General features: G+C 44.7%; 1 protein-coding gene across 6 annotated transcripts; it reads left to right on the top strand.

Moving 5' to 3' along the window:
* The first annotated feature begins 31,341 nt into the window (after positions 1 to 31,341).
* Positions 31,342 to 119,358, top strand: KHK (ketohexokinase). Of its 6 annotated transcripts, XM_085613256.1 has the most exons (10): positions 31,543 to 31,680; positions 70,349 to 70,533; positions 76,205 to 76,321; positions 92,642 to 92,776; positions 93,382 to 93,516; positions 101,849 to 101,921; positions 110,162 to 110,308; positions 117,000 to 117,088; positions 117,984 to 118,141; positions 118,738 to 119,358. In XM_085613256.1, the coding sequence occupies exons 2-10, from the start codon at positions 70,421 to 70,423 to the stop codon at positions 118,821 to 118,823; spliced, it is 1,053 nt and encodes a 350-aa protein (XP_085469382.1). In that variant the 5' UTR covers positions 31,543 to 31,680; positions 70,349 to 70,420; the 3' UTR covers positions 118,824 to 119,358. The 6 variants fall into 6 exon arrangements, with proteins under 6 accessions (XP_085469380.1, XP_085469379.1, XP_085469382.1 ...); XM_085613254.1 differs by lacking the exons at positions 31,543 to 31,680; positions 93,382 to 93,516 and adding an exon at positions 31,342 to 31,541; XM_085613253.1 differs by lacking the exon at positions 93,382 to 93,516 and having other exon boundaries at positions 31,536 to 31,680.
* The last annotated feature ends 24,821 nt before the right edge of the window (positions 119,359 to 144,179 follow it).

The following is a 144,179-nucleotide window of genomic DNA, read 5'->3' on the forward strand; positions in this document are numbered from 1 at the left end:
GGATGGCCCGGTTCAGCCCTGCCCTTTAATCGGCATAGCGGGCATAGCAGGAAAAAATAAAATGATAACATGTTTTATTATCATTTTATTTTTCCTTTATTCACTGCTCAGAAAGTAGTGTGGCGGCGCTCCTCTGCCTTAACGGAGGAACCGCCACTGAGGAATAGGTTCTACAATGAGAACGAATCCTGCTTCTATTATGGTAGGTGAGAACATTCCTCCTGAAGATTCTTTCACCTACGAAATAATGTTGCATTTAGGTCTCCATTTGTGCATGTGGTTAAAAGAATGGAATGGGAGAACTTCCGCCAAGAACATGCAATTTAATTTAGACGGTATCCGTATGATGATCATCAGAGATCGAGACTTGTAGAGCATCTCGCTCTACAGGGTAGAGCAGGAGATCCTGGTGTATTGCTGCTGGCACAGGTATACATATATTGCCAGAAACTCCAACAGCACCTGAGTAGCAGGGCTGAGTGGGATTGATTTTACTAGTGTTGTCATTATGCCTACTGTGTCTGTAGTATCTACTGCACCTGCTGTTGATACGTGTAACACAATTGACGGTTGTTGCTGCTACTGCAGTGCAACCAGAAAAACCAGCACAAAACTAGATTGATATTTACAAACTAAAAACTGAATATGCAGACATTTTGCAGGGTGCTATTACTTTAGATAGATTAACTGGTTATAATGAAGATGTAATGAAATAACTGACTTGTAGAAAAGTGTGTGTGTGTGTGTGAGTGATGTATATGAGAAGCTTCAATTATTGGCAGAAGAATGTGGTATTGATTTACCCAAGAAATAGGGTTGGTGAAAAAACTATAGAATGTATATAACTGAAAATGAGATTGAAGACATTAGTTTATTGTCCCTACAGTTGCACATTAAAGAATTAGCAAATTATACCATGGAATGGATGAATAAAAAATTAGCTAGCATTCGCGCCAAGAATTTTCAATTCTATTAAGGACACGGAAGCGAGGATTATGCTTCTTTTTCTATTTATTGCTACTCACAGCAGCCAATGAAACTTGTATTATGTAAACAACAAAACTACATTTCCCATGATGCATACATTACATTACATCCTGCAATGCCCCATAAGAGCCACCATCACCGGAACTTGTCCTCTTTCTTTGCTTTAAACATGAAAGTCCAACAATATAACCGAAGTCCAACAAAAGCTTCCAATGTGGTAAAACCAGAGCAGCTGGGAGGAACGTCATCTTCAACCAGGATTACACTTAATCCATCTTCTTCTCAGCCCCTGAAAGAAGGAGAGATAGAACAACCCGTAACTTCTGCGTAACCAGAATATATATGTAAATGGGTGGGTAATAATTACAATACTCTAATGTAACCGGGTGGGATAATCCTCGCCTCCGTGTCCTTAATAGAATTGAAAATTCTTGGTGCGAATGCTAGCTAATTTTTTATTCTATTACAGTACCTGAGGCTTCGTATTATGCTAATTTAACGCTGATTAAAGACCACAGAGGATATATCACCAACCAGTTTATAATAAAACTGTTTAACAGTCGACTCTGAAGACTATTCTGCAGAACGCATGATATCTTGAATAGTAGAACCCAACATGAACGTCTTAGAGGCCATGGCGTCTCGGACAGAATGTGCACCAAATACTTGTGTATTAATACCTGCTTCCTGCATAACATATTTCAACCATCTGGCTATAGTAGCCGCAGTGACAGGTTTGTAGGGTTTCTGCAAAGCAATTAATAATTGCACCACACCGTCAGACCGTATAGACCTGGTACATTCCTCATAGGCCTTAAGACATTAAACCACACACAGCTTAGTATTATCAGGATAAGCGTGATATTCTACATTACGTGACATAGTTTTAGTCCTGGACGTGATATTGAAAGAAACTCCTTCAGGAGTAAATACTCTACCTGTAATGTCCAGAGCCTTAACATCCGAGGAACGTCTACAGGCCGCCAGGCATAACAGCATGGCCAATTTGGAAGAAAGTTGTTTCCTTGTCAACAAATCGTTGTTGGGCCATTGATTAAATAAGGAAAGAACTAACGAAACATCCCACAGGGAAGAATACTTTGGTTTGGATGGATTAGCTACTCTGATACCTTTCAAGAGTTTACATATTAAAGGATGCATCACTACTGGTTTGCCCTCAACCAGAGCATGGCCCGCCGAAATGGCTGAACGAAAATTATTGACCGAGCGATATGCTAAGCCCGCAGAAGCCTTTTCGGACAGAAAATTTACAACAGAGGGTAAGTCTGCCCCCACGAGATCCACGTGTCGTTCCAAGCACCAACAAACCCAACACTTCCAAGCTGAAGAATACTGTTTCTTGGTAGAGGGGGCCCAAGCTTGGTTGATAAAGTCTGAAGCATGTTCCGAAAATCGTGGCATTTGCCAACGTTGCCGGAAAGTCTCCAGGCCATCAGGGACAACTGTCCCGATATTACCATCGGGTGCATCTCTCCATGAGGGCCCTGGAGCATCGTTGAGGACCATGGGATCCTCCTGGGAAAGTCGCAGCTCGCCTCCAACAGTAGCGGGAACCACGGCTGCGACTTCCACAAAGGAGTTACTAAAATCACCTCCGCCTTCTGTTGCATCACCTGTGTGAACACGCGGGGAATGAGAATGAAGGGTGGAAACGCATAATTCAAATTCGGAGTCCAATCCTGTGAAAAAGCATCCGTCGCCAGAGCTAATGGATCCGGCCTCCAGCTGCAAAACGTTGTCATTTGACGATTCAGTCTGGAGGCAAACAGGTCGATCTCGCAAAGACCCCAGATCTCCTGCAACCACTGGACTATCTGTGGGTGGAGATGCCAGTCGCTGTAGTCCTTGATGGCGTGAGTTCCAATCCGCCACTACATTCGACTGACCCGGAATGTACTCGTCTGTGACCGAAATATGATGACTCAGGCAATAATGCCAAAAGTCCTTCGCTATTTCCACCAACATTGAGGACCTCGTGCTCCCCAGTTTGTTAATGTATTGAACCGCCGAGATGTTGTCCATCCGTAGAAGGATGCAACACGAGACCTGTTTGGGTGATAGTGTCCTGATCGCAAACGATCCTGCAAGAAGTTCTAGGCAATTGATGTGGAGGTTTAACTCGTCGAGGGACCAACGTCCCCCTGTGGAAATATTTCCGCAGCACGCTCCCCAGCCCCAACGACTGGCGTTGGATTCTATGACAACCTCCGAAAATGGCCCTGCCGTTCCACGCCTCTACGTGGGCAAGCCACCACTGAATCTCCTCCCGAACCTCTTGGGAAAGAGGAACTAAGTCCGTGTAAGAAAGACCCTTCTGCAAGTGTTGAATCTTGAGCCTCTGAAGGGCTCTGTAATGCAGGGGTCCCGGAAAAATTGCTTGAATGGACGACAGTAGAAGGCCCACTATCCAGGCAATCACCCTGAGTGATACCATCTGATTGGATAACAGGGAGCAAAGCTCCTTCTTGATGTCTCAAAGTTTGGATCGCGGAAGACTGAGCTGAGCCGTCTGAGAATTTATGACGAACCCCAGAAAATCTATCGTCTGGGTAGGGCACAGAACAGACTTGGGTTCGTTGATCACAAACCCCAGATTTTGTAAGATACAAATGGTCATGCGCAACTGCTGAGCTGCTATAGTTGGAGATTGCGCCATTATGAGAATGTCGTCTAGATAGACAATCATGCGAACCCCCTGTTCCCTGAGATAAGCTATCACTGGCTTCAGAACCTTGGTGAAGCAGCACGGTGCTGAGGAAAGTCCAAAAGGAAGGACCAAATATTCGTACCACCGGTTCCGCCATTGCAATTGAAGGAATCGACGATGCGAGCGAAAAATGGGGACAGACAGATAAGCGTCCTTCAGGTCCAGGCGGACCAACCTATCCCCTTGTTTCAGGAGATCCGCCACAAGATGGATGCCCTCCATCTTGAAGTGCTTGTAAGTCATGTAATGGTTGAAGTCCTTTAAATTGAGTACCAACCTGTAACCTCCGCCTTTCTTCTGCACCAGAAAAATATTGCTGCAGAAACTGCGAGGGCCCTCGTCGCAAGGCGCTATCGCGCGTTTCTGCAGCAATCCTTCGATTTTGGAATCTATAAAATCGCACTCTAGTCGGGAAAAAGAAAGCTGTCTGGGCTGATGGACCTGATAGGGAGTCTGGAAAAAATCTAGATGGAAACCCTGAACTGTTTGCAAAACCCAGGCATCCTGCGATAATTGAACCCAATTGTGATAGAAATATTGAGTACGTCCCCACAAGGGTAGTAGGAATAGATCCGGGGCACTCACCTGTAGATTCGGTGTTCTGGAATCCTCCCCGATAGGATCCTCTATTAAAGCGTCGCTTGTTGAAGCGCTGCCTGGTGGGGTAGAAGGTACCTCCACGGGTAGAGTCCCATTCTCCCCTGCCGCGACCGAAGTCTCCTCGCTGAGGACCTTGTGAAAACTGACGGCCAAACGAGCGTCCCCTGACTGTGCCTTATCCAAGGTTGTGAATGTGCCCACATACCTGGCCACATCCTTGACGAAACGGTCCCCAAAAAGGTTTCCGTCCGCCAAGGGTCCAGGTTCTGCCGCTGCCAACTCAGTTAAGTTGGAGTCCATGCGCATGAGTATAGATTTGCGCCATTCCGTGGAAATGGCGCAGTTGGCATTACCCAAAAGACGTTTGGCTCGCTGGGTCAAGCCTGCCAACACATGGGAATCTATGGTGGTCCCCGATTCTTGTGCATCCAAGGCCATCTCCAAAATCTTGGCCAGAGGGCCGACGACATCTAAAAGCTTATCCTGGCACCCTCGCCAGGCGCGATCGATACCTTTCTTTGGGTCCTATGCAAACTTTTTTTAGAAAAGTCAGAAGGCTAGAGTCTATTTCAGGGGTTTCCGCCACTTTGTCCGAGATGTCTGGTCGGGGGCATTCAGAGCGAAGTCTGTTGTGCACCTCCTTATCGAAACTTTTGCGGAGATTTTCATGCAAGTACGCTGCCACCTCGGGGGCGGGCAGCCAATCCGATGACCTGGGATGGACAATGTCAGCGGGGTTGAACGTAAAAGGAGTAGGGGTTGTCTGTGGAGCTTCCACATTCTTGGTCTTCCTCGTTCTCTTCTTAGGAGGGGAATCATCTGGGGTATCAGAGTCGGTCGTACTGTATCTGTATCTTGAACCTTATCTTTCTCAGCATCAGGGCGAGGAAGTGAAGAGTAAGAGGCGGAGTGGGGCCAAGGCTTAGGCTGTGAGCCTTCTGTGGGAACACCTGTCGGGGCAGTGAAGCCATAGCGCTTCGCAAACTTCTCAAGTTGTTTGGTTATAGGTTTCAACGCAGTAGCTAGCGCCTGCTGCACAGTTCCCGGAACTGCTTTCTCCAGGGCCTTGTTGACCGACTCCTGGACCTAGGCATCCAGGGCCTCAACAATGTTCTTTTCAATGGAAGGGGTACCCACTTCCTCCTTATATAAGGTATCATCCTCCTCATAATGGACCCAATTTTCCATTGCTGATCCAAATTTGTAAATATATCTGCTCATAAGGTCAATAGTAAGGAGGAGTAGAGGGGGTAGCCAACCCAAAGCACAAATCAGAAAAGGTATCTAGCTCCTCAGCAAAGCTATATCACAATTCTTGCAGCCCTCAGGGCGTAGTGGAGCCAAAGTGCTAAAGTTGTCCAAGGAGGTGTGCTCCCTCCAGGCCCAGATCGTTTTTACAGCCAGCCAGGCGTAGGGCAATGCTCAATGTTGAAATCCCAGGTTGGAATGACCAAAAACTAAAGAAAAAGGAGCAGTATCGACGTGCGTAGCCTAATCCTACCAAAATATAGCCCAATTGGGCTATGCATGTGGAAACATGACGAAAAGTGAAAGTAAAGGGCTCCAAGCGCACCGGCTGACGAGGGGAGCCTTCGCGCTATATTTGTAATGTGTTTACACACCGCCATAGGCGGAGCGGTACCAAAACTCTTGGTGGCATAATCTGGGCAAAGCGCTCGTAGCGCTGACAAGAACAAAGCGGGCAGCCCGCCCGGAAAGCTCACTGTCACCAGCGCGATACATGCGCACCCAACGGAACTCGCACCAGCCCTAGCGAGCCGCCGGTCATGCAAATCAAGCAGCGCTCCAAGCGGGAGCGTCCCAGTGCCTCGGAGGGCTTAATTCCACACGCACATAAAAGTGGAGAACAATGCACAGCAAAGCGGAGGAATGTACACTTCATAAACATATTAAGAACGCAGCGCTTGCTGTAGCCAAGTAATACATCACCACATATCAATCTTAAAGTAATATAACGATCTCAAGCACCTAACTTTCTGCGTGAGCAGCAAAGAAAGAGGACAAGTTCCGGTGATGGTGGCTCTTATGGGGCATTGCAGGATGTGATGTAAGGTATGCATCATGGGAAATGTAGTTTTTTTGTTTACAAAATACAAGTTTCATTGGCTGCTGAGAGTAGCAAAAAATAGAAAGAGAAGCATAATACGAAGCCTCCCGTCCTGTAATAGAATCTAAAGAAACAGAGATAGATTGGGAAGGGAGCTTCAAAACTATGGGCAAAAAAAGACAGATGCAGAAAATGAAACAAATGTGAATGAGCCTGAAAAATAAAGGGCTGTGGCTGAGTTTCCTTTGTGAGAAATCCATGGAGGTGATTATGGGCATATTCCTTAGAGATCTGATCTTCTTGCATTCACGACAAACTTTCCAAAGCTAAGGGAAGAATTGGAAAAGTGGTATACGGAAGTGCACGAATTAGTGACAATCTTGAAAGTGTTTAGGGCTGATTTGAATATGTTACTTGAAATTGTAATTCCAAAAGATTTCTGGGCAGAATGTAAAGCAGCCATAGCTTGGCCAACAAAGGAGCCACTGAGAGTGCTTCCTCATAATATGCCAATTGCTTTGGTTATGGATAAGTACAAACAAGTGATTGTGTATTTGAAGCAAAAAGTTCCAGACAAAAAAGTGAATAAAAAATTATGAAAGATACTTAAGAGCGAAAGGAGTCGGTGCATGCATATTATGAGAGGCTTATGTATATTTATAGAATGATTAGTGGAGCTGAAGACCCCACAAAAGATAGCAGTGGTTTTGTGTCTGCTTTTGTTTTGGATTTGCACCTGGAGCTTAGTTCTCACTGCAGAAAATGAAAGAGAAACTGATGATTGTTCAGACAAAGCATTTTCCGAGAGGGGCTAGAAATCAGCAAGTGAGTTTGGGTTGTGATTCTGATTTTCAGGGTGAGAATGTACATGGAAGTAGTGTTCAGCGTGCACAAGTTTTTCCCTAAGGTTCCATTTTGTGAATGGCTCAAATGGAACAACTGCAAACATTAACACGCTGAGCAAGACTACCCCCTTCATTATTATGAGCATCTTGGTCACTGGAAATGGGAGTATAGATCAAATCCATATTTACTTAAAAATTATTTTGTTCCCCAAATACAGAAGAGTCCAAATCAGTTAGCCCAATGTGGACCACAACATCCTCAGTCAAAGATCTCAGCCCGCTGGCTCCTGTGCAACTATGGAGAATCAAGGGTGAATCGATACAACTCTGCCTGTAGCTCCAGTCATGCAGTAGAATGTCTGGAACAAAAAGCATGTTATTCAGCAGAATCCTCTGTTGATTGATGATGACTTTTCACAAGTTAAAGCAAATGTGACTATTCACGGTGACAGTGCCCGAGGGGAGAGGAGGATTGCAAGCTTGGTGCTGTCCTAGAGGTATACTAGAGTGCCCCATGTATAGATAGCGAGGTGCATGGCTACCCAGTATTATTTCTGATTGATAGAGGTGCTACCCACTCCACGGTTTGTCCAATGGAAATTCCAAACTTACTCTTCTTAGGGAAACAGATCCAAGTTGCTGATACAAATAATAGGTAAATTACAAATCCAGTCTCAGCCGATGTCCCTGTAAAAATTGGGCTATTCAAAAACAATCATAAATTTATAATATGTGATATAAGTCCTGCAAATCTATTAACCAGGAATTTCTATTGTAAAATGAATTGCATGCTTTACTGTACATGCCGGGTGGTGTCACAATTCAAACCCCAGAAGAAGCCTTGCCCTTTAAAATGAAATAAGAAGAGTCTAGAGTCCATTAGTCCCCAGTATTCTCAAAAGATGATTTGTTCCTGAATTAAGACACTTCGTGAAAACGTAGGCATGGAGTTTTACAGGTAAAGAGATAGGACTAATCAAGAGTGCAATGCCAGTGAAGATTACAGTGAAACAAAATGTGGTTTACCCTCGATCGCATCAGTACAGGCTCACCAGGGAAGCAGAGGAGTAAATGAAACCTGTGAGAAAAAGAAAATTGAACAGAGATTTCTAAGAGAGGTGTTGGATAGTCCATGTAACTATCCTGTGATGAGCATTAAAAAAATGAGCGGAAACTGGAGGGCGGTCCAGGATCTGAGAAAGATTTAAAAAAATTGTAGTTCCATCTTGTTCTGTGGTACCACATCCTGCTGTGATTTTATTTCAGATTCCCATGGATGCAGAATAGTACACAGTCATTACTTGTACCAAGCATTCTTTTCCATTGCTCTTTATGAAAATGGTCAAAATCTCGTTGCTTTCAGATTCCACAATAAAGTCCTCATTTGATATTGCATCCTGGAAGGTTATACAGTGAGCCTCTCAATCTTTAGTCAGATTCTAAAGAAAGACTGCAATTGCTTATATCTTAGTGTTGGTGCAAATATATTGATGACATCATGGTGGCAGCAGTTTGTCTTGCAATTATAATGGGTTTTTGTGTTAGTCCCTCATTCTGTTGAGATTTTAATGACTGGCACATGAACTTAGCATTTGACAAACTGTTGTCTTATACGTCTAAAATGAGCAAATAGTTTTGGCAACTGACAACATTTCAGTCAGAAGATGTAAACTCTGAATCATGCAACTCTTTTGCCAATCACAAATAACGAGTTTGTATGTACAACAATTAATGTTGAATGTAAGTATATAAACAAGTATAATGAGAGAAATGTGAGAATAAGTAGAAATTGTAATGAAACAAGAGAAAATGAATTAGAAGAAGATGCCCAGTGGAGTTGTATGCACTCAAGAATGCATCCTAGACTGAGAGTGGACAGGAAAAGAAAGAAGTATGGTTTGTGAAGAGTCTGAGCATTCTGAGTCAGTTGAGTTTGTGGGTAAGAGTGAGTTCAATGTGAGATATATAGTTGATGATGAATTTCTGAGTAGTGAAGAACCAATCATGGGAGGAATTTATTATGTTCATTGCTTATTATAATGTCCTATATAATGTGGTGGGAAGCTGTTATCTTGCTCTAGTCTTTCCTCCAGTGTATCGTGTGCATGGGATAAGTAAAAATAATTATATGGATCTTAAAAGATCAAGGTGTAGTTTTGTGCAAGTGTTGATGGGTGTGTTTGGTGTTTTGATTCCTCCAATTGATGTGGCTTTGAATGATGTGAAAATTAGAAGGTTATCTACTTCTGTTGATCGTTTGGCTTCTAATACTGCTGGTGCACTAACTCTCATCAATAAGGAACGTGTGGTTACATGTGTGATGATTATGCAAAACCACCTTGCTTTAGATATTATTCTAGTGATGGAGGGGAGAGTCTGTCATGTGTTTAGTGTTCACAATGTTGCACCTTCCTTCCTGATCATAGTGAGCTTATCAACATAATATCATTAATATTTTGGGCGAGGCAAAGGCTCGACAAGAGCCTGATTATGGGAATAGGTTAGTGTGTGGTTTAGTGGGATTAGAAAGGGTTTTTCAGAAGTTGGAAAGTGGATATGGTAATATTGGAGGTGGTGTTCCAAAGAAGGTTCTAACCCCACTAGCTATTGTTCTTTGTCCTTAATCAGCCCATACTTTTGCTCAGATGTCCTGAGGTAATCTGTTTCAAAAGGGGTATAAATTATGAATGTGTGAAGAGGGCATCATCAATGTCTAGAAAAAAAAGTGTGGTGATGATATGCTAAAGAACACAAATGATAGTGTTTATGAGAAGATCAGGGTTCTGACCCAAAAAGCGAGAGACAATTTCAACTGTTTTGTAAATAAAGGTTGTAGGAATTTTGGTAATTCAATAAAATCTATCTAAGGGGGGGACTGATAAAGTTGATTTTGATTTCATTAACAAAATATGTGTTAAACATTAGGTACACTTTTGCTAAAAATGAAACCACTGCATGTTGCAAAATGCTGTATTATTTGTTTAGTTAACTAGGCTCGAATGTGGCCTCAATTCAATCTTGGGGACTATCACAGCCATGATATTTGTTTCATTTCTCATTCTGACACCACACATAATCAAAATGTGCACTGTTGAAAAGCTCTGTATTGAAATGCTGTTCTCAATAAACCACGGCAAAGCCTTTTGCTGCTTTCAAGGCTCTTCTTGCTCACGATACTGTCAGTCTATTCATTTTGTGAGACTTGCATTGACTTTGTAATTAGAGTTGTATTGTTACCTCCAATGACATTAGGATAGAATGGGTCACATTAATATTCAATTAGGGGCTAGGGTTGGATTGTTGCCATTTGGTGACGTTGTATAATTGTGAACTGTGATTTGTCAATTTATTGCTGGATTTGTTCCCCCTATGCGGACAGATTCCAATACTTCTACTGTAGGTTTGCTCATAAATATGATGTTTTCTGGAGGTGAGGCAGTCTTCTGAATCCCCGATTTTAGAGACTGAACCCATTCTGGTTTGTCTAATGATTATTACTTGGAATTTGTTTCCACTTGCCTTCATGCCATCTCTATTGCTTAATTAACTATGCCTAAAGCTAATTCCTTGCATTGACGTAATGTGTGTTTTGACTAACTATTTGCATTCTGTATTGCACCTTGAATTATTAACAAACATTTATGTTTTATATTTTTCCACCAACTCCAGAGGACTTATTTACTTGAAAATGCCATTTATTTGATTTGTGGTTGTGCGCTATTTTGGGACACATTTCCCCATACATTCTTGAGGTTTAACACCTTCCCTGTTCCTGTGTAGGTGTTTTATCTCTGTCTTATCAGATAACATTAAATGCCAGTTTCTCAGTTTACTTAGTAGTGTCACAATCTGTAATGACCTGTTCAGTCGAGATCAATTATGTTTAATGAAAACAGAACTTTGATCCTTGGGTAGCTGATCCCTGCAATTATCATAAATGGAACTCCCTCAAACACCTAAATCTAGACAATCAAACTGCAACTCAGACTACATAAATGCTTTAAATCCTACTCAATGACGCAGAAATGTTCTATTGTCTTGGTTAAAGTCCTTGTCAGCTCAACCTGTATCCAATGTTTAGTCCAGCAGAGAAAAGTCAGAGAACATGCAAAAAACTGTAAGGTTAAATGTCCCTGGTGCAGCAGCTGTGTCACCTTATTGCTCATTACAACATTTCTGTTTGGCCCAGTATGTTTCCTATTCTAGGGACGTAGGGGCCAATCTGAAGATGGATGGACGTAATACAGTCCGTCAGGGTGGCAGAGAACATTACTTCACCCACTCTGATGGGCGGTCATCTTTGTACATTGAAAAGAACCACAGTCACTGCGATGTCCTTCAAAGTACAAAGTTTGGTGAGCGGCCACCATTGGCTTTGATGGCCATCCACCAATCTTTTAATATATATATATTTTTTTTAAACTCTCAAAGTGGGAGCATATTTTAGAAAAGCAAGGAACTAAACAACCTCACTTCTGAACTTTTCTCCTAAGGTGTTGGGGCCATTATTGTTTTTCTGTCAAACAGGCAAAAACACAAAGACAGAAAAAAGGGCATCACATTGCATATCTTAAATAGGGCGACGTCGTGAGGCCATTCCTTTGACAGCCCCTGCTCAGTCCGGCTGTCAGAGGAAGTTTTCAGTTGACATAAACAATGGGCCCGTCAACATAAAGCTTGCAGTCCACCCATCTATAAATGAGGCAGCCGGATTCGAGAGTTTGTCAGACAGGATGCTCTGTAGCATTTGCACCGGAGTACCTTGTCCTCAAAAGTCTAAATCAACCCCTTAGTCAGCTGTGCTAAGTGGTTCCTCACCAGCTGATTAATCATCTCTGCTTGAGATGGGGTCAGGTGAACTACCTTTTAACATGAATGGCTACTGTTCCTGAGTCTAGGATAATGATTGGCTGCAATGATAGGTGGCAGTGGATATATATCTCAGGTTGAGGAGTATAGTCTAATGGCTAGCCGTAGTGAATGTGGCTGCCCTCGGTGCACGCAGTGGGCCCAGTAAAAGGGCGTCCCCCTTAGTGCCGCATTAGGCACATCCCCGTGGACCAGGTACCGGGACCCTCTTCCCATTGGGAGTCCCGCCAATGTCCAGCGCCCCTGCAGTGTCATTTCCGGTGCGCAGTGGGCTGGGGACAGGGATTTATACCTGCCTCCACCCATTGTCCATCCTCTTTGTCCCCCGCTGGACACACTGTCACCCTCCCAACCGCTCACCCTGTGTGCTGGCAAGCAAAGGAATTGAACGTATTAATGTATGAATTTGTGTTGCAGGCAGAGTTACAGGGCGCTGCGAAAGCTGATTGGTACAAAGGGGTACCATTTCAGGAGCACAGAGTGATGCCTTATACCAAACCCCAGGAGTTTTTACAGCAGGACCCTGGATGAAAACATCAGGCCTGCTAGTCCTTCAGGCAGTTGTAAGCCTGAGCAACCGGGGGCTGGCCTTGCAATGTCTGCCCCTAAAAGGAATGGGCAAAGTTTTGGACTGGTGGTCCATGGTATTTAAGGGGGATAATCCCCACATAAATGTGTGCACTGATTGAGTTGGCCACGGTGCAGTTTGGCTCATCAGGCGGGCAGGGCAGATTAGGTTAGTCACCGCTGCCTGCCCTTGGATCGCCCATACGTTAACCCACCACATTGGCATACTTCTTGTACGAGATAAACCTGCAGCAAAACCTATTTTTCAACAAACTTTTTGTGGACTGATTATTTTGTGCAGCACGCCCAATTACTGCTGGGGGGGGGGGGTGTTGCCGATATCAGTGCAGTCTTCTCTGGCTGGGTCTCACTTCCTCCTGAGCATGATGGGGAGGCATGGGGGTAGTGAGAGGGAGGGAAAAGGACAGAGAGATGAACAGGGAGAGTGAGTCCTCAGCTCTGGCTACAGCACTGAAGCAGATTAGTGTCATGGCGTAAAAATACCATGGAATGGCTCTGTGAGCGCTGTAGGGTGCTCATTACTGTATGAATGAACAGTAGTCCAAGGAAGATGCACCTGGATTTGATTGGATCCCTGCTGCAGGTGTTCGAAGTGACTCTAAGGCCTGGTACCAAGGGCCACTCTTTCGGAATGAAAGCTGGCCCTGTAAGTTCACATTTTTACTGCAAGGGATTCCTGGGCAGTAGCCAACAAACAGAACTCAACCATGGACAGGAATCCTGGATGTCCTTCAATACAGTGCAATTTGCCCGTTGTTGCTGGGAAAGAAGCAAAAGGAGGTAGACTGCATGCCTTGTTTGCGAAGACCCTGCTTTTTCATCCCAAGAAAGGAAGCCCCTGCTGCTTCGAATGCTGCAGTGAGGACTGACGCCTGGAAAAGGTGTCTGGCCATCTGCCTCAGGTTGGAATATCGCTGTGAGTTCCTAGGCTCACCAAATGGCTCTCGCAGTACTCACCACTTCACAGAGAGCGAAAAACATCTTAATCGTGTCTAACCCATCAGGTGCACAAGGAGCAGCTCAAAAAGCCTCTGGGGTAAAACGCTATGGATGTGCAGGATGTCCGCATTGGTCTTCTTATCATTGCATCTGTCCCCCTCGATGTGTGGCATGCAAGACTGGGTGTATAGCCTCCTATCCTGTCCTATGGTACAGCAAGGCTGACTCCCTGCCCATGAAGTTTCTATCATTCATGCAGGGGTGCACAACACCCTTATGTTGTTGCTGCATACATTCCATCATATTAGAAGAGGAATGTGAGAGATTATGAAAAAATAATCGGGAGAATGTATTTTCCCCAGTTACTTCTATTGAAGCAAAGGCACTTTTAGGTGTGAGACAACCAAAATAAAGCAATTTTTGGCTTAAAAAATAGGGAGTCTCTAGCCTGACTCCGGTTAATTGGCATGTATTTTGCTGACAACATATTCCCAAAGACTGTGGCCTCATGTGCCCACCAATGCTGAAGATTTCTCTGGGCAAGATACTGTTAGGGTTGCCACCTGGCCGGTTTCCTACCAGCACTGCTGGTATTTTAATGTCGCGGCTAGTCCAAAAATAAGCAAATCACCTAAAGCTGGTATTTTTAGCGCTTATCTGTACATACTTCAAACAGCATATATAAACAGAAAGCATGTTTAAATGTGTTCTTGAGCTGGATTAATGATCCCTGACTAATAATTGCTTCTGCTGCAATAGAAGTCAACGGGCGAAATACATGCTCCTGATTATGTTTTTTTAAATCTCCCACTTTCTTCTTTTAAAATGTAAGCTTGTACTTAGCTACAGTCCATTGGAAGGGAACCAGCAACTGTTGGCCTTCTGTAGCTGGCTCGGACAACAGGGGGCTAAATGCAGGCCGCAGCAGCACCACTCCAGTGCCTATTTGGTGACTCACGATCAATTTAGGACACTGCGTGTGGGTCACATGCTTTTGGGGGATTTGTTGCATATTTATATAGTGCAAACTCGATCCGAAGGTATTGGAGCACTAGTTACGTTAAACACGGACACATTGGGGTGTTCAGGAAAATGTGGCTGTACAACTAAGGGTCTCAAACAGTCCCCTGCAGGATTGGGATAGAATAGTAATGCACGGTGTAGTGTGTGGGTGTACTGGGCAGGAAGCATCAGAACTCACAGTTTGGTATTAAGAATTATAGGCTTTATTTCCATTTAACATTCTCTAATGCCGGGAGAGCGCCGGGGAACGTCCGACTCGTTCGTGGGTTCGGCGCTTACTAACGGCCTACAAAATGGCCACCGTGCGTCTACCTCATCACGCTAGTGAAGACTAGAGCGCAACTCTACATATCTCCCTTTTTTACCAATAACAAAATCAACAAGAATACATTTACTTGCGTGCATGCTCCCTTCCGTCTCCCATCTCAAAGTCTCTGAACTTCGATGGTCTCACCATAGTCCTTCCGGTCCGAGTGCATCTCACAGGGGTGCAAGTGGCGTGATCGGTACCCTCTTGGGAGATTCTGGCATCTCCCCCTTCGGTACTTGGGGGAACTCCTTTGTTGGGAGATCCGCTGTAGTTTTCCAAGAGTTCTGAGGTACCCAGTTCACTACCATCATGTGCATTTGCATCTCCTCCCCTTTCTCCTGGGTTGCCTGTAGTAGCGTCCACCGGGTTGGTTTCAGTCCCTTGTGTCCAGGAAGGTATCACCTGTCCTCTTTCCCTTCCGTTCCATTGCATGATCTTACTGCACTTGGACATTCGGTTCTGTGACAAAACCTTCCCGTCACTGAGTAGGGCTGACCGGTTATAAACTTCTTCCACCTGCAACGGCGCACTGAATTAATGGTGCGCTCCTTCCAGGCTACATTATCTTTCGTGAAGGGGTCTCTACCCCTTAGGATCTGGAAGGGGCTGTACCCCGTGCTGGTAGGTGTGATCCTATACGCCCATAACATGCGCTTCAGTTCCTTTTCCCAGTCTTTACCACTCGCAATCGCCGACTGTACGGACCCCATAATGACTCGGTTAAATCTTTCGGCTAGACCATTCCCTGCTGGTTGGTATATAGACGTGTGTTTAATCCTAATGCTATTCCTTCCCATGTAGGTGTTCCATTTTTCAGATACAAATTGAGGCCCATTGTCACTTAGGAGAGAGCATGGAATACCTTCTCTCAGGAAGACAGCTGTTAGGAACTTTAATATTTTGTCCGTATCCATGTCTTCTTGTACGTCCACCTCCGGCCACTTGGAGTACCTATCAACAAGTACCAACACATATTTTTGGATTCCCTGGTTGGCCAATATCGGGCCTAGGATGTCTATGGATAGGTCCTCCCATGGGTTCTCTGGGTTGTTAAATTTCCCTAGGGGTGGTCGCATCAGGCTCAGAGACTTGTCCGCTTTTTGGCATTGGCCACACTACCGCACATGCCTCTCTATCTGGTTGTCCATCGCCGGCCACCAGTACATCTGCTTCGCTCTCATTTTAGTCTTTACAATGCCCAGGTGGCCCTCGTGGATGAGAGTTAGAAGGTGGGGGATCAACTTGTTGGGAGGAACTACTTTCTCTCCTATCCTCAGGAAAATCCCTTGATCGCAAACAGGCAACTCTTCTATCACTTCAAAGAATTTCCTGAGCGTTGCCTCCATGTGCCTCTTGTCCGGCCATCCTCTTATAATGCATTGCTTGACTGCTTCCATGTCTGTGTCTGTCTCGTACTGTGGTAAATAATTCTCCTTTACCTGGACATAATTTGATACAGAAACATAATTAAATAGCTCAGTAAAAATGAGAGGCAGAATCCGTGGTATTAGAGGTTCGGAATGGGCTTTATTCCAATAATCGATTATAATCGGTTGCTCCAAGTTCCATCACCACGGAGGTTCAGGAAGTGAAGTACATACTTTATTGACAAGAAGTAACCTTTATAGTACATACATTACAATGAAGCGAATGCAATAGGCGTAACAATTGATAAGGAAAATGACGATTTGTCTGCGTAACCAAAAATGGGTGTAATAAGGCGTAAAAATGAACATAATTGGTTATGATGTCACCTATAGGCGGATCTATAAGATAATACTTGGCATAGATGCGCGCGCAGCAGTATGACGTGTGATTGACGTGCAACTAGGGGGTGAAGGGGACTTGACATTTAGCTCTACATGTGGAGACAAAAAGTCTGGGGGGTCAAGTCAACCTAATCCCAAATCATATCTAACATCCTATGTTTAAAGAACTATGTTATCCACAAAAGAAGGACTCTCGGACAGAATCTATTCTATACTGACTGTGCGTGCGTGTACAAGCGTCTAAATGTCTACACTGAAAGCGAGGGGGTAGGAATATTCCATGGTAACAGGGCTATGAATTACTTGCATGAGGACAGAGAAGTCGAGCCTTTTGCTCGGTAGCTGGAAGAATGTTTACTTAAACTACTAGACAGGAATGCATCGGCTGAGGGGGAAGCAGATAACTCGAAGGCGAAATACAGTTCTTGGCAGAGAATAGGCTGATGTCAGGCTTCGTGAGCCGCGCAGAGAATGAGACAAAGTTCATGGTCACAGATGCAGGCTCGAACTGGAGTTTTCAGAGGCGGAAAGCAAGAGGAGTTTGATGACAGAATCAGGGCCTACTTGCTTGGACTGTAAAATGGCATAAGTGAACCATATAAAGGCGGTGGCCTTTCGTACTTAGGAATGGAATATCCGGCCCATTCATGGCGGATCAACAGAGGACATGTTAACGGTGGACGCACATGTATTTGCGTCTTCATAACTGGAACTGGAGGGAACATACATGTACTTGTGACATGCACATAGAACCGTTGGGGTCCAAGATAGGGGACATAACTGATCGGAAAAATCCATATTTCCACATTCCCTCCTTGTCCCCTACTTGCCCGTCAAGAGATATCAATCTTCATCAATCCATTGATCTGTTAATATAACATCATTTGTTCTTCTTTCTTCTTCCGGGACGAACGAAATCTTGGTGGTGGAATACACGATGTGGTACACAGACCACAAATCGCTGGTCCACATTGCAGACATAGACAGCAACTGAATAGTATGAGAAGGCCAATACCTAGGAAGGATAAAACTCTCCATCCCCAGGCCGATATCACACTCCAAAACCAACTGGACCAAGTCCAAGTGCCTGGGTTCTGGTGTATCTGGTTTACAATCTTATGAAGGCGAGTGATGGCTTTATATACAGATGGCGAATTTTCTGGTATGAATACGCAGCAGCTTGATCCGATGACCCTACAAGCTCCGCCCCTATCAGCCAGGATGACGTCAAGGACAAGACGATTTTGAAGCACAACAATCCGCATAGCAGACTGCTCTTCCGTTAAATTGCCTAAGGCGGAAATAGTCTCATTCACTACTGCTTCAAGGGTTCTAGTTAATCTACGTATCAGTTTACTATTAGTAACAGTACCTATATAAGGAAAGATGCCTTTATTGAAATCTGTGTATTTTTCCCATGCTGTTTCAGTGTAGTCGACAATTGGGAGATCTCTCCGCTCTCTGTTGTGTACTAAATGAATATTTCTGTAATAATCAGGAGGAGCTAGGAAAACAGGTGGCAAAAGGAATGCAATGTAGCAGGTACCATCCCAGTCTAGAGGTAGACGCATATATGCGGTCTGACCACATATAAAGTAGGAGTGGCGATAAGCTCTAAATGAAGATTTGCCTCGATCACTGAATTCTACTGTAGTAGTGCATTTACTATGGCCCATATGTATGGAACCAACCTTTCTTACACATAATTCACCCTTCGCTGGGAATACTGACATGGTGGGCAAGACTAGTTCAACTTCGGATACGACATTCAGAATCATGAGATTAGGTGTAAAATTACCTAATCCATATACTTCATTTTCTAGATCAGTTCCTGTTCTCTTGGGGCGACCCTCCTTGTCAGGGTAGCAGACCTTGAGTAAAACTAGGTTCAGATTTCCCCATACCCAATGATCTTGGTAAACTGCTGTGTCTGAGTCTATAGAATTGATTAAACTAAACCATGCTCCACAGGATCCATTATGTGTAAACGGATGTGGAAAGAAAGGCAGGACTCCTTCATAATTCTGATAGGGAGGGAGTCGGCCACACACCCAACAGTTAGTGGCATTACTAGTCTGATGGGAATGATGTAACATACTAATGAAAGTGTTATTGCGCAGCGCAAGTCTATAAGACAATTCATGCGGAGGTAAGTCACTAAAAGAATGTTCAGCAGTAACATTATAAACATGTCTAGAAATAGGGTAATATATGTGCAACAATATGCTTGCAGTAATTATTAAAAGACTCAAGAAAAACAAGATTATTAATGTCACTATGCAATGGCTACGCAGTGATTTACAATACGCCTGTCGTTTCATCATTTTTCGCGATTGTCCATGATTCAGGTCTAGAGGATACATGTCAGAGACAGATTCAACCGCTTCACCTAGGAGAGGACTTAAACAATCAAATCGTCTGACGTTCTAGGCCTCAATTTAACTTTGTAGAGGTCAGTTTCAGTCTTTTCAACCAAAGGAAGTTTTGAATCAGTCTGTGAGGGAGTGCAGGGCACAATGTCTATATCCGAGGATTGTCCATGAAATTTCTTGATATGACTTGAATGAATCCAGCCCTTGCGGCCCTCGATCTTCACGGCTGTTCTTGTGGTCAGCAGAACCAACTTGGGTGTCTTCCACCTGGGCTCCAGCGGAGTCTTTCGGTCGAAATTTTTTACAAACACGAAATCACCCGGAACTACGTCATGGGGTTTCACCTCAGTGCTGTCGAGAAATGCTGCAGCAACCTGTGAACGACAAGATTGTAGTGCAGACATCAAGGAAGCCAAGTAATCTGTCAGCATATTACAGTCAATATCAGTTATTTTGCGTGGTATGGGCGTCCCCCACATATTTGGTGGTCTGCCGAAGATCACCTCATACGGGGATAGCCCTGTTTGAGAATGTGCTACCATTCTCATGTAAAAGAGTGCAACTGGTAATGCTACTATCCAGTCGACACCCTTCTCTCTGCATATTTTGGACAGTCTGATTTTCAGTATCTGATTATGTCTTTCTACGAGACCTGCTGCCTCGGGGTGTCGAACACAGTGGAATTTCCACTGATATCCTAGCAGAAGTGAAACATGTTTCATTAATTCGGATGAGAACGGCTGGCCGTTATCTGAGTAGACAACACGTGGTAAACCGTATCGTGGGAAGAATTCTCGAACCAACTGTTTGGCAGTAGTCGGGGCAGTGTAATCTGAAACTGGGTATGCCTCCGTCCAACGGGACAGAGCGCAGACAACTACGAGAACATATTTGAATCCTCGACATCGTTCCATCTGGATATAATCCATCTGGAGGACTTCAAAAGGGTGGTCAGGAGGATGAAATCCACCCTGTTCTACGGGAACGCTTTTTCCTGGGTTGAACTGGCAACAGATCATACAGGTACGGACCTTTTGTTTGGCTGCTGCTCGTAAATGTCTATTGAACCAGATGTGTTGAATGCTGTCTAGCATAGCTTTTTCTCCTAGATGCGCTGGACTATGTATAGTGTTAATTATAACTTGGACCATTGAATCAGGGAGGAACCATACAGACTTTTCCTTCATCATCCATCCTTGGTCCGTTTGGATCCCTCCTAATTCAGTCCATTTCTTTATTTCGTCTGGTGTAGCATGTGTCTGTATGTCAATTACGTCAAGGGTAGGATCTTTAACTGTCATACAATGTGTCGGTATCGGGACTATTGTCTTTGTCATGTCGGGGGTTTGAGTTTGAGCAGTCTGTTTAGCTGTTCTGTCGGCTAGATCATTGCCTTGGGAAATGATATCAGTAATCTTCGTATGAGCCTTACATTTCATAATTGATATTGCAGTGGGTAGATGTATTGCATCTAATAAGGCATGAATGAGGGGTCCGTGCTGAATGTGGGCACCGTGGGAAGTTAAATAACCTCTCTCTCGCCACAGCACGCCGAAGTCATGTACAACTCCGAATGCATAACGTGAATCAGTGTATATGTTGACTTTTTTATTTGTGGCTTGAATACAGGCTTGTGTCAGAGCGATGAGCTCTGCGGCTTGAGCTGACAAAGTATTTATACGATTAGTTTCAATGACTTCAGTATCTGTGGTGACTGCGTAAGCAGCCACTAACTCTCCTGTACTTGTTCTCATACATGAACCATCTACATACAACGTCAGGTCTGGATCTGACAATGGGACATCTGTCAAGTCTTGTCTGGGTTTTGTCGTTATAGTAATAACTTCAATACAGTCATGAGCTAGTGGGTCTGTTCCGGTTACTGGCAAAAGTGTGGCAGGATTCAATGTGTTACAGCGTCTGATTTCTATATGTGGCTGAAACAATGTAAGTTCATACCCTGTAAGTCGCGCTATAGTCAAGTGTTGTGTTTGCGTTCTATTTACAAGGACCTCTACTGTGTGTGGTACTTGAACTGTCAATGGATGTCCTAACACTATGGCATCGCTTTGTCTGATTGCTAAAGCTGTCGCTGCTACTGATTTCAGGCATGCAGGCAAAGCCTGAGCTACTGGATCTAATGTACTAGAAAAATAAGCACATGGTTTGTGTGCTCCTGCTTGTTCCTGTGTGAGTACTGACAAGGCAGTACCTTCGCGTTCTGTAACAAAAAGTGTAAACTGTTTTCTGTAACATGGTGTTGCTAAAACAGGTGCTTGACATAAAGCTTTCTTTAGGCTTTCAAAAGCTTGTGTATGTTCTTGAGTCCAAGGGAGAACAGTCGATGTGGCTGCCTCCTGTGTTGTCAACTGAATGAGTGGTTTTGCTAGAAATGCATACTGAGGGATCCACTGCCTACAATATGAAGTGAGGCCTATGAAAGCCCGTACCTCCTTTTGTGTCTTGGGTATTGGCATGTTAGCTATTAACTGAATGCGGTCGGGTGTAAGCTGCCTTCCCTCCTTGGACAGCGAGTGTCCAAGATAAACAACTCGCTGGACACAGAATTGCAGCTTAGAAGGGGACACCTTGTGCCCTCTTTCGGCTAGAAATTGTAAAACTGTCAGTGATGCTTTTTCACATTCCGGTTCGCTTCTCGCGGTGATCAGCAGATCATCGACGTATTGAAGCAGAGCAGTGTTAACTGGCATATGGATACTATCGAGTTCTCGTTTCAGTGCTTGGCTATAGATGCTGGGGCTTTCTGTAAATCCTTGAGGTGCGCGTGAGAATTTAAAACTACGTCCATTTAAACTAAATCCGAACAAATATTGGCTTTCCGGATCTATTGGGACGCTGAAAAAGGCATTCTTGAGATCGATTACAGTAAAGAATGTTGCTTCGGAATCAATAGCTGTCAGTAATGACGAGATATCTGGGACCACAGGGAATTGTGGCACAATGCATTTGTTTAACTCGCGCAGATCAATAACCAATCGATATACTGGCGGGGCCTTAGGATCTGTTCGTTTAAGAATCGGAATTATCGGTGAATTACATACATTGGAGTCTGTTTCTACAACTACTCCTTGGGCAATAAGTTCGTCAATGATTTGTAGTAAAGCCACTACAGCATCTGGTGGTAACTTGTATTGTCGCATTCGTGGTAGCACCACTCCTGCCTTTAATGTGACTCTATATGGTGTAATATTCATGCAACCAACATCAGTAGGGCCTTGCGCCCATAGACCTGTAGGTAAAGTCTGCAGTCGGGGATCCATGTCTCTAGACACATAGTGACCTTTAAAATCTCGTAAAAACAACCTTACTCCTTCCGGAGAACAACATATTATGGCTCCTAGAGCTTTCAATGTTTTTATTCCCAGCAAGTTTTCTGGACATGATTTAGTAAGCAATAAATCTGTAGTTCGGGTCAGAGGTCCTATCGTAAGTGGCAGAGGTTGTGACACTTCATTAACAATAGTTTTTCCTGAAAAACCAAGGGAAATATTCTGTGAGCCTGAGAGGGGTGCCCCTGGAACTTCACTACGTTTTATAGTTGTTCGACTTGCCCCTGTATCGAGTAAAAATTTCCTATCTTGGCCTAATAATTCACTATGTACATAAGGTCCTTCTTGATCTACAGGAATCTCGATAAGGGGTAAATCAACTTCCCTCTCTAGGCTTGTTCATGCGTAACGCTGATACTCAGGATATTCATACTGTGCGGTCTGATACATTTGTCGTGTTGTTGTCTGTGTGGCAGCAACAGGCAACGGTGGTGCAGCTGGCACAAACTGTATTGGCTGTTGTGCGGCTGGCATGGCCTGGGCATGCTGCAGAGCTCCTTGTTCATTCTGCTCTTGTCTAAATGGCCGTGGTCTTTCTTGTGTTTTACCTATGGCGATATTATGTTTTAAAACTGGACAATCGTGTACATAATGACCTGGCTTTTTACAATAATTGCATGTCCCTTTTACAGGTCCCGCTGAATCGGAATGTGTCATACCCTTTTTATGTCCTTCAGCTGGAACTGTCTGGGAAACTAACATTTTCATTTTCGTGTCTTTCATGCGTCTGTGTTCATGTTCTTGTTCCTCTCTAATTCTATTATGATGGTACTGTAACATTTGTAACATTTGTGATGGAGTGTTACCTTGCCAGGTACTCTCGAATTTTAATACTCTATTCTTTACTGGTGGCAGGGCATTTTCTACTAATTTTGTTACAAACAGATGTGGGTATGATTCGCTACTTGCTTTTATGCCACTATTTATACCAAAACATTTTTCAAATCGGGCATAGTAATCACTAGTGTCTTCATCTTGCTTCTGTTTACAGGCTGAAATTGTACCCCAATCTTCCTTTTTCGTAGTTAATAAACGTGGCAGTACCTGTACTAATAAACCTGGCAGTGCTTTAGTTTTATCCCCAAGTCCTGCTCCTGCAGTTCGGGCCTTTTCTTCTGCTTCTAACACTGACCATTCTATCTTTTGGTCTCCTACCTCCCACTCTTTTTCCTTGAGTTTCTCATAAATACCAGCAGGCATCAATACCTTTAATATTGTCATAATGTCGGGATAGGTATACTCTCCCATGAGTAACATGTCTTTAATTTCTCGGTGAAAACCCGCTGGATCTTTGTCATGACTGGGTACCACTTTCTTCATTTGTAACAATTCTATTTTCGATATGGGCGTATATACAAATACGCGCTTGAACTCGTTGTCCTCGCCTTTTATTGGGTGCACTTCTCGTAAGGGATTCTGTCTATCCATGTGATACGTGGTTCTTTCCTTGACGGGCAATGAGACATGCTCTGCGCATACAAAAAGAATATACTGCTTTCTTGATTCTAGAATTTCTTTAATTAATTTAGTACCTGCACCTCTCCATTTATTCATAAGCAATTCAGTCAGTATGTCAGGTAAGGGACCAGGGTCCGAATGCTGACTTCGATATAGTATAATGAGTTGTTGAATCATATAAATCCCAGCTAACCTCTGTTCATCTGGGGCAAGATTCAAAAATGTGCGTACTACTGTATCATCACTATATTTTCCGGGACTGTCCACCCAATGGACAGCTGCCCTGGCTAAATCTTGTTCATCCATAGAATCGAGAAAATGATAACCCCTTCGTTCTCGGAGTAGTCTGTCGGCGGTTTGGAACGAATGCTCGTTAGACCTTATATTAATTATAGGTATTTGGAAATTCCTGTTATTATCTGGACATATCGGACGTATCGAGTCAGTAAGACGTCTATTATTATTACAAGATCTTCCTCTACCTACATAGGCTATGGTGTCTGACTGTCCTGTGGGCAGTCCTGACCCTTCTTCCTCGCTTTGTTCGAACTCGTCTACCTCTAATCTCTCTTCGTGTAGGCGTTCTATTTCTTTACGGATCTTTCGGCACATGGCTATTATACAATTTTGTTTATCATGTCTCCCTTCAGATATATTCTGGCTCCATCTCGTAAGAACTCGCATTGCTTCCGGGTCTACCCCCGGTCGGTCTTGATTTCTGATCACACAGTTTATGAGGAAACGTAACAGTTCCCCCTGTATCTCTACTTTCTGGTATTCCATAGCTCTGTTAATACATTCTGGATCTCGCCCTGTTTGGACAAAATGATATATTTTATCAAGATGCTCAGTCATTCCTGGTAACTTTCCTAAATACACTGTGGCTCGTCTGATACGCAATGAGGCCAGGGTCATTTCGTCCTCTTTACCGGGCACAGGATCATATCGGCAATCTATAAGAAGCTCCTTCAGCGTACGGGCACTTATGAGTTTGGGTGTACGTGAATGTGCTGACTCTTGAAAAGTAAGTTTATTTATTCTGGGTGGCGTAGAAAAGATATTGGTAGCACCTCCCGTGGCCCCATCTGGGGTGTCGGGTGTGAAAGGATTCGTCGAACGTGACACAGCAACTATAGGTGTGGACACAGCTATAGAAGTAGCTGTAGGAGCGGATGCAGAAACAGATGTGCTTGCCAGAACTTGTGACTCGATTGGTTGCTGTAGGGATACGGGTGCTGGATCTTGGCGTTGGACCTCCCCGGTATGCGGTCTATGCGGGGCGGAATTTGCATATTCGGGAGCTGCGTCATCTAAATATGAGGAAAGAAAAACATCTTCTGCGGTTCTAGGATGCCCCTTAGGATGTACCTTTATTGGGAACAATGGGGGTGGCAAGTCTTTCGGTATTTCTGGAGTAGCCTTAGGTAATCCTTCGGCCAGAAGGGGATACATACCATTCATAAGGGCGTTTCTTTGTCTGTCTACTTGTTCTGATTTCACTCGGATACCTTCCTCAATTAATAGATTTTCTCGAACTTTATTTGAACTTTCTTTATTCCTTTCTTCCTGTCTCCGTGCTTTTTCTGTGCGTCTATGAGATTCTTTACGCCATAACTCAACGGCGTCTTTCTGTGACTGTCTGACTTTCCTTTTCCATAACTCTTCCTCTACTTTCATGATGCACTCTGCATCCCAGGTTCCCGCTGCGGGCCACCTCTGACTTTCTGGTAATCCCTTGGTGTAGTCTACCCATAAATCAAGAAATAATATAGCATCTAAGCCATGTTTGTGATACATGAAGTGCCCTGGAGTGTCCCTAGGAGGAATAGGGACGGCTTCTTCGAGAACCCCTTTTCTAGTAGTGATCTGTCTTAATTTCGAAAAGAGCGGCATATTGACAACTGATCCGATACTTAATCTTGAACACACTTAATACAGAAAGCACAATAATGAACAACCATTCATACCACAATATGCAGGACGTTTAACACATTAAACATTAAACATTTAAACATTTTTAACCTTTAAAATAACCAACAATGATGATCGTCTGCATAACTAATCACCAAGCTTAATTCTTGACAATAACTAGATACTTCGGAATACTTGATATACTGCTAAACAGTACAGATACACTGCTAAAACAGTGCAGACCGGATTTGTGTACCCAAACCCGTCTTGACCGGCACAACCTATGTGCACGTCAGAAATGCCTCCCCAGTAATGGTACTCACCGGGTAGCTTCGGAAACGGAAGGCCTCGGTAACTTGAACTTGAACCGGACTGGACTCGACTCGACTCGTCGGACACTGGGCTTGACTTCGAACTGGTGGGTCTCTGTATACCTCGGATCTTGCTCTCTCAGCTAGGCTCTGGTCGGGATACTTCGCACTTCTCACCGCCTCGTCTGGGTGTTGATCGCAGTCTCAGTCGCCCCCGCTTGACCGGAGGGAGATACAGGAAATCCTGCTGGTACGCGTTATTGTCCGTCCAGCTGTGGCAGGAGACCGGGCCTGCAACGCACCGCCGGCGCGTGAGATGAGAAAGTGTCCCTGTTCGGGCGCCATTCATGTGGTAAATAATTCTCCTTTACCTGGACATAATTTGATACAGAAACATAATTAAATAGCTCAGTAAAAATGAGAGGCAGAATCCGTGGTATTAGAGGTTCGGAATGGGCTTTATTCCAATAATCGATTATAATCGGTTGCTCCAAGTTCCATCACCACGGAGGTTCAGGAAGTGAAGTACATACTTTATTGACAAGAAGTAACCTTTATAGTACATACATTACAATGAAGCGAATGCAATAGGCGTAACAATTGATAAGGAAAATGACGATTTGTCTGCGTAACCAAAAATGGGTGTAATAAGGCGTAAAAATGAACATAATTGGTTATGATGTCACCTATAGGCGGATCTATAAGATAATACTTGGCATAGATGCGCGCGCAGCAGTATGACGTGTGATTGACGTGCAACTAGGGGGTGAAGGGGACTTGACATTTAGCTCTACATGTGGAGACAAAAAGTCTGGGGGGTCAAGTCAACCTAATCCCAAATCATATCTAACATCCTATGTTTAAAGAACTATGTTATCCACAAAAGAAGGACTCTCGGACAGAATCTATTCTATACTGACTGTGCGTGCGTGTACAAGCGTCTAAATGTCTACACTGAAAGCGAGGGGGTAGGAATATTCCATGGTAACAGGGCTATGAATTACTTGCATGAGGACAGAGAAGTCGAGCCTTTTGCTCGGTAGCTGGAAGAATGTTTACTTAAACTACTAGACAGGAATGCATCGGCTGAGGGGGAAGCAGATAACTCGAAGGCGAAATACAGTTCTTGGCAGAGAATAGGCTGATGTCAGGCTTCGTGAGCCGCGCAGAGAATGAGACAAAGTTCATGGTCACAGATGCAGGCTCGAACTGGAGTTTTCAGAGGCGGAAAGCAAGAGGAGTTTGATGACAGAATCAGGGCCTACTTGCTTGGACTGTAAAATGGCATAAGTGAACCATATAAAGGCGGTGGCCTTTCGTACTTAGGAATGGAATATCCGGCCCATTCATGGCGGATCAACAGAGGACATGTTAACGGTGGACGCACATGTATTTGCGTCTTCATAACTGGAACTGGAGGGAACATACATGTACTTGTGACATGCACATAGAACCGTTGGGGTCCAAGATAGGGGACATAACTGATCGGAAAAATCCATATTTCCACAGTACGCTTCCCTCCACTCTTGCTCACTTATCACTCGTTCGTGATCTTCCATGAATGCCACTTTAATGTCCTCGTCTTCAGACGCCTTGGGCGCTTCCTCCATGGCTGACGCTCGACTAAGGTAGTCGGCTACTTTGTTCCTTTGTCCTGGGATGTGCTCCACATCGTATCTGTAGTCCAACAATTTCAACGTCATCTTCACGATGCGGGGCGTCGCTGTGGCATGTCCTGATGATGTGAGGACTTTGATCAGGGGCTTGTGGTCCGTTCTCAGCTTGAATCTCGTGCCCCATAAGAACTGACGGAACTTATCCATGGCCCAGACTACTGCCAGCATTTCTTTTTCTATAACGCTTTACTTTTGCTCAGTGGGAGACAGCGATCTGGATGCGAAGCTGACGGTGGACAGTTGTCCTCCTTCCAATTCCTGCATAAGGACTGCTCCCAGGCCCTGCTCACTGGCATCTGTCTTCAATACTGATCCGGCTCGTGGGTCGTATCCACTCAGTGGGACGGCTGCGCTGATGTCCATTTTTATCCTCTGGAACTCCTCTTGTGTTTCCTTACCCACTCGAATCTGGTCTTGTCCCGTAGAAGTTGTCGCACGTGGTGTGTCTTCGTGGCGAAGTGCTGTACGAATTTGCTATAAAACTCGGCCATGCCTAGGAACAACCTTACTTCCTCCTTGGACTTTGGCGATGGAGCATCGCATATCGCCTTGACGTTGGACTGTTTGGGGGTGATGCCTTGGTCACTGATCACATGCCCCAAATACGTGACTGACGTCATCCCAAACCGGCACTTCTCCCAGTCTGCCGTGAGTCTGTTGCGTTACAGCACTTGTAGAACTTTGAACAACTTGGCGTCATGGTCAGCTTTGTCCATGCCCATTATCAGGATGTCGTCTTGAAAGTATTGCACTCCTTCTACATCGCGGAATAGTCTGTGTATCAACTTCTGAAATACGGCTGCCGCCGAGGCCAGTCCGAATGGCATTCTGCGGAACTGGTAGCAACCAAAGGGAGTTATGAAGGATGTTAGCTTCCTGCAGGTCCGGTGTAGTGCGATCTGGTGGTAGGCGGACGTGAGATCAATTGTCGAGAACCACTTCACTCCTTTGGTTTATGCTAACATCTCGTCTATCCTTGGCAAGTTTCATTGCGACCACCAATGGAGCCAACCACTCCGCGCTCGTTATCGGTTCTATGATGCCGTTTTCTTCCATCCTGTGAAGTTCTTGTTGCACTTGTTCTCTGATGGCCAGCGGGATGTTCCTTACCATGTGGCACACTGGTTTGGCATCCATTTTGAGATCGATCCTGTGCGTGAATTTTGTTAGTTTTACCACTTTGCCCCTGAACACGTTGGGAAACTCTGTCTTCAGCTTCCCTGTCTCTGGTCGTCTTTCGTCGCCGGTCATTAAGACTTGTGGGATACCACTTGGATTCAACTGTATACCTAAATCTCCTTGGTCTACCCAACCTAGGACCGATGGGCCTTTTTCTGCCACATATAACTTGCAACTGGCGTGTCGTTCCTTGAATTCAAACTTCAGGCGGCGGTATCCCACCATCTGGATGGGTTCTCCTGTAAAGGTGACCGGGCGGATATCTGGAGGCTCCAGATGGTCACCTATGCGGTTCTTGAATTGTTCCTCCCACACGTTGCGTTGTATTATGGTGTAGGGGGATCCTGAATCAGCTACCATCTGTATTGGTACTCCTCCTATCACCAGGTCACATTGTGGTTTCTTTGAGCGGTTGCAACTTATTCCGAGTACGTGTTCGTCTATGCATAGTACGCTGTCGTCATCTTCCCCATTTTCCGTTTCTTCCTCCTCCTCTTGTGCGATATATTTGACGGCTGTTTTCTTCTGCTTACGGCGACATACTTTTTCATAATGCCCTATTATTCCACAAAACATGCATTTGGCTTTGAAGGCCGGACATCGCTTGTCGTACGCTGGGTGTGCCAGACTGCCGCACCTGTAGCACATGTTCTTGCCCTCTAAGGCCGGTTTCCTCGCCGGAGCCGGTCTGGGCGTCCACCTTTGCCTCTCTCCGGCGGTTCTGCTTCCGTGACTTTGTTCACCATGGGCCTCGGGGCAGCCTCCTTTTTCGCTGCTTCTGCGCATCTCTTCGATAGCTCCGCCTTTTTCACCATGGCTATCACTTCCTTTAATGTCGCGTCTCAGTTGACCCACAACTTGTCCTGTATCGTCGACTTGGTGGCATGCATGACTATTTGGTCTTTGATGAACTCATCATGCAACGTGCCAAATTTACATGTGTTGGCTAATTTCCTCAATGCCGCTACGTATTCGTCTATGGACTCCCCTTCTGTCTGCTTCCTTTGTTGGAAGTTATATCTATCTATGGACGTGCATACCGCTGGTCTGTAGTGCTTGTTTAAGTCGTCTATCGCGTGCTGGAACACGTCGTCATCTGCCGCCTGCCTCGGCGTGGGGACTATATTCTGAAATACTCTGATTCCTTCCGGTCCCAGATTGTGCAGCAAAATCCTTTTCTTCCTTTTGCTGGGGAATGCTTCTCCTGCCTCGTCTTCCAGGGCTTCTACATAATTCATGAAGTATTCTCTCCAGTCCTCCCATTTCATCGACGGTTCTCCAGGTTTGGGTAGGAAGGGGATCGGTGTTGAGAGTGAGGATGGTTGGGTGCACATTTCCGCTCTTCCCCTCGGTGACTCGTCTTCTCCTCTTGGGCTGCCAGGCGCACTCTGTCTTTGCCGGCGTGGGGGGCTCTGGTGTGCCGCCGCCTCTAATTTGCTCTGCCTGCTCCGCCAGGGCCTCCCTCTTCCGTCTAGTGCCTAGAGGGCCGCTTTACTCGTGTGCCCCCGTGCCCGTGTCCTGGACAGCCTGTCGCTCGTTTCAGTGGCCTGAAAGGATCACGGCCCTCCCCGCACGGACTGCCAAGTAGTGTGCTGTCTTGGTTGGTTGTGGCTTGGTGTCGCGCGCCCCTGTGCCTCGTGGCTATGGCTCTTGCTGGTGGCTATGGCGTTCGCCCTGTGCGATCACGAGGTGTATGCACCTTATAAGTGGTGCTCGAGGCCCAAGCGTCCCCTCTGCCACACTCTCCCTCCTGAATACCTCGTTTGTGGGTTCGGCTCTTACTAACGGCCTACAAAATGGCCGCCGCGCGTCTACGTCATCACGCTAGTGAAGACTAGAGCGCAACTCTACACACGGCAACACATTAATAATTTTGCAATATTTTGTGAAAAATTAAAGCTATTATGTTAAAATAAACAATAAGTAATTTGATTTCTGTCCCTCTCATTCAGCTTTCTTGCTGCTAAATCAGAACCATATGTGTGTAAACCTGAACAAGGCAGTTTAACACCCAATTGCTTTAATTAATTTTAGTTTTTTGACAGGCTGAACCCCATCATGAATTTCACAGCTTGTACACATTAAAACATATTTCTCGTATTTAACTCGAACCTATGGAAGGATACGTTTTTGGGCAGAAACCCTCTGTATCAGTGTAAGCCAATAAATGTGCTGTACAGTGGTTTGTTCGCACACTGGCCTCCAGCAGCATGGCACCCACACACAGCTACACACTCAGAAGACGAGATTCAGAATATGAGCAGGCTAGAGGTTTTAAGGCCGTAGAGACAAACAAGGGACAATCACATCGGCAGCTACTCTAGAATGCTTTAATTGTTGCCGCCATATTTAATTGGTACTTAAGGGCGGCTTCATTCACCAACGCTTGGGATCCTGTCTTTCTTTATATATAAATCCTGGTCTCAAAAGCGATTAGGCAGCTTCCGGGTCTTAGGTTGTGTTCACAGACTGTCCTTGCGCACGGAGCAAGCGTGCCCCGTCGCTATGGTGACTCCGCAAAGACTAGACCGCGCCCTTGAATTGGACACTCATATTAGGTGTGAGTAGAACACTTCCGGGTTTTGGAAAATGTCAATGGCTGGTTCATTGTAGTTTGTGTAACTGTACAGGGCCCAGACACAGAAGCCTTCAAGGACCGAGAGGAACAGTAAACAACTCTCTACCTAGAAGCGTTAGGTATGTTGTATGATTTTATTCTACAGACGAGGTCAGAGGAGAGTACTGAAACAAACAGGTGACAGCGAGCAGACTGGAAACAACCGATATTGTAAATTGTATTGCAATTGTATTCATATAGCTCTTACTGACCCTAAATATTCTATATGTACCATTTGTTCCATGTTACCAGCTATCTGACCCTCTAGTCCTAAACGTTGATTTATCAATCTAATGCATTATGGGAGTTGTAGTCTGCTTCATACCAATCAACCCACTTTGGTATACATAAACATGCGTGCCGTAGCTCGCTGTGCCACAGGTACTCAAGCTGCACCTCACTAATGCAGGGTTTTCAGTTAGAAAATGTGACAGTTGCATTTCGGTCGTCAGCTTAGGCATATATGTGGCATTTTCACGTCTTTTATGCTGAACCTGAGTGGCATTTTGTCTTCTAGTTACGTAGCCTGAATGTCTTAGATGCAAATAGCGAATACATACTAACAGTCCTGATTCATGTAGTTGACTCCTAATTTTTAGACAAAACTGATATATTTTACCTTTCTCTCGCATAAATCCTTCACTCCAATGCAAGTCAATCAGGAAATTAAACTCTTACAATTATTTTCCTAAATCTCCCTCTTATCTGTTCGCATATGTTCACATGTGCGAGACCCAGGGGTGCAACTAGACCCAAACCTCTTGGGTGGGGAGGGGGCAGGGGCTAGTACCAGTTCCAGCCACAATAGTGGGGCTACTACTTCACGCAATGCATGAACATTAATTCCAGACCTATTGGCTTTGCCAATAAATTCCACTCAGACACTGAGCAATGCTGGAGCTTTGAGAGATCCGCCAGACATGCAAGCGTAGGATGTCAGCAAGAGGTTTGGTCCATAGAGAATCTTGTGCCTGAGTACTTATCTAACACATAGAAAAGATAGCACTGAATCCTTATTGAAAGGTGTCATGTTATACTAAAAGCAACATAGGACACATAAACAAAACTTTCCATTGACAAAAAGACGTGTCTGGCGGATCTCCTAATGAAACACAAGGCAGTGCACCCACAGACATTGAGAAGTAGACTTTTAAGAACTGTATCAAAGTTGCAGATTGTGTACTGAGCTAAAGAAAATGATATAGGGCTACTATTGGAATGTCATAAATGAGTGGGTTCACAAATAGCACAAAAGGAAGAGGAATTTACAGAGTGAAATAAGCAGGTAACTTAAAGTAAAACCAGTATGTGTTATATTTATATAGCACAGACTTAGCAGGGGAGTATCGGAGCGTTTTCTTGGGGAGTGAAAATGCATACATCAAGTGAGAGTTTACATCATTGAATTATCCAGTTCAACACAATTACACCATTATAACAGATAAAGTGAATGGGCCAGAACTGTACAATCTCCAGTGAAGTTGCACTGTGGATTCAAAACCAGGCCCCTAGGCAGACTTGGTCACTACACCCCATCTTCTTCCTTATTTGACGCAAAAACTAAAATCATAAAGTTGCGAGTTGAAAAGGCTCCGAAAGTTTACCTTCACCAATCCTCGTGAGCACTGCTTTTTTAAAAAATATTTTCTCATTGGCATTATGCTTTGTTACCTATGCTGTCTAGTGAGTAGACTGAATGCAAATCATTGTGGTATGTAGTTATTATACAGGGGTTGCACCGTGAGCTCTCGTTTAAAGTTCGGGTTTGTCTATGTTCGGATGCACTATGACTTAAAGTGTAAAATTATATATGACATTAATATTTACGTATTTAGCAGCAATGTAATGGTTTATTAATAGTGATGCATCTGCATTGTAGCATGGTCCAGATGATGAGTACCTTTTTTGCAATGGTATTTTCTATCCTTTTAAATAATATACAAAGTGTTGATGAATCTTTTTCTTTAGTTTTTTAGCCCTTTACATCATTTCTTGAAATGGCTATGCGCTACTGTGTCACGAAAGCACCAAGATTGCAAATTACAGCTATAAAGCCAGTTACTGTTTAGAGCTGCAGGTTAAATATCTTTAAAAAATGCAAACACATGCCTAGGCCAAACTTGCACTCAGTCACATTTTCTTTTACTCTGAATGAAAGGGGGTATCTAAATATGACCTAATTTAAATGTAAATAATGTTTTCAGCAATGTTTATGAAGGAGCCGAAGCTGTGGAAAAACTAGAATACATCTTATTGTGGTGAGTGTCAACAACACAAGATCTTGCTGCAGAATTAGATTAAGAGATTTGAAGATAACCACACGGAGACACAGAAACCTGGGCATAGACCCATGGATGCGCTTGCCCTCCTGACACGGGAATGCTGTAGCTCCAGCTGGTGGACAACACCTGCACCACCAGCTAGTGAGGAGCTCATGTTCCTCCACCTGAACAGATGCCTGATGATCTCTTGCAGGAAGATGGAAGTAATAGCTAGCAGTCTAGGGGAGTGTTTACACCTTTGACATTTTGTCTGCTGATGGAACTATGATTGAGCTTCAGGCTGCTGATGCAAATCTCTGCTCCTGTACCCTTGAAGTTGACCTGCTCTTACATGCTGTATGCTTCACATGTCCATCCCCTCACTTTGGGGGTTGTGTGCTGCAACCAAACCTGTAGAGGTGGTAGGAGTAGGATTAACAGCGGGATCACTAGTGAATGACAGCATTGTGCATGATGGCCTGAAGAAGCAGGGCACTGGCAGGAGTTATATCCATTGACAACAGAACTCAAAGTGATAGCAGCAGGAACTGCCCGTATAAGATAGCAGCAGCACTCACTTGCAGTCACAAGAGCACGAGTTGCAGGGCATGACAGCCTTGAGACCTGCAGTCACCGAAAGCAAGATTCAGTGACCGCAGCAAGCCTCAAGGATATGGCAAAAGTAGGAGTTGTGGTACCCGCAGTACTCAATGTGACAGCTTCAGAAGTTTCAAGCTATGTCAGAAGCATCTCTAACAGCATCTTAACTAAGCGAGTGTGACTACACACATACTGTTAGAATGCCACTGAAACGAGAGTGGCAGCAGCACGCTCACGTTCACCAATGTACCAATGAGCAGAAAAGCAAAAGCCAAAGAACTTATTCATATTAATAAAGTGGGCTCCATGTTGGGGCCACAGGCATTTAGGCAGGGGCCAGTGGGGGAGAGGAGTGGTGCCCAACGGCAGTTCTTGCCATTGTGTGCGAAAATCCAATCTTTTGGCAGGAGCCGGAGAGCAGGTGCCGAAGCCTGCAAAACGCTACCCCTATAGCGTCAGGTGAAACCTAGAAATGGCTCTAATTATTATCCCACAGAGGGCAGGGCACAAGTCAGCGGTACACACGGATAGATCGAGTCCATCCACTATTTTCACAGGGTGGCCACCGTCCACCCTGCCAAGAAGCTGGGCACCACTATAATATGCTGAACTAGCCCTGGTGTCATTTGCAGACACCTGGACTCATTCAGCAGGGCCTGCATGTTGTTTGTGGTGAGGGAACTTTGTTGTTTTACATTCCAGCTGGGCCCAGAACAAGGTCGAATTTAAGGGGCCATCAGCCCTCCTTTTGTTTGAGTATCTGGGCTGGGACTATCTAGAGCCTCACCTAGATGCAAATGCAATGGAGGGGAAACAAAGGCACACTGCTTGTTACCACTTCACAGGTAGAGGTGTGGTTTTGAATTTGTTCAGTCCCTCTATATAAGACCTATGCATGCACTGTACGAATGTCAAGTGTGTTGGTCTGTCCCAGTATTTACACAAATAGCAATTTAAATATCACTATATTTTTTTATAGTTCTATTCATCCCAATGCAGTGTGTCAGAGTGCTTTACATCACAGGTACACAATACATTGACCATAAATCATGCAAGTGTGTAAATCAATGTACAAGATGTGTTACATAAGACAGTGAGGGTTGCAAGGTGTAGGAGCCGCATGCCATTCATAGCTCACTGTCCTATATTAGAAGGATTACACAATATATGAACTGCAACTAACAAAAAGATCTTCGTATTAAAACTAGAACCTGACCTACCTATCTACGTAAAATAAAAATCTGCCATCTGCATGTTACATGATGTGCATTACAGGAGACACATTAACCCTCTGTGCTACTCTGGTTCAAAACTGAGACAAGAAAAAACATAGATCCTCCAACAAATGCAATAACCTCTAGATTTATTTTACCATTATTCTTGTTCCCTGAGATGTACTGGGCACATACAGTAGAGTTGGGCGATCCCACAAAAGAACGGGGAAAGCCGAGCCAAGGGTCTGGCTCGGCTCTTAGAACCTGTGCATGAGCTGAGCCCTGAACATGTTTACCATTTAAATCACACCACAGACATCACTTAAAATAGCATACCGTCTCTTCAAATTTAAAAAAAGTGTATTTCTTTAACATGAGGTAGCTTTGAAATTGATACGGCACATTATGGCGCTGCACAAGAAGCACTTACTAAAAGTAATGTAAACCCTGTATGTGGCCCTGATTATTACAGAGCAACATTATAGTCTAATAAATTAAAAACAATAGGCTTTTGTACAACTGGCAAACTTAAGTTGCATATTTGAAAGGGCTTTCATACTCGATAATGAAGGAAAAGGAGTTTTGGTGAAATAAAAAAAATGACCTACAATCACACAATTTAAACGGCGAAGCCACGATTTTTCCAGGTTTTCTTGTTTGACTGTGTACAAATCAGCCACTAGGTGGTTATATGTTTGCTTTGATTATGTTCATGCTTTTTCTTTACCTCTTTGCGCATTTTTCTGTCGTTTTATATAGCGTAAACTCGACCCTGTGAAATTTAAGCGCTTTTACGTGAGTAAAATTACATTACACAAGGTTCCATTCATTATTTATAGGCAGGGGGAGATTAAGTGATTTGCCTAGACTCCTGGGATGTAGAGCGATGCCGAGACTCGAACCTGGTTCTCAGGTCCAAAGTCAGCGGCTCTTGCCGCAACACCACATCCTGGTTGGAGTGAGGGTGGCGAGCAAAAGTCACATGGAAGTTTGATTAGTTATGGGCTCGGGTTTACCACAGGACTTTGAGCAGAGTCAGAGGGAAGCTTCAGGCTCGAGCCGGGCTCGAGCTTTCAGTGGCTTGCCCACCTCTTACACAAATCTCTTTGCACAAGGTGTCTAAATCACATAGGACTTATGCCCTGAGGGAGGGGTAGTGAAGCAGCGGTCTGCAGGAGGCTGAGGTTTGGGTTCTACAGCGACTATATTTTGTCTTTTGTCTTTAACAGAACCTGGGGGTGATTCGGGAGATGCTACTGGCACCAGGGGAACAGGATATGGATGAGGTCCATCTTCCAAAGGATGCCAGGAGGGTCCAATTTTGGGTTGTCCTGGTATTGTTTAGGGTCTAACCTACTGGTTGGCCGATGGGGGCTCCCCTGGTATGAGGGAGTGGCTGAATTCGTCTTGCTAAGTACTATGTAGGGGACCTAGTGGAAATCTGGGGAGACCAAATCACATTTCCATGGGGACGGTGCTTGATGTGCATTGTATTGACCTGGATGTTCAATGTCAATGATATAAATATTTTGAGGTGTGTCAGTATCAAGAAATTATACTTCAGTGTCTTTTGGAGAAAAAAAACCAGCCCGAGGATGTTTAGTTCTGAAAACCAAGTTTGGTAGTCTCGGGCTACTTCATTGTTTTGACGCCGGGTTGGGGAATGGGACTGATTTACCATATACACACAGATGTCATCACCACTCAACCTCGGTGGGTCCCTCACCTGATTAAAGTGTGAACTCTTGTCTCTGGCATCAAGCATGAGCTTTCAATCCCTCTTAAGGCTGATATTCAAAAGAGGCGGGGCATCTGGACTGTGTCTCAGCAGAAGGTGCATTAATGGACAGGACTGCAGTAGCCAGTTTGAAGTTGGCATAGGGGAGTAGAAGACTGGGTGGGCACCCGCTGATTGGGCCAAGTTGAGGGACCAAAAGGTTCAGAGGTTGCGCCGCTGAGATGCATTTCAAATGAGCCTTTGAAACGTGTCTGTGTCTTCAAATTGGAACTGGGTACCCTTGTTCTCCATGCTTTCCATCCACCAACTGCTACTCGCAGGGATGGGAAGAAGGCCCAAAAGTAAACCACACACGGGCAGAGCGGTCTGGGGTACACCATGGTTCTGCGGCAGATAGATTTGGTGGGTGCATTGCCAGGTGCTATTCATGCACAGTGCCATGCTGATCCACTCTGCCAGTCTACTAAATGCTCACCCAGGGCAACGGGCACACACAGCGTTCTAGGAGGTGGACTTTGAGAGGTCCGCACCCAGCAGCCCTCGACAAGGTGCAGTGAAATATTGCATCCCACATATGTCCCTACTGTGGTGCACGTGTCCCGCCCTACCCAAACTGAGCTACACAGCAAACAGGTAGAGGAGCACAGTGATGGGCTGCTGCCCTCTGCTGCCTGTTTACAGAATGTTGGAGTAACTGTTGCATGACAGATGGAAAAGACAATTTTACTCAGAGGCTGCCTGCGGGGCAATCTTTTAGAAATCCCTGCCCAAACTATTAAATGCTGGTGCCACCCACCACCAACCACCAAACAAACTAACTGTGCAGGCTCCTGTTTTTGCCAATATCACTATGCACATTCTTAGTTTTTAGCCAGTATTTGGAATTTTTAGATGCAAATCTACAAGTGTTCCCTTGTAGAATGCACGATGCTGTTGGTTAAAAAAAAAAGTCTGGAGTGCCTAAAGAACACTGAATCATTGCAACGCCATTTAAAAATTTCTCTCCTTTTTTGCATTTATATAGCGCTGGCTACTGCTTGTCATGGGTAATAAGCACTACATAAATGTTAATACATACAATATAATTAGGGCCAATAGAATTATGCGATTGTGCAGCTCCAGGGTTTTTCACTAAATTATGGATCTCCTGTATTTGCCACATAATTCATAATCTTCTGCATAACCTGCAGATGTTACCACCCTCCACCCCCTAATAAATGTTCTAGGTCTAATGGTTCAAAAGTTACTAAAGACACAGCAACATATGTTGCCTTGCAGTGGAACCCTCTTTGTAAAGGTTGACTGGTCACATTTTGTTGCTTTATGGCTTTGCGTTAGTGTTAAACCGGTAATAATGAGGTGAAACCAATACCCAGACAGTGTTAACAAGTATAAGAAAGATAAAATAGTGAAGTAATATGATCAGAAAATTTTCATGTTCTTCCCACATAATTTGGCCCTCTCCTGCCGCATAATTCCAGTGACCCTGAATATAATTTGTCATTTGTGCCTTCTTTACTTGGAAGGTGACCAATCGTTGTGTCTCTTTTAAAAGAATTAGGAATGCTAAAGTACAGGACCCTGCACAGCCGGAGGCCCCACCATAGGGTCAGTGAAGTAGCATATTATAAGTCACTGATGACCTCGTCCCCTCCCTTGAAGACACTTTCCAGCAGCACGAGAAGTTGAACAAGTCTCTCTCTAGAGCAGTGGTATTCAAACTTTTTAATGCTGCCCCCCCCTTCATGTGAAAAAAAATCATCAGCCCTCCCTTCAAAAATGTTCACAATTATTCTTTTAAACTGGCAATGTTTAAAAATGTCCAGACTTATTTAAAGATTGCAGTTATTGCCGTTTTAAAAATGCAATCAAATACATAATTGCCAAACATACTGTTCTGTTCAGGCAGGCGTTACAAACTTTTAAAAGTACCCACAGTGTGATTATTAGAAATGGGAGTGGCAGGTTTGAAGAATATCTGAAGTCCCTTCCCTTTTGACATCTTCTCCCAACCAAGATATAAATGACAAAAGATGTTAGTGATGGCCCATTACAGAGCAGCTTATGCTGAAAACAAAGCACTGTTATCAGCATGATGCTTCTTTTGGCCAGAGCCACAATAGAAAAGAAAGAGTCCAGCCCAAACTTCCATGCCTTGTTTCCTCCAAAGGATGTTGGCCTTATTGGGCCTTATCTGTATGTTGTAGTGGATTCATAGATAGTTCACTTCTTCCCCTGGTCACCAGGTGAGTGTTTTAAGGTTGGTTGCCAGCTGTTGTATGCAGCAGTAGGCTGGTGGACTCCCCACGTGGTCTCAAGGTACCCCTTAGCTTGGCTTTAACCACTATGCAATAGGTCTTTTCTACAGGGGATCTTCTTGCCTAAAAGCACCCCAGGCCTGGACGGTCAGAACGTTTTTGTCTTTTTGGTTTTGGCAGCTCCTCTAATCTGCTCTCTTTTTGCTTCCATTGTTGTCTCTGGAATCTGCTTCTGTTCAGCGTATCGGAGTCCAGGTATTCAGTACTTGAGGTAGCAGTATCCTCAGCAGGGGTTTTGAGGCTTTGTCTGAGGCTTCGTGGGATTGTTTTTATTTTTTTTAACATTTTCAAGGGTTGGTGGGATTCTTGCTGTTTTCTCCTGATTGGTCTCATGCCTGGTGCCTCGACCCTGTTATTCGTGCTCGCTGAACCCTTTATGTCCCTCGTCCTCATCCCAGTCTTTACAACATGAGGGTGGATCCACCCTCCAGACAGAAAAAAACATACAGGAATATTCTAGTAAGCCCTCCCACCATCCTGGGTACCATATAAGGCATGGGCTTACCCAGAATCCTCTTCGTTGTTTTTTGCTGTCCTCTGGTGCGAGGACACACAGGATGTACAGGTTGGAGGGCGCAGGACTTCACTCCTGGGCTTGGGAGTCCCTTTTCCTCTACTCCCTGGGATCCCTCTCAGGGACTGGCTGCAGGGTTGGCGGTGTGCGTCTTCTGGCAGACCCCCAAGTTGTTTTGTGGCCGGTCCTCTGTTCGGGTCATGGTGTGGGGCGGGCCTTCTCCAAATCCTTTTTCCAGCTAGACTTGGGAGAGCCTAGAGTTTGCTTTATGTCAGCAGAGGGGCAGGTTCTGGGTTCTGCCCCTTTCTCCTCTTGCTCCTGAGTTGGTCTTCGGTGGGCAGGAGGATGTCGGAGCTCGCCAGAGCAAGTGTAGGCTTTGTTCCTGCTTCTTCGGAGCCACTGGAGGTTAGCAGCAAGTTACTTGACTTGCTCAGAATTGAGGCCTCTGAGCATGCAAGTCTTTTCTCTATCTGCTGGTTGATACTGCTGATATATATACATATGTAAACAGCGCGCCTGGAGGCAGGTAAGGGTTGTTTGGTGTCATAAGTTTGCTGGTTTCGCTTTAGTATTTTTCTCTGCATTTGGAGTGATTTATGGATGCATTCCGCAAAGAGGCATCACACCTCTCTGTCCCGAATTCCTTCTTTGTTGGCAGATAAGTCCTTCTCTACAACCCCTAAGAGGCGTAAGCAGGGGATAGTGGAAGAGAAAGAGGACGATAGGATTCAGCGCATCGTCCTGGAAACCTTAAAGGACTTTGAAGAGGATTGCAGGAAGGACTCTACTAAGGGGGATGTTCGCCATCCTACAGATAATCTCCTTTCGGCATCTGGCGGTTCCTCAGACAGCGACTCTTTTCTCTTCCAGTTACTGACCCTAAAGGGAAATATATCCCTAAGGAAGTATTACATGACATTCTTCATCAGATTCAGGAGAATATGAGATCTCCTCCATAGAACGACCTTCCTCACTTCAGGATAATTTACTTCTGCTGTTTCGTAAACCTCCTAATGTGGATCTCCTTATTCACTAGTATATTTTCAGTGTCACCAGGAATGAGTGGAGGGATCTCGAAGATTTATTTGCCCAGATTTATGACAAAGCTTTACCCTTTATAGGACAGGGAGACTGTTCTTCCGGATGCTGTCCAAGTAGACTCATTTGTGGCCAGTTTGGTGGGTTGTTCTCCGATGTCGGAGAAGAGTATTCTCAAAGACCCGGTGGGAAAGAAGGTGGACTTTTTCTGGACCTTACGATGCACTTAAAGCTGGTGTTTATGCGGCTCGCGCCACTCAGTCTTTGATTACGGACTTTAAGCTACTCTTTCAGGCCGTTGAAGAGGAAAAGAATTGTCTTCCTCTGCTGCAATCTTTTGGAATTAAACATTGAATGTCTCTCTAACATAGCCTTTGATGTGATGAGATTCTCTGCTCTACCTTGTGAAGCATCCATTTCAGCCGGGCAAAATCTGTATTTAAAGGACTGGGATACAGATGCGGTCCAGAGAGCGACCACCCTTAAGATGCCCTTTGAGGGACAGATATTGTTTGGAGCAGGCTTAGAGGAGAAGCTCTGTCACCTCTTTAAGTTGAGGAAACACTCTTTATCCTTTAAGAATGAAATACCTTAATCTTCCTGATCATCCACATCTTCTAGATGGAAATCTTTCCGGCAACCATCGAGGAGGAAGATGTCAGATCTTTCTAGATCCCAGGGTAAATATTCTTTGTTTCATTATTTCAGGAAACAAAAATTGGGTTCAGATTTTTTAAGACGCAGAATTCCTGACTATGCAGGGGCGCAGGTGCTCTTACAGGTCGGCAGATGGATATGGGAATTTTTCCGTGCATGGAGTTCCATAACCACAAACGGATGGATCTTCAGCATTGTCAAGAGGGGTGATTTGGATAGAATTCTAGACTTCTCTGGCTCTATGAAGGACAATCCTCCCCCTGTTCCCTGGGATTCCATCAAACAGAAGGCCTTGATGGAAGGAATTGCCTCTCTCTTCAAAAAGAGAGCAATTTCCCCAGTGCCTCAGAGGGAAAGAGGCCAGAGGGCTACTCCAATGTCTTTCTGGTCAAGAAATCGTCTGGGGAGATATCGTCAAGTAATAGACCTGAAGACCCTGAATTACTTCATCCCTGATGTCAAGTTCATGATGGAAACCTTCCAAGGACTGTCCCTTTAATTCCCCTGCGCAGTTACATGTTTACCCTTGATCTAATGAATGCTTTCCTGCATATCCCTTTTGCTCACATGACTGGAGAGTTCCTAAGATTTGCTGTCATCATTGGCAGTTTATGGTCTTCCCCTTCAGCATAAAATCAGTCCCGGAGTTTTCACCAAGATGACAGTTCCGGTTGTGGCTCATCTTCATTTACAGGGTATTCCAGTTTACCCATACCTCACTACTGGCTTCTCCATGCTCTATCCTCTCGAGAGACCTTGGATATTCTGGATCGCACAAACGAAGTGTTGAATCAGCTGGGCCTTCTCCTCAGTCTTCTCACCTTCCCAAATGTCGGCTGACTCCTTCCCGAGAGATCAGAACGGATCTGGCAAGAATCTATCTTCAGACAGGATCACTCTTATGCAAATTATGATCAGGTCCCTTCTTTCATCCTTAGAGGTGACGGCTCAACTGTGTCTGGAGGCCAAGGGGCATATGTCGGGATGTGTGTTCACGGTCCCCTGGGCATGCCTACATCTATGCCCCTTCCTTTGGCATCTACACAGGTTATGCTCTCAGAAGACTCATTACCTGGATCACTTGGTTTCTCTCTCTAGTCAGGTCAAGCAGGAGTTGGAATGGAGGTTGGACACTCCCAACCTAATCAAGGACATGCGCATGCGGAAGGATCAACCGGTGGTCTTCACCACAGACACCATCAAGATCAGTATGGGTGGGTCAAAGTGTCTCTCCCAATAGTGTCAGCAGAAGTGGTCATGATTGGAGCAGAGGAAGTCGTCAAATTGGAAGGAACTTATGGTGATGTGCAGAGCTCGCTTACACTTTTCGGGATGTGCTGATGAGATCAGACAACATGGTCTCCATCGCCTTCCAAAATCATCAGGGGAGCACCAGATACAAGGCCTTGAATGAGGTAGTGTCATCAATTGGGTTCTGGGCAGAGCCCAATCTTCTGAGTTTGACAGCATCTCACATCAGGGGTGTAGACAATTCTTGGGGGGCTGATCAGCTGAGCACAACATTCCCCTCGTCAATGAACCTACCTTTGTCCAGCAAAATCTTTCTCCAGATCTGCAGGAAGTTCGGACGGACGTTTCACGACCATTTTGCATCCACTAAGGCTATTCCTGTGTGAGGGATAGAACTGAAACTTTCTTTAAATGATCACGCAATGTAAATAACTTTTTTGTTGTTGTATTTCCTATGATGAAAGGTGAATCAGAAGAGCCCTGTGAGAATCCATATACATATTGCATTGTTTTAATACACCTACTACAGTACACAGCACAGTGTAACCTCAGGCACTGTCTGAAAAGTGGACTGTAGGATGGGAAGTTGAGTCAAGTCCAGAAAGGAGCACAAAAGCATTTCATGGGGGTGAGAGGGGTTGAAGGCCACCTTCTGCTTTTGGCTGCTTTGCTTGTTACAGAATGAAAGTATGAATCCACAGCTTGTGTTGGTTGATGCAGGGTCTTGTAAAGCTGTGTTTGGGGTCAGGGTAGTGGGTTGGCTTGCTGACTTTGGAGTCTAACCGGCAGAGGTTGGGTTGGAGTAGCTAGAGCAGCACAAAGGAGTGGATAGGTGTAACTGAGCATTTGTATTTATAATAATTCTATGTCAATAATGTCAGTCATTTAGGTTAAAGGGTAACTTCACAGAAGAAAATGTTTTTATGTAACTGTTTATTTATCATATCTGAATTTTTAGTGGAAATTAATTTTATCAAATCTTTTGCCTCAGACGCACATTTTGGTTTGAAGTGTTCCTTCCACTTGTTAATCAAAATCCTGAGGTGCAGTTTCTTGGGCTTGCCATCTGTTTTGGGAAAGAACAGACAAAAATGACTTTTGCACCTTATGTTGTTGCCATCTTGGTTTGAGAGGCAAATCCCTCATAATACTGTGTGCCAGGAAGAATGTCTACAGGCACAGCCCTTAAACTCTGCCGTACACACACCTGACACTTGCGTCATCCTTCTAACCCCATCAGCTAAAGGTATGTGAGAAGAATTGGACAATGGAGGTCAATTTGTGTTTGGTTCCACTCTGCTGTGTACACACACACCAGATACTTGCTTCATCCATCTGTAATCACAGGATGCCTGCTACATCCTCCTGGCTTTGCTAGCTAGAGATATGTGAGAAGAGGTGAAGATTGCGCCAACTTATGTCTGTATTTCACTCTGCCACACACATAGCATAGACTTGCTTCATCCTTATGTGAGAAGAGTGGCACAAGGGGGGGGTTTAGGCAACAGAGCCAACTAAGCCATACACGCACCAGATACTTGCTTCATCCTTTCGACTTCACTAGCTAAAGATGTGTGAGAAGAAAGGGACAAGGGGGAGATGGAGCCAACGTCAGTCCATTCCACTCTGATACACACACCCAACACTTGCTTCATCCTTCTCTCAGCACCACATACTTGCTTCATCCTTCTGACTTCACCAGTGAAAGATGTAGTATGTTATGTGTAATTTATAGCGCGCTGTCTGGCCTCGGTGAGGGGGGGGGGGTGGCTTACTTTAATTGCCTGGTCTAAAGCTTTTTTGCTAAAATCAAGAAGGGAGGCGGAGACTTTAATGTGGAGTGGGAGGTCGTTCCATGATTTCGGAGCGCTGAACAGGAATGCATGGCCTCCTGATCTGCTTTTGCGTATTTGTGGGACATGTTCCAGTGAGAGTCTGGTTGAGCGGAGGTGCCTGGTAGGATGGTGGAACTGCATGCGGCTGTTCAGGTAGGCTGGGCCTGTGTTGTATATGTGGGTGAAGAGCTTGAATGATGCACTGTTATGTATGCTTGGAGATTTAGGACCAGTGTGGCTGATACATTCTGAATGGTCTGAAGTCTTTTTGGGAGTTGGTTGGTTATTCCCACATAGCTTCCGTCCTCATAGTCCAGTCTGCTGGTGATAAGGGCTTGGGTAATGGGTTTCCTGATGTTGTTGGGAAGCCACTTGAATAACTTTTCTTAGCACCCTCAAGGTATGGAAGCAGGACTTAGCAAATGCATTGACTCATGAAGACATGTCCAACTTGTTGTCGATAATGATTCCAAGATTCCATGCTTTTGTGTTGGGGGTGGTAGTGCGTCTGCGATCTGTAGGCTCCAAGGCAGAGTCCCATGCTGAGGCATCATTTCTGAAGATTACCACTTAGGACTTGTCCATGGTCAGTTTGAGGCAGTTGGACTTCATCTAGTTGGCCACTTTGGTCATGCACATGTTGAGGCTTATCCTGGTGCAGGGTGTTAAGTCTGAGAGGGACCATACCAGTTGCATGTCATCTGCATAGGTGAATATGTCAATTTGTGCATGGATAAAATCTGCAAGCGGAGTCATGTAGATGAGGGTCAGGCAGACTGAGGAACCCTACAGGACAACGCAAATGAGTTGCAATGCTTCTGAGAAGTATTGTGGCATGTTGTCTGTTTGGGGTCTCCCTGCAAAAAGGCACATACCTATTGGAGGGCGAGTCCTTGGATGCCAGGAGTCGTTTGATCAGGATGGGAGACTTTCTTGAAGGCTGCAGAGTGGCCAAGTAGGATGAGGGCTGAGGTTTCCCTTCTGTTGAGGATCATCCTGGTGTCATCTGTAGCTGCGAAGAGGGCGGTCTCTGTACCTACATAGTTAGACCTGGAAAGGCCGTATCCTCTAGCATTAAAGACGGAACAACTCCCCGGCAACTTAGTGCTATTTATCTTAATGCCCGCACTATTCCTAAACATTCCACTGAGCTATGGAACCTTTTAGATCAAGAGGCCCCAGATATCTGTTTTATTACAGAAACCTGGCTTCACAAACATGCTCTGCCGGACATACATGTAGCTTTTCCCCCCCAATATAAAATAATCAGAGCGGATAGGACTCAGACAAAAGGAGGGGGCCTGTTAATAGCGATTGCTAATGATCTTGACTTAACTCTCCTAGAAGCTCATGTTGAAAATCATCTAGAAATCTGTATTTTTAAGATTAAGGGTTGCCATAATGGATCCTGGAGGGGAGCTTTAATGTACCGTCCCCCTGGTCCCAACGGCGACTTTTCAGACAAACTACTGGAACTTTTAGCTCCTCACGTCCTGGCATCAGATAACTTTCTCTTGATTGGAAATTTTAACTGTCATGTTCATATACTGTTTAATTCCGATGCGGAGAAGCTGATTTCTAATATGAATATCTTAGGTCTTACCCAACTGGTGCTTGAACCCACACGCACTGCTGGCCATACTCTTGACCTTCTTTTTACTAATCGGTCCGAGACAACTATCTCCTGCTCCACTACTATGGACAGATCACTATCTTTTTAAATTTTGAATTCCAAACATGTTAATAAAAAAGCCCCTGAAAATTGATTCTTCCTTACGAAGACCATGGCGCAAAGTTACCCTGCCACTCTTTTTAGAGCACTTCTCCTCTGACTTAATTAGTCAGTCAGTCAGTCAGTCAGTCAGTCAGTCAGTAATACTTTATTCGATAAAAATTTTCATCATAAAAGTAAGTATACAATAACATGACCTAAATAAACACATGTTAAAAAAACAGTATAATCGCTAAAATTTATACCACATAAACGCATAAAATTTCACATTAAAAAAAACATGTTAAAATTCGTCAATGGCTCTACATTTGCAGCATAATAACTCATCGGTAACCTGGTCCTAAGGCCAATCCCTCATTATGACACCCCGGTCTACATAGTAAGTTGGAGCCTAAGTCTCCTCATGCGGATCACCCAAGCACTTCCAATAAATTTAGCGACACCACACACCAATGAAGAGGAGGATGTATCGGTACAGAGTACTCGCAAGGCCATTGCGTGACAGCGAAGGCCCAGGCCCCTACATAATGGTTTTAGCCATATCCTCCTGGGTACTTTGTAAGCTGGGCATGCAAACATAAGGTGTGCCATGGACTCGATGGGGGCTGCACAACACGGGCACGCCTTTGTTGAACTACCTTGCGAGTTCCACCCAGAAGTAAAAGCATTTACAGGAAGGGTTCCAAATCTAATTTTTAAATATAGTGATCTATCAAGGGGTTTCTCGATGTAGTCAAGGAATAGTTCAAATAGCCTTGACCCCTTATGATCTAAGAACCGCTCAGTGAGAGAGCCCCCAGCGCCACTACGAGAAGTCTCCAGCTGGACCCACTCCCAATAAAGCTTCTTAATAACTAGTTTAGGTGGGGGAGATTGACTCTTCCATAGATCGCTTAGACCCATAGATCCCACCAGCTGCCGCAGGTTACTCAACCACTTAATCCTGTTACCTTTATCCAACAAGATAAGTTCGTCCAGTGCAGCAGCATAGTTCTTAAGCTCCTCAGTTCTTCTCAGCCGGGCCCAAAAAAGTAAAGGGCGCAAGCGCACAATATCCTTAACGGGACGCCTGCCCATGTCTAAACGTAAAGGTATCAATGGGGTGGAAACTGGTAAGGCAACCAAATCTCTCAAAAATTTGTTTTCAGAGGTTATTAAATCCGGAATATTTTCGAACCCCCAGAGCTCAGAGCCATACAGAGCACTAGGCAATATTTGGCCTTCGTAAATGGCTAGGGCCGGGGCCACAGGTTTACTCACTGACACTCTATGCTCACGCATTACCGCCCCTGCAACTCTTTTAAAGTTTAATGACATTTTAGCTAGATGGTCATTCCAGCACATCCGACTGTTCACCCTAACTCCCAGGTAGTCAAAGGACTCCACCATCTCCAAGGACTCACCATTGAGCGAAAAATTATTCCAAATTTTTCTAGAAGGGGATATGGCCATAAGTTTGGTTTTCGAGGTATTAATTGTAAGGCCCCTATCATTGCAAAAATCACTAAATCGGTGCAATAGCTTTTGGAGACCTGCCGGGGTTTTTGATATCAGAATGGTGTCGTCCGCGAAGAGGAGCGTTGGTATTTTTTCCCCAGCCAGAGATGGTGCATCCGCCGGCTCGTCCCCAAGGTGGTCCACCACACCATTCACAAATAGGGAAAATAGAGTCGGCGCCATGACACAACCCTGGCGGACTCCCCTCCTCACGGGCACCCTCTCGGTCAATTGGCCTTGTGTACCCCATCTGATTCTTGCGTAATTACCTTCATGGAGCTTAACTATAAGGTCCAGAAGGTAGCCTGGCAAGCCCATCTCCTCCAAAACTTCCCATAGCCTAGCACGGGGGACCAGGTCGAACGCCATCCTGAGATCTATAAAGGCCAGGTAAAGACTACCATGATTAATTGACACGGTTTTCCAGTAGATCGCAAAAAAACGGAAGACCTGGTCCATTGTACCTACTTTTTTCCGGAACCCGGCCTGGAAATGAGAAAGAACCTGCTTCTCATCCATCCATGCACCGACTCGCAGAATGATGACCCTGCCGACCACTTTCTGAATCATATCTATCAGACTGATTGGTCTGTAGTTGGCAGGGTCATCCCTGTCCCCCCTTCTTATAGACCGTAATCACTTCGGCCCCCTTCCACGAATCTGGGACAGGATGTCCCTTGGATATTAAATTCATTATTAATGCAATGACTGTAGCCCAAACTACTGGTTCTTTCATAAGAAGATCCCCCGGAATACCATCTTGCCCTGCTGCCTTCTTAGGGGTTAGGTGTCTTATGGCCTCTACAACCTCGGAAGGCTCATATGAGTTCTCAAACGAGAATACTGGATCTCGGAGAGGAGATTTGGGTGCATCATGGTCACCGTAAATTGTTAAAAAATGGGAAAACCATTGTTGGCTGGTAATATGGTTAGCCATCAGAGGCCTATTAAAATTTCTGGCTTTGTTGATCAGATCCCAAAACAGTGAACCATTTTTCATTCTTGATGCATTTTTAAGGTCCTGCCAATACTGTTCCTCCCATTCTTTTTTAGCCCGAGCTTGTTCGTTCACATACTCCCTCCTAACTATTCTCACCAGTGATTGGTTCTTATTACGAAGGGCAACAGTTAGCTCACGTCTTTTTGCCCGACATTTTGTAGAATACCAGGGATTGCTGGGTTTAGGAGCATTTCTTTTTGAGCTCCGGGTTAAAAATAATTTGCCAACTTCTTCAATAGCATTAGTATAAATCTGTGGGAAGAGCGAGTCGTGGACCACCCCCGTCACCATAGTTATAGCCTCCAGCTCAATAATCAGCCCACCAATGTGCGTCTTAATCTTTGCCAATTTATCTGGGTGAGAGCCTACCTTATCCCATTTCAATCTTCGATTGCCGTCATATGGGGTCACCTCCTTTGTTATCTTCAATTGGGCTGGGTTTTGGCCACTCCACCTCAACGACATACATAAGGGATTGTGGTCACTATCCTGCGAAGGGATCACCTCCATGTCGACCAGGTCACGCCACATAGTGACGTCCAATAAAATATAGTCAATTCTGGACGGGCTATTGAGTCTATTAAACGTCATTGCCCCGTCCCGATCGGAAGGGGATCTACCGTTTACTGCTCTTAAATTGTAGTCCACCGTAAGGGCGTTAATCTGTAGCGCTTTTGCAGACCAATTTTTAATCGGGGCTAGTGCCAATGCAGGTATAGACCAGCTAGCATCGTCCTCCTCTAAACCCAGGGGGTCATCCTCACTTAAGGGTTCAAATGTACAATTAAAATCCCCCCCCACAAGTATTTTAGAATTTGATGGGCAGTTAGCTAGTGCCTGGTCCAAAATTGTAAAAGTACAAGACATTTTTCCTCCCTGGGTCCCTCTAGCGTAGATATTAAATAACTCCATCTTGCTTCCCCGCACCTGTCCTGGTAATGAAAGATGTTGAATATCCCTACACCCTGAATCATGTGCTGAAATGTTCAAGTTTAGATCTACTTTTATCCAAATGTGTAAGCCCCCAGAGGGTCTGCCCTTACCACTACTGTAGGCAGGTACACAAAAGGTAGCATATCCCGTTTTATAAATTGGTAATAAACTCCAGGTTTCTTGGAACATACATATATCAAATTTTTCGATAAAGTTGTTCCAGTCCGGGATAGTCAGTTTTCTTTCTAACCCTGCTATGTTCCAGGATAACAGTCGAATAACGTCTCTCCCACTAGTGGGCGGAGCTGGAATAACTCCAATTTCCATATCCACTATCCCTAAAGTGGGTGTTTCAAATTGCTCTACCTGGTTTACTAGCTGGTTGTTATTACTAATACTGGCTCCCGCAGACGGAGTGTGGGTAGAGGGAAAGGAGCAAAAGGCAACCCTGGTTTCCGGATCCAGAAGAAACCCGTCACTATTTTGGGGGTCAACAACCTCATTTGTTGACACAATAACGTTTCCCTCTGTACTACCTGCACTTTGGCTTTCCCTCTTACCCTGCCCGAACTGTAACCTTCAATCACAATCATCCATGCCAGAAAAAACATCAAATCTATTCCCTAACTCTAGAGGTGTAAAAGGCCTCGGGTGCTCCAATCTCCGGTTGTTATACCTGGGGCCTCTGAAGGGTATCATGTTCCAACCTTGATGGTCGAATTGCAAATTCGTAGCATGTAATGCTGTGGGAGCGATTGGACGAACTATGCGGTTTTTCCTTGCATGGGTTGTGGGGAACACCAGGGACCTAGGATAGAAATAGGTCAGGGCTCGAGGGGAAATTTGGCTATTGCCATTACCCAAAGACCAATTCAATATGAAAGCTACCGCTTCTGGATCTCTGAAATCAATCAGAACTATATCTCCGTCAACATCCTTAATTCTACTACCAAGCCAAGGGAGACGTCTAACATGCAGTATCTCACCAGTTACATTCTTATTTATAGGTCTATTTATTCTTAACCAATGTATAATTTTGTTTTTTAGCTGAGAAAAATCTTCTCTCTTGTTATCAGCCAATACAGGGACCCCCGTCAACACCACCACCAAAGGCACAGCTTCTGGGGGTAAATCAACCTGTGGACCATGGATCCCAGGGCCCCCCTCCCAACTGGAGTTACCCTGCGCCTGGCATGTATTCCCCACTGGGGCAATACTGACCTCCTCCACCGGGACAGTGACAGGCTTAATTAGTCCTGATATGGGTGTAAATCAGACCCTACATATCTTAGAGGAGGCAGTTTTAACTGTACTGGACATTATTGCCCCTCCGGTACAGGTAAAGACCAAGATAAGAACTGCTCCATGGTACACTGACCAACTAAGAGTTATAAAGACTACTTGTCGTGCAGCAGAACGCAAATGGCATAAGAGTAAATGCTTGGATGACCGTGCTACCTATAAAGAGGCTCATCACAGCTATATGACGGAAATCAAAGTGGCAAAAAAATTGTTCTTAACCAACGGGATAAATAAGGCTGGCAATTCCACTAAGGAATTATACCAAATTCTGAAGGAATTTACAACCCCTAGAAACCAGTCGTCAGCACCCGTTTTGCAACATTGGGTGGACTCCCTTTCCAACTTCTTTGAAGAAAAGTTTTTAACCATTCACCGATCTTTGACTCTTCATGATAACAGTTCGGATCCAGCCGATGAGCCTGGTGCCCTCGCTGTTCCCTCTCATTTTCTCGATGAATTCACTAATTTTGACTCTAAATTAGTCTTTAGGGCCTTGCAAAAGATAAAATCCGGTTCTCCCAGTGATTTGATCTCCCCGAAGCTATTTTTAATTATCGCCTCTGCACTGGTAGACAACATTACAGATCTTTTTAATAAATCACTTTCAGAAGCTGTTTTCCTTCGAGCTGGAAGATTGCCCGTGTGAAGCCCATTCTGAAAAAGCCTACGGCTGATCCTAAACTCCTCTCTAACTACCGTCCAATTTCTCTGCTCCCCTATTTTGGGAAAGTATTTGAATCCCTTGTTAATCAGCAGCTTGTTGTTCATCTGGAGAGTCACAATCTACTGGACCCCGCACAGTCTGGTTTCAGGGCTGCACATAGTAATGAGACGGCATTGGTCGAGGTCACAGATAACATCAGACGGGCTTTGGACAGGCATCAATCAGTTAGTCTCGTCCTCCTCGACCTGTCGGCTGCATTTGACACCATCTCTCACAGTATTCTAGAACATCGGCTGTGAGAGATTGGTGTCAGTGGTAAGGCCCTGAAATGGTTCAGAAGCTATCTTTCGGACCGTAAGACCATTGTCCAGACGGGACTCAGTATCTCCTCCGCAAGACCTGTTACGATGGGAGTACCACAGGGTTCCATCTTGAGTCCTACCCTTTTTAATCTGTACATGACTCCACTGGCCCCAGTGATTAGGGCTTATGGATTTGATGTCATATCGTATGCTGATGACACTCAGATCATAGTCACACTGGGTCCTGATCCGAATGAAACCATGGTACGTTTTAAAAACTGCATGTCCCACGTCAATAGGTGGATGAAAAGTAACCATCTTCAATTGAACGGTACTAAATCTGAGATTAGGCTTTTTGGGAAAGCGCCTGAATACTGGTCGCCTGACTGGTGGCCTTCCGATCTTGGCACCTGTCCCATCCCCAAAGAGGTGGTTCGCAATCTGGGTTTTCATATGGACAATCAATTGTCCATGAAAGCCCAGGTAAACCACATCGCTAGTTCATGCTTTGGAATAATGCGCACTTTGCGGAAAGTCTTTAAATGGATCCCCTTGGAAGCAAGAAAACCTCCTGATCCAGGGTCTTATTACCAATCGAATGGATAATGGTAATGCACTCTTGCAGTCCATTAATGAAACGTCATTAAATAAATTGCAGATTCTACAAAATATTGTGGCTAAGCTGATCCTGAACCTGCTGCATCGAACATCCGCCGCTCCTTGCCTCAGAGCTCTACATTGGCTTCCAGTGAGAAAGCGTATTCTTTTTAAGGTCCTTTGCCTTACGCATAAATATCTTTACGGGAAAAGCCCACAATACTGGTCTAAAAAACTTTGCTGGTACAAGCCTCAGAGGGAACTCAGGTCTAGTACCATGTCTCTGCTTACCCCCTTCAGAATAAATACTACTAGACAAGATGGTAGATCTTTCTCGTACTTAGCCCCTGCCTCCTGGAATAAAATGCCTCTATATCTACGATCGATCCCCGTTCACAGCTGTTTTCGGAATAAGCTAAAAACATGGCTGTTTGATCAGTAACTCTTTTCTTTCATTCTTGACCAGAGCCGCTGCTAGCGCCATGAGACTCTTCGGAGTGATATGTTTTGCGCTATAAAAATGCCTCTGACCAGGGGCGTAACACAGGCCCCCGCAGCCCCCGCGGTGCGGGGGGGCCCCGAACTGCAGGGGGCCCCGTCTGGTTGTGTGTGATCCGTCGCGCTAGTAGAGTTGCGCTGCATGAGCCTGCACCCCAGTGGCCGGGCCGGCACACCTGCGCTGCTCTTATTTATCTTGTATTCATGTTTGCATGAAGTAAATACTGCAGTTTGCACCTCTTTCCTGGAATGCACTCTGCACCGTCAAAGTTACGGAGTTTGAATGGGCACGTACGCGCCGCAAGACGTTACGTTACGTGATTTCCTGCTGTCACCGGCTGTAGTGAAGCTTGTGGGAGGCCGGCAAATCATGGAAGCGCTGGGCTACTTGGCGGTAAATTGAAATAAATTGAGCCCTCGACCTCTGTACCCAACCCCACGGCCCCCCGGCGGCCGATGGAGCCCACACTGTACAGCTCAGCTGTTCCTCCTGCTGAGTCTGATGCCTGGCGGGGAGGCTGGCGCACGTTTGACGGACCTGTAAACCAGAATTGCCGTGGCACACACGTAAGTGTCAGTGCGACAGTGGCAGACTTACTCCGCGTTTAAATGTTAATCTGATTTGCATGTAAATTAAGTGCTTAGCGCGATCAGCTACCTGCTGGGCAGTGTTGTTTTGCCCTGGTCTTGCCCTTGTCACTGAGCACACGGGAACTGGGGGTTTGGCGCTGCAGTTATTCTTTTATATTCTTCCAACAGATCTCAAGTTGGGTAAAAGGGTACTGCTTCGTTAAAACCACCCTTCGGTGGCACTCCTCGGGGCTCAACCAGATAGCACCTATTTATTCTTCCAACAGATCTCAAGTTGGGTAAAAGGGTACTGCTTCGTTAAAACCACCCTTCGGTGGCACTCCTCGGGGCTCAACCAGATAGCACCTATTTAGTACCTACACAGAGCTGGATGGCCAGGGCCGTCCGGGATCATGAGGCCTAACTCTACAGGACCTTTGAGGACACCCAGCCTATGTATCAATCTCTGCCTACGTGACTGCCACGAAAACAAAGAGGGCTGATGGAAAAAGTACTAAAACGAGCATCTAAAATTATGATTTTTGTCTCGGACATGTTCTGTTTATGCTTGGCTTTTTTCCTTAGAATTTTTTTTTGGCTAGTTCTTTCCGATTTTATTTGAATGGTGAGCTTCATTTCAAAGTTCATCACTCAAAGCTTACTTAATCTTGCCACTTTCACTACGAGCCGTGCCTGCTCTACTGGGTCACACCCCTATACTGTGTCATTAATTTTACACCCAAACCCTGGTTATTTACACACTGAACGGTGAGACGTGCGCATTTCCACAGAGAACATGTATAGTTAGACAACAAAGTTACGCTGATCAGCGTCATTGCTCTGCACTGAAAGCATTAAGCATTATCTTCAAGCCCTGCCCGCTGCTGTACAACATTTTGAAATTCTTACACTGTTATCATCTGAAGTGCAGCATATTTTTTTCCCTCTTTTTGTAATTTATTTTTAATAGTCTAACACTTGTTTTGCCCATATTCAATGCCCGGGTAATCTAACATGCATCATGGACAATCTAGAGTTTGCACTGAGCATGTCCCTTTCACCACAAGGTAAACTGGCTCCAGCACATGCCTACCTATAATGTTTTGCATTTTATTTCTACTAGCTGGAGGTACTATTTAAAAATTGAAATATTGGTATTAGCAACTTTAAAATGCCTTTTTAATAAAGTTAAAAAATATCAAGTTTTGAAGGATCTAACACAGATCTAACCTGTCACTAAAACAGCCATAAAAACTCTGTAGTTTGCCTGCCAGCCCCCTTTTTCTCATTTCCCCCCACCCCATGCTATCAGGGGTTACAAGAACCCAAGCTTCCCCACCACACCCACACTCTTTACTTCCCTCTCCATGCCATAGATGTTCTGCAGTGAGCTCGGGGGTTCTGCTAACTCAGACTGATCACAGCGCTGTCATAATATCTATAACTGCTCTCTTGTCTTTCTTTTGTGTCTGATGATCGTGCTTAGAAGCAGGCACTGTAGGTCATATGCATTGTCCATGCTGCTCACTCTTTCCACAAGGGAGGTGGAATGCTTCTTTCCCACTCAGCATGCCCCTTGCCACCACTTTACTTACTAAGTGCCCTTCCATTTTCGGTGCTTTGTAGCACTTTTAAAATCTTCTTAGTTTTTCATGGCTCAAATGGGTGTAATTTCTGATATTTATGTTTTCCCTTATTCATTGCTTGATTTTGCTTGTGAGAAAATGTCACTCGTAGTCGTTCAAATGTCACTCATAATTACACTGAAATTATGAAAATGTCACCCATAGCAATCTGAAACCTTGGCAGCTATGTTTGCCTGGCCGCAAGATGGCCACTTTGAGAGGATGCTCTATCAGTTGAAACGGACATCTGACATTTATTTGCAGCCGGATGCAACATTGGGGCAAATATATAATTGCTGCCTCTACCAGACGCCCTGCTGAGCCCGGTGTGGCCGCCCATTGGTAGTTTTGATGCCGGAGTGACCGAATTGTGGCCCACATCCTGGTGGACTGCAGCTGCTGCTGGGAGCGTTGGTGCGGGGAAGGAGACGCCCGCTGCTGTACCTCGCTCCGTGGATGCCCTTGAGCGGTGGGCCCGCTCGCGGTGCCTCTGCAGAGGCGGGATATCTTCGCTGGCTTCTGAATCGCTCCAGGGCGCGATCAGAGGGAGAGAGGCTTTGTGTCGCCTGGGAATATGTCCTTCCCCCCCCACCCTCCCCCAGACGACAATGAGCTGCAGTGACATACGGGGCCCCCCCTTCTGCCCACTGTTGCCTGCTGTGGCTGGGCCCCCGTTGCCTCCTGATGATTCCTGTGGTGCTGGGGCCGTCCACCCAGGACTTCAGCTGTAATTGTGGCTGGGCCTGATTCTTCCTTGGCATTGTCGGGCCCTCGGCTGGGCCATTTAAACTGGACTGTGTGGGGCTCTCTACTCCTACTAGATTGTTGACTGCTTGGGGCTGCTGCGGGCTTGCCTACCTCTCCCGCGGGCCTCTTTGGTGCTGCTGGACACTTCCTGTTTACCTCTGGCTTCCCTATGGGGCACCCTGGATGTTTGACCCCCGGGGGCTCGCTACCAGCCTTGTTGGAGAACTCTTGGATGTCGTGGCATGGACACTTGGGACACTGAGCTGGAGTGAGGTGATCCAGCATGCTGCCTCCGCCCACCACCACTCGGTCTTCTACCCCCATGGCCATCTCCACCTCGGGGATCCCTCCAGACCCAAGACCACCGCCGTGAGTACAACAGTACCTTAAGGCCAGACTGAACATGGCAAGAATTTCATGCTCTGTAAATATGTAGTATATAATCTGTAGCCGAAGAGCCAGGTCTTGAGGGTCTTCCTGAAGGTGTTCAGGGAGGGGGCTAGTCTGTTGTCTGGCGGTAGCTCGTTCCAGGTTTTGGGCTGCAAAGTGGGAGAAGGATCTTCTACCTGCTCTGGCTCTGTGGATGCATGGGGTTTCGGCCAGTGCGAGGTTGGAAGATCGAAGGTTTCTTTTGGGTATATGGAAGTTGATTCTGTCGTTGAGGTATTTGGGTCCGGTGTTGTGTAGGCATTTGTAGGCGTGGATGAGTATTTTGAAGAGGACTCTTTTCTCCACAGGGAGCCAGTGGAGTCTTCGTAGGTGATGTGTTCATGCCAGGGGATGTCGAGAACAAGTCTAGCAGCGGTGTTCTGTATTATCTGGAGTTTGCGGAGTAGGGACTTGTTGATGCCAGCGTAGAGTGCGTTTCTGTAGTCCAGCCTGCTGGTGATGAGTGCGTGGGTGACTGTATTCTTTGACTTGGGGGGGATCCACTTGAAGGTCTTGCGGAGGATGCGGAGGGTGTTGAAGCAGCTGGAGGTGACGGAGTTGACCTGGCGATTCAGGTGAGTTATGATTTGAGTACAATGCCGAGGTTCTTGGCGTGGTCTGATGGGTTTGGTGGGGTTCCAAGGGCAGTCGGCCACCATGTGCTGTCCCATGCTGAGGGGGTGGTGCTGAGGACGAGGACTTCTGTTTTCTCTGTGTTGAACTTTAGGCAGCTGTTGGTCATCCAGACTGCGACGTCTTGCATTCCTTTCTGGAAGTTGAGTTTGGTGGTGGTGGGATCTTTGGTGAGGGAGAGGATGAGTTGGGTGTCATCAGCGTAGGATATGATGTTGAGGCTGTGTTGTTGGACGATGGCTGCGAGGGGGGCCATGTAGATGTTGAAGAGGGTCGAACTCAGTGATGACCCCTGTGGGACTCCGCAGATGATGTTTGTCGAGTCGGAGAGGAAGGGCGGCAGTCTGATCCTTTGGCTTCTTCCGGTGAGGAAAGATTGGATCCAGTCCAGGGCTGTTCCTTGTATGCCTGCGCCGTGTAGTCTGGTGGTTAGTGTGCGGTGGGAGACTGTGTCGAAAGCGGCTGACAGGTCGAGTAGGATGAGGGCTGTGGAGTGGCCTTGGTCCAGGAGGGTGTGGATGTGGTCTGTGGCGGCCAGTAGGGCAGTCTCTGTGCTGTGGTTGGTTCGGAATCTGGATTGGGACGGGTCGAGGACGGCGTTCTCTTTGAATTGTGTCACTTCCTTATTGACTGTTTTCTCTGCAACTTTGGCAGTGAAGGGGAGGAGCCAGATGGGCCAATAGTTCTTGAGGTCGGTGGAGTCAGCTGTGGGTTTCTTGAGCAGGGGTCTGACTTCTGCGCGCTTTCAGTCGTCTGGGAAAGTGCCTGTTTTGAATGTGGTGTTGATGGTGCACTGTAATCCGGGTGCGATGGTGGCCGTGGCTCTGTGGTAGGTGTGAGGGGAGCAGGGGTCAGTGGGGGCCCTCGAGTGGATGCCTTTCATGGTCGAGGCGGTGTCTTTGGCCGTGATCGGTGTTAAACTGGATATGGTGGGCTGGCTGGTGTCTTTGGGGGGCAGGGGGGCGTCTGTAGCGCCTGGTGGAGGGTTGACAAAGTTGTCGTAGAGGTTTTTGATTTTGAAGTAGAAGTAGGTTCCAACCATGTCGCAGAGGTCTTGGGATGGGGTGATGTCTGTGGCTTTGCTGCGTTGGTTGGTGAATTCTTAAATGACGCTAAAAGGTTCTTTGGAGTTGGTGGAGTTGGCAAGGATTTTATTGTGGATGAAGTTCCTGTTGGTGGCTCTGATTTGGTTGTGGTAGTCTGTCACTGCGTCTTTGTAGGTGGTGTGGTTTTCGGTTGTCTTGGTGTTTCTCCAGTTCTTCTCCAGACGTCTGCAGGTGCGTCTGGCTTCTTGGAGAGCAGTGGTGAACCAGGTGGCTTTCCTGGGGCGTTGTATGTTGGGGTTGCATAGTGGGGCAAGCTCGTCTGCGCAGTTGACTATCCAGGTGTGAAGTTCTTTGGCTGCGTTGCTTGCGTCGGATGCCCAGGTGTTGTTGTCTCGGGTGAGGGTGGAGTTGAGTTGCTCATCTGTAAACTTGCTCGAGATCTTTCGTGGTGGGCGTGGGGCTGGTTTGGGTGCCTTGGGTTTGTCGATGGTGAAGTGTACGCAGCGGTGGTCGGTCCATGGCGGTTGCGTTGTGTGGCTAAAATGGACGCTGTAACCTGCCGTGAAGATGGGAACAAGGGTGTGTCCTGCTCTGTGGGTTGGTGTGTTGACGAGTTGTTTAAGTCCGATACAGACGAGGTTGTCCTGAAGGATGGTGGAGTTGGGGTCGCTGGTGTTTTCGAGGTGGAAGTTCAGGTCTCCAATGAGTATCTTGTTCGCTGAGGCGATGGTGTGGGGTGCGATGACGTCGGTGATGGTGGTGGCGAATGGTGTCCAGGGGCCGGGGGGTCTGTAGGCGAGGGTTCCTTGGAGTGTGGCTTTAGGGGAGGTCTGGATCTTATGTGAATTTAAAGCTTTTCTGTTTGTATCTTTTATGTAACTCATGTACTCCGAAGTCTTTATGTAATGTAACTGGTCCTTTTGTAAAGCGCTCTGACACCTTCGGGTAAAGTTTGCGCTCTATAAAATCGCATTAAATAAATAAATACTCAGGCCTGATAGATCCAGATTAAATCCCGAGGGGGGGCCCCTTCAACTTTCGTTACGCCACTGCCTCTGACTTGACTTGACTTGACTTGACTACTGCGGTTTGGTCTGAATCCTGATTGCGTGGCGTCAAGGAGCTGGTGGTTAGTGAGGCGGTCAGTGAGGCATCTGTTGATGGCTTTCTCTTAGACTTTGGTTGAATATGGTAGGAAGGAGATCAGTCAGTAGTTTGTGAGCTTAGTTGGGTCAGCTGAAGGCTTCCTCAGGAGGATGTTGATGGCTGCATCCTTCCAGGTTTCTGGGAAAGTTGCAGTGTTGATGGAGGTGTTAAGGATGGGCACTTTGCTGATGGGGGAATGAACCTTTGTGAAAGGCGTGGTGGGGGCGAGGGTCTGCCGCGCTCCGCAGTGGATGGTATTCGTGATGTTCCATGTGGTCAGGGTGTTGTCTTTGTCTGATACGGGGAGACTTTTTGTGAGAAGATTTGTGATATGTTAAAAAAGTGGGGGGAAAAGGAGATGTAGCCAGCTTGCATCTATTCCACTCTGCCACATACACATCCAATGTGTGTTTTATTCTTCTGACTTAATTAGAAACTTAATTCATCCTTCTGACTTCACCAGATTCTTGCTTCATCCTTTTAACTCGACAAGCTAAAGATAAGTGAGAAGAGTGGGACAAGGGGGATATGGAGCCAAATGCATCCCTTACACTCTGCTGTACACACATCATATGTGCTTCATCCTTCTGTCATCACCAGGTACCTGCTTCATCCTTCTGTCTTCACCAGTTACTTGATTTAGCCTTCTGTCGTCACCAGATATGTGCTTCATCTTTCTGACTTTACCAGCTAATAATATGCGAGAAGAGTGGCACACGGTGAAAATGAATCCAACTTGTGTCCTTTAAACTTTGCCATACACATACACCAGATACTTGCTTCGTACTTCTGTCGTCAGCAGATGCTTGCTTTATCCTTCTGACTTTGCTAACTAGAGATCTGTAAGATGAGTGGCACAAGGGGGAGATGGAGCCAACTTGTGTCTGTTCCACTTTGCAGTACACGCAACATAATCTTGCTTCATCATTCTGTCTTCAGACACTTGCTTCATCCTTCTGACATCACCAGATACTTGTTTTATCCTTCTGACTTCACCAGTTAGATATGTGGGAGAAAGGGGAGGTGGAGCTGACTTGTACTCATTCTTGTCTGTGGTGCTCACACCAAACCCTTGCGCCATGTTTCTGTCGTCCCCAGCTAATGTTATGTGAGAATCATGTACTGCCTAGTCAAAATACTTTAAAACTATTGTAGATTTATTTTCTGTGGGCAAGATTTTTGCTTATATTCGTGACTGTGCACCGCTGCTGTAAATTTGCTTGCTGCAATATGAAATTAATTGTAAAATTTAACAGGGCGTCAGATTGCATTTGTTTTTGTTTTTTTAACATTTCTAATAATTTGTTCATATAAGGCATCTCAGAGGTGGTGCAGACAGTTAACTATGCTACACTGGTCTTTTGCCACCTGATGCTTATATCTGCCAAATGCTGCATGAATCTTTCTGCTGATTTCTGTCAGACGATCCATAGTTCTACCTTTTGACACCTGACACCAGGCGCTGAATTCTGGATCTATCCCCAAAAATCGATGACGGCCAATAGCCATACCAAACATCCACCAGTGAAAGAGCCGGCCCGATATTTAAAATATTTAAATGTACTGAAAATAGGTTGGGATTATTTATAATGCAGAATTTCTATGAACTCATGAAAATGGCCTCTTGTCGCTGAGAAGGAATGGCTCATCCTACACGGTGAAAAAATTGACCAGATGTTCCTTCCCAGGTGCGACGCAATCACAGGGCTATAATGTGACCTGGCCAAAAGCACACTTCCTGGAGGTCTCGGCATATTTCCTTATCAACTTGTGCCTCAGCTCCCTCATCTGCACATCAACAGTGCTTAGAGTAAGGCTAAGCACTAGCACTAAGCACTAGATACATAGTGGGCATTTACATCCTGGTGAAGCATGCAGAGAAGTGGGGACCCCTGTTGACTGTAGCTGCATGTGTACTCCTTGGGGCACTAGAAGGAGAGGACATGCTGCACACGCTGCTAAGGAGGATGCACTGACTCAGCAGAGCGCACACCATCACTAGAGGGTTCCAGACTCTAAAGTGAGGTGCCAAGTCACAGGCACTTTGCAAGGACGTGACTCCTAGGAGGCACAGTGTACAACCGCACGCAGGCTGCAGAGACTCTTGGGACACATTGTATTGTGTTGCAGGATTTATATAGCAAGCAGATCCCTATCTGGGACACTCAAGCACTTGCCTACATAGGCAGTAAGCCATGCTGTGTAGGGTGTGTGTTTGGAAGGGAGTTGTTTTGTTTTTTGACCTATGTGGGAAGTGTTTCCATGTCGTGCATGAGGACCACAAAAGTGCGGTTATCCTCTTGTGGCACACAGCACTTACCAGCATGCTAGTTGCAGAGGTGTGAGAGAAAGACACGCCATGGATGGCTTTCAGTAGGCTAGCATCAGCGGGAAGCTCTGCAGGTCCCTAATGGTATTCCATATGATCATAGTCCACTTAGCTGGTTACTGCACTGTATGTCCATTCCGATATTTTGTTTAAAGTTTTTTGTCCCGAGCAGGCATGGTTGGAGAGCGAAAGTTGAGGGGATCTGCTGGGATGTACTGTTGCTATAATTCCATGTCATTTCATTATGAGATGTAAAGAATGGATCATCGTGTATAGCTTGTGGGACCTGCAGTGGTGGACTTGATTAAAGTCCTCCAATTGACTAGTAGTATACACAGATCTCTTTAGTTATTATGTGCCTGGTTAGTTGGTGATGGATAGTTTATTGGCTGGTAGAGTACTGGATGATGGACAGCACCCGTAGCAGATATGTGTTATGTGAGTACAAGAGGATTAGGCTATAGTTTGGTACCGACCGCTGAGTGGTATGGTTTTAGTATTTGTGTGGGCCAGAAGGGTTATATATGAATTAACATTTCTGTATAATACGCAGGCTAACCACAGGTCAGCCCTTCTTAGCTTACCTGGATGTAGAAAATATTATGTTGGTTTAGTTCCATATCTGTGGGTTATAAACTGTAGATTGATTGGTTGATTGCATTGTAATGAATAGGTTCCTGGGTGCTTAGAATCTTGGCTGGGAGTGAGTTCCAGAGCTTGGTGGCTTGTACGGAGCTGAGAAAGCAGTGATTCCTATTGATTTCTTATAATAAGGTGGTACGATGAAGCCTAAAGCACAGTTTCCCTCTTTGTTTGTATTGCTTGATTTTAACTTGTAGGTATGTAGCGATTGTTTACAGAGACTGCCTGATTCTGGAGAAAACACAGTCAAGAGTTGCAGATGTACAGATAAGAATGAAGGGCTGCAATGCAGAGTGAGCTGTTTCTGTGAGACAAACCAGGAAGTGTGCAGGAAGAAACCAAACTAGTGCTCAAAGAACAGGAAGGAACGAAACGGGTGCCTATGAGGAAGGAGATGGCAAGAGAAGAAAGGAGCAAACTGGTTCTAACCGGGCAAGAGGCAGCCAGGGACAGGAAGGAACTAAACTGCTGCTCATGGGGGGGGGGGCAGCAAAGGTAGGAAGGAACCCAGCTGGTGCTCACTGGGAAGGAGGCTGCAAGGGACAGGAAAGAATTCAAATGAATTCTAGCTTCCCGCCATCCGGTGGTGAATTGGAGCGGGAGAACTGACGGGTGACTATAACCAACCCCGCCACCAATGTTACTGTGTAATGAAGACATATTGGCTTGATGGCTCTCTTCATGTCCGAATTACTGATTGTAATGCATTGCCCCATGTACTAATGTGGTGCTGTTGCCCTTTGTGCTCGTGTCTCTCACTTGCTTTCTATTGGTGTTGCGATTACTCTGGACTTTCCCTCCCCATCTCCCACATCCTTCCATTTTCCTCCTTTGTTTCTTATTTTGTACATGTTTTTAATGTTTTACAAAAGACGAAGAAAATCCAATAAATAAAGTCTTGTACTAAAAATTCTAGCTTGTGCATCAAGAATTTTCAATTCTATTAAGGACACAGAGGAGAGGATTATGCTTCCCTAATTTTACTGAAAAATGAACGGCGTCCTATATAAACATTATATTCAAAATAAACACCAACAGGATAACTGAACATCCAGAATCTTTGCAGTTAAATTGTCCTTTTGGCCAGAACAGCCACAAACCAACTCACTAACAGAGCAATGGTAGCTGCATGATTTTTAACTATGAAAGATTTTTATTCTATGTGAGGTTTGGCGGCTCAGATTATGCTGTTCGAAGCTGTTCCACAAGAGTGGAAGCGACATCAACAATCGGTTTTTGATAGAAAATCTTGAACGTAGATTCTGACAACCAACCAGCTGCCGTTATGATATCCTCTAGAACCAGAACCCAACTCAAACGTTTTTGAGGCCATTGCTCCTCTCTCAAAATTGGCTCCAAATTTGATAACATCCTTACCTTGATTCTGACAATCGCCAGCGTATCCACCTGGCCAGAGACCGGTCCAAACGGTTTTTGCAATGCAAACAATAATTGGCCACTTAAGAGTTTATCGTAATTTTCTAGTGAACACTTTATATTCTTTTTACAAATTGCTCACCACATAACTTTTGACAATTTGGAAAAGGTGGGTATGTAACACAAATAGAGTTAGTTTTTTATTTTCTAAATGGTAAAGGAACTCTGTTCTTGGACCAAAAAAAAAACAACTCTACCTAAGTCGTCACAAGTACATCAGAAACCCGTCTGCATGATATCAAACATAATAACTACGCCCATTTTGCTAAAAACTGCTGTAAAGCAAATCTCCATTATATGGCCATCGCTCCAGGAATCTGAGGACTGTATTCACTTACCACAACACTGAGTAACATGGTTTGAAAGGTTTAGACAGTTTAACACCTCTCATCAGTCTACATATCATGCGATGTTCACAAACTGTCTTGCCCTCCAGTAGTGAATGGCTTGCGAATATGGCCAAACGAAAATTTGCTTTCTAACTTTCAAGCAAGTCCCAAGTCTGTCATCTGTGATAAATGAATAATCTTACTCAAATCTGCATCCAGGGTATTACACCCTTCTCGTTGCACCAACCATCCCATCTTCTCTGTGCCGAAGCATATTGCTTATGGATATTTGTGTACCAGGCTTATTTGATATAGAAGTTAGCTTGTTTCGAAAGGCCTGGCAAGCTCCAACATTCCCTGAAACGTTTCAGGACATAAAAGTAAGCTGCCCCGAAAGAATCAATGGGTGCAAGTGACCAGCCTGGTTCTGAGAGAAGATCCGGGATGCTGACAGTCTCATCGTCACACAACAGGTCGAGTAGGACTGGAAACAATGGTTGGGCTTTTTAAAATCTGAGTCACTAAGATGATCTCTACTTTCTGGCCTCTCACCTGAGTCAGTACCCTGGGAATCATCTCAATTTGGGTAAGGTGGAATTCTGTCCCTGCAACCAGTCTTAGAGGAAAGCATCAGTTGCTTGCGCCAGAGGATCCGGACACCAGCTGGAAAATGCTGGTACCTGTTGAGGCGGGATGCAAATAGATCCACTAGACAGAGACCACAAGTCCAATTGAAACTCTCGAACACCATTACAGTTTCCAATCGCTGTTGTCTATCAGGTGGCAAGAGCCAATCCGCCATCCCATTCAGCTGGACCGGAATGTATTCCGCCATCGTCGAAATCTGATGTTATAAGCAAAAATGTCAGAAGTCTTTGGTTATTTCTGCCAACAAGCGGGATTTCATCCCTTCCATCTTGTTGATATATTAAACAGCTGATGTTACGATCACTATTTCCTGACCCCAAGCATGTACCATATGTTTAACAACCCATTGTTTTAAAAATCATGTAGAGAAATGTACCGCCAAACTACCAGGGAGTACTTTAAAGAAAATATTTTGTTAATGAATCAATAGACTGTCGAAAAATGGGAGCAGACAATAAACTGGTACATTGGCCTGGAAGGGTGCGCATAGAAGCTCGAACATATCAAAAGGCATTATAATATCCAAACATGGGAATAAGCAATATTCCTAACACACTAGTAAAAATAATATAGATGATATACTTAACTCAGCTGCGCAGCAGCAAAGAAAGATGAGGTAAATTGGTGTCTTGGACATTTTTGGAAGTAGACCTGAGGTGATTGGTGCATATGACCTATTACAATTCCCTTATATTCATGGGAAATTTAGTTTTTTAATATAACGTTTTCAATATCTGCTGTTCATTGTGCAGCGCAGAGAGAAGCATAATCTGAGCCTCCGGTCCTGACATGGAAGCAACTGCTGCTTATGGGGTAGAACGTGGTGGGAATGGCAAGAAGTAACCAAACTGGTGCCCAAGGGGGGTAGGCAGCAAGACACAGGAAGGAACCCAACTGATGCCATTGGGGAGGAGGCAGCAAGGGGGCATGAAGGAGTGAAACTGGTAGTCCCAGGACAGGAGGTGGCAAGGGATGGGGAGTTCAGCTGGTGTTCATGGGGGAGGGCAGGAAAGAAACCAACTACTGCTCACCCGAAAGGAGATGACAATGGGCAGTGGCGTAGTGCAAAATAATGCCCCTCGCAGAATATGAAGAAGGGCCCCGTTGTCTCACATATATTCATTGATCGAGGGCTAAATGAGGGAGCAACCTGAACCCCCTGAAGGGCTGAGAGGCCCCTGAAGAGCTAGGGGCAGCCTGTACTGCAGGCGGCCTATGTTGCGCCTCTTGCAAGGGGCAAGAAGGACTGGTGCTCAGGGTGGGGGGCAGGCTTTAGACTGGAGTTCAGTAGTGTACAAGGCAGGGGGTGGGGGAAGTGTGGTCAGAAAGGAGAGCTGCTGCTTGAGAGTGCAGTAGTAGCTAGCCAGCGTTTTCTGCGCCCACACTTTACTTTCTCTCGGTCCTCCAACAGAACTTTCTTGTCGCACTGAGGGGGAAGGGAGGTAGGTATCACATTTAATTAGACCGTGCAACTCATTTGGCTACAAAGTGAGAACCCGGAATTGGTAGCCAGGTTCAAAAAGGTTTATTACAAATTAGGAATTAAATTCAAATAGATCACTCTCAAGACCATGCTATAAAGGTACAGGATAACAACAGGGAGACCACACCTCCTAAAGAAATTTAGGCAGACCAGAATTAAACAGACAAACCGTTCAGTGGCTGCGGTACAAAACAACAGCATCAGTAACTGATGCTCAGAAAACAATCTTAAGCTCTCTGGTCTATAAGGAATCTAAATCTGCCAAGCACAGTACACAAACGAAAATTGGTTCAGGTATTAAGGAGCCTCAGAAATGTAAGTGTTCTATGTAGGAAATAAGGGCAAAACGCAGCAGTGGGTCAGAAATAAGTGTCCACATAAGCCACGCTTGAGGCAAAGTGCAAAGGAAGCACTGAGGTCTAAACCTCTCAAAGTCGATGCAAAGGGCAGGGGGGATCATGGAAGAGGCCTGCAAGGGGGGAAAGGGGAAATCTGCATGGGGTATGAAGCAAAGAGGCCTGCAAGGGGTGAAAGGGGAAATCTGCATGGGGTATGAAGCAAAGAGGCCTGCAAGGGGTGAAAGGAGAAATCTGCATGGGGTATGAAGCAAAGAGGCCTGCAAGGGGTGAAAGGGGAAATCTGCATAGGGTATGAAGCAAAGAGGCCTGCAAGGGGTGAAAGGAGAAATCTGCATGGGGTATGAAGCAAAGAGGCCTGCAAGGGGTGAAAGGGGAAATCTGCATGGGGTATGAAGCAAAGAGGTCCGGCAAGGATCTGGCAGGGATCCGAAAAACATCTTCTTAGTCCAGGGGGAACGGTACAATATAATCCCTGAAGTCCATAGTTTACACCCACTTGGTCATATTGTCTTCCAGTGTCCATTGTTGTATTCCATTCTCAGGGTGCAACCCCGTAACATGAGCTAAGTATCCCACACTAGCCATGGGAACGACACCTCTTCCTCACACAAACGTCGGGGAAGAATAGTCCTTTCATTCGGATTTCAGGTTCCTGTGTACTTCCGTCAAGGCTTGTTTCTCAGGCTGTGTATCTATCTCTAGCACAGAAATGTATCTATTCTAAACCAGCAGTGCGTGTGAATATCTGCAAGAAAAGCCATATTAACAAAAAAGAAATGCAGTGATTTTATGAAATGTAGCGTGGCTTAAGGATTGTCAACTTAAGATATTAACTCAAGGGTGCACATTCAATGTGTGTGCGCACATTGAAGCATAAACTAATACATTTCTTAGTTCATAATGCATTAGCATAGAGTAAATACTCAAATTACTCAATAGTAAGTATGAATCAGAGCTACATTTGAAAGTACATACGTGTAACATTAATGCATACATTGCACACAGCATGTTGTATCTATTGCAATCATATTCTACACATGCGAGGATGGTTGAAAGCGAATATTTAAGGTACTAAATGTTACACAGACAATTTAGCATACGGTTAGGCATCATGAGTCCTGGATTAGCAGCGAAGCATAATGACGGGAAGAAGATGGTTCTTTTCATTGCATCAAATGATCATTTCTAAATCAGTCCTGGTAAACTCTTGCCTACAAATGGAGGATGGTTCCTAAATTAAACCTCAGACACAATCTAACAGCAGTTAAGCACACTAGGTATGTAGATGCTCGGATTCGACAGTGAAGTCATTCTGAGGTTGGTTTGTCGAGGGCCGCTGGTTTAGTTCATCTTTGTGTCACGTAAGGTCATGTGCAAAAGGCACGTTCATTATATGTCTCAGCGGACATGTTTGTAGATTTCTTGTGACGTGTAAAGAGTGGACAACTTTGCGCTGCACCAGTAGTGAGAGGAATCTGAGCGGCAGTGAGCACGCCCTCCTCTGTGTGCTTGCCTTGTGCATGCAGCACTGGCTGGACTCCCCTGCCCTCCTCCCTCCCACCCCCTGAACATGGACTTTCACCCCTACTTGCACAATACCACTTGCACAAAGGGTGCTGGTGGGAAAGATTTGCAGGTTGGTGTGCTCTTGATAGACTTCGTATTGAACAACAAAGACAGTTCGAAGAGGCTGTCGCACTGTGTGTCGCAGAGGTGCACTTCAGTGCAGTTTAAAGGCTGCACTTTGAGATGTTTTAGTTCTGGATACAACTAATGTGCTTCCACTCTGACTTTTGAATGTAATACTGCAGAGGGAATCTCACCTCGCATATTAACCACATTCACCTTGGATGTGGGGAAGAGGCCCTTAGATTGAGGTAAACTTCGGGGAGTTTGGAAGGTGCCGCAAATGATTGCTAACGTCGGCACATTTCCCGCGCTCCCGCTTTTTCAGCGCTTGGATGTCTCTTCAGATATTTTTTAGCACTTGATGAGTGTACGCTTGACTTTTTCAGCTATCCTTGCTTTTTAGCAAAGAGCCCTTTGCACATTGTAAGCACATCTATAATATATCAAAACTACAAGTCCCAGGATGCAAACTGGTGGGTTGGCAGGAGGTGCCCCTTGGCAAATAATTTTGTAGACAGAAGGATCCATTACAAATGGGCATTTAAGAGGCCTGTGTTTAGGCGACCGCAAAAATCCTGTAAAGCCTTTTCATTGCTATAAATGTACTTAATTTTAAGGACGTGTAGAAAAAGAAAACTGAGTGCCATTAACGAGTTGATAAATATCTTATTGAATCCCCCGATCCGTTATTGGCAATATTATATTGGGCGATTCCAAAAAAATCTGCAGAAAAACCTCAGACGCCTGATTGACATGGGGCTGCTGGTGGCGAAAAGGGTGGTTGCTGTGCATTGGTCCCGAGGTCCCTCACCTACTCTTTCCCGGTGGTCTAGAGGTATGGAATTCTGTAATACACAAACGGAGGCCTACAGCGAACTGCTCCCACCTAGAAGTCGCCCGAAAAACTTTTGGAGTTTGTATAATAACTATATCGCAACTCAGGACGGACCGCATCAACCAATCACTGTCGTACTGTTGATTCTTGTCAGCGTCAGACTGTAATTGATGGGCACGGCCTTCCACATGCGACTTTGTATAGGATACTTACCAGCTATGGGGGGTCGTACATTACCCTCCTTTATTTCTGTTATGGTTAATTTTGAATTGATTTTAGTGTTTGTTTTTGATTTATGTGAATGGAATAACTGCTGACAATATTTTGTTCTGTGATGTATATTTTTATTGTTTGCATTTAGCCCTAATTTTTGGTTATTATGTTTGTAATTTTTCAGTCACATGATAAATAAAACATTAAAAATATATATATCTTCTTGAATATTCAAAGAGCAGAAACAAAAATACATCTTGCACAAATATGGTTCTAGAACATACATTTCATGAACAGTCTTAAATTAATTACATGATATCAATAATTATACATATAAATACATGTGTTTCCCTTTCCCACTCCTTCCCTTCACAAGAAGGAAAGCATAATACAGGGATGAAAGTTTTGGAAAAAGAAAAAGAAGAAAGCAGGAAAAAGAGAGGTGCTCTAGTGCGAATCTAAAGCTTACTGTACTAAAGAAGAAGGTGTCTCTTATTGTAAGATTAATGAGAGGCGTGCACGAGCCGCGCGGCCCCGAGCTGCACACTCAGCACATGCCACATTATGCCCGAGTGGGTGAGAGTTAATGGAGGGGTCAGAGTGCAGCTCCGCCAGGTTCCAGAGTCCGCTGCGCCAGGCGGGGCAGGCAGAGGTTGTGAGGAGCCCCAGACTGATGTCCTGGCCTTCCTGTCTTTAGGTTCTAGAAGGCACCAGATCTACGGAGCGCGCGGGGGGACACTGACGCCCACCCCTCGCCTGCAGCACCCCAATGTCACCCGGAGAGGGCAGCATGGGGGAGAAGCGGATCCTCTGCATTGGGCTCGTCTGCCTCGACGTCATCAGCGTGGTGGATAAATACCCGGAAGAAGACACCGACACCAGGTACCCCTCAGCTTTTATCTACCTGCCTACGTGACGTCATCACCACATGGAATTATTTCATTATTGTCCATTGATACAAAGCTCAGCACAAACTGAATAGCCTCTTGGACCTTAAAAACTAATTAGTACTTATTTTATCTCACCAGAAGCAAGACTGTGGCCAGCATGACAGGATTTGGATGAGGGGACAATAGAAAAGGTAGTGGTGCTTGAGTGTGAAAAGTAGTGGGACGGGGAGTGGAGTTAAAAAGTAGGGGACTGTAGGGGGTGGGCCACGGGCCTGGCAGGCAGGGGCTGCAGGAATTGCGATCATGCCAATAACGATAGTCAATTCGTTGTAGGGTTTACGGACCTCTTTGCAGTGCGCTCCCCCCTCCACCCCCCCCCCCCTCCACCCCCCGGACTGTTCTGCAAATGCTAGTGAGTGTCAAACAGTGCATTTGTCTCAGAACAATCTCATGATGTTTGAAGGGGAGCTTTCTGATGTCAAAGAAATGTTATTATTTAGAGCCAAAAGCCCCTCAGGGCTTTGTGAACGGTGCCATCCAGTCTGTATGTTTTTATAATTTTGCCAAACTCTCTAGCTTGCCTGTTTACTGGACTTAACTCTCAAGCCCCCTGTTAGGTGCCTCACATGGTTTCCGTGGGTGCTCTGTAGACTTTGGGGCGCATCCATAGAATACGCAGTCGGTATATGGTGGTTGTTGGCTGCGGCCATTAGATTTCTAGAGGAGAAGCCTTTTTCCTGGCTTTCCTGGGTGAGGAACCTTCTGGCCCAAATGGTAAATTCTGGTCAGCCTGTATTATCTGCCTCACTTCTCTTCCGCGTGCAGGGTGACGGCGAGAGATGTGTATTTCGTGGGATAAGTACAGTTAGGTTCCTCGTAGAAGGAGACGGTGGCCCACAAAGAAGGCCCATAGATGTTAGTGAAAGCCACTCTGGCTTGTCTTTACAGTGCCCTGGTGCTGCCCTGCCTGTATTTTCAGAGATCCTCTTTCCCCTTTGTGGGAGTGCTTTTCTCTGGCAATTTCAGTCATTAATGCTGTTTTATTTAGTAGACCACATAGACAGTTGACGATAAGAAACCAGAGAAGAGCCATGTAAATTTCAGTTATGCCGCTTCATTTCAGCATAATTCCAGTATACTCAAGAAACATATTATACAACAACATTATGAAAACAAATGCAAAAGTGCTCAGTGGGCTAAGTGACCACATTATGCGGTAAACACATGTGTCCAAGACAACAGTGTCAGACTTTATACCTAGTCTCATACCCTACAGATGTAACTTCTGACGCCGTGGTTTTAGCGACCGTGTGGTCAATTTGCATTGCTCCTTGTCTTTGTTCTCATCATACCTGTCTAATGGTCTCTTAAGTACACCAGCATTAACCTCTGAAATGAAACACTGCCGTTAACCTTTTCTCTGGGCACCTAAATGACATAGTCCACAGTCTACTCTACAGCGCGACCTGGGCCCCTGAAACGCTAAGCCGGGCTGGTTATCCTTCAGCCCCTTCTTGTGGACTTGTACAGAGCTCAGGAGACATGTGCAGCAATGGGGCCTGGCCATAGATCTGCTCTGGCTCCGGATATGTGCATACAATACGCATCCCGGAATATTCAGTGTTTTCTCTGTTCCCCCTCTTTGTTTCCTGCTTGGACCATCCCAGGCGACGTCTTTTGAATCAACTGGGCAGCCACATATGTTTTTTATTGGTGGAACCCACCGTGACTGGGTATTGGTTTTACTTCTTTTACCCACAATCTTGTCTTTTGACCACTGAAGACGAAGCTATCTGAACTTCAGTTGAGAAAGTTATAGCTCAGGTTTAGAACACTGTATCACTAGGACCCTTGAGGCTAGAACTGTGAGCACCCTAGAAAGTACTTAGCCCTAACATTGCAGCCGTGACCTGAGAACCCAGTGTTTTCAGAAACAAGAATGCCAACAATCTGGGCAGAGGCACTGTAGGAGATGTCAGTGAATGAAGTCTTATTTGAGGAGCGATCGTCCCTGTGCTGTCCCCTTATACACCAGCCTGTCCTTGTGTCGCAGGGCTTTAAATGTACATGTAAGCATCAAGTTTAAGAAAGTTGAGGTGAGCCTAACACATGCCCCAGTATGGACTGTTATGGAGGGATGCAAGTGCTTTTGGTCTGGTGGATGCTGTTCTCTCCCACTCTCAGGCTTTGGTAGGGTCCAGTCATAGCTGAATCGCTGGCATAGGGATCCGAGTTCCATGCCCTATCACAGGGTCACAGTAATACAATGTTCTCAACCTGATCCATAACTTTCTCAACTGAAGTGATAGGAAAACAAATAGGGGGAACAGAGAAAACACTGAATATTGCGGGATGCGTATTATATGCACATACCCTGAGCCAGGGCAGATCTATGGCCAGGCTCCATTGCTGCTCATGTCTCCTGAGCTCTGCACAGGTCCACAAGCAGGGGCTGGAGGATAACCTGCCCTGCCTAGAGCTTCACGGCCCCAGCTCGCGTTGTAGAGTAGACCGTGGACTATCACAGGGGGAGTCTGACATGCATGTCTGTGATTAGGTAGTACAACTAGATAGCCAGGCAGAGCTAGAGTAGTTGCCATCGTTTTGGGATCCTTGAGGAGGGGCGTTTGTAAAAGCTACAGAGAGAGTGTCTTAGTCGCCAAGTCGAGCAACAGAAGGCTTCAGAGTTGTCATGGATGGGTTGCTTTACTGCAAGCTCTCGGACTTGAAACTGGGATCGTAAACCATTAAGAGGCTAAGATGCTGACCGTACCACCGGAATGTTCTAATGCAGTTGTCACCGCAGGCTCAAGAAGTCCAAGGATCAGCTTTTTGCTAATTTATTCCGGTCTGGCATGGGCATAAAAATTGAGATGTTTTGCTGGACTATCCAAATAGGTAGGTAAGTTGCAAGTCTGGAGAGCAGACTGAGACTGCCCTGGTAACCCTGTCAGTAATTGGGGTTGTGTTTGAGTAAGGTAGATATGGACATTATCAGTTGCCTCGAACTTCCTATCAGCCTGAAGTCCATTTTGGTGGTATGAACCATGTAAGCACAAACACAAAGCAGGGCCGCTGGGGAGGCACTATGGCCCTGTAGTGAGTGGAGTTCCTATTGGTTCTCTTCCCAGATTGAATTTCCAACAGAGGCAGTTTCCGACCGGGCAAGTAACATCGAGTCGTCTAACATAAAGGGTGAACTGGGATGAGATAGAAGTACCATAAAACTTCTCGAACTCTTTCTATCCCAAACCAGTATCCTAATGTAGCCTTTCATCAAAATGTTTCAAGAACATGGCAGGTGGTTTGGAGCAATCCTTGAGACGGAATCAGCACTAAACCTTTGCATGGGCACGAAATACATGGTCAGGCTGGTGAAGAAAGGCTCGGAGGGTAGCCCAGGGTTTGCTTCACATGATAAGTTGGAGTATGTGTTGTGGCTGAGACAGAAGATGGCTCAGCTGTTGAATACAGCAAAGGACAACTTTGGAGCCTGCCTTGAACTGAAGAATGACTGGTATAGTCAGATGGTCGCCTTTAATGGATTTAAAAAAAATGGGGCCACTATTAAAAATAAATAAACAGAGAAAAAAAAGGCATGCAACTGCGTTTGGCCAGCATATAACGCTGGCTAAATGATTTTTAAAAAAAAGTTGAGGGAGAGCGTGTCCTGCCTGTGTTGCAGGCAGGACGAACCTATTTAAGAAACTAGTGCTCAGAGGCTGCAACTAAAGCCTACTGAGTAAAAATACATGTAACAGGGGTGTCCTCATGGGAGGTTACAAGATGAGACAAGGCGGTACTAAGGAGGGACTACTAAGCCTATTGACCAATGAAAAGCCACAGTTTACAAAGGAAAGTGACAGGAGCCAATTAAAAATTTGGGCGGAGCTTCAAGTCCATACAGCATGCCTACAGCATGGATACCCATGCCTCGAAGAGACCACACAAGCGCTGCCTAGGCAAGACCTAAAAAGATCAGCAACGTTTACTGTTAGGTTGGCATGTCTGTTGGCTGGGTGCCACACATGGGGTTTCCTGTGAACAGGATAAAGCAATACCACTGCAGGGTAGGTATAGGCTCTGATCATAACAGAGTAAGCTGACCAGTACAGTGAGGCCTCTTTCCCCCCCTCCCCCCTCCCCCCCCACTGCAAGGAAGATTCAAGGATGACACCTGTCCATCAGGAAGAATGCAAAATAGTAGTTGTAAGACTGTTTTTATGTCTGCTCTCGCTGAGCCCAGCGTTGTCACCTGTGTGCATTATTGTACTTTGATGAAATCAAGACCATGGCTCACCCTATTCCAAAAAGAACGAGTTGATGGGCAAGTTATGGATAATACAGTTCCTAGACACATTTAAATGAAACAGTCATCACTGTCAAATTGCCCTTACCCCTGGTACCTGGTAGAAAATTACAGTCACCACACAATTAGCATGTTATGTTATTTGGGTAAATAAACACCCCACCTCTTCCAAGAGGGTCGAACAGTGTTGTGATTCTACAGGAAAGTATCTTTGTTATCTACCTGGACACCATAATACTCTGCACTTCCAGTTGAAAATACCAGCTTTTCCGCCCCCTGGAGAAATTGTCTGATTCTTTGGAGAGTAATTTTTAATATAAAGGCAAGCAAATGCAGCCAGAGCTCCTTGGTTTACTTGGGTCACTAGGGAAAGAGTGGAAAGATCCAACTTCAGTAGGTCAACGTTTAAGCTGCGCTGGATTGGAAGGTTTCTATAACTCCTACTAGGAACTCACTGGTTATTGCAGAGAATTATAGGTCTTCATTACAAGTTCTTGCAGTTCTCCAGCTCTTTGTCAGAATTGTACCTCCCTTTGGAACATGATTCGGAATGTTACTTGGGAGTGCTGATGGGCATAAGTTCCTCTGAGCAGATGACCGCATTCATCTTTGGACTGTTTGATCAGAGTATGATAGGTTTTTGGGTCAAAAGTTCTTCATGTCTTCCTTAATTGTGCTACGCTGCTGCAATTTTATGCATTCTATCTTTCTTGCTTAGTGAACATGAATTTGAAGCCCAGAGGGTGGTGCTCCACGTGTTGTCTATAGTTGCTATGGAAGTTCTAGAGTTTGCTAGATTGAGGGTACATGATAAGGTTTACCATCACCCCTATTTCAGTGTCGCTAGTGCCCCCTCACCAAGCACAACGGAGACAGATGGGTGGTTTCAGCTCCAGGAGAGGTTCAGTCTGGTGTGGTTTCAGCTCCAGGAGAGGTTCAGTCTGGTGAAGCGTGAACCAAGATAGTGGGCCAACCATGTAAGAGTTTTCTTGTGTTAAGTAAGAGCTTTTTAATATTAGCCAATATTAAGGTACTCAATGTATTGACTTCAGAAAGAAGGAAGGTTCATCTGATCCTGATTGTATTTGAACGTGTGTCCTTGTGCTCATGCGCAGGTGCCCGAAGTGACTGCTTAACTCACTGAGCCATCTTGCCTTTCTTTACCACATTTGACAATCGCCTTCTGCTACTTTCACTTATTAATTGATGATATAGTACTTTTAAAATGGTCTGTAATAATGTTGGAAATTGACAAAAAATCCTAATCTGGGGATCCATGAAAGGTTTGCTGCTAGTTGATTGCCATTCCATCCTTAACAAGAGAATTAACATCTCCCCTGGTGAACTCCCACAGGTGTTTGTCTCAGCGCTGGCAGCGGGGAGGCAATGCCTCCAACTCCTGCACCGTCTTGTCCCTCTTGGGGGCACCCTGTGCTTTTATGGGCTCGCTGGCTCCTGGACACATCGCAAAGTAAGTAGGAAGTATTATTTTGACTGGCATCTAAAAATTAATAATGCACCTACAACACCAACATCTCGTCAGCACATTCTCGAGCTGTTCCCTGAAATGGTTCTGAGAAGTGGAGCAAGAGATGCTAGAATCAAACTGTTCTACATGCAATCTATAACCATGCAAGAGCTCTTTGTGGTGACACCCAAATCCCTCAGGGCTCTTCAATTCCTAGAGTACAAGTCCAGACTGAAGCATGACTTAGCCGTCATATCTTGGAGGATATAAAGCACCTCATCTGACCTTGAGTGTATGCACGCTAAGGGTAGTGTCTCCATGGCAGTTGTTTAGAAAGTCTTCTGAGGCAACCACAGGTCCTTTCTATATCACTAGCTCAGTTCAGAATACGATCACACTTTTATTGCTATGTCTTACCGCATACACTGTCTTACTGGGTGAAGGCAAAGTCAGCCAAGGCATGGGAGCTTAGGGCCTTAATAGTAGTCTAAGAAACAGTAGACTAGTTTAGACGCCTTATTCAATTTGGTTTGTTAAACCCCAGATTTCTCCTTAAAAAGCATACCGTGCATCTATCAGCCTTGCCGAAGCTGGTAGTCTTTCCAATCCGCAACTAAGAAACAATTTGTGCTTAAATCTTTCTTTCTCTGGTCAGACATGAAATAATGAACTAATATGTCATAAATTTGTATCTCTTAACATGTTGGATTTTGTTAGACATTCAGATAGTCATAGAACATCCTTACCAACATACACTATACTGTAATATTGTTAACACAACCAGGCCGGAACTCAATCCAGATCCTAATCGAGCCTGCAGCGAGTTATCGCACTGGATCAATCAATCCCTGTATCAAATAATTGCTATAAAAATTTAAACCGTGTATACTAAATCGAAATCAGCCCCTTGTATACCCCTCATCTCAGGACTCCAAGAAAATTGTGTAAGAAAGGATATGGAGGAAAGACTATTCAGAAATGGGTAAAGCTAAATATAGGGAGATCACTAGAACCTACCATTGTGCTATTAATATGGCTAAGTGAACATACTATGATGAAAAAATAAACTTGGCCTCAAATGCACCTAGAGAAATATTTTGGATTGTTAAAACCCTCTTAGATCTGCCCAATATCATCAGCTTCCCGCTGCAACAATATCGCAAAGTCTTCCAGAAAAAAATCAACTATATCTATCTTACCTTTTCCCCATCTAAACCAGATTCTAAACCCGTGGTTAATAGTGATGGGCAACCAGTCCTTAATACTACCTTTAGTACCTTTCCAGATATGACTTCAGAGAAACTTTCAATGTCTGCTTCTCTGCTGGACCCTGACCACCCGGTCATCTTTCCAAAAGTTTTGGATCAGATCCTGCCTCTCCTACTCAGCATTTTGAAATCTTTTTAGCCGAAGGAATCACATCAATATCTTTTAAACATGCCATGGTGAAGGCCCTCCTCAAAAAAACTAATTTTGACCCAGGGAATTATTGGCACATCTCTCGGCTGCATGGACTAAGCAAAGTCCTCGAGAGCCATGTTAACAAGCACCTCTCAGAGTATCTAGAGGCCCACAACATTCTCCACCCTACCCTGTAGTGTAGTTCCTGTTTCCCTTATAGGCTCTGCGTATTGAAATAATATACACTATAGTTTTTGCATAGGACTAAGGTCAGTATGCTCCTATCGAGTACATTAAACTTAATTACTTGTGTGTGCCAGCTAACTCAGAGGTCACTAGAAACTTCTCGAATGAACAAGAAGGGATTTGTTTCTGACAACCGCATAAACATGACAACTTTGTTTCCCTTAGAATCGGAACGCGTCTCAGAATCGTGGAAACAATAGATAACAGCTTCACTCAGTCAATCGTGCATGCTTAGTTTCTCCAAAGTTACACAGAAATAGAAAAGACTGGCGTTTCAATAAAAGGGTTTATTGAACAGTCTTGTTTCTCGTGTAAGAGATATGAGCTGTTACGATCATTAGACAGAAGGCAAAATATAATACGCACAGCGTAAGCGGTAAGAAGAAATAATACTGCAAAAGCATTGTCTTTTAGCCATGACATATTCATATATACATACATAAATAACACAGGCTAAAATGTGAATACTCGTCTGATGCTTCTAAATAGTCCTACCCTGGTGTATCTAACCTAAGTGTGGTGCGAGGTAAAAGTAGGTGCTGTTTTCTATAGTATGATATATACTAAGTTTAGTATGAGTTCAGTATGCCAAGAGTCCCTCTAGGTTCTAGTCGGCTCCATACCTTTAGAATGAGCGAGGTGGGAATCTCTATTCGGGTCTCAAACTCTAACACCCCGCGAAGGGAGTCAGAACACTGGAAGTTGGATTCTCTGCGAGCAGGGATGACAGCGTCTGGTCAGTGCGTTAGGCTGGGATAGGGTCTCTTCCGAACTTGCCGTGGCGAACTGTGCAGTCAAGTCGTGCTGTGTAACCGCCGTGTCATGCCGTGTTTTGCCATGGTAGAGGAAGGTATATTTATACTTGGAAGGTACTTAGGAATGCTAGCATTGGCGTAAAGTCGGGCAGAGGAAGACGTCATGGATGAACCCCTAAGGAATGCATAATAGATGAGTTCTTGGAAAAATCAATAATCTTAGCTAGGGAAAGTCCCGTTCGGCTTAAGGGTCTGGTTTCTAAGAACTCGTTGTGACGTGGGATGGACGGACGTAGGTGGCCATGCCTGTATTTGGTTAGCATGGCTCATGCCTAAATAAGGGCTGGGATTCTATGCCTAAATAAGGGCAAAGCGAGTTGTGCCTATATAAGGACATGATTCAGGGAAACCGATACACGGGTATCTAAATCGAAACACAACAGCCCAAACTGGGTTTAGACCGAAACACGGTACAGAGCCTGCACTCCTGGCAGTTGTTGAGGAGGCTAAAATGCTGCAGGATCGAGGAGGATCAGTTGCCATTGTCCTCCTCGAGCTCAGTGCAGCATTTGATGCTGTCAGTCATGGCACTCCTATTAATCGAATTCGTAACTTGGGAGTTACGGGACATGCCCTCTCCTGGCTCCAATCTTTTCTTATGAACAGGACCTTTCAAGTCTTTGAGGGATGTTATACCTCAGACACCCTCTCATTGAACAGTGGAGTTCCCCAGGGCTCCTCAATAAGTCCAATGGTGTTCAATTTATATATGCGTCCTTTGGCCGATATCGTTCTGTCAGTTGGTATTTCTATAATCTCCTATGCAGCCATTGCGCAATTGGTTTTTGCCCTGTCTCACAAGCAGGATCCCTGCTCCCCAGCATTAGGCCCATGTTTAGAAGACGTGGCCAAGTGGATGAACAACTCTGCCCTGAAATTAAATGGAGACAAGACCGAACACATGCTTTTCGGGAATTCCCCGAACTCTCAGCTGGCCTGGGATGGCAAAGCCTTCTGGGCACTCGCCCCTATCCCAAGTAGGCCATAAAAAGTCTAGGTTTCTTGTTAGACAAATCACTGATCATGGATACCCAGGCAACAAAACTAGCTGCAACATGTTATGGCATCATCCTTAGGAATCTCAGGAAAATTCTGCTCCCCATCCTCCAAAATAATAGACCAGGCATTGATTTTATCGCGTCTTGACTACAAAGATTCCCTGTATCTAAAAGCCCCTAATCTATTGTAAGGAAACTGCAGGTGGTACAGAATTCAGTAGCTCGGCTGCTCTGTAAGGTTCCCAGACATGAGTCAGCCCAGCAAGCTCTTCTGTCCGTTCATTGACTCCCGGTGGCCAAAAGTGTCACATTCAAATCCCTTGGTATAGCTCACAGGGTATTGTTGGACAAAGGCCCTTTGATTGCTCAAATTCCAATTTCTCCCTATACCCCGTACTAGAAATCTGTGGTCTACTAACTCCCGACTTGCAGTGGTCCCCTCCATTAAAAAGTGACAAGTGGAGGTCGGTCATTTAGATGCAATGTTGCAAAGTTATGGAATTCTTTACCCTTCACCCTTCGGACAAATAACCTGAGACTCCATTTTCGCAAACCCCTGAAAACATGGTTGTTTGACTGTTTCTACCACTAATGTTTTTGTCATTTAGATGCGTACTTAGCGCTGAGACGCCTACCGGCAGCCATGCGCTCTATAAGTGCTTCTAAGATAAGATAAGTTGTGTGAGTTTGCCACCTTCTACAGCGGCAATCCTCCGCGTGCTTGCTTCCTACCCATGATGCTATTTCATTAGCTGCGTGTACCTGAACATCCCATTATATCCTATGCGATTTATATTTCGGTGGTCGGGATATCCGTCACCGTTGGGACAGAGTAACCCATCCGCCAACATCTAAATTAGGCACTTAGTATCATACATACAAATCGTCTGGTACTAAATCTGCTACCTTCAAGTTTAACTTTAGATGTTCATAATTCTTGCATTTGCAGTTCCATTGTGCAGAGGTTTCTACAAGTGTTCTACTTATTCAAAATGTCATTAGTTAAATAAACAGCAATAAAAAACTCATGAAATAAGGCAGTACTAAACATTTTATTCCCAGCTGTTTCATAAGTTTCAAAGTAAGTATATTCGGACTGCTAATAGGTGACGCAAATCATTGTTGTGGTTGTGTAGAAGTAAAAAGGTGAGGAAAAATGTACACCACACCAAGGAGATCTTTAAAGTGTATATAAGGCACCACTTACACTCTATCCATTGCGAAGGACATTCTGATGTGTCAAAGAGATGTCACTCTAGTTTGTTTAAGTTCAGGGAAATTATAGATTATTATTTAAAACACTCTTTTTGTGTGGTATACAATAATGGAGTAACTCTAGAGTAAATCTGTCAAGAAGGAAGCCAAAATATGTTTCCCAAAGAAATAAATCTTAACTATTTTTGATTCTTGAGCTTCAGCAAACTGTCTTCTGTGAGTCACTGTTCTGCTTAGGCAGTTGCTAGTCAAAAATATATTTAGAAAGACTACTACAGGGATTTACAGTAACTATTGTGTGCCTTATTAATTTTACAGCGTACTTAAATCTGTGTACTATAGTGTGGTCTGTTGTAAAACACTCTGATGCCCTTGGGCCAGACTCGCGCTACAAAATACCGCAAAAGAAGACCATAAAGTAGACTCGGATCATTCCTTTGGTTGCAGAGCCTGACTGTGTTTTGCCCCCCTGGGCATCCTTCTTTCTACACTGAATCAAGAAGCTGGTGTGGTGTCAGACCAGGTGTTGAGCTTATTAACTGTCTTGTGAAAAGGCCGTCACCAGTGTGCTTTTTTTCCCCCCATTCCATAACTCCTTAATTCTGGCAGAGATGACGGTTTCCCTTGTCATCTCTGCCAGAATTAAGGAGTTATGGAATCCACCAAGGGCTTTTGTTTATCATCGCTAATTTATTAGATATATCTTCCTGCGTCATCAACTCTCCCAGGGCCGGACTCGGAACCGAAACCGGCCCTGACAAACTGGTCGGTCGGTCCCCCTCCCAGCCTTAAGGGGTCCGGTTTTATAATTATGCTGATGATACTGAAGAGGACTGTAGACTGAGTAAAAATGTATTAAGTACATAATCAAGAAAAACCAAACGTGTAAGCCATCAGTGGTCCAGTCTCAATTAAAATAAGACTGAATTACTACTGAGGACATCACAAAGTAAATGAAAGAATTGAGGGATTACGATGAAAATATCCAACACTCATATCTCACCCTTGGGCAAGGTATGGTCTCTCTTCATTTTTCCCTTTAAAAATATCCATGACCAAATAGGTGAATGGTACTCTGCCAATATCCAAGTCCTACCACTTGCTTGGGAGGATTACAAATACTTGTTAGAGAACCCACTGTTTCCTGCTGGACGCAAACAATCGCAAGGGTCGTTGGGGGTTTGAACAGGGATTACTGCAACTCTCTGGTGTTTGGTACCACCAAAAAGAGCCTTCAAGCTTAATACTATTGAATGAAAGCTATCCAAAATGTCTGTAGAGGAAGGTGCGCGCCTGCGCTGAGCAGACCTATGTGGCATATGTTACAGAAAGGGCTACAATTCAAAATACTACTTCTGCCACATATAGTGGTATGAGGTTTCACAACTAGCACGTTGATACTGGAGTTGCTTTGCAAACTTAGGAACCCATTGCTTTAGTCCTTGCAGGTAAACCGCTTCCTTCTCTTATAGAAAGTCTGTCAATGCTCTCCCGCTTGAACGCGCTCTCATGTCATATGGTTATTGGTTGGTGTGGATTTCCCAGCATGATGAGGATAAGTTCTCCTTGTAGGATTACTAGCACCATTCATATACAGACTTGATGACACTGATTATTGTCACCTAGGGAAATAAGAGGAGTCAGAAATGGAGCCACACTAGACATCTTCTTAAATCACTGCCCTGGCTCCTGCCAGTTCTACATTGCATACTTCACAAGTAACTGTTTGCATAGCTGCATGTGCTGAACGTCCTCACAGTTAAATATGATCATTTTGATTCCAGAATATTGTTTGAAAAATAACAATTTATTTTGAAAACACAGATTTTCAAACTCTTGATCAGTAAAATTGTTTGAGTGTTTTCCATACTCATTTACAGCTAATTTCATGTGTAAGTTACGAATCATAAATGGCAGGAGGTATCTGACCCCTTAAACCTGTTGTCAACTCCTGCCTTGTGTGCATGGCTCACTGGCGGCCTCCACATCCGAAGTCCGTACTTCTAGTGGTATCTGCTCTCAACACCCCTTCCAACCACCAGACTTTCTCCATTAACCACAGTGTCTTCCCTTCTTGGCTGCTTCCAGTCTCATACTGCAGATGAGTGAGTAGCCAGGGCTGAAAATGGTAGGGTTCAGAAGCGGGGTTCCTTCAGATGGCGTGCACTCCCACCGTACAAGCCAGTGATCTTGTTTTTACAGTTTTCTTGATGAAGTATGGTTCCAACGTCGACATCACATACATCACATCAACCAAAAACAATGCTTGCTGTATGCAATATTAATGAATAATTGTCCTATTGCCATCCACTCTTTTCAACCAGTTAACATGCTTGACAGATTAGTCTAGATGTAAAAGCGAACCTGTCCAGATTAGAACAGTTTACCAAAAGGCAAATGCATGCAGTGTAGACAGTCATTCCAACATTTCCAAACTCTTGTTTAACTCTCAACAATGACCCTTAAAAGGTCTCCACCCATCACATCCCAGGAAGGACATTTTCTCCTGTGCCTTTTACTAATACCCAACACAGCCAGCTGTCCCTTATAGAGGCTGATAAGACCAATGTGCACATGAGTATCTCCAAACTCCTGGAAATTGTACCAACACACCAGTGTGATGCAATAAAACATAACTTATGTGCCAACTATTGGGAAACCCCTGCATTTTGATGACTTAAGACTCAAATGGAAACTGTATGAACACAGATTTTGTCAAAATCCTAATACATGTCCACTCGAGATCGATCTTCAGCCACTTTGACCAGTAGATAATGCAGTACGCTCCCATGTCACATAGTTTGGAGACAAAGTCAGTGGCATTTCTGATCAGCTGTGTACATTATCATTTAACTGTTGCAGCTGCAGTTCTGTTTGCTTCAGCCTTACAGTAAGACATGCCGTGAGTTCCATGAAATTAAATAATAACGTAAGCAGTGTAAGATTTAGATTAATGCAAATGTCCATCAAGAGGAGGGCCTCTGTGTCCAATATCCCAGCAGTCGGCACTATTTCAAATTTCTAGTGCTTTGAGGTTCATTGAAAGAGTGTGCGCAGTGAACCCGATTCTAAGCATCCTACATGTGTTACCCATCTATGATTTTCACTTGTGTCAGGTACCTTTTGTTATTTGCTCTTTTCACTGTGTCCCATGCTGACTTGTTGTATTTCATTTAAATAGAAGAGTGGAAAAGGGTTCACTGGGGGGTACAGTCACCAATAAAGGACATATGTCAAGAAGACCATGCTCTATTGATGTTACTAGACCTGTTGTTGGCGGTTGACATCCATGACCACCCCCACTTGTTATCCAGCATACCCAAGCTTGATCTAAGGATAAGGGCGATAGCACTTGAATCTGATTGATATTATAATAATGTTTTGTACTCCTATTTAGTTTGCATGGATTGTTGTTTGCTGTCTATGATGATTCTTGTTTTTTTTGTATTGAGACACAAATATGTACCTTGTGTGGCATTATATCTATTAAATGTAATAGGCAGTATGTTTTAATATCCATTTAGACTCACTTGAAAGAATTAAAGAAATAAAAAATAAATGGTAAAGGATGAAATTATGACAAAGAGCATATGGCTACTTTTAGGACTGTAAAAAACAGAATGTGTGTATGGGGAAGACCAAATGGAGGCAGGTAGATTGTACCAATAACACGTTTTTAAAAGTAGAACACCACAATTAAAGACATTATAGAAACCGAAAAGGCACAATTAGCTGTAGCTTGGTCCAGTGACTTCAGGGCACATCACTTTTTTCAGCTACGGAGCTTTACTTACTGAGGATCTGTACCAACTTCCAGGAAGCAAAAAAATACTTTCAAATCCTAACCAAGATGCTAACATGGTAACAGACTGTACGGTCCTTGCACACCAATAAGCATAGACACAAAAACCGCAAGAAATTAGTACTAGTGACTGCTTGAAAATTCAGCCTTAATTAATTTAAAAAGTGGAATACAAGCAACAATATTCTGAAACACCTACTGCTAGTTGATTCCAGAATAATGGAATCTTTCAAGGTCCATGCAGACCAGTAGAGGGGCAGAGGGTGCATAACATCTGTTAAAGACCCTCATCAGCATTCAATGTTTGTCTGTTTCTTTCTGCCTAATTTAGATCCTGCTGCTCTGATAGCATAATGCATTATTACCTTTAAGATAGAATCTTCCCTGTGGATGGGAAGTTTAACAACGTTTATAGCACCCATGAGCTGGCTCTAATATTATAGTATGTGAATGAACTGTGAGAGGCCACACCCCTCCACTGACATGAGTTCTACAGGAATTAGGATCATAAGATTTGCACAAGCAACGTATACGAACCAGAACCACAGCTCGACCCACAATCTCCTCAAGAACCCAATGGCGAGCAAAGTGTTGGACACTGTGTTGATTCACAGGGAGCTTGGGAGAACAAAACATGGTAAGAAGGGCAATCTGCTGGGTCTAATGTACATCTCACAGATGATTTCAAACACTGGGAAGACTGGAGCAGAGAATACCTAACTAATAGGGAATATATTGGTTCAGATTGCAGCATAGAGTAAACTAATGGTACACTCGCTCCCCAAAGGACAGTGGGCACAGGAGGTGCTCTGAAGACTTCAAAAATGAACCGGGATTCTGCAGAAAATAGAAATTGGGACAGAGAGGGCGGACAGAGTAGGCAAAGCACCAGCAAGTCAACTAATGAAGGGAACTGTGGCAATGGCAAAAACATGTAAGGTGCACAATGCAGGGAGGCATAGTGCAAACTTTATAACAAGCAAGGAAAACATACCAACTCACAGTTTTGTCATGCAAATAGTGATTGTCCTTGTGGCCTTTTTTACTGTCTTTACTCAACATCACCTGACAGGGAGACCATCAAAGGAAGCAGAACATGTGCATGTTGCAGTAAAGCACAGCGTTCCCCATGAAGGATATCCCAAAGCAAGATGGCTTCTGACCAACATGTTATTTCATCCCTTTTCTCTTCCCAATATGGTGACTGCATGTGCAGAAGATCATTTGTCTCAGCCCACCTGTTGTGTGTGTGTGTGGTAGATGCCGCCAGGCAATAACAGTTTACACAGCCTCCACTGTCTCAGCCCTCAGTAAAATCTCCTGTCAGGAACAGCTCTCTGTGAGTCTCCACACGCGCCCTAGGACTATGCCATGATTGATGCTGAATCCTGACACTCACATATTTTGGACATTACTTTGGAGAGACAGGAAGGGTTTTATGAACTAGTCTTCTAAATAAAAAGCAGCACCTAATAAACGTATTATCAATTGAATCTAAAGTTGGCAATAGGAGATGGATACCGTAGTTAACCGCTACTTGCCAAAGCAATGGCAGTGGCAAATTCTGAAGAAGTCAACATGGCGGCTTTGATTTTCAGACTATTGCAGTTGTCCTGAACTCTACAAAATAACAACTGGATCAATTGGAGAATTAATTTAGCAAGATGATGAGAGACCTTTATGTGGGTTCTTGCAAAACACAATTTCATATCCGGAAATAAAGCACATGAATATTGGCTGAGACTCCTGCGGTCTCCTACACATACAGGAAATCCATGGTAAATTTAGTGAATCGGGTAGAAGAACAAAAGAAGAATTTGTATACTTACAAAAATGTGCTGAGAAATAGAATACAATGCTTTAATAATGCAGTCTCTAACCCCCTTTGGCCCATGATAAATCACTCTTCAAGATCTCATTTCTGCACCATTGGGAGACTTTATTATCCTCTTCAGATCCCTGAGGCTGCCAAAATCTTACTAGGGCCGTACAGACTGTTATGCTCCATGAAGTAATGACTGTTTCGAGCCTCGCTGCCTGCACCATTGAGGTCTTAGGCAGCGAAAATACGTTTTTCAGGGCTTTTCCTTCCTCGACATCCCAGTCACATCTACCACTCCGATATAATAATTCAGCCCCATAAAGGAATTGGGGTGGGACCATGACTATATAAACCTTTAGAACTAGTCTATCCAACTTTTCCCCAGCAATGACGTATGTCTGCATATATGAGTGAGATATTGGTGACTATACAGACTTCGGATTGTCCTAATAAAGACAAACTGTAACCCTTTCTCCCTCATCATGGCTGTTGGATTATTCCATTGTCAGGTTGAACCCTAAAAGTGACTAAATTACCCGGGCTCAACCCTCTGGTAACCATGGCACAAAGCAGACAATCTTTACTTAGGCCAATGTGCAAAGTATTTATGGAGTAACAAAGCAGTATTAAAGTCGAAATGCCAAACAATACAAATCCTAAACCGAAGTAGAAAAACAGAGTAACATTTAATAAGCAAAATGACAAAAAGCTAATAAGGAGATTCAAAGATTGAATTTTTAAAGATTTAAGTGGAAATGGCGCCTAAAAGCACTAAGCATCAATGATAGCCTATGGTTGCAGTAGACCAGGATCTAGGCAGAGTTTCAGACAGACCGCGATGGAGCGCAGGTCCTTTTCACCGACCGGGATCGTCCCGGTTAAAAACATTTTCTTCTGACTTGGGACCAGATTTAAATTCTGGCGAAGGGGCCCATTTCTTCACCAGGGTGACAGTGTAAATTACTTTGTCGCCCTGAAGAAGGTATCGTCTGCCAGAATTAGAAATGACTGCTAAGCACACAGTCATTTCCTAAAGCATCGCCAGGAACCATCGACACAGCGATTCCTGACGATGCTTTTTGCAGTTTGGTTCAGGGCTCCCTGCACCAAACTGTTCTCCTATTTTTTTTTTCTTCATAAAAAGAGAATCCAGAAGTTGAGTTTTCTTTTTGAAGACTCCCATGGTGAGGGGGACATTTGGTGTTCTTTACTGTCCCTTACCGCCAGGGTCTGCCTCCACTTCTTTACCCCAGTGTATAAAAGGGAACAGGTCTAGTCCTTCAGACCTCCACTCATGTCTCTCATAGGAGGTCCAGTCTTCTTCTGATCTTCCACAGGTCCAGAAAGTGTTCTGAAGTGAGAGCGTGGAGTTGTCACATGAATGTCTAGCACCAGCTAGTGGGTGAAGGTGACTCCTGGGCACTCACTAACCAATGAGGTAAAAGTTCCTGGGGCCAACCTTAGCAAATGTTTCATTAGTTCCTACTTGCCTTACTGAAAACAGGCCCAAAATGCCCTGCAATCAGGGCATTTTTAAGATGGTGAAAGTGTTCCGCCACGCTAAACATGGGCTCTGAGGACTGCGAGTGTGTGTGTGTGTGTGTGTGTGTGTGTGGGGAGTGCACTATAGTAATTCTTGTGTCTTCCCACATCTAACACTAAAATCAAGCTTGAAGCCCTGTCCCCACAACAAACCCAGAGATTGAAGTCTGGCAAGACGAAAGCAAGGTCGATCAGACCCCAGATGGAGGATCCACAAGAATTGTCTTGGCATCCCGTTCTCTCCCTTTCAAGGGTGCAGCAAGCATGACATCGACTCAAAAGACCCCTCAAGCAGGATTTGACAGTCTTGTCACATGATGCCCACAGCCCCCACTCTGAATATTGTGTAGAGTTCAGAGCAATCATAAATGCCCATTCAAGTTAGTTTATTTTTTTCTTCTTGGCGGCATATCACACCTATTTCACACCTATTCAAGGCTTCAACACTGGGTTGGTAGTTGGCAGAAGCGTGTGCTAATTGGCCTTCTGACAATTTTAGACCGGTAAATGGTAAATCTTTAAAAGTTACATTCTCTTAGTGTTTATAAAAAATCCAACACTGCTACTAAATTGGATTTTCTTAATAACTATTTAAAATATTTGTTTAATTATTATTCTAGCTGGTCCTTTTCCCGAGTTATCAGTATTAGTATTGTAATCTGCACTTTGGTTTTCTAAATAGAGCAGCTAGGCCTGCCACAGTGAAAATATCTTTTAGGGCCTTGTCACTATAGGGACATGCTAACATGAATTTTCTAAAAGTCCCACTTTTAAATACAATGCATCCTGCTTGTGGTCTACAAGACCGACATAGGAGTGACTTAATAATGTTTATGATGGAAGATTTTACCTATCGAAAGGTTTTCTTTTCACAGGTCACACTTCAGGTTTACACTGCTACTGTCAGGCTATGCCAGGCAGGCCTGAAGCCATGTTTACTGTAAATGGCACAATAGATGCTGCAGTACACAAGCAACATTTAACTTCCAGGCCCGGAGTGCACTTTTTATGCCATATGCTAGGGTCTCACATGCAGGTTAAATGTGTCAATCGGGAATAAGCCAATTTAACCATGGATAAAAGGGAAGGAAGCACGGTTACAGTGCTACTATTTAGCATGGGTGAGGTGCACATAGTTCTAAAGCCAGCAAAAATACACAGTCCCGCAAAAGGCAAAACATCCGGGAAAGGCGGATTTCCTAAAATGGCCCTTAGCTTGGTATGATTTACGTTGTGAAACAGTAAGTTCACATTCATGAATGCCATGTAGATCTTTGCCATTTTAACCATCACATATTTGGCAACTAAAATATCTAAAACGTTGCTCCAAAATAGCTTATTGTTCTGTCCATAGTGGTAAATGTGGAAGCACAGTTCACCTACATGCTTTTCTGAAGAGTCTAGGAGCAAAATAGATCAGTAACAGTCTGGATCACTACTTCTGATCTTATTTTTAACCCCTTCAGCGTGGCGCGGATTTTCGCGCTGTGCTGAAGGTTCGGTGCGCGGGCTGGGCCATGACGGAGCGGTTCCGTCATGCGCACAGCGCAACCGACGCGCATGACGGAACCGCTCCGTCATGCGCATCGAAAGGGTTAAGTATGGAGTAGATTACTTAAGACCGGTCACAGGAGTTTTACTGGTCTCCAGTGTTTTGTTTAACACAATCGTCAGCAAGGAAATCCAAAGAGCTATTCAATTAGAAGAATACATCCGTCGATCCCCTGTTTAAACATACGCTCATGTTTTCGCGACTATCATTTAAATGTCTCTGAAGCGCTGATAGCGGTATCATTGAGATGCAGATTTTGCTCCTCCATAAAACCCCAGGGTCAGGTTCTTTCCAAGCATAAGGCAGTGCATTCTCTTTATCAGCAAGCTTATGCGGATCTGCCTTTGTTGTGGAACAAAAAAAAATAATAATAGGCTCCATACTACTGGCTACCTCCAAATCGCACTAGAGCAGGGTTCTCCAAAGTCGATCCCGGAGGACTAAAAATCGAGCATGTTTCCGGCCCTCCAGGGCCGACTTTGGAGAACCCTGCACTAGAGGAAATCCCAGTGGCATTATCTCTTTACTTGTAGGACCTTCTTATATGCCAACCTATGCAGAGGAACTTCTCTTAGAGTGTCCTCCTTCCTTTTTAGAGCCGAGTTGAGTCATATTTTTTAAGAGTATAAAATCTGTATCCTACCATTACTTGCTGAATCGTACTTTCTCCTTAAGTTATGAGGCATTGGAGTTCAGAGCCTATTCTAGTTCAAAAATATTCGAGCGTTTGTTCAACTTTCCTGATTTTTCTTCAACAAGTCTGTGTCAAAATCTCCTATCAAATGACTTTATAAAGCATTGTCGACTAATAATAAGTATTGTGTGACAATCCTTGTTCCAACAAATTTCGGTTTTATTTTTATGGTGTTATGGAAATAAAGTTTTCTTAATTTTTCTAAAACTTCCTCTTTTGTGAAAGCAAATTTGTCATGGAGCGTGTTTGTATTTTGCCCATTAATAGCTCAGTCCACGGACAATGCAAAACTATTTGGCTCTATGAGAAATTAGACATTTTCTCTTCCCTTCCCTGGCAATGCGATTGTATTTGATGCTTCTAGAGTTATTCTGAAGTGTCAACTATCCCCTTGTCTTAGCACCAATCTTGCCTGAGATGTTCAGAGAGTTTCGAGGAGCTCTCGATGGATGGAAGGGACAAGAGTCACCAGGTCATTCATATTGGATATATCTGATAGCCGGAAGCAATTACTCTTTGGCCCACCTGGTAATTCTGAGAGTCTTTTTTAATGATTGTCACGCATGGGATTTATTAGAGGCTCTCTCTACTAATTTTCAAGCGGTAGCACCGAGTGTGGTGCCCACCGTAACCAGTAGCAAGGAGAGTCCCCCAAGGATCTGGCATCTTTAGTATTCTTTTTAATGATCGCAGCCTTTGCTTCGTTTTCTTCCCTCTTTCGGGGGCTGTTTTCATTTACATTGATGAGACTGTTCTGGTCCTAGGCCTACAAACCAAGCAGGGATCACATCAGACAGACACCGATTCCAATCTTACAGTGGTCAGGCATTGAATCCCCAATAGCCATTTCAAGCTCAATCGGGCAGGAATTCTTTTCACCCTGGTGCAGTCACATGTTTGGGATGTAACCCTGGCAAGGTTCCTGCCCCTAGTCACCTGTAATCAGACAGCTTGGCGTGATTCTAGACGTCGACCCATCGTTGGAACCCCGGATTTCAAAAGAAGCTAAAGACTGCCACTTCCATCTTAGGTTACTAAGTCGATTACTGGCATATCTCTGCTTTACACATCACTTCGCTGCGATTTAACAATTTTATTTAATTCGGACAGACTTCTGAAGCCACTTTATTAAAGTTTTAAACAACACTTAACAAAGTTTGTGGAGGATCATCTGTGCGCTCTCCTGCTTGCTGTGTCTATCTTTGAGGTCTCTTTGAAATCCGCTTGCATACATGAAGAATAGGCAACGTAGACTGCATTTAAAACAATTTTCTTAAAAGTGACTGATTCCTCCTAGTCCAATTCGCTGTCTCAATTTACCGGTGCCTCCATATCTACCCAAGCATCCTTTTGCAGTGTCGAAAGAAAAGCGGGCACAACGTTATGGATGATTGAAATCAGTTTTCCCATAAATTGATAGGAAAGGTTTGTTTCCTCTAAGGGTGGCCAAGTTACTGGTAAGTAGTCTTTCTCGTTATCTCCCGTCACAGTAGATTTCCAGATTGTCTCAGCATTATCTTTACATGTGGCTGCACTGCCTTTATTTCAGTTTCCAGACCGATGCCTAGATGCACCGTCACTCTAGTGGCCCTCTGGATTTCCAGTCAATATCTGTATTGCCTCCATACCTTTTGGATTCACCGCATACATCTGATCTTCACATGCCTATGGGTTTCCAGCAAGCCTCTCTAGTCTCCCGATCGCCTTTGTTTATTTTGCTCTGGATAGTCTGTGGCCTTTTCTCGCTTTCCAGTGGATTCCCAGTTTGAATCTCTTATCTCCTATCCCTTTGCATTCCCTGCTTTTCCTGCCTGCTCCTTTATTGTGTCAATAGACCTGAGGATTTTCAGCATGCTTGTGCAACATGTCACTATTTCTGCACATTCTCAGCTTGCCCTTGTATTATGTCACTATTCTCTTGAAGTCCCAGCATGCACACCTGCATTATCACTATTCCGATCAATTCCCAGCATTTACTGCACGTCACCATTTTATAAACCCAGCATGCCTTAATATTCTGATGCGTCACTGAGGACACCCAGCATGCCTCTCAGTTCTCACCACACCAGCATGCACTGCATCACCCATGTCTTCCTTTTATTTTCTCTGCCTTGATCATCCCAACTCCATATTCTCTTTTCTCAGACTCTCTCTTCCTGCAAGTGACAGTGTTTTCAACTTTGGTTATGAATTGATGAAACCCTCTCCTCCCCCTTCTCTGTGACACCTCCGACAGTTTTGTATTGGACAGCCTGGAAAGCTACAAAATTGATACCAGTCATGTGACCACCCACGCCGGATGCTCCTTCCCAGCCTCCATAGTCATCTGCAACACAACCAACGGTAGCCGCACCATTCTTCATATGAACAGGTGTGTAAAGGTAAATGGGCCTGTGCTGAGATCATACGCATGCTTACATGTTCTGTGGTGAGCAGAGCTGTTATGGTCAGGGTCCACTTCATGACATGTCTGAGTTGGAGATCTATAAAGAAGGAGCAAACATTGGTGTCAAGTTTCCCAAAAGTCTGTAGAACTAAATGAAAGGTCAACATACTGCTTTGATTTTTGCCGAAAGAGTCTAGCTGTGTTATCCTTCTCACCCTTTTTCCTAAATCTCAGTGTGTAGAGAGAATCTCTGCATTGTAGAACAACTGACTGCATGGTCGTGATTGCGTGGGAGCAGCGTTAACAGGTGGGTTGTAACACAGGTAAGTTCTATAATGCGTAATTCTATTGTAAAGCAGGACTATTCTATAAATGTGACGTCTTGAGTGTACAGTATGACATGAGTTAAGGAGCAGGTGGCTGATGCCAGCGTCCTTGACGGTGTTTCATACTCTAGTAATGTGCTGTTCCACCCATTTCTCCTTTCTTCCATCTCCTGAGCAACTCCCTCCCCTAAGCAGCTAATCTGGTTTCCCTCACAGTAATGCCTATTTTCCCTTCCTGTTATTCCTCCCGCACCTTTACCAAAGTTATATCGTGATGGACTTTCAGAGAAGGGGTGTGGATGCATCAAATGTGGCGTGGCAGAGCCAGGGGGATACGCCATCTGCTTGTTGCATTGTGAACATGGCGAACGGTTCGCGGACGGTCACGCTGTATGACACGTAAGATCCCACTGGGAAATCCAAACAGCCAATCACATCTAAATCATAATACTCCACTACTAATTCAATTCTCTATCGCTGATTCCTATTAGTGCCAGCCTGGAGACACCCCAGAAACCAGGAACAGACAGTTGACTCAATCAGTGCTGACTCTAATGCCTATACTTAGCAGATGCTAGTCTTTCATTGGATGGAAGCCCAGCTCTCCCCGGACGAGGGCCGGAGTATAGGAATGATTGCACTTGTGCACATCGCCGACCACTTTAGGTCTTCTTTACCTCTGTATTGAAGGCTTCAGTGACTCAATACGATAACTTCAATCCGGCTTTCCCAGCACATAAAATATTTTAAAAATGTATCTCAAAATGGACAACAAAGGTCAGCTAGATTACCACTAGTTTGGACTTTTCAAATCCTCACCTTTTTCGCTTTACGTTGTATCGTGGAGGCATTTGGACTTTACTGTGTGTTAAAAAATGCAACAGGGTTGTTTGGACTGAAGGTACTCAATAGTAGTTCTGTGTTCCAGCCTTAAAACCTGTTACTTCATCCCCTGCCACGTCATCTCCTTCACTACAGCACCTGTCATTACATCATCTTGAGAGAAAGCTCTGACTCCTTTCTTAATGTAAGTTACGTTGCCCTATGTGTATTGAATAACTATTACATTATTCTATTTTATGTTATTTACCTTTGACAATTCAAGATCAGGTGATGTGGTCGGGCGATATAGTGAGTCTATATCCATAAAAGCGTTTGTTGTGTGTAAGGTCTTTAGAACATTTCCTTTTCTCCCTCAGTTCACTTTGCGCGATCATGTAAAATACATTTATTAACTCATTACACATCAGCAGCAAAATCATATATTATAATTATGTTATATGTGAAACTAACCATCATATCATCATTAACGAGCTCTAGGGCATGTTTTAAAATTTAGTATATCCCTTTCAAACAAGAAAGTTACTTTAAAAAAAAGCGTATGTAACCGTGTATGCTATGTTCCTGAAAGTGCTTGCTTCTTGCAAGTCTTGTCATAAGTGAAGCAAAACCTGAAAAACGCTTCTACACATAAAACTGCATTTGATCTAGCGAAGATCGCTTCCACTGGCTCTAGATCTAAATACAATGGGTCCGTATCTTATGATGCTTTCAGTTTTGCAAGTGGTCCTTGAAAATTCTTCTTGCGTGTTTGACCGGCTTGGCGTGGTTTGTTAATTGCACGTGTCTATTTAGATTGTCCCTTTTGGGTGAAAGAAATGTAATAGCTACATTTTGAAGATTTTAAAATAGAGTAAGGAAATTGATAACCTGGAACTCTGATGGTCTACGTATGGTTGGCCTCTAGCCTCACAAAAAGGGCCGGTGTCTATGCCGTGATAACAAGTTATTTATTACACGATACAGGCATTGGTTGTGAAGAACTTTATCTATTAATAGAGGTAGTTATTTGGAATTTCATATTTATTTATGTGGTATAAGATAGAGTTTCCGCAAGGCGGAGGAGGTACAGGTAGGTGAGGTGATGGGGATTGGAAGATGGTGCAAACTTTGCTTAAGCAAATCTTATTAATGTTGTGCTGAAAGGACCAAGCTAAGATTTACCATGTTGCTGGGGGTGCCCAAGAGTTAAGCAATGGGGCAACACTAACCTGTAAGAGATGAAATGATCTACTTGTGGGCCTTGTAGACTTTATTGAGCTCTTGAAGGAAGGGCAATGTTCTTTGGTGTGGAGAGGCAGGGTTGTAATGAAAAGGAGCAGGGAGCTTAAATACTCTGACAAGGACCCTGTGCATTGAGGGCTAGTGAGAGACTCAGATGTTTTGGGATGTGGGATGCAGAGAGTGAAAATGCTGATGACAGATGCAGGTCATGTATTGCTTGTAACCAAGAAGAGGACTTGAAAAACAGAGCAGTGGCAGATTGTGGTGGTGTAGAGTCAAATTCTATGTTGATCATTAAGTGACACCGGTCTTCAGCAAGCTCTTCATTGTTCACATTTTAGAGGCACTTGTATGGATTTATGTGGTAGGGGTTGCACATCTCCAATAACCAGGGGTATATTTTGGGGCATCCTATTTTACCAGATGAAGCCTACTGGATAAAAGTCATACCTTTATCGTTTCTCTTGGTTTGAGGAGTTCCTTCGTTAATTGGACATAGTTTGAAGCCTTTCTTTCCCTGGCTAATGCTAATACATATGTTTGAAAAAGAGTATGCTAACATTTTGGGCACATCTTTGAAAAATATTGGAATCCCAAATGTTCACTGATTAAAGCAACCTAACAAGGGTCCTCAGATTCTAAAGTCTTTTTAGGGTTCCGGATATTTGGTATTTAATACAAAGGAAATATCTGTTACCCCCACCCCCCCAAAAAAAGAAAATTGCACCGCCTAGACTCTGAAAAACAAAGCTGAATTGTTTGATTCCGTGTACTGTCATTCTGCCCCCCGTAAAACAGAGCAGCTACCAATGGTCACCACGGGGGGGCTGTGTTCACAAAGTATAAGCTGGACAAGCTCTGATAATAGATCAAAAATAATCTGCCGTAATCCAGATGATTCTTCGAACACACTTCTTATTAGTGTTTCTTTCTCAAGCATAGGCCACCCACCCAGACATGATCTGATCCTTGGCCACAACTAGAATATTGAATGGTTATTTTTGGTGGTGTTGAGACACAGCCTCATCATCCTTGTCCCACCGGGCAGTTCTTTGCCCGCTTCAGCCGAGGATGATCTAGAGTCCGGGTATCTCCACGCTGGCACTAACCAATCTAATACCCAATCACTCCATCCCTTCTACCCAGCATTACCACCTGGTAGACGGAGCAGGATATTGAATCATACGTAATTTCTCCTTCAATTTCTTATGTTGTTGCAAAATTTACATTACAGGAACAGACAATGTCTTTTAAAAACTTGATAGATGGAAAATGCTTGAATATTTTAACCTTTTAATGATACTCTACATATGTTTTTTGCAGGGGTAATTGTTCACCTATGCACACTTTTTTCATAGTAGATGATTTCAGAAACATTAAGCACAATGGATGTTATGTATGAAATCTATTTAGTATAGGGGCCCCATCAGAGTTTTCTCCTGGTGCTGATAGCCCTGTTATCTTTTCAGAGGCAGTTAAATGTTTCTATCATGGCCACAATAAGCACCCCTGACATTAAAGCCTCAGCCATGTATGCCAGAGAGATAAATAGACATCTAGATTTGATTGGACTCGCAGCGTGTGATATACAAATGTGTTATTCATTCACTTATACATTCAGGAAGTAAGCCTTGAACATGTTCCAGATACATTTGATGTCTATCAGGGGATTAGATTTGCATCGTTTGCTTATGTATCTCCTGCATCCATTCATTCCTTTATATAGCAAGTCATGAAGGGCATGCAGAGAAATCCGGTGCCTAATTTGGAATTAGATTCATTGGGGGTGGTGTATACAAACACCACATCCATTATTTAATTAATTCACATTGCATGTCATTGAAATGTTGTAAATGGAGTTGGTGGCCAACCAGTGATCCTATTTGCTATGCGAGCCATAGCAGTACCCATTCAAGCACCGAGCTTAGCGGAGTTGTTTCCTAAAGTAGTCTAACTTTATAGATTTCCTGGCTGGCTGAAACAAGCACTTGTGTAAAGACCTGTTGAAGATGTTCATGGAATGGGGTTCTATTCTTTGTAATATTTGATTTACTAGACTCAGATTTCATATATGGCAGTGCTGAATTTAGGAATTAAAGATTGGACCCAGCAAGAGTGTATAAACTATTATATGTAATAAGACACCAAGCTTTCTTCAATGCATAATTTGAAATCATAAGCATTGTAAAGCCACACTGTTAAAGCACTTTGTTTGCATTGTGAAGAGTCACTTTTATATTTCCTGAAGGAGGTGGGTATGATTAACCTTTCTCCACCAAAACCCTACATCAGTGTTCTTTCAAAAGATGTCTCACGATCACACAATTATCACGATGTAAGAAAAGAATGTGTCCAATGATTTCCGGTTGGGCTGATTTAGCGATTAGAAGTTTGTTTTCTTCCCATGTCTATGCTAATAGAGGGGTTAGCCTCTTTTGATATTGACTTTCTTCAGAGGAACCCCTTGACCACTGGTTGAAATGATCTGGGCCTTTTCAGAGTACCCAAAGCTTCCAGCATGCTGCTGAGTTCAGCATTCAGAAGGTCCCAAACAAGATGCGTAGGATGGAGCATGGCTCCCACTGGCCACAGTAGGAACCCAGACTGTGCTGCTTCTTTATCGAATCCCTTTCCTTTTAATACTCACTGTTTTAAACAAGGGCGAGTCTGTGAAATTCCTGTCGTTCCTCGCTCCTTTAGACAGGCCATACATTCCCTGTTGAAGAAGGGTACCAGGTTCTTTTAAGGTCCGATTCTAAGCTGTTCAAGCCATCATTGGACGACAGCTCATTCCTGCTTCACTTCCAAAAGGCAGGATTTTAGTTTCCCTTTCTTTATTTTGAAGCTCAGTACTGATCTGTGTTCTCTCAACCTTTAGTTAAATGCCATTCCTTTGCAAGATTATGAAACCATGCTCTGTTAGTTTTGTGACTGGTTTGTGCTTGGCCAGATGTTATTTTTTTTTTGTAATATTCATGTAATAATTGTACTTCTTACACTCAGTAGTGTTTCACACAGGCGTCCTGTGTGAGCTGACTGGCAGATCGCAGGGCTCTTATTGTTTCTCTGAATAGTCTTTCCGCTAAAGGTATAAATGGACAATGTGTCTTGACGTGAAGCTCAGGCAGATGACCTTCACCCGTGGCCCGGCTCTGACAGCGAGGCCCTGGCCTTTATGTAGATTGGGGATGCGACATCCCCTTTTTAAGACGCATATCAGGGAAGGGCAGCATTGTGGACCTTTTGGTACTATATTGAGCTGGTAGTGCCAGGATTGCGTGGAGGGCACTATCCTTATCAATGCTTGTATGGGATACCCATACATTCAGTTGCATGGGCCCTCAGCTCACCCACATCAGTGTTGAATTAGAGGAATGGTACTTCTCTGAGGGAGGAGCGGAGCACATCAGCAGGTCCTTCCTGTTTGTACTTACTCAGGACTTTGAAATTCGCTTTAAAGAGCCGTCTTTTACATGCTTAAAGCTCTAGTTGTAACCTGGTGCTCGTTACTGCGTCACCCTGGTTCATGTACATTAAAGTTTATCGACTACATTTTGCGCTGACAAGTAATGGTAAAAGATGTTGGGGGTTGCTTTTCAGTGTATACATTTTCCAAGACACATTGAAAAGTAATATTTAATCCTAATTTTATCAAGTCGTATTCAGTATTTTCTTATGGTTTGGATAGGGGGATTGTTAACGCCCCTTCGATCTTGGACTTCACGGAAAGGGTGTTTGGATAAACTTAGGGGTCCTGCTTCCTGTTCAGGGTTCACACACAGTTCAGGGGTACACATGCTGTTAAGATGCTTATAGGAAGTTTCACAAGTGACTGTTCACAACATTGCTTTTCTGGTTTGCTGCTATTGTCATCTGTAGGTTAACAGCAGCCTAGACCTCTGAACCGACTGCATATTTTCTTGGCAATGCTCCAAAATGTATGTGCAACAAAGGGTTATCTGCATTATTTGTGAACTCCCATCTTTTTCCCTACTTTAGCTCATTACAAAACAGTCATCTCTGCCGAGTCCACTGTTTGCATACCACATTCGGTGATACAGGAGTCATACATTGACCCTCCCTCTCCTTTTCACTTTTGGGAAGGCAGAGCAACAAATATTAACACTTCCTCCCTCATCTCCCTTGGAAGTGACTTGTTCTAATTATTACGTGACACATTGAGGTTGTGCACAGCTACAGAGAAGCAGTAAATACAGTCTATATGGTAAAATGTACAGCTCAAAGACATACACTTGAATGTTGTTGGATAAAAAAGAAAAGCCAATTTCCACTCAGCTCCAAGAGAACATTGGTTAACCCTCGACTATATGATTACCAATTTGGTTCCAGTTCTCGCTGCAGCATGAAGCACGCTACCTTTCACTTCGCATACAACGGCCTCCTGACGACAGATGACGATGACCCCTAACTCTTAGTATTGCTGGACCTCTCAGCTGCCTTCGGCACATTCGACCATCCAACTCTTTTCCACACTCTGGAGTCTCAAATGTGATTCACTGGCAGCGCCCTTCACTGGTTCGTCCCTGTCTTTCTAACCAACACCAGTATTTTCTCATGTTCTTTCCCATGCACAGAAGATCGTTCTTACCTGGCGAGCCCCCAGGGTTCTATACAGCCGCCCGTCTTCTTAAACCTCTACATGGAGCCTCTCGATAACATCATCAAGACCCAACAATATGCTGATGACACATGATAAACAACACTACCTGTAAGTCTAATCTGCTTATGACACCCAAATTCTAGAACAGTGCCTGCAAGTCCTCTAGTTCTGGATTTTTAGTGATTACCTGATGCTCAAATCTACCAAGACAGAATTTCTGTTATTTGACAAGAACAAGCAAGAATTAGTACAAACTTGGTTCAATTACATGAACCTTCACAGCTTCTAAACCCAACTTTTACCGAATGCCAAGTCACCTGGATTCACCCTGGACACCAAACTGATCGTCAAGGAACACATTCAGACCCTCGTACTCCTAAATCTGGATGGTGGTAACACCCTCTTCCATGGCTTCTGAGACTTCACATTTTCATCCCTTCATGGCCTCCTACACAACACGTCTGGTCTCATCCAGGACCAGAAGACTTATGATCACATTGCTACTGTCTTGGTGGAACTCCATTGGCTCCCCTTGCCAACCCACACCATCTTCATAAGAAACTGCATTGTCTACAAAACAGTTACGACAGTCACCCTGCTTATCTTGCGAGCAAGGTCACCCTCTCTGGTGGTTCTCTGCATACACGCAGCCAGGACAGTATCAGCCTAGAAACTAAGAAGGGTGAAAAACTGAAATAACAAGGCATCTTCCATCTGTGCACTCAGGATATCTGATTTACCCACATCCACCAGGGTTGCCTCAATGCTACTCCGATTTAGGAAAGAGTTGAAGACTCCCCTCTTAAAAGAATACTACATCATAATAAAGCAGCTATCCAGTAACCAGCTACTTCACCTATAACTAGTTTACTTTATGGCTGCCTTTAACCCTGTGCAGCGCTCCTTTTCCTTTTCGGCTAGGTTCTCATTATACACATACCACATATATAATAGATAAAGACTGTGAAAATATAAACTGTGCAGTAATATTGCTTGACAAAACTGTTGCCTTGTTAAAGTAAAATCTCAGTCAAAATTAATTCCCACTTAATATTGTATTGAATCTCATCACAATTAGAATTTCAGTCGAGCATGCTCCTCTTCAGGTGCTTTTTGGTGATTGCTATAGGTGGATAACATTGTATGGCCAATACTCATGCTGCATATATTGCGTTCTCTATATTTTTATGGCCAACCCTTTAGTGGGTGTCATAACTTTTATTTAAGACTGCTTGTGTAACAATAAGAACTACAATTCCAGCAGACAGGACAACTGTTGTAGGCTAACTAGAGACATGCACCACCTACAGGAGTTGTCAGTAGGCGCATAAATCATACAAGTTATTATTAAGCAAGGACCAGACGATCCCACTTGGATTCTGATCTGCTAGACTACACACTGGTCTCTTGATGGGATCATGACCCGACTGAGCGATCTTAGCAGCTCTAAACTGCTGGTGTTCAGCATTCTTCATTATAGAAATATAGATGACCATGAAAACTTGGACTGTCTTGCCTAACCTTGACTACATTTGCTGAGTGCCATTCTGGCCCTACTTCATTAGGTTTTACCTACTGTGTCGGGCTGTGCCTGGGGCTCAGGAATATAACTTGTCTTCAGGGCCTTTTACAAACAGTATGGCCTTATCAGTGGTCTATTATTTTCTAGTAAAGACCTGCTTAGATGGATAACCATATGTCCATTCAAGGGCATTTGCAGACCTTGTACAGTAATACGGAGAGACAAGTAACACAGGGACAGTTGTGCAAACGTACACATTGTCCCAAACTCTTATTCAGTCTGGAAAAAACAGGCAGATCGGTGAGCAGAAAATGTAGGCACTCACCCACAAACATTTGAGCATACATGGCCTAATTTACAAAGTTTTTGTGAGTAGTTGCAAATTACTCTTAGGTTTCCCTGAGTAACGTATGGTTATTCATGGGAAAAAAAGCTTTGTGAATTTGGCCCGAAATGCATGTACAACGTAGGTGGTGGATGTGGGCATATTGACTTTAATATAACTCTCTTTTTTCCTGTATTAGAAATTTGCCTGATGTTTCTGCAGAGGATTTCGAAAAAGTGGATCTTTCCCAATACAAGTGGATCCATTGGGAGGTCAGTGTCTACGTCATTGGCCCACAAGGGATTGTATGACTTAGAACAGTAAGAGGTGTTGTATGTTTTTGCTCATAAGAACCATGCACAGAGAAAACTGTTAAATTGACAGAACTCAGCCTCACATGCACCACAGAATATTTCAGCATAGCAGAAGGATAACTACTATTCATTCAAATCCTAAATGTTCCAAAATGCCTTAAAAATCTAATCTTGCGCCTATCGCCTCGGACCCCCTATACCGACATTTTGTGGTCTTCTTGCTGGTGCCTTACACCTCTTGATTGGAGGTCCCCTCGGGTGACCGTGTTCACATGGGGGGCAAAGGGGGTCCCGAGGGCCGCAAGACCAAGGCTTCCCTCCGCGGGGGGGCAGTCCAGAGCAATAACATGGACCGTTACACCCAGGGCAGGGGGCCCTCTGGCGCTGCTGGCCTCCCCTCGGATACTGCGGAAGGAGGCGCGACCGCCACTACGGAACTATCCTTGCAGGACATTATGGGCGCCATTGATGGCATCAGGGAAACCATCGCGACGCAATATGAGGCCCTGGCCCGTAAGATTGACACTGTCGCGATCGATGTCACCCTGATCCGGGCCGACCTCTCCAAAACTAACGAGAAGGTCCAGGCTCTCGACGCACGGACCTCCACCCTCGGTGCGGATGTGTCGGATCTGCGGGCCGCGCTTGGAGACATTCGGGTGGTTAACGACCATATGGCCCGGCGGCTTGAGGACTTCGAGGGACGGGCCCGACGCAACAACATCCGCGTCATAGGTGTACCGGAGTCCTCTGACGGCCGCCCGGTTGACCTCGTGGTCGAGGAACTTATCCTGAAACAGTTGTCCTCGGCTGGCCTAAGTAAGTTCTTTGCCGTGGAGCGGGCCCATCGAGTTCCGGGCGGTCGGCCACGGCCGGGGGCCCCCCCGAGGCCTATCGTGGCCAAACTGTTCTACTACAGGGACCGCGACGCTATTCTTCAGGCCTCACGGACCCACGGCCCGGTTCGCCATGAGAACTCGACCATCAATTTTTACCCGGACTTCACGCAACTGGTCCAGAAACAACGGATGGGATTCCAAGGGGTGAAGCGTCGTCTCCGTGAACTGGGCCTAAAGTATTCGATGCTCTACCCTGCAAAACTCCGAGTGGAACATGGGGATCGGACAGCCTTTTTTGATTCTCCTGTGGCTGCAAGTGACTGGCTGGACTCTCTGCCGGACGGAGGTGGCCGTCCCGGACCCTCTGCGGGCACCGCAGGTGATGGGTCCCCTTTAGAATGACTTTTGGTCCTTGATTTTGCCTTTTTGCACAGTACAATCGGGTCTTATTTCATTTGCATATTGTGTTTTACCAGGACCAGTGAGGGGGGCGGGCGGGGACGGGTCCCTTACCTCCTCGGGGTTCTTTTCGTAGAATGGGGTTAGTGGGGCGACAGGCACACTGCAAGTTGGGGGGGTTTTTTGGCCCGCAGGGGTGCAGGGTGGGGGGAGTTGGTCCTGGGGTGGGGTTGGGGGGGAGGAGGGTTTGTTTTGCTGTGTGTTTTTTGTTTACAGGGCGAGGTACTGATTTTTGTCCACATTTGGGAACTGTGCTGCAGGCTGGGGGACCCTTGATCTATTGGGGGGGATGGGGGGGGACGGGTTGAGGCTTATGTCATGGAACGTCAATGGGTTGGGGGACCGTATCAAGCGGGGTGTAGTACTGCAATATTTGCGTCGTCTGACTCCTGATGTGGTGTTTCTCCAGGAGACGCATCTGGTGGGCAATGTTTGTCATGCAATGAACAGGGGGGGATACCGCCTCGTGGCCCATTCTGGTTTCACAACTGGTTCCAGGGGGGTGGGCATTCTGCTGCGAACCTCACTTCCGGTGGAGATCACTAAGATAGTCTCGGATGACAGAGGGCGCTATGTGTGTTTGATTGGGAGGTGGGAGGGGCAGCCCCTTGCCCTGGTTTCAGTTTACGTCCCCCCGGGCCTCCAGAACTCCACCTTCACTGACTTGGGTCGAATGCTGCTTGACCTTCCGGACGGCCTCCTGCTCATGGGCGGGGACTTTAATTCTGTGGTTTCGGGTGAACTGGATCGTCACCCACCAAGGACCCTCCCCGCTGCCCAGGCATGGCTGGGTGGGATGCTGGAGACCTTCGGCCTGGTGGATAGTTGGAGATTGATGCATCCGACCCAATGTCAATTCACCTTTCACTCGGGGGCGCATGGGAGTCTCTCTAGGTTAGACTACTTCCTTATGCCCGCGGCGCAGACTGGTCGGATTCGAGAGGTCAGGCACCTGGCGCGGGGTATCTCCGACCATTCTCCGCTGTGGCTTGTTTTTGACACCGGGCCGCGGTCTGCAGGACGGATCGCTCCCATTAACCCATGGTACCTGCGAGACCCTATGACTCGTGACAGCCTGGTTAAGGCTATGGACCAATACTTCCTGGATAACGAGGGGTCGGTGTCTTCTGCAATGTCCCTGTGGGAAGCCTTTAAAACCGTGATCCGCGGACACGCCCTTTCCCAGATAGTGGTGGCTAAGAGGGTCAAGAGTGAGGCAGTGGTGAGGCTGGAGACTGACATCTTGGGGCTGGAGTCGGCCTTGGAGGCGAATGTTACTCCGGACGGGCTCCATGCCCTCAGCCTGAAACAGTTTGAATATAGGTCCCTGGTCACTGACGCGGCCAAAACTATGTATAGGGAGCAGCAGGGTCGACTGTACGATGCCGGGGACAAGGCGGGAAAGTTGATCGCGTGGCTGGATAGGAAGGAGAGAGTGAATCGTGTGGTCCCGGAGTTGCGTGCTGCGGATGGTGTGTGTGTGACGGAGCCTGGCGAGATTGTGGAATGTTTTGCCGACCACCTCCGGGCTGTGTACTCCCCAGTGACTGACAGGGATGAGGACGACTCTCGCCTTCTACTGAGGGATATCGCCTTGCCCTGCCTGTCCGTTGAGGACCGTGAGCGGCTGGACGCCCCCTTGTCGGTGGATGAAATAGCGACCGCGATCCGCTCCCTTCGCTCGGGCAAGGCTATGGGTCCCAACGGTCTGCCCATTGAGCTATATAAATTGCGCCCTGACAAGCTTGCGCCCTTCCTCAGTCGCATGTTCCGTGAGTCTCTGGCGGCGGGTTCCCTCCCGGCCGATCAGCGTTTGGCCACGATAGTCGTTATCCCCAAGGAGGACAAGCCGCGAGATTGCTGTACTTCTTACCGGCCTATTTCACTGCTAAATGCGGAGCCTAAGATCCTGGCGAAAGTCCTTGCCAATCGTCTGTTGAGCGTCGTGTGCGATCTGATTCATCCGGACCAATGCGGATTCATCCCGCATCGTAACACCGCTCTTAACTTGCGGCGTCTTCATGGCGCCCTTGCCAGGGCGGAGCTCCTCTCCGAACCGGCCGTGCTGGTTTCTTTGGATGCCACGATGGCTTTTGACACCATCGAGTGGCCATTCCTCTGGGCTGTCTTGGCTAAATTTGGCTTTGGGGAAGGGTTTATTGGCTGGGTGAAGCTTCTGTACACGGGGCCCATGGCTCAGGTGGTGGTGAACGGGCGGGTCTCGCGGCCCTTTGCCCTCGGCAGGGGCACGAGGCAGGGATGCCCGTTGTCCCCTTTGCTCTTCGCTCTCGCCCTGGAGCCACTCGCGGCTTGGCTCCGCTGGGAGCCCTCGCTTCAAGGGATCCGGTGGGCCCCGGGCTTTGAAGATCGGGTTTCGCTGTATGCGGACGATATTCTCCTATATCTCACCTCACCGCGGCAGTCGCTCAACGTCCTCTTTGACGTTCTGACTTCCTTTGGGAATAATTCGGGTCTCACGATCAATTGGTCTAAATCCTGCGTCTATCCGATCTCCGGTGGTCCTCCACTCCTACCGCCTCGGCTTCCGATCCAGGTATCACTGAGCGGCTTTAAGTACCTGGGGATATACGTTTCGCTGGACCCGGTGGCTCGCTATGAGCTGAATCTCCTGCGACCGCTTCGGCGATTGCGAGAGGATACGGCCCGGTGGTGCAGGCTGCCCCTGTCCCCGCTGGGTCGGGCCGCGCTGTTCAAAATGATGTCCCTTCCCAGGTTCCTCTATGCACTCCAGAATTCCTTCGACGTCATCCCAGTGGCCTACTTTCGGGAGGTAGAGAGCCTGCAGAGGAGACTGGTGTGGGACGGGCGGGCGCGTATTGCTCTTGCTAAGCTTACTCTCCCCTGGTACGACGGGGGCATCGCGCTTCCCGACATTCGCAGGTATTATTGGGCCGCGCAGCTTTCGGCCATCAACCATGCCACGTATGCGCCTGGCCTGAACCCGGCGTATGAGATGGACAAGTTCCTGCTTCCCGGCGGGGACTATAACAGGGCGCTGTACTCCCGCTCGGCTGGCCGGACCCTTACGGGTCCTACTAAGATTGCTGTGCGGACCTGGAGGGCCGCCACTGCTGCCACGGGCTGGGGTGAGCGACTGACATGTGCTACTCCTTTGTTTGCCTCCGATCGCCTGGGGAGCCTCTGGACTACGAAGGGGTTTGACCAGTGGGACACGATTGGCATCAGCAAAGTGGGAGACCTGTGGCATAAGGGCGCGGTTAAGACTTTCGCGGCTCTTCAGGCCGAATATGAGCTTACGGATAGGGAGTTCTTCCGCTATGCCCAGGTTCGACACGCCCTGCTCTCGGTCTTTGGAGAGGGGACCACGATCCCGGTTTCCTCGCCCCTCGAGGACCGCATACTTGACGGACATGTCCCGGACAGCACTATTTCTTTAATTTATAAGAAACTGATTAATCATCGGGCTGACCTCTTGGTGCGCCTTCGGGAGGCGTGGACGGGGGATGGGGTGGAATTGGACGACGAGGACTGGCAGTCTGCACTGTCGTCCCCCAAAGAGGTCGCCATTCCGGCCCGTCTCCGGTTGGTACAGCTTAAGATTCTTCACCGGGTGTATGTGACGGGTCCTCGCTTGGTCTCGATGGGATATTCCGACGATGGGCTCTGTAAGCGGGGTTGTGGGCTCAGTGCCACCTTTCTCCATATCCTGTGGGAGTGCCGCGAGGTGGCGGACTACTGGCGCCGGGTACATACGGTTATGGGACAGGTCACTGGGGTTGTGCTGCTGCCGGAGGTGCGTCGTTGTGTTCTGAATGTGTGGGAGCCCAATGATTATAGCGCGGCTCAGACTCGGTGGGCGGCCCTGGGGAACATGATTGCCAAGAGAGATATAGCGCAGCTTTGGGGTGCCCAGCGGCCGCCCACCGTGTCAGTATGGAAGGAGAATATGGACTGGTGTATGTTCAGGGAGAAGACTGTGTATGTTGCCCGTGGTAAGCCGGGGGCATGGGGCAGAATCTGGGGGCAATGGAATGCTTATCGCGGGGGTATCTGTACGCCCCCCCTGGTGGACACCGATATCGCCATGTCCCCCTGACCCTTGACGGTTCCGGGCACCTTTTGGAATGACTATATATTGACGTTCAGTTCCCTTGGCCCCCCCCCCCCCGTCCCCAGCCTCCCGGTACTCCTTCCTGTCGTGTGCTGCTTAATGGTCTGACCTGGAGTTCCCCGGAGGAAGCCTGCCCTGCACCGTTTGTCTTTATGCCTCGCCTTTTGTTTTTCTTTTAGTTTTCTGTGTTTGTTTGATCTAAGTCTCCTGTGCCTCTAGAACTATCCGGACTCACTACGGGGCCGACCCCCGGGAACCGACTGCAGCTTTGATAAATGTATATTTCTTTCTGTACTTAGCGGCCGGCCCTGGTGATTGTAGGCCCGTGCTTGTAATCGACTTATTGTTCAATAAAACTTTTAAAACACAAAAAAAAAAAAAAAAAAAAATCTAATCTTAACACCACTGTTGCCCGTGAACAAAGTATTTCGGTAACCGAGTTTCATCAGGGTGCGAGAGGGGGATGGTGGTTCCTTGCCAAAATACTATAACAAAATGATGAAATCAGTTCCAGCAAAACACATTTCGAATGTGTGTGAGCAGGTATTTCGATGTTGGTTAGAAAAGTATTCCAGCCATTTGTTTTTTGTTTGACTGGTGCTTGGGAGTTGATCTGATAGTTGGCACACGCCTTCTCCTAGGTAAGGAAGTATTTTGTTATTTATCAACAGTGTATTCAGATTGTCATGTGCGAGGGTCTGTGTTGAACAGGTTCTGGTCGTCTTTCCCCCATGATCAGGATTGGTTCTTTGATTCTAGAAATGCCAGCTTATATAGTGTTTCAAGTTACCAGAGCTCCCATTATCTGCCTTAGAGAACACTTCAGCATCAGCATCAGAGGTGAGATTGTCATGCACTTTTAAGGTCAAGAATATCTTACTACCTGATCTGTTTAAGTAGGTAAGGAGCTGTAGCACATTTGTTAAGTCTTGTGGAAATTTGCCCCATGCACCCTCTCGTATTTATTAACGATGCCGCTTATATTGGAAGCGCTTTGACTGCGTTGGTGTGTCTGCACTCATGTCACCCTGAGGGGTGTCTGCGGGCCGTGAGGTGCTTCAGGCATGAAGGTCATCAGGGGGACTGCGGAATTTAGCACTTGGCAGTGGATGTCAAGCTTGTGTTTCTTCTTTGTGTGCCCATGGGTTTCAGGAAGGAGGTCTTATACAAGCCTTATAAAGTGGCATTTACAAGGTTGTGTGTTCATAAAGTTGTATCCGAGGCTCCCAATCAAACATAGTCTTTTCCTGTGACGTCAGTTCCTTTGCAAATCATAAATAAGGAGGCATTTCCAGTTGATGGGTCCATTACAACTCATTTGTTCCCTTATTTTATGTCATGTCCCCACTTTCTTGTCAGTGATCTTTGCTTCAATGTGTTGGAACCTCATTTGGATCTACTTCTAGATATTCCAGTTTGGCTTTCTCCATTTCCATGTCAGGGGTGTTCGGTGCCTTGCTAATAACCCCAGTGTTAATTGTCATCCTTAATAAAGAGTCAGAAGATTGCCAAGGAGGTATTTCTAATACCTGTTGCAATTTTTCCCCCTAACTGGAGCCCTCTTAAGAAGGCACTTGACACTGTTGATTCTGGACTTGAATAGCATTTGAATAGTTTTACTATCTGTGCATGCGAGGTACACATATAGAAATAATCTGTCTCTGAGGATGAACATAATCGGTCTGCTTGTTGGGCATCCTATAAATCTAATATTGGATGTATAGTTCATGATCATTTTCAGGCATGAAACCCCCAGTTTCTAAACCATGCTAACCTCAGTGGTGTAGGTTTGTGGCTAGAGAGCAACAATGCATTCACAAAGTGTGTTATGTTAGTAGTGGTGAGATTACAGTTTATTAACTTGCCTTTGAAAGAAAGTACAGCATTAAGGTTAGTTGTCTGGGGTGAGCAGGCCAGTACCCACCCAACTGCGTGGATTGCATCAACTGTGAGAAATGTACAGCCTCAACATGAGAGAATTAGAGACTGTCCCAGACAAGTAGGTCCCTAGGATTTGGAGTTAATGGTGGCCGGCTCTACAAAATCCTCGCTTTCTGAGCTGTCACGTTTCAAATTCTCTCTGGTTCTGTTCTTCAAAGCTGTAGATTCACAGTGAATGCACCTCAAGTGAGCGGATCCTGTTCTTTAAGGTTGTATGATAATTTGTGAGTACCATTAAATTGGATAATATTACCATCTGTTATTTAAAGAATTAGAAATTGCAGACTTGTGGTATGAATCATTGTCTAAAACCTTTCCATTATCATGATCACCTCTATCATCTAATAAAATTCCTAACCTCATGGCTTGTGAATTCTTAATATTATACCCGTTGAGTGGGCTGTTGGATTGTTCCTAAAAAGTAGGTTATTCCATTGGATGAGCATGAATTTTCTTTCGAGATGAAGGAGTTATGAGTTTGGGTTTCTTAGGTGAATAAGTACTCCTCTTTCTTGTTACATTATTTGAAGAGTCTGTCTTACAAATGCATATTGTCTCGGCTCCTTAGTTGCAGCAGTACGTTCACAAAGCGTTCTCTGGTTACTACCACACAAGGGCATTTGAATCTCTAGTCACTTGAACCCCACCCTCGAATCCCAGTGTCCGAACTGTTAAAGTCTTAGGCATATCAGACCAAAGAACCATAACTAGAGTCCATGAAATACGAATGGCCTTACCTGCGTGTGGATACACATCACCATGTCACTGGGATTTGCAATAGAATAAACTTCTAAACACGTAGCATGCCTGTTTGCCGTCTACTTCAGCCCAGTTGCATTAACGAATGCTTTCCTTTATGACTGAAGGGGAGGAATGCTGACGAGCAGGTGAAGATGATTCAAAGGGTGGACGCTTACAACAAAACCCTGCCAGAAGGCCAGAAAATCTCCACCTCTGTGGAGATCGAGAAAGAGAGAGAGGACCTCTATCAGCTTTTCGGATATGGAGACTTTGTAAGTGGCAACCCAAACACATTTGTATACCATGATGAAGGATGGTTAATTGGTTGTATAAGATGAGATCTGACCAGCATTAAAATAAGTGTCTAGATGTGATTATTTTCTCCATATGGTCTTACTGAGGTTATGCGCCTTTTCTTATCCAAAATGTAACATTCTTTCCCACTGCATAGATATTGCTTGATTTATGGCCAGTAACCAAAGGTTGGGTGATCGTAATCAGACTGTTCCACATGCTGTTGCATCCGTGGTTTATGGTATTTTTTTTATCTGCACGGCGGTGACATATTTGGAATCACAGAAGTAGGTCTAAATCCATATATAATCTGCCTTTGTGCTTCTACTACAAATGTTCCCCATTATTATTATTATTATTATTATTGGCATTTGTAGAGCGCGCGGCTACCTCCAACGGAGGTGTCCCGGCGCTAGCAGCAGAGCATGACAGCAAAACGCAAAGGTGCCAAGAGGGTCTAGGCCCGATCAAACAACCATGTTTTCAGGTTTTTCCTGAAGACACGTTCTGAAGGGGATTTACGCAGATGTTCCGGCATGGAGTTCCATAGCATGGTTGTTCTTACCGAGAACGACCTGCCGCCCATCCTAGATTTCTTGAAATGGGGGATTACCAGTAATTCCTGATAATTCGAGCGAAGGGTTCTGCCTTGATGGTATTTCTGGAGTCTTTTCTTGAGATATATAGGGCCTGAGTCTCGAGAAGCTCTGAAGGCCAAGGTTAAAGCCTTGAATTCGATGCGTCTCTTTACCGGTAGCCAATGAAGGCTCCGGAGGTGTGGTGAGATGTGATGGCGGAATGGAACATTCCTAATCAGTCTTGCTGCTGCGTTTTGTATAATCTGCAGCTTTCTAACAAGGTACTCAGACATGCCCAGATACAAACTGTTCGCATAGTCAAGTTGGGAGATGACCAGAGCATGAACAACGGACTTTCTGCAGCTGATCGGTATTAGCTTCAGGAATCTTCTCAGGGTTTTTAGCTTCCAAAAACAGCTGGCAGAAACCTGGCTAATCTGGGCTTTTCCTGACAAAGAGGCATCGAATTTGAATCCCAAATTCCTTACCGAGGTTGCTGGGACCGGAGGAGGGTTTAGCGCTGCAGGCCACCAAAGTTTTGGGTTGGGGGGGGAAGGTTGGTTGAAAAAGAGCACCTCAGTTTTATCTGTATTTAGCTTCATACAGTTATCATTCATCCAAGAGGCAACTTTCTGAAGGCAGCTTCTGAAATTCGTAAATGCAGCCTCGGAGTGTTCCCTAAAGGAGAACACAAGCTGCGTGTCGTCCGCATAAGAGATGACTTTCACCCCCAGATGTTCGATTATAGGGGCCAAAGGGGCAAGATATATATTAAAGAGGGAAGGACTCAAGGCTGAGCCCTGAGGCACTCCAGATGTCAAAGGGGTGGGAGAGGGTACATATGGGTGCAAAAGCACTTTTTGGGAACGCCCCTCCAAGAAGGAGCGGAACCATCTCTGGGTGGTACCCATCACTCCAAGCGCGGCGAGTCTATCTAGGAGGATCTGGTGCGACACCGTGTCGAATGCTGCCGATAAATCCAGCAGCACCAACATCGCACAGTTCCCTTGGTCCATCGTCTCCCTGACTGTTTCCGCCACTTCAAGTAAGGCCGTCTCGGTGCTGTAGCCTGTCCTAAAGCCCGACTGTGAGTCGTGGAGGAGTTTATGTGACTCCAGGAATGCAGCCAACTGTGTTTGAACTTCCTTCTCTAGTATTTTAGCAGGGACAGAAAGGAGTGAGATGGGCCTGAAGTTTTTTAAGTCTGCTGGGTCAGCGTCCTTTTTCTTCAAAATTGGCTGGACGAACGCTGTTTTCCAGTTAGTGGGATAAATACCTCCTTTCAAGGAGGAATTCCAAATAGGGTTAAGTACCGGGTTCAGCCATGGGGCTAGGATTTTAAAAAACTTAGAAGGACAGGGGTCGGCTAGAGAGCCAGATTTAACTTTAGAAAGTTCAGACAGGGAGATGTCTGGGCTGAAAGGGTGGAATTCACTCCAGATCTCCGTGGGGAGAGTGGTAGGCAAGATCTCAGCCGGAGGCCTAGGAGTGGGGTTTTTTAGGAAAAGCTGCGTAAATGGTCTGAATTTTTGTTTGGAAGAAGGTGGCCAGATCCTCACATAAGTGCAGAGAGGGTGCGATCGAACTTTTCAGGACTTGTGGTTTTACAAAATCTTTCACAATTTTAAAGACTTCTTTAGAGGAATTATCCGATGCCATAATTAGATCTGCGAAATAGTCCTTCAGTGCTTTTCGCTTTAGTTTATGGAACCTTTTTTGAGCCATTCTGTAGGTCTCTTTTGCCACTGCCTCATACTTTTTCCGCCAGAGCCGTTCAAGCCTCTTGCACAGGCTTTTCTCCCGCTTAAGTTCTAACGAGAACCAGGGGGCTGTGGGCTTTTTCCTAGCAGGTTTTGTGATATTGATGGGGGCTACTTTGTCAAGAGCCGCCGTGAACCAAGCATCAAAGACCGAGATGTCTTGATCGGGTTGACCTGTTAGAGGCGGAAGTGTATTTTGAAGTTCGAGACCCATGGGCTCGGGGAGAACCTTCCTCCAGTTTCTTCTTGCCTCAGGCTCCAAACTGGACCCACTGGGCGTCATCTGGCCAGTTAACGTGAAAGGGACCAGAAAATGGTCAGTCCAAGGCAAAGGGAGAGGGTCCTTTACACTGAGGGAGAGGTCATTTGAGAAAATCAAGTCAAGTGTGTGGCCTGCAACATGCGTAGGGGAGGGGACCCTCTGAGTCAAGTTGAGACCTAGGAGAGTATCTGTAAGAGTTACAGCCGAAGGGCAATTAGACTTGTCCATATGAACATTGAAGTCTCCAAGGACAAAAAAATTGGTGTATTTTAAGGAGAGAACAGCAATAGTATCAAACAACTCCTGCCAGTGCGAGGGAGTAGAGTCAGGGGGTCGGTAGACAAGTAAGCCCGCATATGAAAGAGTAGAGGTGACTCTGATACAAAAGGACATGGCCTCGATAGGGCCTGCCAACTTGATAATTTTTGATGAAATTTCCCATTTCTTCCTGAGAATCACCGCTAGTCCCCCCCCACGTTTGGAGTTTGGCCGATTGGCTATTGCCATCCTATAGCCCTCCGGGATTGCCAGGCAAAGATCAGGATTGGAGCTATCTTGTAGCCAAGTTTCCGTCAGAAACATAATGTCCCAAGAATTCGTTTTTAAGTTGAGCCATATGTCATCTCTGTGTTTAGGTAAAGATCTACAGTTAATCATACAAGCCTGTAGTATCACAGGTGATTGAACGAAAGCTATAGAGGATGCTGCCCCCATCCTACCACAACTCTTGACCCCATTGTTGGAAAGCTTCTCCAAGCGGAAGGGACAGGAATCACAACAATCCTTTGATTGTTCAAAATTCCTCCCCCACCCTGATACATCCATGCAGGAGGGCGTCGGACAGCCTTTTTGAGCGAAGCTGAGGAGTTCATTACGTAGCCAGATGATTCTCGGAGCTTGGAGTTCCTCTCCAGCAGCGTGGCCAGCGCTAGTCGCTGAACGAGCGCGGACGGGCGCAGACGGGCTTGCCTTTGGCGCGCCTTCGGCGCACCATCGGCGCGCCCACTGCACGCGTCCGCTGCGCGGTCGCTTAGGCATGGTACTAATATGCAGTGTCCAGCCCCCGGAACTGCGCGAGGGAGGAGGGGGGAGGAGCCACGTCCTTCCGCAACAATCGGCACAACAGCCGTGGCGGAACGGGGACGGGCTCAAAGGGTCAGGTAGGTGCAAAGTTCGCTATAATTCACCCCAAGTAGTTGCTGCCACAGTACAAAGGCGAAAAGTATAAGCGCTTTCCCCACAGATTAAAACAAGGTTTCACCAGGGTTAAAAACAAAGGTTTTACCAACGTTTAAAACACAATATAAAAGCACATCACAAACTTTACCGGCGCTACAAGCACCCAGCGTCTAGCGTTCGTGCTGCTAGCTGCGGCGCGTGAGTCCTCAGTTTGCTGCCAATATAGATTGTCCAGCCCCCGGAACTGCGCGAGGGAGGAGGGGGGAGGAGCCACGTCCCTCCGCAACAATCGGCACAACAGCCGTGGCGGAACGGGGACGGGCTCAAAGGGTCAGGTAGGTGCAAAGTTCGCTATAATTCACCCCAAGTAGTTGCTGCCACAGTACAAAGGCTAAAAGTATAAGAGCTTTCCCCACAGATTAAAACAAGGTTTCACCAGGGTTAAAAACAAAGGTTTTACCAACGTTTAAAACACAATATAAAAGCACATCACAAACTTTACCGGCGCTACAAGCACCCAGCGTCTAGCGTTCGTGCTGCTAGCTGCGGCGCGTGAGTCCTCAGTTTGCTGCCAATATAGAGTGTCCAGCCCCCGGAACTGCGCGAGGGAGGAGGGGGGAGGAGCCACGTCCCTCCGCAACAATCGGCACAACAGCCGTGGCGGAACGGGGACGGGCTCAAAGGGTCAGGTAGGTGCAAACTTTACCGGCGCTACAAGCACCCAGCGTCTAGCGTTCGTGCTGCTAGACACATAACACTGGCCTCAAGCGTCTAGGCTCTAACAGCAAGTTGTCTTCCTGTTCCCTAATGTTTCTAAAGTTGGTAATATTGAAGATTTGGAGAATTAGGTTGCAGTCCCCCCCCTTCCCCCCCCCCCCCCCCCCCCCCCCCAAAACTCAGAGGGGTGTTGTTGAGTAAGGGTGTCCAAAGCCGGGCTAGATTTATCGCTGATTTTCAGGACTGCGACATATGGTGCAATTGCATTTATTGAATCTAAATTGGGTGCCAGGGGTCAAGCCCTTCTTGATCTACATAGGACAACCATACTCCAGAGAGAACTTCTGGCTCCGGTTAACATTAAGACTGCCAGCTGACCCTGCACTAGCGAAATCACAGCAGATGCAGAACGTGTGATTTGATTTTATTTATTGACCTTTCAGCCTTACTTCCATAAAAGTACAACAATCATGTTGTAAAAGGCATGCACAATTGAAGACAGTTTGGTTTAAATTAAGGTAAAAAGTGCAATGAAATATAATTAAAAGATTTTTTGCCAGTTTGTTTTCACTTATTTTTGGCCCTTTTTGGAAACGTCGTCCTCATCTGCAAAAGCCAGGCCTATGAGCACAAGTCTGGCTCCTTTTATTCTAGGTTATTTTGCTTTGCTGACTCTTTCTGTAATTGTCATTGACTGTAGTACTTGTTCGTTTGAATTGTGATCAAGCTATCCTGACAACACACTCGGAAAAGCTTTGCTGTCGCCTTACTCCAATGACCGCTCTTCTCATCTGTGGATCTCTTCTGTTTCCATAGACTTCCTTGTATTGTGGATAGAGCAGGAGAAAGAACTTCTGGATTCGAACTTGCCCCTCTGGAGCATTTGCCTTTCCATGTTCTCCTTGACGAGAAGAACATTGCCGTGGATAAAGTGTGCCTTTGTTTAAAGTTTTAACTGGAATCCACACATATTGGTGTGCAAAAGTTGGCACGTAGACTTCTTGAAATGCCAAATTGACTCGTTTTTAAAGTTATTTCCGCTTTCATGTTCCAGAGAGATTGTTTTGCCTCATCGTCTTGAGGAGTGCAGTTATACTCTGTGGCATATCTCCAGTGCTGGTACATACAACTAAGGGTCAGGCTTTAATTCCTTGCAAACTTATGAGAACGTTTACTTTTTCTGGTGCACAAATTGCATTGTACTCCTCAGTGTTGGTGGTCTTAGACTTGAGGCTCCAGCGTCTGTGACGTGTAGCAGGCTCCTGCCCTGCTCTGCAACAGAACGGAATCCATGTAGGGAGAGAGAGTTTCTCTGCTTCCTAAAGAAACAGCTGATTGCTTTCCCCAATGCTGCTTCAGTCGCAGAGATTTGAATGTGATGTTTCCAGGTTGGAGTGTTCACCATCTGAAATCCTAGGTTTGACTTCTTCCATCCCCTTCTTCTGTAATGTCTGCTGGCCACCCGGCGGTGTGGTTACTTCATATTCACATTTCATAGGTTTTTTAAGAATGCTTAGGCATAGGGTGTACTGCATGATAACGTTGTGTTGGGAGGGTGAAATGTCTACTCACTTGAGATAGCACATTGGATAAGAAGAACACACTCCGGAGTAGTTCAAATGCTCAGATACTGTATTTTGAGGACTATTTATTGATCCATTTTCTCTAACTCTAGGCAGGTGACGTAGCACCAGAATGTGTGCTTCCCATGCCGTGACGTAGAGGAGCTCATCTTTACCCCTGAAAGTGAGGCCTTGTTTGCATTTCCAGATTCCAGGCTTGAGCTGTTCTTTCAGCCCTGCAGCACATTGTGTGTTGTTCTGTGCATGCACATTGGATTGCGAATAGATTCTGCAATCCTATTTTCATAGAACTGTACATGAAATGAATGTAGTGGGTTTACAGTCCTGTTGTTTATGTGTCCTGATGAAGGCCCGTTTAGCGTGGTTGAGATGGCGAGTCTCATAAACGGGTCGCACACGAGTGCTGATGTTGTAGATGCCAATATGTCTTCACTCATGAATCCCCCTCTAGGTGCAGAGGTTTCAGGGTAATGGAGCATGGTCTGTGCTTCTTACTATTGCCACTACTTCTGGTGTGTTGCATGAAAAGGAAAGTGTGTGTGTGTTTGTGTTTAATGAAACCTCCTCATGTTCTTCATTTCTCACCGCAGGTGTTTGTGAGCAAGGATGTGGCAAAGCACTTCGGGTTTCATTCTGCTCCGGAGGCACTCAGAGGGCTGTATGGCCGCGTGAGAAAAGGGTAAGGAAGACCCATCCATTCGACTCAGTCTGTGGTGTCAGTGGACATGACTTGAGTGGATACCTTTGCTGTTTTTGGGATCTCTGTTCTTCCTACTTATGATATTGTTCTGGTGGTTGAAGGGTTCAGAGCTGCTGTGATGAGCTTCTTCAGTTTGTTATCCACAACTGGGTGATCAAATGGAGACCTGGGATGAACACTTGACAGTGAAATGTCTCGCACTCGTGGTATCAAAGGCGAAGATTGTTATGAAGCTGACATATTTACTTTGTTAGTTGAAATCCTGTTAGATGTTTTGTTTCTGAAGCAGCATAAATGTCTTCAATGTGTTTGTTAAAATAAAGCATTTTCGCTAACAAGGAGAAGGGCGCAGAGTTGGGGCAAAAAGTGAAGGTTGTGTGTCCTTAATTGACTCTCAGACTTAGTAGAACTTTTGATTCGAAATAGGACAGAGGATTGAAAGAGAACTCCTAGGTAGATCGTGCTCACCATTGCTGAAATATGTGAAACGGCTATGTATAAATTAGTTTAACATTTCTGTAAAAATAAGTTCTTAGATTTCGATTTTAACACTTTAGTCTGTACCATATCTTGTAACTGTAACAATGTCTCCAGCATGGGTATTACAAGTGTCACATCAAATGCACCTTTCTTTCTCGTTGGACTGGTCCTGCTTCCATCAGAAATGTAAGAAGACCGCAAAGAGTGGCTTTGTGCAATCTTGACAGCATGGAAAAGCTTGCAGAAATTAATTGACATATTGAGACATAAAGAAAGAGCAATAAAACCCTTCAAAATCACCAACAGAGAAAATTACGGTTTTTGGTCCATCTGTGAATGAAGACTTTTGTACTGCATCGGGTCGATAATGCATGCATTTGTTTTGTGTGAGCAGAGCCCACCTAATCTGTGCCTGGGCGGAGAAAGGAGCCGATGCCCTTGGTCCAGATGGAACATTAATTCACACGGACGCCTTCCCTCCTGATGTCATTGTGGACACACTAGGAGCCGGTGATACCTTTAATGCATCTGTGATATTCGCCCTCTCTACGGGTATGTAGCTCTCAAGTCCTTGAGCAGCTTTGTTTCACCCCCTTCTGCCCAGCCTGTCCTCATTGTTGTAGGAAACCTGACTTTGAGAAACCTATTCCTAATCTCTGCTGAGCTACCCGTCTTAACCTCTCAACTTGAGAAGGGGCTAAATTGCTAACCCTGGGTCTCAGAGCCTTGGATTCCAAGCCCTATTTTTGATGTTTGAACATAGAAAAATAGAAAATCGCTCTACCTTTCTGCGCCCATAATGTAAGCAGTTATAGTGTTAATTAAAACTTTAAAAATCCGCTTTCTCTGGTCTCCTTAAGCAACACAACAATCAGTTGCAATAGAGACCAGACCTTCCCTTCCTCTATATTGTTAAACAATACACCCATTGCAAGTGTGTGGAAACGCTTTGCATAAGCGGTAGTCGTTATTCCTTGTGCCAGTTTCTTCCACAAGATATCACCTTGGCAAATGATGGGACATTAGTATTTGCACCATTTCCCTTTTCTCAGCCTCAACCTGTAGCATCCCCTAAAAATGGTGGTTTGGGCGGTCCTGATGTTGTGCTTCTGTAGTGCATTTCATACTTCTCCCTATGTTGCTTTTAGGTAAGAGTGTTCAGGAAGCGCTGACCTTCGGCTGCCAGATTGCAGGCAAGAAGTGTGGGATCCAAGGATATGATGGGATTGTGTGACGTCAGCATCTCGTCTCTAAAAAGTGAAAAGAATAGACCTGGACTTCATGACTTGAGGAAGAAGTGGCCATGAAACCGCTGTCCTCTGTGTAGGTCATATGTGAACCTGGTAGCCAGAAAAACTGCTGTACATCCAGACCTATCCTGGACATCAAGGTCAGTGAAGAGAAACAGCATCTGTCCAGAGTGTCGGGCATTCGTTAAAAGATCGCCCACCTCCGGGACACTCTAACACACTTGCATATCTTGAAAGACCATGGATGGTTTGTCTCTGTGCTGCAACATTTGCCAAATCTGTGACATGTTAACACTGGTTCCAGCTCCTTTTTGAGTACATCCCTGTCATGGAGCAACAGAAAACAGTACAATACCATGGATGTGTTAGTAGTGTTTGGAAATGCACAATTATGTGCAGGGTTTTGTTTGTATAAATTAACAACCACATCAAATGCAAGCAACTCTTTTCCTCTATTGCCTTACTCTGTATAACCTCACAAAGCCAGACTTAATGTAAAAATAAAAGTAAAAACCATTACATGTTTGTCACATTCCTGCTATTTTGCCCTCAATTACCTTCAGGCTTCCACCTGTTCCTCAACATCTTCCAGTGCTTCTTGGGTGCTCGTTGGTCATTAGGCTATTATGTTCCCCAATTGACTACCCAAAAGAAATGCATCCTTTTTATTGGTCCAGAATTTTTTTTGTAATATTTTAGGAATCTTTGTTATACAATGTGACATGTTCAGAAGCTTCATTAGTGCATGAAGTATGACTCCATTTATTTGTGATTACTTATGTTTAGGAGAAAGCATTAACCTAGTAGATAAATATGTGCAGATGACTCAACTGCTGAAAGCAGCTAGGTAGAACAGCTCGCACCTCCCACACCATCCCTTAATCATACATTTGGTGCACCCTAAATAGCATCAGCTTCTTTCTGCTACTTCTTCATAGCAGACAAACATAAAGGTATAAGTATAGCGGTGCACCCAAAATAAAGAGGCCATTCAAAATGTCTCAAGTTCTTGTGTCTTATTATTTTAAATCCAGAAAACTTTTATTTTCTCTTCGTTTTTCACTTGGAAACAATACAGCCTCAGCCACCACGTTTCGCTCCAAAAATGAACTTCAGGACTGCAATACAATGCATAAAACATATGTATAATGATCATAAATACATAAATATACACATAATACAGAAAAATGTCATGTCTATAAAACCCACATCCCAACAATATCCCATATAAACAAATGTGCACATTTAAAATTGGTTTAAAAACAATGATTCATGTCCAATAGTGTCCTGTCACGACATTAATTGTATCAATCAATCAATCAGAACATTTGTACAGCGCACTACTTACCCGTAAGGGTCTCAAGGCGCTGGGGGGGGTGGGGGTGCTACTACTGCTCGAATAGCCAGGTCTTGAGGAGTCTTCTGAAGGTTACCGGGTCCTGTGTCTGCTGTAGGAGGATGGGGAGTGTGTTCCAGGTCTTCGCGGCGAGGTGGGAGAACGATCTGCCGCTGGAGGTCGCTCTTCGGATGCGGGGGACTGTGGCGAGGGCGAGGTCGGTGGAGAGCAGCTGGCGGTTGGGGTTGGAGAAGTTGAGTCATCTGTTGAGGTATGCTGATCCGGTGTTGTGGAGTGCCTTGTGTGCGTGGGTGAGGAGCTTGAAGGTGATCCTCTTGTTGACGGGGAGCCAGTGCAGGTCTCTCAGGTGGGGTGTGATGTAGCTGTGGCGAGAGATGTCGAGGATCAGGCGTGCAGAGGCGTTTTGAATGCGTTGAAGTCGTTTCAGGAGTTTGGCCAAGGCTCCTGCGTAGAGGGCGTTTCCGTAGTCTTCTTGTTTCGCTGGGGATCCACCTGTAGATCTTGCGGAGCATGCGGAGGGTGTTGAAGCAGGAGGACGAGACTGCGTTGACCTGCTTTATCATGGAGAGAGTGGAGTCGAGGATGAACCCTAAGTTGCGTGCGTGGTCTGTGGGTGTTGGAGCTGTACCCAGTGCGGTCGGCCACCAGGAGTCGTCCCAGGCCGAAGGGGTGGAGCCGAGGATGAGGACTTCCGTCTTGTCCAAGTTTAGCTTCAGTCGGCTGTTCTTCATCCACTCGGCGTCGGCTTTCATTCCTTCGTGGAGGTTGTTTTTGGCGGTGAGGGGGTCCTTGGTGAGGGAGAGGATCAGCAGGGTGTCGACGGTGTAGGAGATGATGTTGAGGTCATGCAGTCGGGCGATGTGGGCGAGCGGTGCCATGTAGATGTTGAACAATGTCGGGCTGAGGGATGAGCCCTGGGGTACGCTGCAGATAATCTTGGTGGCTTTGGAGCGGAGGCGGATGCTTTGGGTTCTGCCGGAGAGGAAGGAGGTTGTCCAGTCCAGAGCCTTGTCTCGGATCCCAGCGTCGTGGAGGCGTGTACGTAGGGTGTGGTGGCAGACAGTATCGAAGGCGGCTGACAGGTCCACATTGCAAAGTAACACCACTACATAACAAGAGAAGAAAAATTCACATTATTGCCCATACAACACTGTTATTAACAAACAAGAAGGAAAACGTGTAAAATTGATATCACATACAGTATTAATTCAAGGGACACAATAGCTCATAAGCATGTCCAAAGAAAAAATATAATTGTGGGTTAAGTCGCATCACACAATATCTTCTCACTTTTGTCCAAAGTGGCCTATTAAATTTACAATTTTGACAGTTAATGTCTCCCACTACTGTCCACTTATTCACTCATGTCCGCTCATGTTGACACCTAATGAACAAAGTATAAATAAATATAAACGTAAATAAGTCTATTGCTATATTGCTCTAAAATGCTCTGTAGAATATCCATGATCCCTTGTAATTCTGAACTCCCAAAATAATATAATATGTATTATCCAAGATTCACGATTATGTGTTTTCCATCTTATTTGTGAATAACAGTGTTTTATGGGCAATTGCGTGAAATTCTCTTCTCTTCTCTTGTTAGGTTATGGTGTTACTTTCAAACTTTTACATTAAATTGCTGTCATGACACGACACTATTGGACATGAATCATTGTTTTAATCTGATTTTAAATGTGCACATTTGTCTATATGGGATAATGTTGGGATGTGGGTTTTATAGATATGGCAGTTTTTTTGTACTATGTGTATATTTGTTATTTATGATCATTATACATATGGGTTGTTCATTGTATTGCAGCCCTGAAGAAGTTCATTTTTTTTTAACAAAACGTGTTGGCTGAGGCTGTGTTGTTTCAAATGAATAACAGAGAAAATAAACGTTTTTGGGAAGTAAAATTAAGACGACACAAGAACTTCAGCCATTTTGATTGGATCCATTATTTTGGGTGCACCTCTATACTTTTAACTTTATGTTGTACAGATGAGTTTACTGTGTGTAGTCCAGATGGTGCGGATGTCTCTCAGAGGCATGGGCCTTTGGAAGGTGGTTTTAAGGCTTAATTTTGGTTGGACAAAAAGTGTCATTTTTCACAGACAGACTGAACAATGCATGGTACAAGGAAGTTGAAGGGACAAGCTGATGGTGTAAAATGTTAATTCCACAAAGATACCTACAGCACAGAAGCAGCGCAGGACACACAACCATCAGGTAAGTCATCAGCTGCTAACCACCTTCCTATAGAACTTTAATTCTACCGCATTCCAATTGACATCCTCTCAGTCATTCTGTTTGTTTACTTGCTTCCAGAAGTCTCAGCACACCATCTTCCAGTAATCCCACCACAGCATGTCACCACAAAGACCACTCTTCCTTAAATATACATTACGAATTCTGCAACAACATAAGGAATTAAGAGTGAAGAATAAACCCTTTTGCACAGCAAGCCAGTCAACCTGTGTGTCACTACATCAAATGTTCATATTCGTGGTAGCATGGCTGACTTTCTTTAGTGGACTGCAATGCCTTGTCTCCTGTGCTCCTTACTATTAACAATATAAACTCTTACTGAGAGGTTTAACTGGCTGTCTACTGTAGGCCTCTCCCGTAGACGTTTCTGAATTGCCGCCGGCATCCCACCTGAACTCCATCCCTTGGTTACAACTTCTTGGACATGCACAAACGCGATCTTAAAGAGAGCTCCATAAAATTCTACAAAGTGAGACAGGCCCAGTACTGATTGCAGCTCCAAGGCTAGCAAAAGTTCCCTTCCTATGGAAAGATAGAAGACTTTCCTTCTGTACCAGATTTGTTTGTTTTAATATTTGTGCAGTGAAATCGCCTACCATTGATCAAGAGGTGCATGAAAGGTAAAACCAGGAAACAAGACTTCTCTACTTATGCACCCAGGATCTGGAGTGACATCCTCTTATCCATCAGGACTGCCACAAACCTGTTCTAATTTAGGAGACCGATGAAGACACCCCCTCTTTGAAGAGTAATACCTCCTTAAAGAGCACTACAAAGTAAAAATCCACTTTACCCTCTGACTCCAGCTCCCTCCCCTCACCCCAATTACTTCTTGCATGTATCTTTGCCTTTGACTCTGTTGTTTTTCAGCTGGGGTTGGAGAAATAAATATACAAATACTACATACACATATATATATATATAGATTATCGCTGCACGCCTCCTCTCCACTTCAGAAAAGACACAGCACTCGCGGGGGAGAGTCAATAGATTTATTCTGACCCACAACGCACCAAACGCGTTTCGGCAAACGCCTTCCTCGATGGTAGGAGGGCGCGCCAAAAACGGCCATATTTTATGTTTACATGTTACCACAATAATAAGGAAGACCCCCTTTCACGAGGAATTACAAATAATAAGGCAAACGTGGCAAAAGGGAACAAGAGGCAAACCGCCCGAGAATCAAAGATGCGACCAACGCGGAGGGGAGTGGCGTAAAAAGCAAATTCTCGCCACCCGTAACCAGGAGCAAACGATACAACAAACGGAAATGAATTCAGAGATGGACAATAATCTGACTATCATAAATCTGACCCCCAAAACGCTAACGAGTAATGAGGAATCTGTATTGAAACTAGGACTATCCTTTTGTCCCCAGAAACATTTAGAGTATACGCAGATGATAATCGATTTGTTTTAAATATTCACGTAAATTGAAGCTACATAAATTCTATAAGCTACGGCCAAAGAAACAAACAGCAAAAAATAAAGCAGAGATGCAAACGGACATTCTAATTGGACGTGATTTGCCAGCATTACAGGCCCTGAAAGAACTGGGGATGGAGAATGAGGATTTACATGCGAATGACATCTCTGCATAACGGGAATAGAACAAATGGGGGGTGGTAGTCCGTTTAAACTGGTGTCAACCTTCTTACCCCAGATGCCTAGTGATAATATTGATATGTTTGTGGATATAGTATCAAAAGAATTATTGAAGCTGAGAACAAGATTTATGGATAACAAATCGAATTTGACTCATGAGCAGATTAAGGCCATAGAAAACATCAAAGCAGACACCAACATAATTGTGAAACCTTCGAACAAGGGGGGGGGGGGGACCTAGTGCTCCAAACCTATGAGGCTTACAATGAGGAGGCACTACGACAACTATCTGACCCCTGTTGTTACTAGAAAATGGATAAAAAAAAGTCTACCAGGATAGTATAACGAACTGCCATCAACTACTTAGGAAATGGTATGAGAAAGGCTTGGTGGAATCCAAATAATATCTGTACTTGAGGTGTTTGAATCCGATGATTCCTAGTTTTTATCATCTACCGAAAGTACATAAGGACAGCACCAAACCACGAGGGAGACCAATAGTTAGCTCACAAGGAAGCCTGCTTGAGCATATGTCTGTATATATTGACTATTTTTTAACTGACTTTGTAAAAAATCTGCGTAGCTATATCAGAGATACGAAGGACTTTTTGGGACATGTCGAACAAATTAATTGGCGGAAGGGTGATTGTATGCTAGTTATGGATATAGCTAGCTTATATACTAATATATCACATCCCGATGGTATAAAAGCTGTGAAGTCCTTTTTACACACACGCTCTGAAATTCACAGAGCATAGCTCCATGCTGTTAGAATTTCTAACCTTTTGTCTTGAAAACAACATCTTTCTGTACCAGGACCTGTACTATGAACTACTCACGGGTACGGTCATGGGCACCTGCTTCGCCCCCAGCTACGCGAATCTTTTCGTGGTCTGGTGAGAGGAGCGGGTGGGCCTGGGCCTCTACCAATGGGGAATGGACACAGAAAATAGTGGCCTGGTACAGATATATAGATGATCTAGTTCTAGTTTGGAGAGGATCACAGGAATCAGCTTCTATGTTTACTGACATTTTAAATGCAAATGAGAATAACTTGCGTTTTACAGCTGAAATAGGCTCAAAGTGTGAATTTCCTTGATTTAGAGGTTTTTATTGATGCGGGTAAAATCAACACATGATTGTATCGAAAGCCTACTGCTGGTAATTTTGCCTTGCACTCGACAAGCAGTCATCCCCCCAGATTGGTCCTGAGTATTCCCTATGGGGAATTTCTCAGGATCAAGAGAAACTGTACCATTGAGGAAGACTTTAATGCCAGTGCAGAAGCCGGTATAAGGAGGTTTAAGGCACGAGGATATGGCGAAAAGTCATTGATGGAGTCCCTCTCTAGAGTGAAGGCAAAGTCTAGACAAGATCTTTTAAAACAAAAAAGGGTTGTAGAGAAAAAAGTCAATTTTAGAATGATAACAACCTTCTCGAGTGGGGCAGGGGAGTTGAGAACGATACAAAAGCAAAATTGGAATTTGTTAAGAACGGATCCTATTATTGGGATGGATATACCTAGACGCCCAATGCTTACTTTTAGAAGAGCTAGAGCTCTGAGAGATACTCTAACAAAAAGTCAATTTGGATGAACCGTTCCCAGACCATTTGGGGAGGCACCCCATGGCTTCTACCCGTGTGGTAGGTGCAAATCATGTAAGAACAGTAAGAAGGTTCTGTCATACGAAGCATTAGGGACAGAGAAACCAAGGTGGATCAGAAAGTTCCTAACATGCAGTACCCCGTACACGGTGTACTGCCTGGTATGTCCATGTGGGCTTAGATATATCGCGAGTACTATCCATCAAACAAAAATACGCATTTTAGAACACACACGAGCCATAAGAAATCGGGATGTAACGTATCCCGTTGCAAGACATTTTCAAGCGCATCATAATTGTAACGGTGACTTATTGACCTTCTTTGCGCTGGATCATGTTCCTGTGAATCTAAGAGGAGGGGATAGAGTAACTAAGTTAAGAAGGCTGGAGTTGAGGTACATTATAGATCTTGGTACAAAGAACCCCGGTGGGCTTAATAGCAATGAGGAACTTACAGTGCATCTAGGGTAGAGGGCTCTCTACCCTTAAGAAGCAGTTACCCTGGGGCTTGTTACTCTATCAAATTTATAGATATGGCTATATCTTATAAATGAATTCAGATTTGTATGCTATAATTTGATGTCTAAATATAACTGATGAGGATTTGAGAAATATGATGAATTTAACTCCTTTGTATATAAGAATTTTTCCTGTTTTTTTTGTCACCAAGGGATATATTATAATTAAATTGATGTTTAATTTTCACTTTTGCGGGGTTTAGAGAAGGACCGTATAGGATAATTGGTCAATAGCGCTTGAGCCCATTTAGGGCTGAATTGGTTTGATAACAGATGTGTTCAGATAGTTCTGTGCATGAGTATTAAAGCATGCGGGACCATTGGCCCATCTAGGGCGTGATGTGGTGACTGTCTGCATCTAGATGAATTATCACTATTACAACAAATTGTTTATGTGCAAACAGTCGGTGGACTATGCCGATATCGGGTAATTTACCTGTGGCAATTTTCTGTAAATCGCCAATGTTATGATTTATAGGATATTTAAATATGGCTCTAGGAGTAACTAGAATGGATTGGTCCTTTGTCTATGTTGATAACAGGAAATGTGGTCACATGTAAACATAAAATATGGCAGTTTTTGGCGCGCCCTCATACCACCGAGGAAGGCGTTTGCTGAAACGCGTCTGGTGCGTTGTGGGCCAGAATAAATCTATTGACTCCCCTGCGAGTGCTGTGTCTTTTCTGAAGTGGAGAGGAGGCGTGCAGCGATAATATTGGTGGGAGCACCCCCCGCCGTACAGCACCCGTTCGTGAGTGCGAGAATCTGGTGCAAGTGGAGCGACTATATATATATATATATCTTCAAGGTTCCAGGTAAAACAAAAGCAAGCAATACACATTAGCAGAAAGCAAATAAAAGACATAAAAATAACATAAACAAATCAAAGTCCACAAATCCTTAAACTAGACTTAAGTCAGAAATGTTCACCCAATTTTATCAATTTTTGGTGTTGAAGATGGAGGCCAGTATTAAAAGAAGATAAGAGGTACCTTGGTGTCCTGAGGCTGATTGTGCTGTCAATGGTCTTATCCTGACGAAGGCAAGCACGCCAGGCCTTGAAGGCTAGTATTTTCTCAGATATTTCTCTTCATCAGTGTCCCATTTCTTTTCAGATTGGATTGAGGAACCTGAATTGATCACTTTGAAAATGACCACGAGCCAAAAGGACCATAAAAACCTCTCCTGTTGTTTTTGTGATGGACAAGAGTAAGAAGTAGAGAGCAAATGCCCTAGACGAGTAATTGGTAGCTCGCTCCCTCATCTATGCCAATCAAATACAAATTTCCCTCTTACGGGACTGACATGCAAATTATTCCGCATAGGAACGGGTGCATCAGAAGGACAGTATGAAGGTCTCAACATATGAACTGCATGTGCAGACCTTTTCATCCACTTTGTTTTTTCCAGTAGACATCTCCAACCTGCACATATAATCTACCAATAGAAATGTTCAAAGGCTACAGCATTGCCAAGATCAGGCTCCAAGTGGTGCATATCCCACCAATTGTAGAGGCCTAGAAGCTGCAAGAATCCACCTCACGGGCCCTGGACATCTGTCCTCCTCTCTTCCACCTCAAACTTTGGGGTCCACTAAGTCATTGGGATACTACACCATTGGATCCTTCCCAATGGATCAGGGACTTGAACAGTCTCCACTTTCTAATGGCCATCGACAGCCAGACATATAAAACAAAGTGTTGGTTTTGTTCAGTTGTTATCTTTTAGAAAATTTACCAAAAATTGCGTTGACAAAACCCAACTTAGGGGCATATTAACAAGGGCTTTATCTCCACTTTTTTGGCTTTAAAACCCAAAGAAGCGGAGATAAAAATATTGCCCTATGAACAACAGGGTGCTAACATGCAAAATCGTATGTTAGCAGCCTTTTTCACTACGCTTCCCTTTGCATCTCTAATGAGATGCAAAGTGGGCGTTCCAGAGCAAAATAATAGGAGAAATGTCGCTAAGCAACATTTCTTCTATTATCAAGCTTCACGCTAACCCTGTTAGAGACAAAAAAGCAGCGCTAACCACGGTTAACGCTGCTTTTTTACGTGTGCTAATTTTCAGACTTAGCCATGTATTCCAATGGGAGGTGAATTACATGGCTAAGTCCACCATGGGCTATCAACAAGGATATCCCTATCCTTGTAGTTTTATCGCTGCATTACCAGCGATAACCTCCACAAAATGGCGCTATCGCTGGATTTTTTATCGCCTAGGCGGTTAGCGTTGTTAACGCGATAGCCAGGCGATATTATCCAGCGATAGCGGGCGTTAAAAAAATTAACGCTAAGCGCCCTTAGCGTTAATTTTCCCTGTTCCTTACTCTCTCTTAATCTGTATACATTAACATTTTCACTAATGGATAAATTAGGGTGGGGCATGAACTCTATTCCTGTTTTGCATCATAATCCTTCCCTCCCTCTTCATAATTTCTGCAGGACCTGCAGTTCGCTTCCTCTCCGATTCCCCAATATACGAGTAGTACACACCAGATATATCTACATGAGGTTGAAATGGCCATGCAGCATATTGGCCATATTGTCCTCGCAACCTTTAACTCTTCTTCCTATGGTGTTACACTACTTTTTCAACATTGTAGATCTCTTATAAATAGTAGAGACATTTATGTCCTCTTCCTCAAACTCTCAATCCTTCACTGTGAACTGTCCTGTGTAGGGAGGGGGTGTCCTGTACATCCCCCCTTAGATTCAATTTTTTAATTTTCTGTAAGGGAAAACAAGGATTAGCCGGGCTTTCTTTTTTATTATTATTATTATTATTATTATTAATCGTCGTCTGAATTTTGAACTGGAGGGGTGTGCTTGGTAGGTGAAACTTTCAAAGATTAAAGAAGTAAAACCGCACACTGAGCTAGGCAAACTGAACGAACATCATCATGGTAGCAAAGCATCTTCTACCTGAGAGCTTATCATACATCTCCACCGCGTTACCCTCTGCTGGCGGCGTTATTCTGTTTGCGTCATTGTGCGCCTCTACATTCACACCATTCATTTACCATATGCTTCTTATCTTCTCATTCAATGAATCTGGGCAGCCAGTAGATATTCTCCTCTGTGTGAGACCCCAAATAAATCCTATCTATCTGTTCTGCAATTTCTTGCTGCCTGACAGATGTTTACATTTCTTTTAAACGTCTAGATTATGGAATTTGATAACTCGATTGTTTGCTCTACAGTCTTGACTGTTGAGAAATTAATTGTGGGACATGAACATCTTGGAGCTTCTTTGAAGAGTCTCCCTAATGTGTTGGGATCTACAACAGCACGTGCACCCTTTCTATAAGAGAAGACGCTACTTTGTTTATAACTCTGCGCAAAATATGGACTATATACGTCAAATATCAGAGTCCCTGAAGTGCCACTACTATTGTCTTAAAATGCATTCTGTGGGCAGTTGTCTGTTTCCTCACTTCCCAGTTGAAACAAGTCTGGTCTAGTGTTGTGGTGTCCACTTGTATCTCCATTAAGTTCGTTTTTACTGAACTTAAGACCCTAGTCCTTACTAAACTGCTTTCACATGTAAACCCAACTATCCATTCTTAGGTTTATTTCTCTATAGAGATCAAAACTGAAAGTATTAGATTTAGCAAATTCCTTTGGGATCCACTCAGATTAGAGGTTTTCTGAGATTCTACAATTTCCGCAAGATTTTGGCAGGGCGGAAATTCTGCATTTTTTGCTATAGCTTTTTTGGCCAAGCTTGACTGTGTAACGTTACTGTCCAGGAGCAAAGAGAGTCTCTGTTAGTGCAGCAGAGAAATGTAGAACAGTCATAGCTGAGACAGAGGTCCACACGAGAGATCCTAAAACCAAAGATACGTAAAAAATCCTTCCAGTCAGCAGTACCAGAACTTTGTAACATATTTGTAAAAAGAAACCTTCAATTTAAGGTTGACAACTGAAAATGGCGGTGATGCATGGTCTCATCCAGTGGCCATCCGGCCCTGCGATCATCCACTTGTTACCATCTACGTAGAATGTGAACTCCACCAATGTGATACAACAGTGCTTGTTTTTATGACTGGGCAGGGGAAAGCTAAATTCATTCTGGACCCATGACAGTAGGGCTTTTGGTAGTTGCATGTATTGCAAAACCCACCAAGGGTAATACCTTATTTGACTGACTCGCCATAAATCTCGCCCTTGTATGTCATTTAAAATTAGGAACAAGACTAGGAGTGGAAACCTGAGTGAAGTTACCCTTTCTTTGCGTTACATTTTCATATGCTTTGTAAACAAAATAATTCCGGAGAAAGGATAGGGCAGGGGTTAGACAGGTTCTGAAGAATGCATATGACCCTTAAGGTGATCAAACTAGGCCAGAACATGTTCACCAGAATTTATTAGGTAGGAAGGGTCCTAATAACCTTACACTATAGGTTTTTGATCTTGTGACATCATGAAAATACCTAATTAACAGAGGGGTATTTCGTGTAATGCACAAGTATAACAGAAAATAAGATACCTCTGGAGGCAATCATAATATCTTGTACCAAAATAACTCAAAACATAAAAAAGAGCTTAAGGTGAGACTAATTTGCAATATTTGTTTCTTGCATGACGCGACCCCAAGAATAAAGTGTCCTTCTTTGCATGGGTGAGACGTTTGCGCCCTTTTGAGATCTTGTCTGCGACAGTGCATGCTCTGCATGCTGTCTTGCTTACGAGAGATATTTGTGGTAAACATATCTTTGTGCACTATTCATTATAGAGTTAGAACGTGTGATGTCATTTTCATTGTCTCATCACTTTAGAATTGTTTTATGTAATGTGGAACTTGCTGAGGTATGAGCTTGGGTTTGAATGTCAGAGAAGCAGTTGGAGCTGACCTGACAGGACGCTTGAGCTTGTGCACCAGTGGGTCCTTTGGCACTGGAATAAAAGAGTACTTTTCTACCTACGACTCCTCCCTCTTTTTTACAATGGCGACGAGTTGAAGTTGTGCCGACCCACTGTGCCGAGTTTTGAATGCTGTCTAATTTCTGATGAAGATATACCCTGCACTTACTTGGATACTCCTGCTACTGCTACTTGAATATTTCTGATTTATTGAGTCTTACTGCAACGCTGCCTTTGTCGTTGAAACTTGCGGAACTGTTTAATTTCTTATAATACGGAGAGCCGCTCTCGGTCTGACTTTGCTCGCGCTTGATGATCATTACGCGCTCAGAGCTCCTCACGCGAGAAGGTTTGTGACGTGTTCCTGACGATTTTTGCTAGGTGAGCGCATAACATTAATCGCTTTAGCAACGATCACACGTCATTAACCGCCATATTGAAAGGACGTATTTTTTACGTGCACACGCAACGTGGCGACCATTTTGGGTGCAATTTTAAACAAGTTACGGGAAAACAGCTGATTTAAGAGCTGTTAAGTACTGCATATTGAAACTTTGTTTCCTTTTGATGTCTTTGGCAATTTCGTGAATTCAGTGATTCGCACACTTTTTCCTACTATAAACGAGGAAAGGAACTTATATTTTAAACATCATTTTATTACAACCATTCACATCGTGTTTATTGGGTTCTACTTTAAAAGTGGTATTTACAAAACAAATTCTACAACAGTGATATGCACACTGTTCTACTTTAAAGGTGCATATTTACAAAAGATCTCAACAGTGATATGCACACTTGTCTACTCACCTAATACTTACCTTCATTTTGTTATTTTGTTCATTATTTATTTATTTATTTACTCGACTTTATTTTTGTTATCTTCTTTACTTCAAAGTTCGAAATGGCATCTAATCAAATTTGTAACCAACCCACAATATTTTTAGAAATACCAGGGAAACCTAAATTGCGATGGAAGAAGTGATTTGAAACTTTTGAAAACTACATAGTGGCCATTGATGGTACAACATTTTCAGCTGAAAGAAAGAATGCCATTCTCTTTAGTTATCGTGGCACTGCTGCTATTGTAATTTTCAAAAACATTATACCCATAGCGCCACCAAGTGACGGAGGAGATGGTTGGAATGATTTTAAGGAGGCTGTAGCAAGACTTGAGAAACAATTTGAAGATGAAACAAATGTGATGATTGAGAGACATGCCTTTCATAAAAAGAAACAGCTAGCTCATGAGACTGTTGAAGAATATGTTGCAGCCTTGAGGATTTTAGCGGCAAATTGTGAATTTGGGGAAAATGTGGACTTCTCCATTAGAGATCAATTTGTATTTAATTGTGAATAAAAAAAATACAAGAAAGGCTTCTTGCATGTCCTAATCCTACTTTGGCTGAAGTTGTAGATTTAGCCAAAGGCATTGAAAGATCTATTAAATCTTCAAAAATTATTTCAGCTGAAGAAATGAAAAGCACTAACAATGCTTCTATTTGTACTGTTCAATCTCATCATAAGAGTTATGTAAAAACAAGTAGAGATTACAATTTGAGCTGTTATAGATAAGGATCCAAGTCACACTTGGCAAACGCTCATGATTGTCCTGCCCTTACAAGAAAATGTACTAAATGCGGTAAAATTGTGCATTTTTCGACGGTATGCAAAACTCCTAAGAGAAGTTCTAATACTCGTGTGAATAATATTTCAAATGTTGAGCAGGATATGCAAAAGTTACTTCTTACCATTTATGATGATTCATTTGATGGTTCTATGAATAATCTTACTGTTCCTTTTAAGGCTCCTCTGGGAACTGTTTTAGTTGGTAAGGTAGTTTTGGAAGCCATGGTGGATTCAGGTTCACCGGTGACCATTTTGTCTGATGTTTTCTTTAATGAGAACTGGGTGGGTGTCAATCTCACTGTTTCGGATATTAATCCTAAAGCTTTCGGCAATTTTGAAAATAAAATGTTAGGCTTCTTTGAAGATACCTTGGAATTTGAAAGCCGCAAAATATTGACTAAGATTTATGTGGCTATTGATGGTAAAAACATTGTTGGGTGGTATGATTTAGGTAAGTTGGGTGTAATTCTATGTCCAGGGTCTGATCGTCCTATCCAGCTGAGGGACATCTCCATTAATGATATTTCTTTATAGAAGTCTTCTGTGGATACTATTCTTGATAAGTACAAAAGTGTGTTTTTGGATGTGGTTGTTCAAGTGAAAGGTTACACACACAAAATAAAACTAAAAAAAGGAGCTCTACCCATTCAACATAAAGTGCGCATGGTACCCTTAGGTGTTAGAGATAACATTAAATCACATCTAGACTCTTTGTGTGCTGAGGGCATCATTGAGTCCACTGACAGTTCTGAGTGGGTTTCTGCAATCGTTATTGCTCTTAAAAAAATCAAGATCTCAGGTTATGTGTGGACCTTAGGTCACTCAATAAAAACATTGTAGTTGATACATATCCTTTACCAAGGATTCAAGAAATGTTATCTGGTGTAAATGGTGCAAAATATTTTTCGATAATAGATTTGAAATCTGCTTATCATCAGGTGGCCCTTGATGAATCCTCAAAAGATCTTACGGCTTTTATTACTCCATTTGGTCTTTATAGATTTTTGAGAATGTCGTTTGGGCTGGCCTCAGCGGCCAGCGTTTTCCAAAAACGTATAGAAAGTTTATTTCAAGGTTTAAAAGGAGTGCAGTCTTTTCAAGACGATATTTTAATTTTTGCTAAGACTGGTGAACAGCACAATTCCATTTTAGAGAAAGTTTTGCAAATCTTAGACAGCAAAGGTATGACTGTGAGCAGGGACAAATGTAAATTTCTGGTTGATGAAATCAATTATTTGGGTCACAGAATTACCCCTGTTGGTATTTTTCCTAAAGATGATCTCATCAATACTTTGGAGAAAGCAAGTAAACCACAAGATAAAGATTATTTACGTTCTTTTCTTGGGTTGAGTGAGTACTATGTCAAGTTTGTAAAGGGTTATGCTCTGGTTGTTGAGCCCCTTAGACGACTCCTCCAAAAAGGTTCAAATTTCATATGGACAGATATCCATGATGAAGCTTTTAGCAATGTAATAAAGCTTATTGCCAAAGCACCAGGTCTTAACACTCAAGGTAAATCTTACATTACTGTTGATGCTAGTGCTATAGGATTAGGTGCTGTGTTCACACAGATTGTTGATGGTAAAGAAAAATGCATTACACTTATTTCAAGAAGCATAAGGGGTGCAGAAGTATATCATAGCACTATCGAAAAGGAGGCTCTAGACTGTGTGTGGGCTGTAGAGAAGTTAAAAAAAATTCTTTGGGGAAGACCTTTTGTTCTTGTCACGGACCATAAACCACTTGTTTATATGATGGATGGTGTCAGGAGTGGAAAAGCTTCATCCAGGTTGGTTAGGCTAATTGCTAGATTGCAGGAGTTTAATTTTGAAATCTAACATATTCCTGGTGGAAAAAACTTTACAGCTGACTGTTTATCTAGACTTCCACCGGTTATTGAATCAGGAGATGAGATTATTGATCAGCATGAATGTGTTGTTGCATTAGTAGATGCCGTTGATTCATGTAATCTAGCTGTTTCTGAAAAGGAGTGGAATGAATATGCAGCCATGGATACCGTTTTGTCTAAAGTTAAGCATTTTGTGATGAATGGGTGGCCATTGTGCAAGAACTTAAAAAATTCCTCTCAGGAGCTATGCACAAGTTGCTAGTGAACTTAGCATTGAGAATGAAATATTATTGAGGCAGGATTTGTTTGTACCACCGGTTGGTGTTAGGAATAAACTTATCCAATTTGCCCATTCTGGACATCCTGAGATATCTGGAACCAAAAAATTGCTGGTGGCCCGGCATGGATGCATGTGTTGAAAGATTTGTGGACAAATGTTCTATTTGTGTCAAATCAGATAAACACTGGAAAATTTCTACAGAACCTTTGTCAATCCGAGATGCTCCCATGGGTCCCTGGGAAAAACTCTCATTTGATTTTTGGGGCCGTATGAGTGTTTAGGTAAAGAAAAAAGATATTTAATTGTACTTATTGATGATTTTTCAAAGTGGCTATACTACACCTTTGTGGAACATCCTGTAACTGATGAGGTTATCTCTTTTCTGGAACATGTCTTCAGGATTGAAGGGGCACCTGTCTCTATTTTGTCTGATAATGGCGTGCAATTAGTTTCAAATAAGATGCAAAAAAATTTGAGGAAGTTTAATGTACGTGCTGAAAGAGCACCACTTTACAGTCCTCGTTCAAATGCCAAATTGAGTGGGCTAACAGATTTATAAAAGAAGGTATCCAAGCTGCTTTGGAAAGCAATCTTGATGTATTTGAGTTCCTTAAAGAAAAAATTTGGAGTTATCGTATAACTCCTAATACATGCCCAGGAGTTTCTCCGTATTTTTTCACGAGAGGCAGACAAGCCAGATCTTTGATAATCCCTTTCTTTAAAAATAATATTCAGTGATACTTTTGAGTCTTCTATCATTAAAGCTAGAGGCAACATTATGGATTCTCAAATCTATGGGAAATCTTATCATGACAATTCTCATAAATCTAGAAGCAAAAATGTAAAGGTGGGTGATTGGGTGCACATCATTAAACCTACTTTGACACGTAAGGGATCATCTAAATTTACGGTTCCTGTTAAGGTTGAAAAAGTCACTGATTCCACTGTTTTGTTGAAGGACAAAGGGTGGTGGAGCAAAAGTTCCACTGTTGTTCTCAAACCAGGTCAAGAATCTTTTTTTGGAAAAATGGGGGATGGTGATGGTGGTAATGTTTGGTTTGATTAATTTTGCTCTGAAGAATCTGTTCCTTCAGGTAATTCTTGTGATCCTGATTCTCTTCATTCGGATGTTAATGTTAATAGTGATCCTTCCACTCATGATGACTCTGTTGTGCAGAAGAGGCGTGCCAGACTTCCTAGGAAATTAGATGATTAAATTCTGGAGTAACTTTTGTTTCTTTTGTTGTGAAAAGATACATGTGGTAAACATATCTGTGTGCACTATTCTTTATAGAGTTAGAACGTGTGATGTCATTTTCATTGTCTCATGACTTTAGAATTGTTTTATGTAATGTGGAACTTGCTGAGGTATGAGCTTGGGTTTGAATGTCAGAGACGCGGTTGGAGCTGATCTGACAGGACGCCTGAGCTTGTGCACCAGTGGGTCCTTCTTTGGCACTGGAATAAAAGAGTACTTTTCTACCTACATCTCCTCCCTCTTCTTTACAATATTGTATAGAAAGGGCTTGCAGTCTGCCCATTGCTTAAGATCAGTTAATTTCGTGTCCTAGCTTCACTTCCTCTTCTTCCGGCTGAAGCATGGAACAAGTACTGATGGCTTCAGCTTCATTGCTGTCCTTCCGCCAATCGCCCTGTAAGAGGTACTACTTTAATTTCTTTTTCATCCTTGTCATTGTGTTAAACCTCTTGCCATTTGTAGCTATGTTTTACTATATCACATGCTCTTCAAAGGAGCATTTTTTTCCTTTGAAATGAATGTTTATTGTGACTAAAGATGTAATCTGCTTTCAAATGTATTTTCACTAAGACATGGGCGCGATTTCTTTATGTGATAGGATTTTTAGCCAAATGCCATAGGTTTTTCTTTTTCATGCATTGGCAGATTAATTTATCTGCTCAGAATCACAAGGGTGTTGTGCTGAGACCTAACAAGCATCGGCAAAGCCAATAGGTCTTCCCTTTGAGACCATTGACTTTTGTCCATACGTACAGCATAGGCATTGCCCACTTTGACAGTGATTTGTAGCCACGCTGTATAGCAGTGTAGCTGCTGTATAGCATGGCTAAAATAATAATGAGAAGAAAAGAATATGATGCATCCAGCGCTAATGCACTTTAAAGAAAAATAGTGCATTAGCCTTGGCTGCACCATAGTGTTTTTTGTAAAAATTAGATTTATACACACTGCAGAGCATCCGCGCTGCTGTACAGCATGGCTGCAAAACATTTCCAAAGCCAGTAGCTCTGATAGGCTAGACATATTGCCTTTACCAATGCTTGTTTAGGAAAACTACTTACCAGTCTTTCCTTTATACTATAGTTTTTTTTAAATAAAAACGATGGAGTAGGAAATCCCTTTTCTTTCTTCATTGGCCTTATTCCTTTGCGTTTGGACTTGATATTTAGGTGGATGTACTAAGTTTGTTTTACTCCTCCAGATAGAGCTAATATCAGCACTTCGTGAGGTCAAGACACAGGGCTTGAAGGCACCAGTCAAATCGGCCAACTAGGCAGAGGAGAAATCAAGAAAAAATACTGAAAGAAACCATTGCAGTTTGACATTCTATTTGTGAATTGGCAACATTACAAAACTTGTAAAGGCATTGATAAATTACGAAATATGCTCCTGATGGGGAGTCATGCTGAGAGTCTGTATGAAGCGTCTGGAAGCTTCCAGTGCGGTGGGCAGAACTTGAGCTTCAGAACGGAGAGATGAGCTTGCAGGCGAGCTAACGTGCGGGGCTTCGGCTTTCCAAACCTAGCGTAGGAGTCTGGCAGATATCGGTCTTTTGGATGGCCCTTAATGGAAGCAGGGCCCTCTCCTGGAGAATGGAGTAGACCCTTCAGGAACTAAAAGCTTTCGGTCATAGCCTCAATCAGACACATTCCTCATGGCCTGTGATCCCATCCTCAACATGCATGAGGCAAGTTGCCAGACCCACTGATTCCTCAGTAGGTACCAAGAAGGCAACACTCTGCTAGGAACCACTGTTAGGGCTACTGACCTCCTTGTCCGAGTTTGGGCCTCCTGGTAGGAATCTGATTCACTGTCGAAGGTTTAGGACCTGCTTATTACATTGCTCCCCCAGTGCATAACAGAACGTCGGCTGCTTTCCAGAAAGGAGTTCTAGGTAAATCCAAGATTTAGGTCTACCCTTATGGGCTCACCCTGCTTTCATGTCCCAGTAAAGACTGACGGGTGATGTGCTACCTGTCTGCAAGGAGGTGCCTTGCAGAGGTGATGAAAGGCATTGATATTGTTACTTTGCTGTCCAGAGACTAATGGTATTTAAATGAGTCTCAATATTCTCAAGTCCAGCCATGACCGATGTGTAAAGTGTGTATATAAAGTACCGGAGCATGGCGTTCGATGAGTAAGTGATGTTCTGTTATGGAGCAGTGACTTCTGTATAGAGGACTTCTGGGACTCCAATAACCAGTTTGAGGCAACACTCAATATGTTTATGAGAGTGATGAAAGTTAATTACACTTGCACACTGGACCAGAAATGTGAGTCCACTCGTCTGCCGCACACCAGCTCCTTGCCGAAAATCACCAAGAACCTTAACAGATGGTTCATTGAATGCACTTACACCCCTACTCCCCTCAAGCCCTACCCAAGGGCAAGAGCTTGACCACAGGCCAGCTGGCACACAAAACACCACTGCAAGCAATTGGAGCGCAAATGGAGAACAAGTCAAGACACCATAGAAAAGACATATTCAAATCATCCCTAAGACGCTACCACTAACCGATACAAAACAGCAAGTGCAGAGCTCTTGTAGATCACATCAACGCCAGCATTAAAAGCAACAAGGAATTCTTCGCCATCATCAAAGATTTACTCACACCCCCTGCCTCCTCCAGCAACATCACGCCCCTCACAACACCTTTGCACAAGCTCTCTGAATTTTTCTAACAAAATCACCTATCCGGAAACTTTGACCCTCAAGTGGGCACATTACCATCACAACTCAACTTACCATCACAGCCGAAGAACAAACCCTGACCTCCAGGCCCACAGCCACCACCCTCGAAATCGCTGCTTCCATGAAAATCATCCACTCTGGGGCCTCATCTGACACTTGCTCACACCACGTGTTCACCAAAAGACTCCCACCAATCAGCGAAGCGCTAACACCTTTCTTCAGCTCCTCCATCGACTAGGCCATATTTCCAGACACTTGGAAATATGCCAACATCAGGCCCCTGCTCACGCAACCATCCTCTGACTCAGCCACGCTTTTCAACGACAGACCCATCTCCCTCCTACCATACCCATCAAAGGCCTTAGAGAAACTAATCAACCGACGCCTCACTCACCACCTCAGCAACCACCAGCTCCTCGAAGCAATGCAGTCTGGACTCACTCCCATCCACAATACAGAAACATCACTCAACACCGCCACAGACGCATGATCATTGACAGAGGAGACACAGCAGCCCACATTCTTCTGGACCACTCAACAGGATTTGACACAATCTTACATCCCATCTTCATCAGACGCCTGCACATGGTTGGCATCCATGGGCCTGCTCTCCACTGGATATGCTCCTTCTCAAAGGATAAAACACAAGCTGTCAAACTTGCACCTTACTCCTTCGAAGCCCACAAGCTAATCTGCAGAGTGCCTTAAAGCTCATCGCTCAGCCCCACCCTCTTCAATGCATACACAATCCCTCTGGCAAACATCATTCGCACACACAACATGAACTTCCCTCTCCATGACCAGGCAAGTCAACAACGTCTCCTCGGCGTGCTTCAACATCCTACGCATGCTACGGAAGATCTTCCGGTGGATCCCCACCGAGACCAGGAAGACCGTCACCCAGGCCCTCGTCACCAGCCGACTGGACTACGGCAACGCCCTCTACGCCGGTACCACCGCCAAGCTCCAGAAGAGACTCCAGCGGATCCAGAACGCCTCGGCCAGACTCATCCTCGACATCCCACGAACCAGCCACATCACCGGACACCTGAGAGACCTTCACTGGCTCCCCGTCAACAAAAGAATCACCTTCCGCCTCCTCACCCACGCACACAAAGCCCTACACGACCAAGGCCCGAGCTACCTCAACAGCCGGATCAACTTCTACGCTCCCAAACGCCACCTCCGATCAGCCAACCACGCCCTCGCCGCCGTCCCCCGCATCCGAAGAGCGACTACAGGAGGAAGGTCCTTCTCCTACCTGGCCGCCAAGACCTGGAACTCCCTCCCGACCGACCTGCGCCTGACCCAAGACCACCTCTCCTTCAGGAAGAAGCTGAAGACCTGGCTGTTCGAGCAGTAGCGGCACCCCCCCCCCCCCCAGCGCCTTGAGACCCTACGGGTATGTAGCGCGCTCTATAAGTGTCACCGATTGATTGATTGAACTTCCTTTCCTACTCTGAGGACAAAGGATCCATACTCTTGATCTCGGACAAGACCCCTAACACAAGAAACAAGTTCACCTCCTGCATGACCACAGATGCTAACTAGATGAAAGCCAACTCTCTCAAGCTCAAGACAGAAGTAGTGATCTTCGGCAAGAAAACCTCCACTTAGTATTCCAACTGGTGGCCGGCCAAACTCTGGCTCACACCCAGCTCCCATGACAGGAACTTTAGAATGATCTTCGACAGCAAACTGGACATGACAACTGCACAAGTCGACGCCGTCAATGCATTCTGTTTCCAGAAACTAAAGATGCTGAGAACGATCTTCAAATGGCTCCCAAGCAACACTAGAAAATATGTTACTCGCGCCCTTGTCACCAGCAAATTGGACTAGGGGAACACTACACACCCTCCTGAACTCGGTATCTAGACTCCTGCTCAACCTCCCACACACAACTCACATAATAGCATACCTCAGGAAGCTCCTCTGGCTCTAGATACACAAACCCGCTCCATTCAAACTCCTCACACACACACATTCAAAGCACTACACAACTTAGGCCCCACCTACCTGAACAGTCTCATCACCTTCCACCAACCACCCAGACACCTCCTCTCCGCAGGACTCCCTAATCGCACACATCTCACACATAAACTGAACCAGATCAGGAGGGCGCACGTTCTCTTACATTGCTGCTAAAATGTGGAACGGAATCTCATTCCTCAAGAAGCTGAAGACCTGACTTTTCAATCAACCAACCTAACATAGGCAGGGCGAGGCGCGCACACACTGGTTCAACACCAGGATACCCTTGCAGGTGATCGTGTGCTTTACAAATACACATAACATAGCATACAGTTGAACACCAAACTTAGATAGGCTGCACATCGGGGTTATCAAGAGAAAATCTATGGAAATCAGGGCTACACGACAGATGGGTTTTATCTAAAAATATTGTCTGACAAAATATGCGTCCTAAATATTGTTTACAAAAATGCTGTACCATTAGGTGCAGATTTTCTTTTATTAACTCCCAACAGGTGATGTTTTTATTAACAATATTTAGGACAAAATGTTTCGACTAGGCAATATTTTGGTTACACTGCTCAGGTAACGTTCCCTGATACATGAGTGTGCTCGTGCACACCTCTCAGATGAGGATGTTTCCAGAGTTGATATGTGTAGCGATGTGCCAGGTGCAGAGAGCGTGTGAATTAGCTGCTTCTGAGACTAGAAGCATTCTAGGACCCAGAGTAGGCATAAAACCAGACAGGGTATAGGAAAGTACACAGAGAGCTGTGCACACAGACAATGAGGACTTCGAGAAGATGTTCCACCTAGTATTTAGATAGTATTGACTTACCACATTTGAAACAATGCCGTGCACTATGAGCACCATGTTTGTTTTTCCACAGAGTGTGGCAGACACACGTGCCTTACACACACCGTGTAAGAGAGAGGATCAGATCCCTGCAGGGTCTAGAGGCTTGCTCACAGTCTGTATAAGAACAGAAAGTGACCGGGCAGAGCTGAAAATGAGGGGGCAAAGATGACAGAACAGGACTTCAACTACTGGCTCACTCCAAGAAGGATACCCCTAATGAGAAAAATCCCAAAGACATTATTTTGCCAGTTTGTGTGGAATTCTGATTCTCGGGACTTGTTCCAGCAATGAAGCATGGAGAGCAAACCTGCGAGGACGTGATCTTGTGTGGACCAGATGAACGTCTTACTTCACTGGCCGAGATGTGGCCCAAAAGTAATCAAGAAACCTACACCGAAGAAGAAAGGCAAGACGTGCCTTCTTTGTCACAGCCCATCGAGGAACTGTCACAACATCAGAGTCACCATCGAAGAGTGATAAACTGGACAAGGAGCCAGCCACTGCGCCAAGGGAGGCCGAAGGAGAACCTGTGCCCATGGGATCTAGGATGGTGAGTGTCACCCGCAGGAGGACCCCAAACTGGACACTAAGGCAAACCGAGAGCAGAGGCTTGACAGCCTCTATACTAAATTCACCCAGAAAGATTGCAACCCTAGAGACCTATGGAACCCCTCAACATCCAGGAGGGGATAAGACGTGTATTTGTAACGGGGTCCTCAAATGAGGACATCCACCTTTGGGGTATTTCCATAAACAAGCTTGTGGCGGCAGCAGAGTTGGGACTAATAAATCAGAGACTGAAAACCATTGGACTGTGGGCTCTGCAGCATGCACAGGGTGGTCTGGTGTCCCACTGGGAAACTTCCCCTAGTAAAACCTAGCTTCCTTTCTTCTGAAAGACACTAGTTTGTTTGCATGTCCAGGCAGTCTTTCCTTAGTAGGGCTTGGAGTCACCTCTCGAGTGTCCTGGGATTTCTCCCTCTTCTTGGACAGGAATTCTTGATGCACGCGGATATCAGTGTCATAGGTCAGAGTGGATTGCCCACTTCTCGACTATTCCGTGCGATCCTCTGAGTAATTTGTGAACTCCTCATCTGGGTAGCATGATGTTCTCCTCATGCCCCTACCATGGACCCTGCACCACCCTCCTTTTTCATACTTACAGAGCTTTATCAGTCCAGCCAGCCTTCCACAATATTCCTTCTCTGCATTAGAGGGAGATTGGGTGCAGTGAGTGTACTTTTGTCACAACTGTCTCTTTGGCTCAAATTCTTGAGTTTATAAGCTGCATTTGTTCCTAAATGTCTATTTTCCATGATTTTAGGTAGATGTTTGTCCTCGACATATCGATGTCCTGATGCTGGTCCTGCTTTAATTGTTATAGGGCTGAAACATCGATTGTGTGATGGATGGGAAAATGAAAATATCTCACCTGTAATCATCAGCTCTAGCTGCACAAGAATGACTTCATGTCAAATCAGTTTGTGTTTTATTTTCAATAATGAATATGCTTTATTTATCTGTTATTTGTACAAGACTGGTTGGCATTTTTCTCTCACACCATGTGTACGTATATCCTGTTATTTATGATCTGGCACATTAGATATTTTGTTACCAAGAAAAAATAATTGGTATGTCCACAGCCTTAATCATGTTGCACTCAATTACAGAGTTGTCCTTTAAAGCAACCTGAGAATAATTCAAATTCAAGGAGAAGTTAATTTACCTACCTTAAAATATCATTACAATATTACAGGCTTTATACATTACTTAAGGCATTGTGTATTGCCTTTAAAATTCTGAAATTGGCATTCCCACAAATTCTGTCTGACCTTCTTTTACCTTACACTCCTACACGATCACTTCGATCTATGGGACAGTGTTTGGTAGTGATCCTCCGGGTGAGAAGAGTCCGTGCAGGCTGGCGCTCTTTTCGTAATAGAGCTGCCATTTTGTGGAACTCTTTGCCGGCCCACATTCGTGGGCTTACTAATTATCTTCACTCTAGGAAAGCCATTAAGACATTCTTGTTCCTTTCCTTGTAGGCCTTCGGCGTTTTGTGTGTGCTGCTCTTTTGTTGCTTAGCGCCGGGACGCCTCTTAGCTGAGGCAGCTGTCGCGCTCTATAAACCTTATAACATAACATAACAGTGTTTAAATCAAACTCTGTGGAGCACAGACGCAAGCAGCAAACCCGGAAAGCTTATCACGACCATGAAAGACTGCCCCAGCCTGGGCAAGCATCAGGTCACCATTGCACGGAAGAGACCGAAAAACACCAAAACCAGCGTCCGGTCTGAAGAGTCCAAGGGGAGTTGTTTTGCATCAGGTCATTGTACAAGCGAGATTTGTGGACCCATACACTGGTCTGGTCAGTGACACACCTGGTCAAAGAACTCAACAGAGAGGAGCTTGTGTGCAGGCAGGTGGACAAGGCTCTTAAGTCCCCAAAATGAGTCTGAAACTGATCCCGCCACGTCTGAGCATGCCAGAGAAAGAAGTTTAACTTTTGGTGAAAGAGGCACGGCAATCCTGTATCCCATGGGCTCCAGGATGGGGTTTTGATGACGTGGTGTAATGC

The sequence above is a fragment of the Triturus cristatus genome, chromosome 6 (genome assembly GCF_964204655.1).
Source record: "Triturus cristatus chromosome 6, aTriCri1.1, whole genome shotgun sequence".
Taxonomy (NCBI): domain Eukaryota; kingdom Metazoa; phylum Chordata; class Amphibia; order Caudata; family Salamandridae; genus Triturus; species Triturus cristatus.

Bases quoted from the DNA above. Each gene is read 5' to 3' on its own strand.
- KHK (XM_085613256.1), top strand. From the start codon at position 70,421: ATGTCACCCGGAGAGGGCAGCATGGGGGAGAAGCGGATCCTCTGCATT. The intron at 76,322-92,641 runs GTAAGTAGGAAG...CACCTCCGACAG, and splicing joins GCTCCTGGACACATCGCAAA to TTTTGTATTGGACAGCCTGG. The intron at 117,089-117,983 runs GTAAGGAAGACC...TTGTGTGAGCAG, and splicing joins TATGGCCGCGTGAGAAAAGG to AGCCCACCTAATCTGTGCCT.